The sequence below is a fragment of the Hesperophylax consimilis genome, chromosome 12 (genome assembly GCF_061612785.1).
Source record: "Hesperophylax consimilis isolate HC1 chromosome 12, BYU_Hcon_1.0, whole genome shotgun sequence".
NCBI classification, from domain to species: Eukaryota; Metazoa; Arthropoda; class Insecta; order Trichoptera; family Limnephilidae; genus Hesperophylax; species Hesperophylax consimilis.
This window is the reverse complement of record NC_142847.1, coordinates 7,813,099-7,957,277: the sequence shown is the minus strand read 5'-3', so window position 1 is coordinate 7,957,277 and position 144,179 is coordinate 7,813,099. Positions and strand designations below refer to the sequence as shown.

The following is a 144,179-nucleotide window of genomic DNA, read 5'->3' as shown; positions in this document are numbered from 1 at the left end:
AAATTACTAGTATGAAAAGGGATGAAGTTTATAAGTATTTAGGATACCCACAATCAAATAGATTAGACCATACTAGTATTAAAAATGATATTAGGATTAAATTTCAAACTAGGATCAGGAAAATTTTAAAATGCAATCTATCTGCTAAAAATTTAGTAAAAGCAATAAATACTTGGGCAATACCTCTATTAACGTACTCATTTGGCATAATTAAATGGTCTAATACAGATTTAGATAACTAAGAAAGATTAATTAGAACTACGCTAACAAAGTTTAATTGCCATCATCCAAATTCAGCTATAGAACGAGTTAATTTACCTAGAAATTTAGGAGGTAGAGGTATAGTCAAAATAACTTCTTTGAAACATAATCAGGTAGAAATGCTAAGAACTTTTTTCCATAGGAAAGCTCATAGCTCAGAAATGCACAAAATAATTTGCAAGGCCGATAGAAATATTACACCTTTAAATTTATACGATGAGAATGCCAACATTTTTATAAATCCCAACCAGGAATTATTAGATTCCTGGTCAAATAAAATTTTACACGCAAAACACTTCAATTATCTCAACCAAACGTATGTTGACAAAATTTCGTCAAACAAATGGTTGAGTATTGGAGAGTTGAGCGCAGAAATAGATGGATTTATGCTTGCCATTCAGGATAGAGTCATTAATACTAAAAATTATAGAAAGCATATAATCAAAGATACAAATCAAATTGATGATTTGTGTAGAAAATGTTTGGCTTTTCCGGAAACTATAGAACATATTATATCGGGATGTTCTATATTAGCACCGTCCGAGTATACATTTAGGCACAATCAAGTTTTAAAAATAATTCACCAAAATTTGGTAATTAAACATAACTTGATTGACTGCCGTAATGTAGTACCATATTATGAATACGAACCAAATTCATTTTTAGAAAACGAATTTTATAAAATATATTATGATAAAACTATACTAACAGACCGAGCGATTAGTCATAATAGACCCGATATAGTTTTACATGACAAAATTAAAAAAATAACTTATATCATTGATGTCGCTATTCCAAATTCCTGTAATATTCAAAAATCTGTTAGTGAAAAAATAAGAAAATACACAGATTTAGGAAATGAAATAAAAAGAATTTGGCATTCTCAGACTATAAAAATATTACCATTCGTTATTTCGGCTACTGTCATTATACCTAGCTCTCTAATTAAAAATTTAGGCGTATTAGATCTATCAAAAAAATTATATATAAAGATGCAAAAGTCGGTCATTTTGAATACATGTAGGATAACAAAAGATTTTTTAAATATTTATGTTGAGGGATCAGTAGGATTTATAGGCCCTGTTAGAAGTTCTACCGAGCCGAACCCTCTGATATGAAAATATCTGGAGTCGGTGAATTATTTTCCCATTTGATCTCTGGTGAATTGACGTGTTGTTCTTGTATTGTTTTGTATTTATTTTGCTTATATAATGCACTTACATAATGTTGATTGACTAGATGATCATTTGTGGAAAAGTGAGTGGAAGGGTTAAGTTTTTCCTTTGGGAAAGATTTAACCCGGACAACTAAATCGGAAGTTAAAAAAAAAAAATTATATCATTGGTGTCGCTATTCCAAATTTCGATATTCAAAAAATATTCAAAAAATTATTTCTGAAAAAATAAAAAAAACAAAGATTTAGGTAATGAGATTAAAAGAATTTGGCATTCTTAGAAAATAAAAATATTACCTTTTGTTATTTCGGCTACTGACATTATACCTAGCATTCTCATTCTTAATCTAGGCGTTTTAGATCTGATAAAGAATTTATACATAAAAATGCAAAAATCAGTCATTTTAAATACATGTGTAGGATTACGAAAGATTTTTTAAATATTTATATTGAGGGATAAGTAGGATTTATAGGTCCAGTTAGGAGTTCTACGGAGCCGAACCCTCTGATATGAAAATATCTGGAATCGGTGAATTATTTTCCCATTTGATCTCTGGTGAGTTGACGTGTTGTTCTTGTATTTATTATGCTTATATAATGCACTTGCATAATGGGGATTGACTAGATTTGTGGAAAAGTGTGTGGAAGGGTATAGTTTTTCCTGTGGGGAAAATTTAACCAGAACATAAAGTAATAGTTGGATGATTTTAAAACGCTGTTTTTGTGAAAATCATCCAAAGGTAGCTGTACAAATCTTATAAAATCAATAATCGAAAATAATAATTTCGTTTTTCTTTGCATTTTGACTGATCTGAATTTAACTATCTAATGTGTACATATAAATAAAAAAAATAAAAACAAACATCAGACATCAAAAATCAGACGTCTCACTGAATATATTATTCTTTATTACCCTCGCGTTCTCGTCACCATACAAATAGATTGACTAAATGTTTTTTTTGTGTTGTGCAGAGTCGTTTTGTGGTATTACTCCAGTCTCAGTATGAAAGCATTCGTGAATGCTTCTAAATTCAAAGTGTGGAATGTGATGGGGATATGAATGTAAGAGAATGTCAAGAGAATAGAAGTTGTACATAAGAGTGTATCTAATGGTGTGTGTAAGGATCTGTGTGTGTATGTACTAAGAACACAAACAAACGGATCTCAGCACCATAGTAACGATCCGTGAATATTTCATCATTTTATGTTAACATTATTGCTTTTTTCGCCATGCAAGTTTTTTTATTAGACAGCCAAATGTGGTTGGTATAAAATGGAAGTGCTTGTCAGTGGTGACAGTCGCGCGAGAAAAATACTGTGATTTGTGGTTTATGCTTTGTTGTTGGGTTCATTCCCGGGTTACGTGCTGTTGTTCTGAAGGAATTTGTGAAATATATAACTTTGTGAATTTTATACCGAGTATGTATGTGTCCAGTGTCCAGGGTCCAGTATCCAGTGTCCAGTGTCCGTTGTCTATTGTAGATTGTCCAGTATCCAGTGACCAGTTTACAGTGTTCATTGTCTATTGTTTAGTGTCCGTTGTCTATTCTCCAATGTCTTTGGTTCAGTGTCCTTTTTCATTAGTCTAGTATCAAGTGTCCAGTGTATAGTGTCCAGTGTCTGGTGAACATTGAACAGTGTTCAGTGTCCATTGTTCAGTGTCTGTTGTCCAATGTTCAGTGTCCAGTGAACAGAGTCCATTGTGTATTGTCCATGTCTATTGTAGTAAATAATCATCTCAGAAGAACTCATGATATGAAATCTATACCCACAGTGTAAAATTATTCACGATATACTCATTGGAAGAGCAAAGGAACTAAAGTAGCAATTTTCTGTTCACCTGGGACAATATCTTATTGGATTCAATTGCTCCAGCGTGCGAACATACACAAATCTACAAAACACCTGCTTAAGTATGCCGTTTTATAAAAAGGTAATATATTTCATCGTTTACCACAGTGTAAATATTGTGTTTGGTTACTTTTAAGGTAATGCTTTTTACTTAGAAGCGCAGGAAAATCGTCTTGGAAAATTCGCTAAAATCGAAAATCAGATGTGTCCCCAAAGGCAATGGAGCATATTTTGTAAGTTTGTAACAGAATTGCACCAAGTATTGAGTCTTATCGCGTGCACTGGGATTTGAACTTTGAACCACCAGTGTTACAGGTTTTGAAGTTTTTTAAAGGTGATCTCGATGTTCTTTCGAAATTAGAGTAACTTAGTACGTAAAATATTCGATGCTAACAATCCTTGATATCATATTTATTTTAAAGATGTATTTATTGGGAAGGATAAATATGTTAAACGGTGTTTTGTCACATATTGTATGAAGACTAAAAGTTGTTCATTCGAGTTGGTACAAATAAAAAATATTGTGCTTGTAAACCGGAATAAATTTAACAGTCTGAAGATGGCTATAATAAACTGAAACCGCTTACGGTAAAAAATAAATGAATTGGAAAAAAGTTTAAAATTGAACTGATACTTAAAAAATAATATTGAAATTTGAAATGAAAGTTTGTTTCTAATTTTCTATTATCGAAACACAAACATACTTATAAATCGTAAGATTTGACATTTATCTTAGTGACAATTATTTTTTTATTTTTTCATGTATTTTTTATTTTTTTTTATTTTATTTTTATTTATTTTTTTATTTTTTTTTTTTATTGTACGACAGACAGGTAAGTCCAATTATGGTACAATTTTATTATAACTAACAATACATGTACATATTTAAATAATATTATTTTATCCTGTAATGTAGGTAACATATTATTGAAAAGTCCAAATAAACAATTCCGATCCAAAGTACGACTTCACATATTCAAATTCTACTGAAACATTAAAACGGAAACTCTCTTGAAAAGGAAACGGAACGTACAAACGTGTTTACCGACAGATGAATTGTAAAACGGGTGTGTTGGAACAGAATTTCGCTACGCTCAATCAAAAAATAAATTAGTTTTAAATTACACGCTTTAAATGTTTGTTATTACATTTTGGTTTACAATGCACAACATCAGATGAAATTACTATTTTATATTCTCTTTAATATTCATCAATCGATTTCCCAGGATAATAGCCTTGCGGAGCCAGGGCTTGTACCCGAAACCTTTTACTGTCCGGTAATACCACTTAATCTAATCCGCTTATCTTACCCAGATAGCAAAAGGTTTAAGCTGTTACATTAAAATTTTATATTCAAGCAGAGCTTAAACAATCCTGAGTATGGAAAACAAAAATTCACCGGAAAAAAAAATTAAAATATATTTATGAAATTTATGGTTCAGGATGCATTACAACCTTTTTTCGAAAAATTGATAAATGAATACTGTTCATAATATAATTGTAACAGCCCTGCTGCAGGCTCGTAGCTTTGCAGCAACCCTGCAACTGCGCGGTGAATAATCGACTACCTGCGAGAAGATACGATAGCATAGGATTACGCCGACCGTAATCCTCTGGACGTTCGAGAGTTTGGAGACTTTTCGGGAACATTCTCCAAGACACCGAACCGCGAAGGCGCCTATGAAAACGCTGCGTCTGCAATATTCAATACAGATCGTAGACATTACGGCGCGACTCCTTTTCTATCCGAGCAACATCAAAAAGTACAAAAATCTGTTATTTGTGTAACTAGGGTAACTTGTGTACCAGTGAATATATACTCAGTTGATTTCATTAATACCGATTATTTATCTCTACACCATCTCCAGCAGCATCCACAGCGGAGCAATACCCACAAGTACGTGAATTTGATTAAACATACTGTTCACATGAATGATATTCAAGGTCTCACAGCCACGCCGGTTTTGCCTAGCAAACTGAGTCATCACAGAAAACAAATGTTTGTCAAACGCTCAATTTCGGTGTATACAACACGAACGTACTTTCATGTTCTTTTAAAAATAAAGAAGATCAAAGTCAATAAAGATACCCTTTATTAAAGCTAGCAACTCCTTGTGTTTGAAAAGCGGCGGTTGATGGCCTGTATCAGCGGGATTTTGACGTCCTCCGTGATCGAGGAGTAAGGCTTTCGACTACCAAAGTTGAGGACCTAAACCCAGGCGTGCGCATGTAATTTTTTATATAGTATATTTGCGGCAAGTTCTCAAGTGCAGATACTCCCAGTATCGCCCTGGCATAAGACCACCTTTCAGAATTGAAACGTTGTGTTTATTGCTTTGGCTGTGTTTGGTGACCAAATCTGAATAGTCCTGCACTTCACCACCTTCCATTTCCCTATCTTCTTACCCCGATTGTGGATGCCAGAGTCTCTCCAGCTCCAGACGATTTGGAGCAGTTGGGACTCTTGTGTGGTTTCACATAAAAAAAAGGATCTTAGAAATTGGCAAAAAATCCGTTATCTCGGAAATCACTCGCAGAGAAGTGGATATAAATTCACTAATTTTTCTCAGTGCATCAGCAAATTCGTTAAAAATCATAACGTAAGTTTTACGTAAGAATAAATATTTTTTTTTTATATAATTGTCAATGATAGCAAATTTTAGAGATGTGGCAGCAAAAAATAACCTATAAAGTGAACAACTTCTTTTAATATCAACTGATAATCACAGAAAAAACTTCTATTGATTCTTGTAAAATACTCTTCCATACAAATAAAATATCATACTAGTCGTACACCACGTAACTGCGTACGCGGAAGCTATTAGCTAAATTTTCGAGTCCCATATTCGTGATGATATTTATAACGCATGTATGGGATTCATTTCGGACATATTTTTGCGAAATATTCGGACTGGTTTAAACAACTTTGTCTTTTTTCATATTTTTTTATCTACCAACAGTTTAGCAAAACCGCCACTGTTCTTGAATATCACATCTGTATTATGATGTTGTTATAATTACGAACAAGACAGACAAAGGGGACTCGAAACTCAGTTTTGTTTAACTTTAAATTGTAATCTGCTCCTGTGTGTTTGTTCCGTGAAAGTTTTAAATGAAAACAGTTGAGAACGGGTGAGGACAACCTTTAAAAAATTATTTCAGCAGTCCGAAAAGTTACAATATCTACGAGTATAAGAATTCTATTAGCTAGTAGACTTTTAAAACTAAATGTCCTGTGGGAATGAGAACTGTAAAAAAACACACGAACGTGGTGCACATAATTCGTATTGGTTTCTAACTGACAGGCCACTCCCAACAATCAAATAAATAAGTAAGCAGTCAAAGGCAACATAAAGTGTATTAAATCAATTATTGTGACTATGTTTGACGGCATTACAGCTTCCTGTAATAAAATTATTTTCATTATTAGCGTTTTGAAACTCGAGCTGTTTTATTCATAAAAAATATTCCCAGCACCAAACAATTTCTTGCGAATTTATAATAAAGCAAAACGAATATACTGTCACTCACAAATCGCCACATACCTCACTTTGACCCTTTGCTGCAAACGTATGCGGCTTTAAGAAACAAATAATACTTCGTCTCCTCTCGTAAGGCTTTGCACCAAATCTCTATAACATATTATGTTAGTGTCCTTGGAGATTCTACCCGTGGCCTTCTGTGTTGAGCTTATGATATAAAATTGATATTAAAGTATTGAAGATAATAAAAAAATGATATTAAAGTATTATTTATTTTTTATATAATATAAATCGTACCATGGTGAAATGTCAATCTTTGTCAATTAAAGCTGAAGTGGTTATTGTCAATTGCTACACATCAATTTTATCAATAATTTTATTTTTAAACTTAGTTTTACGCCCAGATGGACTTTTACATGGATTATTAGAACGAAACATAGCAAATGAGCTATCGAAAAATATGCACAAAATTTTTAAAAGCATGAAATAAGTTTTAACTGATACACTAAATATGAAACAATATTAGTAAAACATGTAATGATCTGCCCTTTCTACTTCAAACTTTTCCTTCTCTTCTTTCTACGATAATTTTCCTTAAATCCCGTAGGTAACTTTTCCATAAGGCTTTGGTTATATATATATCCGGGGAGGGAAGGTCCTCCCTGCCGTCTTTTCTTTATTACACACCCCTTCAAGAGTGTACATCCTAGTTTGTCTACGTGACGTACGACCTTGAACGTACTCATTTCACGTGACGGTTCAGTATAAAAAGGCTTCACCGAACGTTGTGTTGGTTTTTTGTTTCTCGGTTTAGAAACCTAGTTATTTATGTATGTGTGGTATCCCTTGGTTCTTTTGAGATAGAGTGAGTTGAATCCATTACCGCTGTGTTTTAAAACCATTTTATAAACCTTATCTTCTAAGTCGCCTGCTCCCCCCCCACTAGCTACTCGATTCTACCTATCGTAGGGTAATGTGAATATAATAAAGTGTTAGATTTTATATATGTGATATACATACGATAAGTTTATGGTGTTAGTTGTCGGCGCCATCCATGTATATATTTTGGGAGGGGAAGGAGAGGAAAGGAAATGAATTTTTTTCAAGCTAAGATTGACTCCTCCTCTTACCAAACAAAACTGATGGATGATAATTTGAGCAAGGCGATCGATATCTGCGTGTCTGGATATCACAACCGGCCGGGTCTCCCCTTGTTCCAAATCGGCAACCTTCACGCCAGAATAAAGAAAACCAGGTCTCATCACCAATTTCAGAATTGCCCCAATCTCAAACACCTCCAGGAAAATCTACTTTACTGAGTGTAGAAGGGGAAAACCATGACATCCCTTGTCACGAATCTAGTCGCGAAAATGTGACTCGCAAGGTCCTAAGTTACGTGCCACCTCCAGAAAACGTTGTAACTCCCACGCCGTCGGGGATTTACATCCCTTTCTAGGTCAATACATAGGTAACACACGACGATCTTGTCGACATTTTGCCTGCTTATTAACGATAGGTTGTGTGCCTACCCATTCAGCCAATTATCATGTGAGATATATGTAAGGTCTACTCGAAATGCCAAATTTGGGATGAGGACTGTCTGTATTTTAATATTTGGTTCCAGTATTTATTTTATGAGGTTACTAGCATCCTCGTGTATTAGGTATGGGTAACTTCTACTGAATACCTATCCTCTCAGGTAAGGTATAAACGGATAATTGGTTTGATTTTTTGCATTTAATTTAAAGAGGCTGCCTACCTCTCGAAAGATACCTGTTGAGAAAAGTTGTTCGGTTGGTAGTTTTATTTCGGAGATTACCATCTCCCTCTTTCGACTTTAGATTTGTTTTTGTGCATCCCAATTCGTAACTTAGAAAGTCAAACAATAGATGAAAAGTATTAAATTAGAAAGTCAAATAACAGAAGAAAAGTTTTCATTTTGTTCCGTCTGGTTGCATCCGATCGCTTTCAATTTGGGACGGCATACGCTAGCAAAACTTCCCCTTTGACTGACTGTACACCGTGCCTTGTCCTATATATGAAAAGGTCGTTGACTCGTCTCTCGCTCACAGCTGATTGACGGTTCGCCTAGCACATCCCTGTTAATGATAACATTATTTGGGCGGCAGGTGTCGTAAACTTAGTTCCTGTACCTCGGTTGTATCCGTCTTTTAAAAAGGTCCTCTGAAATTTAATAAATAATATAAAAAACTCACCCAGTTAGGCACCTCTCATTCTCAGCGTGAAGCTTACCTGGTTACACTATATAGCTAAATCACTTTAATTTTCGACCTCCTCCCTACGCTTATAAAAGGGTAATTAAATATTCCTGTAAATAAAATTGTACCTCCCTAATCTGTTAGGATTCGAACCCACAGTTAATAATCTATTTGATTCTCTGGTTTTCGGTCTCCGTGGATAGAATGCCATCTCGCCAAATCAATAACTTAGCCCGATTAAACACTTCCTGCCTTTAAGTACATTCACTCTATTCTAAAAACGCAATCATTATTTTTATTATTTTCATGTTTTTAAGACAAGCAATCTAGTTCGAACTGTTTACGAAATCACGTTTAAATCAACACAACTTTATAACACAATCGCGATTGCACAACACCTGGCGCCCCTGAGGTGGGTTTTTACAAAACGGCACTCTACAAATTATCCAATTATTATTATTGTCATTATTATTAATTGTTTTCTCACTGAGTCGAACCACTTTCACTTCACACAAACGCCGGATCAATAATCTTTCACTTTAATTCAATATTCCGCAATACTCTCTAATACCACTTGAATTCAATAATTAACTGTAATTTCAAACAACACTTCTGATTTGTATCCCTTTCTCGGGGCTGTCAATGCACCCAAGTTCAAAACTCGACTGTCCCTCCGGTCTCTCCTTTCCCGTGGGAATCTGTTTACTCCAGGCCTGTCTGTCCATAAATCTTCCGTCGTTGTCTAAACAAAAAAATTTTTTTGAGCACGTTCGTTTATTATTTATCGTTTGTTTTTGTGGATATTCAAAACATCACAAACATGTAACAGTAACATCAAATAAAATGGAAACTAGAACAATACTACATATAAGACAAATCACTAAGGTACATTACCAACGCTGCTATAATTTGAAAGATCAAACAAAGTGCTGGAATAGATTACGCTTAATTCTATCAATGTTGTCAGTAAATTTAACAGTAGTACCCCCAAACTTGTTGCCTAGATCATGCATCCTAGTGGTTAGAGAGTGTGTCTGATAGTTAGTTGTGCAGAAGAATGTTACATTTTGTTACACTTTCATGGAATCATGGTACATTCACTCTTTAAATCAATTTCTACTAGGCCGGATGTTTCCTATCCCTGCATTAGCTCAAACAAACACATTTTGACTAGATGGAATATACAACTGAATTAAAAATAATATGCTTATCTTGTAGTCAGGAGAATGCATGCGGATTGTGCTTGGCAGATGGGAAACGAGGCTGTACTTATACTTAAACGTTTTTTTCCGTCTCGTGTTACCAACAATATCGTTTAACTAGCACAGACCAGTGAAAAATCACGGGATATTATTGTAGGATTCGTGGAGCTGAAAGCATTTATGATTTTTTTGCCTCAGGATCATTGCGTTTTAAAAATTTAAGGGACAAAATTTACCTTTCTTATGAATACCGTTAGTAATTTAAAAATATTTATAGTTTCTTATTCATATAAAATAATTACACGTTTCTAAAACAGAATTATTATTTAAATAAAATGATTTTGGTGCCTACTTTGTCGCTTGGTTCCCATAAATAATTAAAGAAATCCAAGAGAGGGCTTGGCATACCAATAAAAAAAATCTGTCCAAACGGTAGCACAAAAATGGCTGCCCATAAGGCGGCAACGTCAGACGGTTTCTATGGTTACTATTCAGTGGCTTGATATTTTATTTAAATTTGGGCGAAATAACAATGTGTTACTAATCATAACCCATTCCATTTAAATAAGACGCATTTTTGTTTTGATAGTACTGCATTTAAGTATTATATTTTTTCTTGCAAGCCCAGAACTCTGTCAAGGAAATCATAACAGTGGGCACTGTTTCATCCATTACATTATATTCAATGTTCTGAAATGACGAAACTTTCTTGACGAAATTTTTTAAACACAGAAGAGTTCTTGGTTGACATTCAACTCTCAGGTCGCATAACTTTAAAGCACCTTTTTTTCGCTGCTATGGGCACCACTTGGAAATCTGAAAAGTGCACTTGAATCACAAAAATAGCTTAAACTTACCTGTAGAAAAGGCACAGAGGTTGTTCCAACAACACAGTTATTAACTCTTTTAGGGTTTGCAGTCTAAATAATATATTAAAAAAGACTCATTGTTACGAACTCACAAAGATCATTTCAATTCTACAATAACATTTCCAAAAATAAGTAACCGATCAAGATCACGTGGCAACTTAGAAATCCCTAAATTGAAAATGAGTGCTCCCATATAAAATCAAATCTGAAAAAAATTATAAATCCTTTAAATCACAAATAAAACAACTATAATAAATAATAACCCAATAATGGTTATAAGTTTTAATTTAATAGAACGAATTTTTACGTATCTTTTGATTACATGTACATATTAGTAGTAATTGATCAAATGCAAATTTTAATATTACACACGTAGTATATAATAAATGGTTTAATTTCATCATTAATTATCAAAAAAAAAAATATATTTAAATTTTTTAATTTTTATTTTTTATAAATCCTCTTTTATCAAAATTTGAACTACTAATTGCTTATTGTCGCAATTTATTATGTACCTTCTATTGCAATATTATCAGCTCTGCTTTATTCCAACTGAATAGAATAACTCCATGTACTTACTTACTTAATTATATTATTTTTATTTTACTACATCCATATTCTTAAATTTATTTACATTTACTATGTATCCAATTTAGTAACTGCTATATTAGTCTATTTTAATTAAGTTTACTTTTGTTATCATGCTTAAATTTGGTTTATTTCTTACTTTATTAATAAAAAAAACTTTCCTTCTTTTCTTTACCTTATGTATACTGTAATGGCACTACTCCCCAACTCAAACACGAAAAACGTCTTTCTCTATTGAATTAGGTAGTTACGTTAAAAAGAAAACATTTTATTGTAATTAGTTTTTAGAACCATATGTTTTTCTTCTGTAAATCTGTCATTTGTATGTATTTCAAATATTAAAAAAAACATGTACCTATGAAAATGGAAGGTATTAAAAAAAAACAAAAATCATAACGCAACATGAGTATGAAATTTTGCCTACAGTTGGAAAAATGATTTCCTAATTTTCCATTCTTAAAATGTAACAAAGAAAAAATATACTTTGTGTAGCTAAGGCCTTACATTTCAATCTCTGGTATATGATTAATCATTGATTGGTGCTTAATTAATATTCCTATGAATATAAAGGTGTTACGATAAATATTATCATTGATTTAATTAAAAAATAAATTGTTGAGACAAAATATATTAGCCCCCGGGCCGAGACGCATTTTCGCTGAGCCTCTGTATTTTCACTGTGCAATGTAAATATTATTTGTACAGCGACTGCATGTCAAATTAATGAAATGTAAATTTGGCTGGTTTTATTGTCATAAAGAATAAGTTTCTCAGTGAAAACAATATTAATTAACGACATATTTAAATATTGTAAGCTAAAACTTATCTAAATGATAAAATAAATAGATTTTTTTGCTGACAGGAATGCTTCCATAAAATTTCATTTATCTGGAAATGATTTTCCTGCCGTTTGCTATTCTAAAAGCTGTTATAATCGTTTGCTGAACACTTATGCGGCATCTTGAATATTTATTAAATCAACATTATATTGGTTTAAGCCACAGACATATGAATATATAGACTAGAAATTAAAGATGAGGGGTAAAATCAACTGTTGAAGAACGAAGGGGGTAAAGCTGACTGTGATTCGTCAATAAATCAATCTGACAGTATATAAGCATCTCGCATTATAATATCACCATTTAGTTCTAAAAAGTAAAATCTGCTTTTGAATGAATAGACATTTTTACATGGGAGCGCAAATTACTCGCCACGTTATGAACAAATTTGCGAAGTCCAAATTCGGCAAAATAAATTTCTTCTATTTTCAGAGTCGAATATTTCGCTAACGTATTTAGTTAAGACACTTTTATAAATGTTCATAATTTACTTCCCAGTAATAACCAGCTTTGTGTTTCGCGTCCAGACGTATCTCGGTGTGATAGTATATGTTTCTACAACTGATCCATATTATACGATGTGAATATGCTTAAAATAAAGTAAAATAATGCTTATATATGGAATGTAATACGACAATTGGGTTTATTCTCTTTTTCACATCTATTTTTACAAGTTTTCATACCACAAGATACCATTTTGCCGTGTTATTTCGTAAAATGAACCGATGATGCCTCAAAAAAAAATGAGTGGAGATAGTAGAAAGAATGTTGCAAAAAAGCATTTAAAATGGAAAATGCATTGAGAAAAGCATTTGAAATGCAAAATGCAAAATGGTTTTTAGAAAAGCATTTAAAATGCAAAATGGAAAATACCCATTTTGCATTTCCATTTGAAATGGATTTATTTGAAATAAAGCACATCTCTGCTTATAATTATGATTATGCGTGAAAGATGAACAGAACTGTAATCATATTTCCAAACCTAGTACCTACTTAACGCCCTTTTATTTTTGTAAAAATCACTATCTATCACATTTGCACCCATAAATTCTTATGTAGGTGTACCTATGTTTGGACACACAGACAAAATATTATTTTTATTGACTTTGTTTACTATTATTGTTTGAATAAAGTGAACACACCATCCTTATCCGAAAGTGACAAACGTAAAAATCCTGGAATTTATGTGCCAGTTTATTTGCCGTTCCCGTGAATTTCTATTTGATGCGATTGTCGCGTTGCAAAAGCGCATTATCCTGATTTACGAGAATCGTAAAAATCCAGCGCCAACTGCCAACGCTTGCTTCAATGGCCGGGACAAAAGTTTTGACAACATTCTGTACCATTTATTTTATGAGCAATTCTTTATAGTCATTGGCCGATAGCTTTCTACCGATGGATGCAGGTCTTCAGAAAATTCTTCTGGGGGTCTAGCATAGTGAAATCAATAACCTTTCTCCTGTACCGCGAACATTAAGAAATTATAACATTATACATGGCTCTAATAATGAAATAGACATTTTTAATGACCAATTTAAACACTTAAAAAAAAACGTATTACCTTTAATCATATTAAGCTGATATTGTGATGAAGCCTTTTATTTAAAGAAAAGCAACATTATACCTACCTAATCAGTGTCTCACCAGTACAGGTGTGACAATAACAAATCGTTTATGAACATATTTGTATTTACCTTTTACCCATTCTTATTTGTTATTTACTTCTGCATATTTAGCTTATTCATTTTGTTACTATTTTTGTTATTATTATATATTTAAACATCCATGTATGTAAATTTTTGGGCACCATGCCTGTTTTACGTACTCAAATAAAAATAAATAAATAAATAAAATAAACCTTAAAATATCAGATTGATAGGCGTAACTACCGATAATTTTATACCGATTTACCGAGCGCGGTCGCACTATTGATATCCAGATCAATGTTGATAACACAATAAACCAAAATTCGATATACACTGGCATTACTAGCGCAACCCTCTACGAATTGAAATTCCTAAACGTCAGATTGCTATGTAAAAGTTAAAAATATTAATAAATTGACAATTTAAAATTGAAGTATTAACTTTTATATTCATTGGCAGTCTGCATTTACTTTTTTACACTCAAAAGGGAGTTAATTAATTCATGAGGTCATTAGTAATAACACTGATAACAGTCATAACAAAGAGTTTTTGTTTCTCCATGTTGGAATGTAATCAAATGACCGCATCTTAGATTAATTAATTAAGTCTATGCATCGTATATACGAATTCTCTCGGATCTAAGAGCTTAGTTGGTTCACCTCTATTTATCAATAAGCCAGATATCTTGCATAACGAACGACATTATCCAAACAGTTGTGCACATCGATAGTTTATCCGATAACTAGGAGGTCGCGGTAAAGAAGCGTCTTTTGTAAACCGACTGTCAAAATGATATTCTGACCGTGCTCGCAAATATCGCTATCTTACCATAGATGACAGATTTCGTCAATAACGAATTGACATAAGCTTTGTCGATCGAATAACCGGAAATTATCTAAATAGCTGCATCGGGTTGGGTTGGGTTGGTCCGGGTATTGGTGGTTGGTCGGATAGGGAAAGACCGGTTGAGGGGGGCCCTTTAACCTCTCCAGCCGGACTCTCTTGTCTCAATGCGTTACTCAGAAGTGGAAAGGATGGTCACAAACGTCACTCCTGGACACACTGACCCAAAATTCCTACCCATACATCATACCTTTTACCTTCCCAGAACATCATCTCCTTCCTATCTTTAAAAAGACCGTCCACACAGAATCACCAAAGATATTATATTCCTCTGGGCCTTCCGGTAACTCCAAATATAGCAGCTGTACTTCAGCTGTTAATTTAAAAAAATATATTTGTAAGAAAATCTTTGCTATTTTATTTTATTTTATTTTTTATTAATATCAATAGCAAAATTTGTACATTATGTAGGTTTAAAGTATAATATAAGTATATTTTTTGTATTTTTTTTCACAGTCCTCCTCACTAGGGTTTCCTGTTCTGAGGCGGCCTGTAGTTTTTCTTAAATTTTTGTATTTAGTTTTGAATTGTCTTTACATTGTCTTCATAATGTTTGTAAGTTGATTATTACTTTGATCTCTAAGCCATGTTTTGACTTTTGTTTTAAATATACTCATTTCGTTTATTTTTTTGGTTTCATTTGGTAGAGCATTGAACAATTTTATAGCATGGAATTTATTATTTCTCTGTCCAAAGGATGTGTTCAAACTGGGAGTAATCAGGATATTTTCGCTTTTTGCCCTGGTTGTGTATTTATGTTGGGCAGTGGAGTATTCGGATATGTTTTTTTTCAGTTTAAATAAAATATTTTTTGAATATAGTTTCTGTACATTGTAAACATTGAAGTTTTTGAATATTTCTTCTGTCGGAGTTCTAAGCTATGACAGTCAAAATAATGAACCATGGCCCAATCAACTCCTGAACAACTACCCATGTACAGGGTGTATCGGCACTAACCCGACAAACTTTAAACAGCTATTCCTTAGCACATTTGGAGTAAAAAATGTTATGGGCACTTTGCTGTCCGGTAGCATTTTTTTTTCAATTAAAAACAAAAAAAATTAAGAAATTTACACTCCATCACTGTCATTTGCATTGCTTTTCGTGTTCAACAGCTGTTATAAGCAAGTATGTCGAAAAGCGTCTTCGCTCTTTCGCACACACTAAATAATAACAGTTAAAAATCAGACGAATGGTGCCGTGCCATTTTGTTGTGATTGTAAAAGCGCGCCAATATAGGTACACACGTACATTATTCAACGGAATTCGAATAAAATATTGCCAGATGGGTTTTCAAACTTTGACAAAGGATAAAACAGTGGTGACATGTGGTGAAAATATGAATAGTAATTTTTTTATTAAAAAAAACCTTACCGGACAGCAAAAAGCAAATAAGATTTTTTACTCCAAATATGCTAAGGAATAGCTGGTTAAAGTTTGTCGGGTATGTGCCGATACACCCTGTATAAGCGCAACTGTCAGACTATTTAAAAAAAATTTACAGTTTAAGAGTTTTAGGAACGAAAATATAATAATTAGTAGCTGTACCTAGCCAGAAAAATAATTTTAAAAGCTGTTGGGAAGCTAACATAATATAATGTGTTTTTATTTCGTTGCGCAATCTGACATCGGGGAGTCAGGGCTGCATTAGAAGCAGATTGACGGGCGCGGGCGCAACTAACTTTACTACCAACAAACTCATGGCGCAACTTTCAGCCGCCTGAAAACTTCGGCACCCGGAGGAAATCAACTCTGGATGTGAGCGGGTTAGGAATATAAGGTTATTTATGTGTTTGCAATGCATTGATTTAGGACATATGGAATTATCTAGGCGAAGCTTAGAAAGTTATTTTCAGTTAGGTACCGGGAAATAATTGAACAAAATTTAAAAAAAAAAATCACCCATTTTTATTTTATTATATAGTTGGAAATTGACAATTGCGAACGGGTAGTTTCTACGACTCGTTCTTAAGTTCAAAAACTCACCTGTGGAACAATTGGCAGGCCTCCGTGGTTTTAATTTAAAGTAAAAGAGTCCGTATACGGAAGTGAAGAAAAATTAATTTAACTTTATAATTACAGGTAGAAAATTAAGTGAAATATTGCAAATAGGACGACGCAACACTAAACAAGGACGTGAGTTTCTTCAAGACTTTTACGGGTTTTTGACAGGTTTACTCTTTAGCTTCCCCAAAAATACACTTCACACAGCATTCCAAAGATGACATAGGCCCTTCGAAAAATTATTTTCCTGAAGGCCTACTGTGTGGAGTTAGTGTAAAAAATCAAACGTGTGTGAGTAATATATTCTTAAGGTTCAAAATTAACAACTTTAGTAGGGAATTTTGATGAATAAATGTAAAAAAATGAAAATATTTTTAAAAAATAAGTATACCGAGGCGTAAACGAAAACCCAACCAATTAACGGGAGCTTAGGATCACAAAGCTAAAAAAACTGGTGTTTTCGTTTCGTTAATTCATTCCATGGGCTCGGGCACCCCTGCTAAGTCACCAAATGTAGCAAACCATTTTGGTGACCTATGGCAGGGTTGGTTATCCAATAAATGGTTTTTGGGGCGGCGGTACACACATGTTAAGTGAAGTGAGATAAGCAGTCCACAATAAAGTGCTGATCCGTCTCTGATGTATGAATAAATGTGGACTGAATGCTGTATGACTGGAATCCCTGAGACGTATGTTGTGTAACGAAGTGTTACGACCTTGTTAAAAGTTTGGACATGTGAAGTGAATGAACAAAGAAATGAGAGCTAAGAGAAAATATATCGCGAAAGTAAATGGTAGAATAAGTCGGGGATTTCCAACGGCTGTTTTTCAGTGATTTTTCGCAAAACCACGCTGTCAGGAGTACATTCAACTGCATAAATACCCACAATACCTAGTATGTGTAGTTCGGGAAAACTCTAATAGTGAGACCTGTAAATACAGTTACGTTTACGGTCATACGTTCTTCAAAATTATGCATTAAGTAAAATAAAATGATGTACTTACTAGTCAGTCCAGTCACGCTGTATTTTTATATGAGAAATTGCTGTAATGTGTTAACATTTGTATACATTTCAAAATGTGTTTGATGATTAATCACTACCATGCAACGTGTCAAATTACCGCGCTGACCCGCATAAACGTGGTCATAATTAAAATGCTGTCAAAAAATTACCACCCCGCACTGAAATTTTCATCATATTATATTATTTAAAATGTTTTTGATAGTGTTCTGAAAGGTAATTATTTGCCCTGGTAATTAACGAGGTTGAACAAATTTAATATAAATTACAGTGCACAAATCATCTAAAGCGGTTAAAATTGTGATTTTCCGGTAACAAGTTTTAATATCATGCGAGTAGTATCCACTTTGAATTTACTAATTTTTCATCAATTGACAAGTTATTAAATTATGCCGATGAATTATGTTGTAAAACAGGGTTCACGCATTGTTCATATTTGTCTTTATCACTAATATGATAATACAAAATTCTTACGTATTCTATGGCCCTTTTCACAATGGTGTCAATGGGTGTTAATATATATATGTATATATATTTTTTTATATGCAATACATTTTTTAACAAGGTAAATATACAACGCACTTCATTGTATTGATACCTTTCCTGAAATGTGTATTTTACCTGTTACCGTCAGCATATCATATAAACTCAGTTGACATGCTATAGTCCAGTCAGTGGGGGATAAAAAAGGGCTCCACCTTGCAAAAGGTTAGGTAGTAGCGATTTTCACATATGTTGTTAAGATTGGGACTCTAAAGAAAAAAAAAAGTTTTCGACCTTGGGGGGTCGAGCTCGATCCGCCATCTTGGATTGAAGGTGCCAAAATTTGGTTTTTTCAAAATAATTATGAAGTGGTTGATTTTACAACCAAATTGTTGAAAGCAAACTTAAAGAAAACTAAATTACCTACATTTTTTGTAGAGAGTTTTTTTTTGTAAGTCTAATAAGTAACGAGTTACAGCGGTTGAAAGAAGAAAATTTTGACAAAAAATTGTAAAACTCCAGTTTTCTTGATAAATTTTATACGAACATATTACACAATATCATTTTAACGTATTTCTACGTTACAATATACTTATATAGTATCATCCGTGTACTCGATGACGTTGATTTGTTATAGTGGGATCCTAGTCTACAGCTGACTTGGCAACACTGATTGAGTCCTGGTTACAGGACGTTGCCTGGATGCTCATGTCTGCAGATGTTCTTTTCGATGAAACAATGCCAGTTCAAGTTTCACAAGAACGATTTTTAGCCAATGAAAATAACAAAGTCCGTCTGATTTCGATGCTTACAAAGCAATTTATACAGGATGATTTTACAGTTAAGCAGGCTGAAGAAGATGCTGATGAGTTGATTGTCAATACTGCGACTTCCTTGTGTTCATCATATGACGCTGTTTTCATTATTGGCGAAGACGTTGATCTCCTCGTTCTGCTGACAGCATTAGCACCACCCAAAAGTAGTATATATTTTCGCAAACCCGGGAGAGGCAAAACTTTTGAAAGACTGTGCTCCGCGAATAGTGTGAAATACAAAGAGGCGGCTGAGAATATTCTGTTTCTTCATGGCATTTAAGGCATTTAGCGGCTGCGATACAACATCGTCCTTCTTCAACCAAGGAAAAACAAAATTTTGTTCGCTTGTGCAAAACGACACAAGACTCAATGCCATGATAGGAATCTTCAAACAACATGATGCAACACCAGAAGACATAGCAGTTGCAAGAACACGCTTTCTTGTTGCTTTGTACGGGGGTGACATGGATAAGGAAACCTTGGAAGAAGTCCGCTACAAACGTTTCGCAAAGTCGATAACAAAAAGCAAATCAATCAAGCAATCAATCTTGCCTCTTTGCCACCAACGAACGACGCTGCACGGTACCATGCATTTAGAACGTACCATCAAGTCCAAAAATGGTATGGAATCCAAAAAAATCCAGAAACTGGGGCTGGAAACGTGACACCAACGGGCTTGTTCCAGCAAGAATGACAAAGAAACCAGCACCCGAGACTTTATTAAAATTTATTTCATGCAATTGTAAAAAAGGATGCGGCGTTGCATGTAGCTGCACGAAAGCTGGATTGAAGTGTTCTATTGTATGTGGGTGCTGTAATGGTCAAACATGCTGAAATTCGCTAGAGGTTCACATCGATGTCGAGGACGAAGAAGAAGAGATTTTGTCAATGAAAGACCAGAATCTCAGTATCACAGGCAATGAGTTAGATGATGACATTGGTGACGAAGACTGTTATTAAGTAACATAATTTATAGTAACATAATTCATAGTAATGTAACATAATTTCTAAATCTACCATCGCTAGTATATCTGTGGAGTAGACCTACTGGAGATACCACAATAAAAAAATGCGCCATGTTCTATACCTCATGGTGGTGTGGAAATGAGTTTACAAAATCTATAATATTATTGTGCCATCGTCTGGACGGTCTGGGCCCTCTGATTGGTCGAATTCAAATTGTCTGTTTCGGCTAAATTCCGCTAACTTGAAAATTAAGACCCGATTTCATACTAAAATAGGAACACCAGATTTCTTCAAAAGCATCGTTTCTGCTTATATGATTTTTGGATAATATCGAAGAAAATAAGTTTTAGAAAGTTCACAATCCATTGGATTAATTACATTACAGTAAAAATTATCCATAATTACGTTTTATATATTTGACGTCTGTCAAGAATCAAACATTCCAAGGTTCCTTAAAAATGTCAATCCCTCCTTTACCGGCCGCTGGAGTAGTTTCGCTATTGGCCGACAGAGCGCATAATAGCGATATACAAATACGTACAATTTCATTTATTCAAACAACGGTAATTATTTAAGGGGAAACTACCGTTTTAATACGCATTTACAAATAAAACAAACATTTGATTCAACTTAATGACAATAAACAACAACTCTTTGCATGTACGATTTTGAAAAATATTGATATTTAATATTATTTACGTAGATAATAATTTCGCACTATTTGACAGAACACCGACATGAAGTTAACAATACGCGGAAGTATAGGCACTGCCAACCCAATAAAATAACATGAAAGACAATCGGAAGATAGAAACGCTTCGTTGATTGTAAAATTAGCCAACAAATCTCTAATCTGATATGTACTTATATGTATAATAAAACAATCATTTTGCCAGGTATATAATATATATTAAGGTATTATTCGGAATCGCTGGACAGGGATAATACGAAATATTTTTTAAATAAAACCTTCGGATTTACCTTAATTAATATAAAAGGAATCTGAATGCATTTGGGAATTTTTTAATTTTAGCATTTTAATTTTTAATTACGTAAAATTAAAATTCGCTTTCGTTGTATTGGATGACAGCCGGAATAATTTCTATTGATGATATTTTCTTTTTTTGGTATTCCTGATATGAGTGGCTAGAATTTTTACCATTTACTCTATGCAAATACCAGGTAGGTGGTAGGTACTATTTTAGCCATAGTTAGGATAGGATATAGGTTAGGTTGGATTATTATAGGTTAGGTTAGGACATAGGTTAGGTTGGATTATTATAGGTTAGGCTGGATTATTATAGGTTAGTTAAGGTTATTATAGGTGAGGTTAAATAAAATAATAATGATAATAATAGCCAAATAAATCATTTGTGCTTTTTAAGTAGGCACTATTTTGCCAGAATATTGTATTACATTATATTTTTTTAATTTACGTTTTTCAATTGTCTCTAGCCGCTCATTTCAGGAATACCGACAAAAGAAAATGTTATCAACAGAAATTATTCAGGCTGTCATCCCATACAGCGAAAGCGAATTTTCATTTTACGTAATTAAAAATTAAAAAATTTCAAAATGCTGTTCGATTCCTTTTATAGTAATTAAGGTAAATCAGAAGGTATTATTTAAAAATATTTCGTATTTTCCGTGTCCAGCGATTCCGAATATTTACCTATATTAATTTACATTTAGCCATTTAGGCAATTATTCGGGAAATAAAAATAAAAGTAAAGTTTTACCCGAACAACTGTCATTCTTATTATGCCTAAACTCCTTCCTGTTCCGTGTTTTAACAATATATACTCACCCTCTCTCTGTGAATGACCTAATATCTACCTATTAAATGTAACTGTTGTAAGTATCACTCAAACTGGGCGAAGCCCAACCGATTGCCGCCCGAAGGGCCTAGCAGAAAAAAACCCGCGGAGCGGGTTTTTAACTGCTAGTTATTATAATTATGTAATGAATAACCCGAAAAAATTACAAAGTTGGGAATTTCATCATTTTTTAGAAAAATATTCACATTTCCGCCACTGTAACTCATTACCTATTAGACTTACAAAAAAAACTATGTACAAAAAATGTAGGTAATTTAGTTGTCTTTAAGTTTGCCTTCATCAATTTGGTTGTAAAAACGACCACTTCACAATTATTTTGAAAAAAACAAATTTTGGCACCTTCAATCCAAGATGGCGGGTCGAGCTTGTTACCTAATCAAGAACGCTCCCGACCCGAAGATAACACCGAGCACACCCAGCATCCGGCTATACATCTTATCTAGCGGTGTCTACACTTGGTGATCCACCAAATAACATTATCATCATCGACGATGGACCCGGACGTGGGAGCGCGTGACCGCCCGCACAATGCCCTATCAACGAGAGCACCGATAAATAGGACTGCAACACCTCACAGGGTGTCAATCTTCAACCTTCAGTTAACAAGACTACTTGTCAATATTGTTGTTAGATTCTCCATTTGAAATTACGTTTAACTCGCTTGTAATTGTGTGTTTTATAAATAAATATTGTTACTTCACCGTCTCATCATTTTATTTAATTAAAATAAAATAAAGGAAAACCAAGAAAGTTAACTGGCGCCCAACTAGGAGGCTTCGAGAACAATCCCAAGCGTTCCAGATACCTGGATCTGGCTAAGAAGTTCTGGCTGATATCGTTTCAACCCGTCGCAGAAGTCCCGAACCCACAAATCGTTAACCTCATTGAAGACACTATGAAGAAAACGCTGATAATTTACATGTGAGTACGTTTTTTCAAATTTTTCGTCTATCCCATAATCCGATAGATCCTTACCCTTCTTTATCCACAAAGACAGAGTGTATTTTTTCTTTCTCATCCAAGAGAAAGTTATATTTGTAGTACTAAGTAGTCCTATATATTTTTATATAATTTTTCAATCTAAAATTAAAAATGGCACTATCAAACGAGAGATCCGCGTCATGCACAGATTCCATCTTCGAGTACCACGGGTCTCCAGATGAGTTTTATTTCTTCATCAAGTCAGCTAGAGGCTTTTTATCTAGAAATGGCAATACACCTAATAATGTGGAAAAAATTATTTCTAAATTAAAAGGTAAAGCCCTACAAGTAATTCTAATGCACGACCACGATTTTACAATAGAAAAGATATTTGAAATTTTACAAAAAGAATGTGGCGATAATAAAACAATTTCGTTATTGCAGACGGAACTAATTAATTTACAAAGAGGAAACCGAGATTTCTCAACTGTTATACATGAGGTCAACAAGATACTGTTCGCGATAAAAATAAAGATAACCGAGTCAGTCGGTGCAACAAACGCACCAGTAATATTTGCCGCTTATCAAGATACAGCTCGTAATACTATAGTGAATATGTTGCCAACGCACATTAAGTGTGCAAATTTAAATAAAGATTATGAAACTTTGTGTCACGAAATTCGAACCTTAGACGCATACGGTGAACTTACTAAGAAAACATCGACGCAACGTCCCTTTGCCACGGAATCGTTTAATGACCATCATTTCGCGTCCGGAAGGCAACGTTCGGCTTTGAATAATAGAGAGCTATGGGGAAACCGCGTTTGGCAAAATAATAGTAATTTTAATAAAGACGTTGGACAAACTGCACTCGAAAAAAATAATTCCTACACACCGCGTCAGTCCCACTTTGGTAATAAAAGTGATAATCTTACTCCGCGCCGATATAGTAATAGCCAACCGACATTTTTACCGCGCAATAATAATTACAATAGAAATGAGGATGTTAGCATGCGTACTGCACCTCAGCGTCGCCCTGATAGAGGGCCCATCATCAATTTAGGAAACGATCGCATGGCTCAGGAATTGTTCCATAGTGAACACCCTGAGGATTTTCAAGAGGGAGAAATAGAAGCTCCAACTCCATAATCCATTTGCACAATTTAACTTGTGGTCTACCTTTTATTAAAGCACCCCTGAGAATTAAAATATTAATAGATACGGGCAGTATGAAATCATTCATGACTCAGGAATTATATAATAAACTATTCTTTGGCTGTAAATACATAGATGAATCTTTTGCGGTACAAACAGCGCATCAAAAGACTTACCACAAAGGAACCGTCATTACCCCGTTCTGGAAGAAAGTTTTTGGTGAAAACGACAACGAAATGCGCTTTCACGTTTTTAATTTTTCAAATAATTATAATGTTTTACTAGGCATAGATATGTTAAGTTTAATGGGGGCCACGTTAGTATTAAGAGATAAGGTGCTGCGTACGCCAAATAAAATTGTAAAGCTCTTTCATACGGAAGAAGCGAACGATTTAGATAATATTCTAAACAATAATCAGGATTTATTTTCGACAGAATTGTCAGGGAACTGTGCCCCTGTGGCGGAACATAAGATAACGCTATTAACGGAAGCGCCGGTATACCAAAGGGCTTATCGCCTACCGCACTATCAGCGTAATGAAATAGACTCGCAACTCCAAAAAATGTTCAAAGATGGGATCATCAGGCCTAGTAACTCCCCTTGGGCGAGTCCCGTTCATCTCGTACCTAAAAAAAATGACCAATCCGACATTAAAAAATGGCGTATGGTTGTAGATTTTCGACGCCTTAACGAACAGACTCGTAGCGATAAATTTCCGCTCCCGAACATAGAAGATATTTTTGCACAACTGAATGGTAATAAATATTTTTCCACGCTAGATTTAACGAGTGGATATCATCAAATAAGAATGGCAGAATGCGATATTGAAAAAACTGCCTTCAGCGTCCCTAATCAACATTGGGAGTTTCTTCGAATGCCCTTCGGATTGAAAAACGCAGGAGCCTCCTTCCAACGAATGATGAATGACGTCCTACGCAAATATATCGGGAAGATATGCCTTGTTTACTTAGATGACGTCATCGTGTATTCTAAAAACGAGTGCGATCACCTTAAGAATTTGGAAATAATTTTTAACGCTCTGAGAGCCGCAAATTTAAAAATTAACATGAACAAATGTCATTTTATGCAAAAGGAAGTGAAATTTTTAGGGCATATACTAAATGAGACTGGTCTACAACCAGACCCGGCAAAACTAGATGCCATACGTAAATTCCCCAAGCCTAGGAATATTAAAGAAATAAAATCGTTTTTAGGTCTAATAGGATATTATCGCAAGTTTGCCCCTAACTTAAGCGTGGTTACTAAACCACTAACCGAATGCACACGAAAGGGTGTTAAAATTGATACTAATTGTGAACGATTCGTTAAAGCGTTTCATCAATGTAAAGAACTGCTAATGAACGCTCCTGTATTAAGATACCCCGATTTTGACAAGGAATTTACCATTACGACGGACGCTAGCAATATAGCCCTCGGCGCCGTACTGAGTCAAGACTCGCACCCAATTGCGTATATCTCGCGTACGCTTTCCGTAACGGAAACTAAGTATAACACGACGGAAAAGGAATTGCTAGGCATACTATGGTCCCTGCAGCAGTTTCGACCATACGTTTATGGCCGCCATTTTCAAATCGAAACAGACCACCAGCCTCTAGTCTGGTTAACAAAACTAAGAGAACCGAACGCAAAACTAACGCGATGGAGATTGAAACTCCAAGAATACGATTTTTCTATAAAACATAAAAAGGGTAATACTAATCATGTAGCGGATGCGCTTTCGCGAGTCGAGATTAATATGAACGAAACAACCACCAGTTCGATGATGGGAGAAGTTGCCTCATGCTCCCGAAGTGTAGTTAGCACTTTGCACAGCAATACGGACGATAACGAATCCGGCATTCCAATTAGACACGAACATCCTCCTCCTAGAATGAATAGGATATTTGTCAAGACCGCAGCAACAGCCTCACGAAAACTACAAGTTAAAGAAAACGGAACTGACCATGTATGGTACATTCCCGCAGATGATGCAACTAATGTATTCATGCATTTTATAGAGCAATGTTGTGATAAAAATAAATATGCTATAATTATAGAAGACGATTTAATGTACGAACGGTTAAGCGAAAGTTATAGAAAAAATGTTGATAAGAACTCTTTAAAATTAATTCGTTACACTGATATAAAAAATTGAACCTACCAATAAAGAAGAAGAAGATGAAATAATATATTCGACACATGTAGAAAACCAACGACACGTTGGATTAGAAGCCTTAATGACGAAAATAAAAAGGAAATATTACTTTTCACAAATGCGCCACAAAATTGTGAAATACCTCAAGGCATGCATAGTATGTCAACAAACTAAATATAATAGGCACCCGGTATTGGCGCCATTAGAATCCACCATCACTCCACATACTCCAATGGAGATTTGGCAGATAGACACATTTCATTTTAATAGGAGACGTTATTTAACCATCATAGATCGTTTCTCTAAGTGGTCACACTGCGCACCACTTGATAACAATAGCAGCATAGCTGTAAGCGATATATTAATAAACATATTCTCTATTGTAGGAGTACCTAAGGAAATCCACCTAGACCATGAGACCATATTAAATTCGGTAACAATTCGCGAACTACTAGCCCTTTATAAAATAAATGTACACCTAACCACGGTGGACCACGCTCAATCGAAAGGAGATATAGAACGGTTCCACTCAACTTTCATCGAAATATTACGCATAAACAGACAAGTGTTAGATAAATCTACCCCTACGGTTCAAATTGCTCTAGGTATAATAGCGTATAATAATACTATTCACAGTGTGACTCAACATACGCCGAATGAAATCCATTTCTGTCAGGGAAACAGAACCCTCGCCGAAGACGGGGTTATCACCCAAGATTACGTCGCGCAACACGCTAGAGAATGTAAAACCTTACATCAAATAATTTACAAAAGTCAAAATGTCATAAAGAATAAAACTTTAGCTCGTGTAAATAAGAATCGTAAGCAACAACAGATAAATATTGGAGATAAAATTTTGATACAAACCCATGACCGCGGTAAACATATCAATAAATTTCGTGGGCCGTATCTGGTCACCGCATTGCTACCCCATAATGTTTTGAAGTATGCCTCAGATAAGGGAATCGGAACAATTCATAAAGATAGTGTGAAATTGTTTCAGGCTAATCACGCTGACGCGATCCCTACGGATTCGACAAATAACAGACGATGAACACTTCATTATCTCACCGCTCGGGACCGCAAGAGTGGCAGAGGGTCAATTGAACGTCATCCACACATTAGACGTAAACCCATTAATAGTTCAAATGGAACAATTGGAATTTAATTTTAAGAAACTTTTGAAACAACATGATTTTAGCTTACCTAGCATAGGTATAGAAAGAATAGAATTTCTAATAGAAAATAATAACGGTTTATTACGTAATCTGATAAGTAAGCGAACTAAGCGAGGACTCATTAACGGTCTGGGGTCTATCATTAAGTACCTTACTGGTAATCTAGACGATAACGATTTAAATGAGTTGAAAGATAAAATTAACATTAATAACCACAGGGTATCTCTGACCTCTCGTACAATGGAGGACTATTACACGAAACTTAAAAATCTTTCCGATAACCAAATTGTTTTATGGTCACAAATAAGCCGCGACCATTACGAAGATATGAATGAATTATTGCTGATACACTTCATATATCAGGCAGAAACGATAACGGAACTGTTGGACCGCTTAACAGAAGCCGTGTTATTTGCTTCACATAATATGTACCATTATAGCATGTTAAAACCTGAGCTTTTTTTAGACGCTATTAAAAACGTAAATAAGCGACAGGTGCCATCAGAAGATTTTAATTTGCTTCAGCACTTGCTACAAGTAAGATTAGTACGATCAGAAAGAAAATTGCACTTCGTTATAACGTTAACTCTGGTAGAAGAGTTATTTTATAGTTATTATGATATTTTACCCATTATTTCCAAATCTTCCGATAATAATTGCCTTATACCCGCATCCCTCCCAAGACGAATTTTGAAGAATGGAAAAGATGTATTTTTAGCCGACAGATGTCAGGAGATGACCGACACTACGAGTATATGCAACAAACAGATTATAACATTAGACGACTGCACCAAAGGATTAGCGGATTCGCAAGACGAAAAAAACTGCACACTAAGAAAAATTTACTGTCCCAATGAGCACACCCGCCTCATTGCACAAAACATGATGTACGCCTTCAGGAACATCCCATCAACTATTTATATAAACTGCCATGAACACCAACGAGAGACTACTATCTTCAAATCTGTATTAATCAGCAGCCCAGATTGCAACATACAAGGAAAAACCCTAGCTATAGGACAAACGGTAAACCAGGAAGATATTGCGGTTACCTACTCCAAGGAAAAACTACAAGTGTCGAAACTTCCACAGATCCAAATTCAAGATCTTTCAAACACGAAAGGACACGAACTAACTATCCCTATCACAAACCCAATTGAAAGGAGTCTACATATATCATTAACCAGTGGCTGCATTATCGCCGTAGTTACATTACTCATATGGAAAATCTTCAAACTCTACTTCCAGAAGAAGAGGAGTTTGAATTTAAGGGGGGGTGTGTTACCTAATCAAGAACGCTCCCGACCCGAAGATAACACCGAGCACACCCAGCATCCGGCTATACATCTTATCTAGCGGTGTCTACACTTGGTGATCCACCAAATAACATTATCATCATCGACGATGGACCCGGACGTGGGAGCGCGTGACCGCCCGCACAATGCCCTATCAACGAGAGCACCGATAAATAGGACTGCAACACCTCACAGGGTGTCAATCTTCAACCTTCAGTTAACAAGACTACTTGTCAATATTGTTGTTAGATTCTCCATTTGAAATTACGTTTAACTCGCTTGTAATTGTGTGTTTTATAAATAAATATTGTTACTTCACCGTCTCATCATTTTATTTAATTAAAATAAAATAAAGGAAAACCAAGAAAGTTAACTAGCTCGACCTTCCCAAGGTCGAAAACTTTTTTTTCTTCCTTAGAGTCCCAATCTTAACAACATATATCAAAATCGCTACTACCTAACCTTTTGCAAGGTAAAACTCCCCACTGACTGGACTACTAACAGTCCAAGGTCGATTGATAAAATGTCCAAACAATACAAATCAAACATTTACCTAAAATATTTTCCCGTTTGGATCAGTGATGATAGCCACCTAAAAGAAAAAATTATTTACATATATATTTATTTATTAACGCCCTTTTATATAAAAGAATAGTAAAAATTATATATTAATACAGTACATATTTATTATACATAACTAAACTGCCTCAGTAACAATCGAGGAGTATTATTACGATGGAGTATATGATTTGACGACAAAAATATTCTGTTACTGCAGTCCAGTGCACTAAATTAATATATTTTGTAAGCAATAATTATTAGCCTGCAACACTCATCCACATTGAAAAATCATTAATCATTAGGTATCTAACGGTTATATTTTTACTTTATGTTATCATTAAGTATCTAACTGTTATATTTTTTTACTTTATGTTATCATTAGGTATCTAACTGTTATATTTTTTACTTTATGTTATCATTAGTTATCTAACTGTTATATTTTTACATTAATTGTCAACAGTTTGGTTGGGTTATCTGCACTTTGGAAGCATTAGTTCAAGTTGATGATATTCTAAAATCTGTACAAACTTTTGCAAGAATTAGTAGCAATGTTAATGAAATAATTTTTCTGACTAGTTAATATTGTTTCTGACTTAGATCTCAATGAAAGCAATAGAATTAAGCACCTTGGTATTATTAATAATTTCAAAGATGTCTCAAACAGCCGAAGCAATTCCAAATTTGAAAAATATCTGAAACAATTGATTGACGCGCAACGGTTAACTGTCAGCTTGACGTTTAAATAACTCCGGGCGATCCAAATCACGTCAGAACAAAGATTTTGGTAATTCAATGAATTTAAAAAACAGATTTTTAAACGCCAAACCAAGTTTTATAATATAAATCGTAGATAAACTTGTCCATTTTCGCTGAAATACAAATACACAAAATAACAAAAATAGCAATTGGTTTCAACGTAATTACTAGAATAAATAACTATTAATGCGGTGGGAAGTGATTAAAGATGCATTAAAGTTACATTTTTTCTCATTGAATGTTACGTTCTTAGATTAGGAAATAGGCATAAATTATTAAAATAACTCAAACTAAACCCTAAAACCTATTTAGTGCGACTATCGTGTGCGACTTAAACCCCCAATGTTAATATTTACTTGTCAACATTGGATAACTTCAAATCAAGTGTCATTTTTGGTAATTATTGGGAATCGCTGGACAAAGATTACATGAAATATTTTTAAATAAAACCTTCTGATTTACCTTAATTACTATAAAAGGAATTTGACTGCATTTGGGATATTTTTAATTTTAGCATTTTAATTTTTAATTACGTAAATCGAAAATTCACTCTCGTTGTATGGGATGACATCTGGAATGGCTGGAATGGTTTCTGTTGATAAAATTTTCTTTTGTTGGTATTCCTGATACGAGTGGCTATATTTTTTACCATGTGCAAATAATAGGTAGGTACTATTTTAGCCAAACTTGAAAAATAAAATAAAGATATTTAGGTATGTTTTATAAAAAAGAAAAATTAAAAAAGGTGAGGTTATTATAGGTTAGGTTGGATTATTATAGGTTAAGATTTAAGATTTTCACGGCCAAAAATATTTTTGTTATTTGTTTTTGGGGTGTTATGCCGTGTTGCGCTAACTCCTTCTATAGCCAACGTTTCGGACAACATTGCAGTGTCCATCATCAACACATCTGCCCTGATGATGGACACTGCAATGTTGTCCGAAACGTTGGCTAAAGAAGGAGTTAGCGCAACACGGCATAACGCCCCAAAAACAAATAACAAAAATATTATAGGTTAGGTTAGTTTATTATAAGGATTTAGGTTAGGTTAGGATAGATTGGATATTATAGGTTAGGTTGGATTATTAAAGGTTAGGTTCGATATTATAGGGTTAGGTAGGATTGTTATTAGGATATAGGTTAGGTTAGGTTAGATTGGATTATTGTAGGTTGGGTTTTATTATTATAGGCTAGGTTGGATTATTATAGGTTAGGTAGGATTATTATTAGGATATAGGTTAGGTTAGATTAGGTTGGATTCTTATAGGTTAGGTAGGATTATTATTAGGATATAGGTTAGGTTAGGTTAGGTTAGGTTGGATTATTATAGGTTAGGTTGGTTTATTATTAGGATTTAGGTTAGGTTAGGTTAGGTTGGATTATTGTAGGTTGGGTTCGATTATTATAGGTTAGGTTCGATTATTATTAGGATATAGGTTAGGTTAGGTAAGGTTGGATTATTATAGTTTAGGTTAGGTTGGATTATTATCGGTTAAGTTAGGTGTGTTGGGTTAGGTTAGGATATAGGTTAGGTTAGGTTAGGTTGGATTATTATGGGTTAGGTTAGGATATAGGTTAGGTTGGGATTTAGGTTAGGTTAGTTTAGGTTTGATTATTATAGGTTAGGTTACTATAGTTTAGTTTAAATAAAAAATAATTATAATAATACCTTAATATAAATAATTTAAGTTTTTTAAGTAACATAAAAATATTTTATTTTTCGAGTTTGGCCAAAACAGTACCTAACTAGAATTTGCATTCTGAAATGATTCAAATTCTAGCTACTCGTATCAGGAATACCAACAAAAGAAAATGTCATCAACAGAAATCATTCCAGCTGTCATCCCATACAACGAACGTGAATTTTAAATTTACGTAATTAAAAATTAAAATGCTAAAATTAAAAATATCCCAAATGAAGTCAGATTCCTTCTATAGTAATTAAGGTAAATCAGAAGGTTTTATTCAAAAATATTTCATATAATCCTTGTCCAGCGATTCCGAATATTTACCTCATTTTTTAAAGAGCCAGCAGAATGCAGTGGAAATCGACAAGTTTACCAAATCCTAATAATATTATTATTTAACTGCAATATATATATATATATATCTTGTCTAATAAGAGAAAAGAGGCAAGTAAGAGACACTCTTATTTTTCCAGTAAATTCTTAATTCAAACATTGCTCACGTTTGACAAAAATAAACATAAAAATGATTTCAATCAATATGAACGTAATAAACGATAAAACCGGGTGGCGTTTTTGTATTCGAAAGTTACTTTGAATACTACTTCAAGGCCGACTAGAGTGGGGGCCCGTGACTCGTGACATTTAGGTGTACTAGAGAGCCAATATTTAAAATTAATGGCACTATTGATGTTGTTGTAACCTAAAAAATAAAAATTTAAAAAATATATATACATATAAACAACACCAATAATGACGAATTTTTTAAACTTAGCACTATTATCACACTCAAAAGTGACGAGCCGCTTCTGATAGGGGGCCTGGGCGTGTGTGGATTTTGAGGGGTCAAGTGATTAAGTCAGTGCTGTGTCATAATAGAGCAACGAAGGTTTGCAAATAGAGGCGATTCTTATTAATACTCGTTGTTACTGCAGATTTGTGTGTTATTTTATGGCAAGCTTATAATTAACCGAGTGATCAGACTATTTTAAACAGTGTAGTGTAGTTGGCGACAGCACTGACTTCGTAATTTGGCTGTTACTAAACGAATTGTGACAGATTAGTATTAAAACTACGAAAATCGAAAGTACTCCAATTGACGTAGTTTTTTCTTGCCATTTTGAGATTTCCACAGCCCGTCTATATATATATATTGTAACGTCATTGTAAATATACATATATTTCAAGAAGGTTGAATAGAATTGCACTCTCGGGTTATGGTGGCACTGGAGACAGAGTTGGTTAACGCGTTCTTCACCGGAGAGGAAAGTTACTGAAGTTAAGAAAAGTCCACCAAATCCTGTTTTTCTGTGTCTTTCGATTTTTTATCAGTCGAATATATTTACACTTTTTTGCATTTATCTTTTTTGGCTAGATCGAGCAAAACAGTAGATTCTGCACCTGGAAAATAAAAAAAATGTCTCTCTACAGTAATTATTATTACCCGTTTGATAAAGGAACAAAATCAATTTTATGATACTCGTGCAATCATTCATCTGTCGGGGGATATTCAGGCATGAAAAATGTGCGTAGTTTAAATGTGTATTTTTTTATTCCTATTTACGATTTCACAGCCATTGCAATTTTCGGCTTTACCAATATTGTTTATCGTTTATTTGGGTGTTGGGTTTATTTTGATCTGTTCAACCGTGAATTGTTTCGCAACCATTAGTGGGAACATTCGCACAAAGCGTTTGCATGCCAAATAACTGTAGAGGCAATATGTTTTATTGTTGTACGCCTATATTTTATTTTCGTTTGGTTGGTATTTATTTGGCTTGAAAATTATGGCTCGCTTATTTCACAGATTACGTATTTTTTATAATTTAAAATGTTAATCAATTTCACCAGAAGTAAGGAAAAATGAGCTTACTTTGGGCAAACAGACACGTTATTTGGTTTTTCTCTTTAGGTGTTAATTCACTTGGGATTCAAGCTGGGATCTCACCTCATCTATTCTACAATCTATTTCATAGAATGTGTGAAAAATATCAGTGAGAACATTCTTTCTATGCGATAGAAACTCAAAGTTGAATCAACTTCACTTTTCGTTCTATGAAATGGACCATAAAATAGATAAGGTAAGAGCCCAGTAAGGCTCCCTTATAAATGTTGAAAAGAAGAAGAAGATGATGAATATTTTATTTAAAAATTCGTATTTTTAATAGAAATTTACAAGACATGTTGCATTGAATCATCGTAGTAGGCAAATGCCTGTTTCATGTTGACCAATACATTATCCTTATTTTGAATAAAAGGTAAACAATACAAATTAAGAACTTGGGACTTACTAATAAACGTGTTTCAAACCCTACACAACAATTAATAATCCTTAATGTAGAGTAAATGGATGTTTGAAATCTGCTTTGAAAGGGAGATAATATGTAAATGAATGATGTACAGAACGCGCTTATATTAAAACATGATTAAAATTAATAGGCGTAAACGGAAATATTGAATGAAACATAACATTTTTAAATTGGATAAAAAATCTCGGTAAGCATGTAGTATTTAAAGAAACACTGCATCATATTCTATTATTCACACCTATAACATGTTAAATAACACAAAACAATTTTCGGGATATGCTTTGCGATTTTTTTCTATCGACGGAATATCATATGATTACTTTTTTTAATGCATATCCATTTAAACAATTATAATAAACACGGGCAACGAACGTTCTCTTATCTTGTATCTACTATATTATGTAATGCAATGCCAATGCATATAAAAGCTAATAAAATTACACCACCGAACTTAAAAAATGGTTAATAGATCAAGTTTTTTATTATAATATTGAAATTGTCTCTAAGCACCTGTACATTTTATCAAAATTCAAAAAAATATTTACTGCACAAAAATACAGAGTACAAAGGGTATATATATATAGGTTACATCCTATTTCTTCCAGCTAACCCAACAAATACACATTATATTACATAACCCAACATGTTGACAAATGTATGTAACAAATGTTACCACCCAACATGTTAACAAATGTATGTAAATAATAAAAAAAAAAAAAAACATAGGTATTTATTTTATCTATGATATTTATTTAAGGTGTAGTGACATTTGTTTAAAAGAAATGTTTTTAGTAATGATTCAAATTTAAGTATGTCGGTTATTTGTTTGATGCTACGTGTAAGGTTGTTATATAATTTAATGGCCATGTAGTGTGGTCCTTTTTGAAATATAGTTTTGTTTGCTTTTGGGATTAATAAGTTTTCTGTGAACCTTGTAGCGTGTTTATGTGTTGAGTTTTTTGTGGGAACTTTTCTGGAGATGATCAAACTAACAGGCATAACTCCATTATATATATGGCCGTCACTGTCAGAAGTTTGAGATTTTTAAAAATTGGTCTACGTGAATCCATTAGTATCTATTTGTTTTTTGCATGCAATCTTTTGTATTAAATATGCCCATGAGTATTTGAGTATGTTATGTGAGTGTATGTATGCCTATATGTATGCTGCCTGTGGTATATCTATATGTCTGTGTATTTTATGTCTTTTTATTGTAGTCACTTGGTATGTTATTCTTCTATCGGTTTTCTATATTGTGGTTTCTCATTATATTTGTGCTGTTTTATAATCATTATTGTTAAATTGACCTGGTGACAAACTGCTTGGTAATTTATAATGAAGAATAAAAACATAGTCTAAATAGAGATTATCTTAAAAAATTACATTAATATATATTTTTTAGGTACTTGATCAGTTAACATTTCGGTAGAACTTCAGAATGTGGGGTCTTAACCCTTTCACCCGCATTATTGTTTGAACATATATAAAATATGTAATGCTTGATAATACATCAAAAAATTATTTTAAAATTTTTGGTATTTAATTTTTTAGAAATTATTCCACCATAATTTGGCTTAACATTGGGCGTCAGAGGGTATTTTTTAAATAGTAATGTGAATTAAACATAACACAAAAGTAATACAAATTACTGTTTCATGTCAAAAATGTACATTTACAATGTAGTGATAATCTCTAAAGTTTGAAACAAATAACATTTTAACTAAAATTCATTCAAAAATAAAGAAATAATCTTTAAAAATTCACTTTACTAGTTGAAAATATGTCCGTCACTATCAGTGTTAATTTGAATGAACATTGAAATTCGTTTACGATATTCTGACAAATGACTGTGAACAGTGAATTGAACTGATGTTATTATAATAGAACACATTTAAGCGTTAAAATATTTGTAATCCGAGTCGAAAATATTGATATCTCACCATGAAGTAATCAATGACGGCAGAAATTTGATGAAACTCACAATCAGCAGATGTCAAAATAATCGTTTTGTGGCGGGAATAAGGATTTCACCCGAGCGGAAAAAATAGACGCCACGGAATGGACTACAAGTTATAAGAAAACAAAAAAATGGCTTTTCTAAATCGCTACCGTTACGGTAAAAAAATCACAAAGTTTGTGTTAATTTGAATTAACACTGGGGATGAAACTTCATAATCCGCACTACAACCAGTGGAGAGTTTGGACCTCTCTAGCGAATGACTCCACTCCTGCTGTCTTCCTACATTATTATTTTAATTTAAAGGATGCGATGTAAGCTAAGTTAGCGTTTCGTACACCCTTGCCTTGTCCATCATCACGACAGTCATGGATTGTTAATGTAGTTATATGTTCATCCATGTGATACCGTTTCACGGGCTACCGTCGTTAAAGCGACCCTAAATGTGTATCGATAAGTATAGTGTTAACTCGGCGTCCCTATTAATGTTAATTGGGTGCTTATTCGTTTCAATTGCTTTTGTAGATGGGTTTTGGGTCTTGAACAACCTTATATAACCTTCGAGGCTCAAATCCAAAGTAAAACACGATTTGGATTGAATGAACGAGTTTATAAATCATTTTTGTAGATATTCATTATAGTTGGTCGTAATAGACTTTAGATCAAAATTGGAGTCCTTAAATAATATTAATATTTATGTAATCTGTATAGCACCGTTTTTGTGAGAAATAAAATTTTACTTGGACTCCATCTGATTCAAGGAAAGCAAGATTTCGCTGGAGTTTCCGATTATGTTTACGTTTTATTCACCTTAAAATGTTCACAACTGCCAGAGAGCAGAAATCCTTCGTAAAGGTGCACTTAAAACTTGGAGAATAAAAAAATGTTTTGAAAAAAAAAAATAACGTTATTTTGGTCTCCGGTGAAATTTTTGCCAAATAAAAACACAAAAAAACAGTTGGTGAGAAGTTGGGCAACCAGTAAATGTTTTTTTTTGTTTGGTTTTGAAAAACACTTGAAAAAAAATCGAGACGGTCACCCGCAGGCCAAAAAAAATCTTTAATCGAAATGATGTAAGGAATCAATACTAGTTAAAGTAAGTCAAGTACGTTCCTTAAAACCTTTATATCTCTTTACTACAGTAAAATTATGCTTACTAACTAAGCACAAGATATGTTAAAATCTTTGGTAATATATTACGGTATGAATTTTTTGTGTTTGTCTTTTTAAGTACCCTTCAGAGTTCGATTTGTTCCTACGCTATTCTCAACCCTTATTCCAACCTTGTTTATTAGTTTTGGAATTGTTTTAATGTTTGCTCAAATTACATATTAATAATATTTTCCCCTGATACGTTTTATTTACATTCAAAATTATTTGTTTATATACCGTATGCGTTAAGCGTAGTATAAACGGGTAGTGAGTTTGCCCAATTATAATAATAACAGAAGTTTTATTGCTTGCGTTTAAAACATTAATATTCATTGAAATATTTACCTAGTTTACTGTTTGTTTTTTGTAATAATTAAATATTTAAAACGTTAAAATTCGAGTAAAAGCTACACTGTTTTTCAACATTAAATGAGGCCATTATATTAATTAGGTATTATTGTTGTGTGCAAATATTGACGTAAATAATGAGAACGTGATATTGTTTCCTATTCTATTAAAAAAAGTGGGGCAAATGAAAATTATCCACGGTAATGGAGTATGATTTAATTTTCATTTGGTTTAGTTAAAAGTCTTAATATTATTTTTATCTCTATTATGTATGTATCGTTTAGCCTACACGACAAAAAGAGGTAATTCAAATATCTGAACTAATTAAAAATCTTGATTATACAATGGTTCATCAACAAAGGTCGTGCGAAATTAGTCCACTGGCCCAAACTAAATTAAAAGTTCTTTAATTCCATGATTGTTACCTATGCAGTCGAGGAGTGACTCTCGACTATCAATCCGAAGGTGGTAGGATCAAATTCCGGCGTGCGCAAGTAAATTTTATTTGTTGAATTTGTGTTATTTCACAATTAGTATACTTGCGGCACGTTCTAAAGTGGAAGATACTCTCAGTGTCCTTGTCTAATACCAGACTTTGGTGACTAGATCTGAATAGACAGGTTCCACCTTCCCCTCCCCACTACTATTAGCCTCACAATATACCCCAATTGGGGATGCCATAGTCTCACTGGCTAGATGGTTGTGAGCAGTTGGTATTCTGGTGCGGTACCGCCCTGACATAATTACGTCCAATATTTTTGCTTTAAACTTAAAATGTACCCATCGAATTTAGTACATATTGTTAAAATTAAATATTTGTTAATTAGCCTGTCTCAACACTAGGATTTCCTTCGTGAGACTAATCGAAAATAAAATTTCCTCTGACATCATAAGATAGTACTAGGTAACTTAATATGTATTAACCATATTATATTTTATGTAAAATTTTCAAATGAATTTTAAAATTTGTCCAAAGAAAACGACAAATCAAAATTCAAACTTTCTTCTGGAAGGTAGGTACCATAACATTGAAAAAATGCGAATATCAAAGTCCAAATAAACAAGAAGATTTATCAGTGTTGCAAAAGAATTATTATTATTAAAAAATGCGAATATCAAAGTCCAAATAAACAAGAAGATTTATCAGTGTTGCAAAAGAATTATTATTATTAAAAAATGCGAATATCAAAGTCCAAATAAACAAGAAGATTTATCAGTGTTGCAAAAGAATTATTATTATTAAAAAATGCGAATATCAAAGTCCAAATAAACAAGAAGATTTATCAGTGTTGCAAAAGAATTATTATTATTAAAAAATGCGAATATCAAAGTCCAAATAAACAAGAAGATTTATCAGTGTTGCAAAAGAATTATTATTATTAAAAAATGCGAATATCAAAGTCCAAATAAACAAGAAGATTTATCAGTGTTGCAAAAGAATTATTATTATTAAAAAATGCGAATATCAAAGTCCAAATAAACAAGAAGATTTATCAGTGTTGCAAAAGAATTATTATTATTAAAAAATGCGAATATCAAAGTCCAAATAAACAAGAAGATTTATCAGTGTTGCAAAAGAATTATTATTATTAAAAAATGCGAATATCAAAGTCCAAATAAACAAGAAGATTTATCAGTGTTGCAAAAGAATTATTATTATTAAAAAATGCGAATATCAAAGTCCAAATAAACAAGAAGATTTATCAGTGTTGCAAAAGAATTATTATTATTAAAAAATGCGAATATCAAAGTCCAAATAAACAAGAAGATTTATCAGTGTTGCAAAAGAATTATTATTAATTATTATTACCTGAACATTAAAACGGCGACCATATTGAACCGGAAACGGAAGGAAGAAAAAAATTTAACAGACATGCGAAATGCAAAACGGTCGAGTTTAAACAGGAGTTTGCCACGCTCAGTCAATAAATGGTAATAATAATTATCAACTATGGTAAACCTTTTTAACCATTTAACTATTTTTGTTGTTGCTTGCATTTTGGAGTGTACTCTCGAGAGTTGAAAATTCTATAAAAAGGTATAATAATGATCCGATGTCATTAGCTAGGTACTTTCCAACCTTCCTTTCCCAATGTCCAAATCGATTTATAGGCCACTGCAATTAGCGATTCGCGATCGAAGTAATTCCGGTAGTCCCAATTTTTTTATATGTTATATAAACTGATCCCTTGATGTAAAATCTGAGTTTCCGACCTTGGCGCACCTGTGCTCGCGCCGCCATTTTGAAAAAACTGGCCGAAATCGGGCCAAAATCTAGTTTTTCCCAAATATCTCATTTCCAATGCAAATTTCGGCTAAAGTATTTCTACAAGTATAATAGAACATAAAATAACCTACAACTTTTGTAGAAAAAAAATTCTTCTATCTCTAATAGGTACCGAGGTAGAAAGTCGTAAAGGTGTGTATATTTTTGAAAAAACAAGTTTTTTGCGCGACTAGGTTTGGTTTTTTATAAATACCTCGTTTCCAGTACAATTTTGTGAAAAATTTATTGATAATAATTTTGTAGAAAATAAAATTTCGTTTAAGAAATAGGTATATAATTTTTTTTTTATCTCTATTACGTATCCAAACTCTAATCCACCAAAACCAGGCCAAAAATTGAAACAGAGGTTAGTTGTTTTAAACTTGGCTTTCCTTGATTTTATTTTTCTTTAACAATTATTATTCTAAGAACATATAAGTTGACAAAAATCGTCATCCCTGTGTCAGACCTAGCTATAAATATAGTAGATAGACTATTTCAGCATATCGGTCGCCATACATTCCCAATGGGAAGACCACTAAAATAGGCCAAGCCACTACATTTGTGCTCGCAGCTTGGTCTGACATGCCTATCAGCGTAATCACAACATACATTTAAGATTATTAATACAATTAAGATGATAAGGTACATAAAAAATTGTTATTTTCGTAAAACTAACATTTATTGACATTCTTTTCTTTATTAGTTAAGTTGTCAGCATAACAAAAAATAAAATTAATGGTAGATCAGTTTAGATTGAAGTACGAGCCCTTGACTATAGTTTCTTACTTCTGGCCCTGAATAGCTTCTTCATCTGTCTTATCACCCAAATTTGTGGCGACTGGGTCATCATATTCCTCGTCATCGTCATCAACGAAGGCTTCTACAGCATTCTCGCAGGAGTTACCATTGCAATGAATGCAGAGTAGCGATTATTTCAAACCCGACTTTCTGCAGGTGCAGAATCCAACGCAACCTTTTTTGCATTGACATGATATGAAGTTCAGCAAAGCCTGAGATGCAGCTTCCTTCAACATTGTTACTGGAGTAAGTAACCCAACAGCATCCTTTTTCCACCCCCATTCAGTCGGATCTTTATCGCGACAAAGCCAAGTCTGCACTTGCAAGTATGTTCTTGAAGCGTGTTGCTGGACTGCATCTTTGGTGGGTGGTAGCCTGGATAAATTAAATTTGTTCTTTTTTACTCCTTTGACAAAAATGATGTACCTTAAATTTTCCAAATTTGATTTCTCGTTACCGCCATACAAAAGTGCAAATAGTTGTTCGGCAGCCAAAATGATTGTTTCTGTCTTTGCCTTTGGGTCTTGAAATACACGAGCAAGTTCATTCACTGAGTGGTTCTTGAGAAGAATATTACAAAATTTGTGTTTGCCTTGACCGAACGGAGCTCCAGTTGTATCGCAACCACTTATGGCATGAAAGAATAAAATGTTTTCAACTATTTCAATGTGTTTAAAACATTTGTTCGAGTACAACGCGTTAGGTGATTTACCTTTTCCAACATTTTGGTAATATACGTTGGGAGGTGAGAGAGCTGTGAGGAGTACCAGCAGATCAATATCCTGACCAACGATTATGTTGAGATGACAACGAATTTGCTGTGTTCACTATGAGGACGTCAGCATCCTCTTCAGCTTGTACTGTCGTTATGTGGGATCGTGCAAATAAGTTCTGAGTAGGGAAATAAAACGAGACTTGTTCTTCTCATTTCCCAGAAACTTTTCCTGTGGCACTTGTGGGTGCATGCTTTCAAAAAACAAAACTTCAGCAGAAGTTGTAACTCTGGCACGCCGTGCTCTTTCCACCCCTTTAGTGCTTTTCTTTTCCATAGAATCTGGGTATCCATCGAATACCACTACTGCATTGGATCCATAATGATTTTGTACATACCTGACATATTGCTGGAAAATTACTAAAAAAGGTTGAGCACGACCTCATACAACTTTGTGCAGTAAATATCCTCCATCAATTACGTGTATTTTACTGTTTCCCAGTTCTGTATTATTTGGTAGAGGGTTGAATGATGAATAAAAATAGACTTCGTTCCTTTGCGCATGCCTTCCTCTGAGAAAAGAGACAATGGTACAGGAGAGAGTTAATATTGAAAATATTCTTCAAGTTCACTTTCAGACTTTTTGGCAATACACATACGATGGAATAGCATTAATGGATCTATTGCCATAGTCACACCCTGATTTTTGACACTGATGGTCACCGCCGCAAGAGAAACTATCGCATCATTACGTTTTAAGTGTAGGTTTCCAAAGTTCTGGTTGATAACTTTAGACATAGCTAATTTCCCCATCTTTTCAGCCATGTGACAAGTGACTTTGCTATCCCCGATTGTGCCACTGCTAATAGACATAATTACGTTTGTTTTATGAAATGGTTCATGGCAAGCAAACCAATCAATGAGAGTTTGAACGTCTCGATCATCCCTCTTTATTCTTGTAGGCCTCATCTCTACATGTTGCTCTGACGTTCCTGATTCAATCCCACAGAATGACTCGATACCCTCACAAATGTTATGCAGATAAACGAATCCGAACTGTCTGTGATTCCCCATCCTTGGGTCAAACCTCCAGATGTTTTCATCGATCTCATCAGAGTTTGTTCGATGGTCATGTCAGACCAAATCCCTGACCAAAATTTATGAGACCGTCGAATCGTAAAGTACCCCTCTTTTGTAAATCTTTCATACTCGATTGAATCCATCTTCTCTTTCAATGTCAACATATCTTGAAGATACAGATGTGCACTTTTGGCGTAGTTGAAGTGAGCGGCTGCGTGAAAGAAAGGTATCATTTTTTGGACAGTTGCAAGATGAAGCTCCCAATTTCCAGTACGCTCCGCTTCAATATACAGCTCAATTAGTGTAGTCATCTCGAAGTACTAAACCCTGTGAAGCTCCGCTCCAGGCTCAAGACGTGACACGCGGCAACTGAAGGAAACCGGAGGGGAGGAGTAGAAGGGTGGGGGGTAGCCCTCCCCATACCGAAGTGCCCTCTAATAAATTTATAGATGTATGTATTTAAAAATGCATACAAAAATCTAATAACGTGATAATAAACCGTGATAGATTTTCTGTGCGTACCTACCTAGATTTGTTTCTTCTTTATATCGGTAAAAAAAACTGTATAAACATAAAAACTGCACAGCTTTTTTTGAAATTTTATGTTCTACATAATTAGTATCAATAAAATTTTCATGAAATTCCACTGGAAACGAGGTATTTATAAAAAACCAAACCTAGTCGCGCAAAAAACTTGTTTTTTCAAAAATAAACGCACCTTTACGACTTTCTACCTCGGTACCTATTAGAGATAGAAGAATTTTTTTTCTACAAAAGTTGTAGGTTATTTTATGTTTAATTATACTTGCAGAAATACTTTAGCCGAAATTTGCATTGGAAATGAGATATTTGGGAAAAAACTAGATTTTGGCCCGATTTCGGCGAGTTTTTTTCAAAATAGCGGCGCGAGCACAGGTGCGCCAAGGTCGGAAACTCAGATTTTACATCAGGGGATCAGTTTATATAACATATAAAAAAATTGGGACTACCGGAATTACTTCGATCGCGACCCCCTTTTTGGCGCTAATTGCACTGGCCTATTAGACTTTGAATTGTATGTACCTTTTGTTGAATTGAATTGTATGAAATTTCAACTCTAATTTATCCGACAACATAACCTTTGTTTTCATAAATTCTAAACTAAAAGACTTGGCACCGGTTTTTTCTCAGAATTTGAAAATTCATTTTGCAGTTGATTTTCAAGTCCTGATAAAGTTTTGTTCAAGTTCTGTCATTATTTCAGTTTTGTGAAACAATTGGCCCATAATGATATAATAAAATGACTTGAATAAAAACTTCACAGAAATTGGATTAACTCCTTGAAAAAACCCATCCTAACTCATAACTGAATCAAAATTGGCTGAAATATTGTGCAAAAGAAAGTATTTAAAGGCAACTGTGAAAATTAAGACAAAAATCACGGAACGGGACTCCAATCTTCCATTAGCGGTTTGTAGTTTTTTGCTATACCACTGTTGACACAACTATATTATGCATCTCCCTTTAACACATGTTCCTACATTCGTCCAACCACTTACCTATTACCCAATTACCTGTCCATGTCTGATGTTGTGGAGTGCCTTCGTATCTACATGACATTGCAACATTTATTTATTCAACCATTTATTACATTACTAGTCTGTTAAGAAAACCGTTACAGTAAACATATTTTTATAGTGCGTTTAATTTGAGTCTTTTACATAAGCTTGTGCAGTGATAACCAGCAGTGTCCCTCAAGCCATAAAATCGATCAAAAATACCAAAAGATAAATCAGAATCATTTTCCAAAAATAATTATTAACCACAGCTACCTCAATAGTTGTGTCAAATATTGATTTACATTACACAATAAAACCACCAACTGATTCGAATACCATATTTGCGACTCCAACAAGTTAACTCAAAATATTTGAAACTGGAAACTAAATCAAAGAAAACTAAATTTATTTTCGTCTACGTATAAACCACTTCAATATAACAACACATTTAAGCAAATATTTCGAATAAATTCAGACAAACAAGCTTCTATCAGCGTTCAAACCCAAGAATAAACGAATGTCAGTACAACTGAGAATTGAGTGAAGCCTCATTTGATATTCTCTCCTGGTCCTCCAGGCAGGTATTTCGTAGTTTAGTTACCTGGTCTCCGTACAATATACTAGCAGTAGGTTGGTATATGAGATGATTGTGTTCGGGTCGACAGTGGCCCCGGGAAGATGCCCTGACCAACCAACCTGTCCTATCTTGGAGAACTAAACTACCCCTGAGGGGGTTGTAATAATTGTTCTGCTGTACTGCTTAGGTACAATGTACATCGGACAGGACTCAAATTATGTTCAGAGGGGGGCAGAACGGATAAAGGATAAATGCACAATTTAAAGTTTAAAAAATTGTTTAAATTTATACATTAAGTAGAAAACAAGTTGAGAGTGAAATTTGAGAGATTTTAATAACTCTTTAAATTAGCACAGATTTCTTTTCCGGAGTATTGTGGTTTTTTTTTTTTTTTTTTTTTTTTATTATAAATTTTTAAAGATACAAGTTTTATGCAGTCCCACAAAGCTGTCACACATGACGGCTTGTCTGTAGGTTCTACAAATAATATATATAAACATTTTTAATTTTTAATACATGTATGACACAAAATTATACAATAAACAATATCACAAAATAATATATATCAAAGTACCTACCTATATACAAATTATTTAGGCAGGTACGTTGAGATGTTCAGGAATACATCAATAATAAAGTTCAGAGATACATTGATTCGTCGCTTATTAGCCAACGCTTAGTGTTAATACTACTACTTCTTTAAGGCGATGCACTACGTAGTAATGCAAAATCATGTGTTTTGGGTTTGAAAATTTGGTCGCCTAGAAATGTTTCAGATGCTTTAATTAAATACTGCGAGTAGAATACATCTTGGTCTTTGAAATAATCTAGTATTTTTATAAGCCCAGAAAAAAATAATGTATTAGGCCAATGAAAACTGCTTTAAAGTTCAAAATCTCCTACTTACGAACCCAATTTTGGTTATGGTTTTATTGTATAATATGGAAAATTAAGTTATTTATTAAATATTTATGCCTGAACATCCACAAAATAAAATAAAAGGCACTTTTTTTCCATGTTTTTTTCTTGCATAAATCAAAACTGGCGGATGGTGTTAAGCGGGAATTTAAACCTTATCGCCATCTACGTAAGGGGTGTTATTGATGGTGGCTTGATTTAAAATATTACACGACATAGTGCATCGCTTTAATCCATGTAGGTGTTTAATATTTTCGTAAAAGTTGTAGTTGTAAGTGTGTTGTATTCGTCACCATTTTATGATTACTGACTAACAAGTCGTTCTGTAAACAGTTTGTGTCTAAAAAAGCATGTTTAAAATATAAATCAAAACCAAAATTTCCTCTGAAATCATAAGATTTGTAAGTAGGTACTTAAATATCTACCTACTAAATTATTAAGGACGGGTTGTTTCGGAGAACTTGAACAATTCATTAAATTTCAACGTTCATTTTCAAGTTCTGTGAAAGATTTTTTCAAGTTCTGTTTTTATTTCAGTTTTGTCAAGCAACTAGCCTACAATGATATAATAACAGAACTTGAATACGACTTTCACAGAACCCGAAAATGAACGTTGAAATTTGATGAATTATTCAAATTCTCCGAAACAACCCGTCCTAAGTCTCATGTATTATGTTTAATCAATAAACATGATAATTTGACGATCAATCACATTTGAAAATAGAATTTAAAATAACGTATTTATTTGTTATTGAAAGATCGAGTACTCGACGTTTTCTTTTGTTTTAATTTAAGATTAAGGTTTTTTATTGAGAACCATTAACAACTTTAATTCACCTCCTGTCATGAAATCTCATTAGTTCTTTGCCAATTATTAGAGTATAATTCCGTTATTTGCCGCCCCGCCAAAAAAATTGAAATATTTCGGCGAGATTTATTGATTTTAAATCGAAAAAACTACAATTTTTTTAACCCTTAAATGCATGATTTATTAATTTTTCTGGAAAAAAATATATTTTGTAGATATTTACATGCATATGCAAGGAAATATAAAGAATTTATTTTATTTGTAATTTTTTAATGATATTTGATTAAAAAAAAATAGTTGCAAATTTACAACACCATGTATTTAATAAAAAATAATATGAACAATTTACGTATGAAAAAAAAAAAACCTAAAAAAAATTCTCAAAACTAATAAGTGTACCGGAAAAATACGAGTTATTACATATAAGTATTGTATCTACTTACCTAAGAAAATCAAAATAATAACAGCAAAACCAAACTGTAATTCTAACCTCCAACCAATTTTCGAGAATCTTCACTTTGTTGAAGAAATAGTGACATTTGACATTCGCGAAAGAAAAAAAAGGTGATGCCACTCGATAAAATATATTACCGTGAACTTGATAATTCTAAAACGGCATGCATTAAGTATACACCAAAGAGTTAAAGGTGGTTTGAACGGTATGTTGCAGTTTTACAACAGTATGCATTTAAGGGTTAAATACCTTAAAAAAACATGAACTTGAGAATCGGCGTAAGATAAGTTACCTATTCTTCTTTATCTAAATTCCTAATTCAGAGATTGACTGTTGCGAACTTCAGAGTCTAGTCAATTTAAGAGAACCTACTTGACACACCAGACACAAAAATTATGGAACAAACTCGCCAATTCATAGCATGGTTTAGCAAATAAATGTACCTAAGAAATTCGATGTTTAAAACAAACTTGACATTTTTTTATGTCAAAATATTATCTCTGAAAATATCAGTTTGATATTATTATTTATGTTTTATTTAATTGTAAACCACTGCAAAGCATGAAATTACTTTTTGGAATCCTTTTTTTTAACCATTATTTACAAAATTTTAAACGTTTCAATGTACTCAGTGAAAAAATCCCATGGGCGTATAGAAGAATAAATAAAGTCCTTCGCTAATGTATTTCTCGAGCGCCTCCGACTTATTCCACCATTCACTACTGTATACCACAATGTTACGTCGACTTTAATTCGATTCCTTATGTAATCATGTAATTAATGCCACGAGCCGTATAAGGAAACTGGCATATATTTTCAGAGCATTGCGAAATATACTAAACAAAAACACACTAAAAACAGTATACTTTTCCCTGTGTCAATCAATTTTATCGTACGGTATAATTGTCTGGGGAGGATGCTCTAAAACTGTACTAGATCCACTAAAAGCCCAAAAATTGATAATACGGACTATCTACAAAGCACATTATATACAACCCACGAAGGACTTATTTAAAGACTTTTAAGTTCTTAATAAAAAAAAATATATGTAAAAAATGTTACCTCTTATTTTAAATTCAAATTTACAAAAAAATATATATCCGATTCAAATTATAACACAAGATACTCGAACCAATACAACTATATTATTCCGGCAACAAAAACTTCAATGGCACAGTCCCAGTTTAACTTTCTTGCCCCTAAAATATTTAACAATTTATCAATTGAAATAAAGTCAATAACCAAATATCTCACTTTCAAAAAGGCGCTTGATGACTTCTTGATTAATGATTGTGACAGTGTTAATCACTTGTTTCTCATTCTCAGATAGTGAATAAACAACTATGTACAAGTAGGCATGTGTATATGTGTGTATGTATGTATGTATACATATATATTTGTATATCTTTGTATGAATATGTATGCATCTATAAATATGAATAAGTGTGTGTGTGGATGTATGCGTGTACACGCGTATTTACGCGCTCATACATGCATGTACACTTACACAACCAGAAAATAGAGTTATGTATTTGATCTTTTCCTGCATAATAGCATGTCTTAGACTTCTAAATTTTTTATTTTTTTGTTTTTCTTTTATTTTTATTTCTTCTTTATTCTTTTTATTTTCCTTTTTTTTGTCTTCTGCTTTCTACTTTAACATTTTTATATTTTCTATTTCCATTATAATTCATTCTAATATAATCTTTCATACTTTAAACATGTATAAATATTTAATTCATATGTTAACACTAGACCTCACATACTAACTATATACCATTGGTCGCCACGAGACAGGCAGTCGCCTAGTGTGGTGATTTAATGTATCACATGTAAGAAAATGTATTATTGTATTATCATGTATTCTATAAATAAATAAATAAATAAATAAAATATATACAGATATATTGCATTAAGTATTCCTCGTCCCTGACTTATTCTACCATGTAAACATCCCTAAACACTCCTAGCACTAGAAACAACAAACTTTGAAATTTTAAACGATATAGGTCGACTACTTTTCGAGTTTTGCGAGCACAAACATACCCAGAGTAATTTTTTATGTATTAAGATTAGAAACCACTTGGAATTTAACTCAACCATTTGGAATGCATTTAAAATATTAGATTTTATCCTGCCACAGATCGCCTTCAATGCAGAGAAGTTAAATTTTTTGGTAATAGTATTTCTGGATGAGAAATCTGAAAAATCGTTGAAAAAATTTTTTTACAGTATTTTTTGGGTCTAAAACTCCACTATATAAGCTGGAACCAACAATAAACATTCACAAGATAACTTGTAAATGAATCATATTTTGTTGAAGATTGAAATTCTATTCCAAGGAGCACAGAACGTATAGAGAGAAGAACAGTAACAGTTTACAAAGACAATCATGTATAATTTATTTATTTATTTATTTATTTATTTATTTTTTAAGACATACACAGTACAATAAGATACAGTTAGATAAATTTAGTTATTACATAGTTGTAGTACCTATTACGTATGTCCATAAAATATCATTACGTAATTTCGCCTGAGATTGTTATAAAAGGAAGGAAGTGTGTGGATAATAATAAAAATGATAAATAATAATAGTAATAAATGAATTGAAAACAAGAATTATAATAAGCTCACGAATTGTAATTGACTGTTAATATGTACATAGGAGTTTTGAAAAATGATGTGAAAATATTTTTGAAATATGTCATGCCAAGAAATTTAATAATTATAATAAGCTCACGAATTGTAATTGACTGTTAATATGTACATAGGAGTTTTGAAAAATGATGTGAAAATATTTTTGAAATATGTCATGCTAAGAAATTTAATAAGTTAGTTTTGTATGTTAGAAAGGAATCATGAAAGATGTCTAAATGTAGTAATTTTTCGTAATGGGTGTATGTTGTGATTGCGCGAGTAATTACTGAGTTGTTTGCTGCATTGGTATTGTTGGCTTCAATATGAAAAAGTGTAGTGTGCCTGGTACGCCTTGTTGGAACATTTAAACCAATGACGGATAGCAATTCGGGACTATCTATTTTATTATTTAGCAGATTATGTAGAAACAACAGGTCTGACAATGTGCGTCTTTTTTGTAAAGTTAACATATTATTTGTAGTTTTGTTGTATTTCTTGAGCAAATGTTTCGAAAATTTATTCTGTATACTTTCTACTAAATCTATGTATACCTTATATTGAGGATTCCATATTGTGGAAGCATACTCCAGTGGACTTCTGACCAATGAACAAAACAAAATTTTCAGAGTCTTAGCACTTTTGAAAACTTTGCATATTCGTAATAAGAAACCTAGCATTCTGTAGGATTTTGAAATAATGTGTTCAATGTGCTTGTCAAAAATTAATTTGCTATCTAAGTAAACACCTAGATCTTTACACGTAGACATAGGTTGTAAAGGTTTGTTATTCAAGTTGTATGGATATATGATTTTGTTTTTATTTCTAGTAAATGTAATCGAGTGACACTTAGATATGTTTAAGGACAATAAATTTGATTCACAATATACGCACAAATTATCAAGATCGCTTTGCAATTCCATACAATCGGGTAAACTCTGTATAGCTTTATAAATTTTCATGTCATCCGCGTATAAAACAAAGTAACTATTTTTAAAGCATACGTAAATGTCATTTATATAAATATTAAATAAGAGTGGTCCAAGATGCGATCCCTGGGGCACACCTGAGACGATTTCCGTTAAGCAAGATGCAAAACCATTGACAACCGTGATTTGATGCCGATTATTGACGTATGATGCGATCCATCTATAGAGGTCACCGTGAATTCCTAGACCTAATAACTTTTGTAAAAGAATATAATGATTAACGCGGTCAAATGCTTTAGAATAATCCGTATAAATGGCATCTACCTGGCATCGCATATCCATTTGAGCATGAAGAAAATTTGTAAAAAATGCAAGATTTGAAGTTGTGGAGCGATTTTTCATAAAGCCGTGTTGATTATTTAAGAGTGAGGGTGAGATAGTAGAATATAATTGATCGTAAACAATTTTTTCCAATACTTTACTTAGTATCGGTAATTTGGATATAGGTCGATAGTTCGAGACATCATTTTTACTGCCATTTTTATATATTGGGGTAATCAAGGCTGTTTTCCACTTGTCGGGAAATGTTCCTTCAGATAGCGATAGTTTGAAAATAACAGAAATGGGGGGTGTCAATTGTTTACTACAATAATTTATGAAGATCCCTGGAAGTTGATCATCCCCTGGCCCCTTTTTGATATCAATGGACTTAAGGTATTTGAATGTGATGTCTTCATTGATCTCGATTGAGTTGATTATGCTATTTGAATTAGAGCAAAGGCTGGCATTGCTTGTATGTGCAGGTTGAGCATTCGAAAATACAGATCCAAAATACTCAGAAAATAAATTGGCTACTCCTCTACTGTCATGAGCAGTTTTTTCACCGTAAATCATATGATCAGGGATGGCAGGAGATTTTCTTTGAGAATTGACGTAGGACCATATTTTTTTAACATTATGCTGTATACCGGATTCTATTGTAGAAATGTAGGTTTTGTAAGCTGCTGAAGCGACTGTTTTTTGCCTTTTGCGAAGCAATGAAAATGAGAGATAATCAAGGGGGTTCCGATAACGCTTCCATTTTCTAAAGAATTTTAATTTTTCGTTTGTTATTTTTATTAAGGCTGCCGTGTACCATAGTGGGTATTTTCCAGATTTCACAACTTTCTTAGGAATAAACGCTTCGATAATCTGTTCAATTATAACATAAAACGAATTTAACGCTGTATTTACATCCGGTGCATTTATAACGGTTGACCAGTCGGTTTCTTTCAGTCTCTCATTGATCTCTGCATAATCTGCTTTATGGAATAATTTTATTGTTCGAGGAATTGAGAGGGTTGCAATAGTGGATGGAAATTCTAGTTCTACAATCAATGATTTATGATGAGCATCTTCTTTAACTAATGGGTGGTCGGCAAGCGACACATTAACTGAAGTGTTACAAAAGACGAGGTCCAAAATTCGACCGTATTTGTTAGGTAAATGGTTAAATTGGGTTAAATTTGCAAAAGATAAGCAGTTAAGTAACGCGAGTGCGCATTGATCTCTATTACTTGGCATTTGTTGATTATTCCATTCGATATTGGGCATGTTATAGTCGCCAATGATTTAAAACTTGTCATTGGGAAAACGGATTGTTAAGTCAGAAATAGTATTGGTATGACTGGTAAATAATGCTAATCTTTCTGATGATGTTAATTTTGGACCGACGCTAGGTAAATACACGCAGCACATATGAATATTATAACAATGACGATTCGATTTTGATGTATTGGCAGTTATCCAGATATCCTCAGCGTCTGATTTCCAAGAGCGAGGGGTAACAAAAAATTCTTTTTTAATTCCTATGAGTACGCCTCCGCCAGTTGATTTACTAGTTCGGTGTATATCCCTATCATTTCTGTAAACAGAATAGCGATTATCAAATAATTCCTCATCTCGGATACTATCAATTAACCAACTTTCGGTAATGAAGATCAAATCATAATTATTGAGCAGTATATTTTGATGAAATTCCTGTGTTTTCGAGCGCAAACCTCTTGAATTTTGATAAAAAATTATTAATGAATCATACATTGAGAATTTTCGGTAATTACATTATTATGTTCGGTTTCTGTAGAATATATTTGAAGAATATTATATTCTAGAGTTATGTTATTAGTCATGAGTCCACTGGGCTTAGCAAAGCACAACATACTATTAATATCAATTAAAGTGAGTGAGTATATTATAGAATGTAGTAGTGAGCAGTTAGTGTAATTATTAGCATGTGGGGTTAATGTAAAAAGGGTGAAATTGAAAAAATTATGAAAAAAAATACGAAAATAATAGTAGTTACGAGAGGATGGGTGGTTTAACATTGCAGTGGTAGTTAGGTAAGGTTTTTTAGCTGTAATTCGCATGAGACGTGTATGGGTGGTGATGTTTCGTTTTTCCGTAGGTAGATTTTTGCACTTCTTATCCATAAAAACTGATAGTTGTTTTCGTTTTTGAAGGCTTTAGCGCACCTCAATATAGATTTATTCTTCCGCGTGAGATGGTCGTTGACGAAGATCCTCTGGTCAGCTCCAACCATCCCGATGGCCTTGGTAGTGATAATGTATGTAGTTACTTTACACCCGCTTGTACTTTGTGTTTATTAGTGTAATTATTTCTGTTGCCTTACCCCACGTTCTAGCGCAGATGAGCACGTGAATTTCAATTCAAATATTTGAATTAAATGTGTGCAGTAAATAGATATTGAATTCAACGTTTCAGAATGCAAATTCAGTCTGTGCTTTTGCTAAATGATACGTGCTTGTGCATTATATATTGTAGGTATATATATTTCAAATTATATCACACTAAACGTTTCCAGTGTTACATCAAAAGTCTTTTGACTTTCGATATATTTTTATAAACTTTTGAAATTAATAATTCATGATAAAAGTTGTTGGTGTTTCTGTGAACCCAAAGGAGGCTTAATTTTCCCTTACTTTAAGTGAAATTAATTAAGCGTAATACTATTTCATTTTGGGAGGCGGGTACGAGTACCGCTGCCCCGGGAACTATTTGTTAGAAAACCAGCACCTCTGCCGCAGGGCACTCCAATTATGGCTGGTGACTGAGCAGTAGTGCCTGCCTTGCGCCCGCATTGCCTTGCAGTTCAATGAGGGGGATGGATTGATACGTCCGTCACTCCTGGACTCACTAACCCTCAGATTTCTACCCACCTCTCATACCTTTTAACCAAAACTTCCTCTTCTTCCTTTTCTTAAAAAGACCCTCCACACAGCATCCCTACAGATAGCATGAGCCTTGATGAAAATGTTATAATTCTAAAGGCCTCCTGAGTGACGCTAATGTTAAAATATATTTACCTATTATATATCTAAATTCTTCTTTGAACATGAAATAATTGCATTGCTCTGTTTGAGCCTTGGAGTCAAAATGTCTTATAATATAATTTGACGACATCAGTATTCTTTTAAATCGGTACCTACGGATCACACCTGTCTGCGATGAATTTTCCTTTAAATGAATATTATAAATACCAAGCTACTTACGCAACTTCATACATAAAGGAAATACATCTATGAACGTGTAAAAATTATGGGAACCAAAATTAAAACGCATCATCATAAATTCAAACTCAAAAGTCTCAAAGGAAAAATCTAATTTTCCACTACCTGCCAGAAGGTTGGACCATTGAATGGAATTCTCTAAACTACTGAGCACAATCATTGAGACTTAATTGCAGATTTCTTTCATCTCGCCCCAATTTCACCCCTCGTACATTGATAGAAAGGTCCACTTCGGTGATTGCCTGGAAAAATGTCATTACCTCTGAAAGAGAAATTAAATTTCCACTGAAATCTAGGATTTTTTCAAAAAATAATTAATATCGAAAAAAGGTTTTCTCTCGAACGCAACCTCAAGCACAAATGGCTTCGGCATTTTAATATTCATGGCATTTTTTTTCATTCACTCTTTAAAAAATATAAATTCAACTCGGTTCGTCTTGAGATTTTATCAAAGGTTAGATCTTTTTATAAAAATAAAACTCTAGGAGTAGATACTGAGCGTGAAAAAAATAGTTTGATTGCTGACAATATTTGAAGTGTTGCCACAGAAAAACTATATTACAGTAGGTATGTATATTAGCAGGACCTACCACACAATCTTAAGATTTTTTGCGTTTTAAAAATAATTGTCACGGAGAAAAATGAGTATTGTTAATTCATTAAGAATCTCTTCAAAATTAAAAACACTAATAAAAAATTAATAATTCAAATAATAAAAAATAAAAAAAAATCACAGCTTTTTAACTGAAAGTCGTACTCATTAAAAATACATATTTCCAACACAAAAATTTAACATCTCCTTTGCTCAGCATATATAACGAGGGAAAAAAAAACTTTAACAGCCTACCCGAAAATATCAGAACAATAGAAAACGATAAACACCTACTAAAAGCAATTAAAGAGAAGTTCAATATAAAAATACCAAAATGATGAAAATTTCTTCTTAATTAATTATAAATTTTAATTTGTTTATTTACATATATTTTTGTAATATTCATATTTCCTTAATCAATAGTTTAATAACTACAGACATTATATTCTTCATTTTGAAGTTTCTATAGAAGAGAAACATTAAAAAATCCAAAGCATTGAAAACTAATTTTATGAATTATTTTAGTTAACATTAATGATTATGCTCTGTAAATCGATTAATTATTTAATAAAGAAATAAAAAAAATGTATTTGAGAGAAAGGGACAATAAATGTTTAACATTATCCATTTTGAAATATCATTTTTTTAAAACATTTAATTTAAAAAGTTTTTGAGTCTGTTCTTTTCTGGATTAAAAATATGTTTTTTAATGTTGAAATGATAACTATTAATACTAACACGACGACCTCGTGAACGTTTTTCAAAATATCCTATTTAGACTCTGTGCTATATATGCTCTATATTGAGTTCAAACAAAAACTAAAAAACTCTAGTTTTATAAAATTAGGTTGATATTTGTTCCATTTATATTCAAACAAATCATTTAATATCATAAAATACATAAATTAAAATTATTTATGAGATTACGCTGTTTCAAACAGTTCAAAGAGTAAAGTAATGCGATGTTTACAATTGAAGTATAGAAAACATCTTTCTAAAGCCCCCTTAACAATAAACCTTTGCACATCTTTCGAGTTTGTGTAGCATAATATTATTTGTTCTGGAGTTTAAATCGGATTCTGCAGATAAGTCTACACTTTACTCGAATTCTCAACCAAGGGAAAACAGATTAACTCGCGTACCAATAATAATGGTTTTAATTTTTGTTTCGGATTATAAATTATTCGAAAACATCGTTATGTTTAGAAAATAAGTTGTATTGAAGATAAGACAGCTTATGACAAGTTTTTAGGGGAGGGTTGTATTCCCATATGAATTCTGTTTTGCCTGTTCAAACATTATTTTCTTCCCTTATCCTTAGACCTTAGAAATATTATATTTGTTATCAGTGGCGGTTCGTGATCTAAATCATCGGGAGTTCAACATTAAAGCGGTTTAAAAAAGAAGATAATTATTTCGGCTTTCTGTAAGCAAATTTTATTCTTTATCGAAAACCTATGGTGTAGGGAGGTAGGCATTAAATATAATACAATTTAAGACAGCCACAATATTAGGTAATACCAGAAAAAAACATCAGCTCATATTTATGACAGGATTTATTTTACAACAACAAAAACCAAAAAGATGGATAACATTTAAAAAATAATATATCACTAAATATTATAAAACATTGTCGCTATCCGCGTCTGTATAATATCACGCAACTCATTTCTTCAGGATTTTCACTATTGTTTGGAAAAATTCTTCCGGAAGGTTTTTTTGAAGTGAAACTTCTTTACCCGCGTCATGCAATTTCGAGTACCGGAGTAAAACCAACTCATGACCGAAACGAAAATGCGGGACCGATTAAAGTTCATTTGATCTAGTCAAAGTTTTGAAGTAAAATATAAATGCTTCTTAGCTCAACTCGACAACTGGCGTTGGTGGTGTAATGGTCAGCGTAGTTGCTTTCCAAGCAGTTGATCCGAGTTCGATTCTCGGCCATCGCACATTATTTTTTTGTTTTTAACGCCTTTTTTTTTTCAATGGTTGACCATAATATCAATCCACTAAGTAATATTTTAGGCCTGTAGCATACTTGAAAAGTTAAAGAATGATATAAAATTTTTTATGATGTTAACGATAAAAAAATAAAAAAAACATAAAATTACCATAAAAAATGGGCCAACGGCACGCGGTGTTCCCAAGCGGTCACCCATCCAAGTACTGACCGCGCCCAATGTTGCTTAACTTCGGTGATCGGACGAGAACCGGTGTGTTCAACATGGTATGGTCGTTGGCAAACGCTAAACAATATTAATTTCTATTCTACCTGCCAATAAATATATGAAAATTAGTATAAAAAAGCCCTAATAATACTGAAAACATTAGCAAGGTGTGTGCGACGTTGATAAAAATAATCATTACATACGCGCTTGAAAAAGATCGTAATTACATCCATAACTTTGCAGGAATTTTTTTTTTCAATGGTTGACCATAATATCAATCCACTAAGTAATATTTTAGGCCTGTAGCATACTTGAAAAGTTAAAGAATTTTATGATATTATTAATGATAGTAACGATAAAAAAATAAAAAAAAACATGAAATTACCATAAAAAATGGGCCAACGGCACGCGGTGTTCCCAAGCGGTCACCCATCCAAGTACTGACCGCGCCCAATGTTGCTTAACTTCGGTGATCGGACGAGAACCGGTGTGTTCAACATGGTATGGTCGTTGGCAAACGCTAAACAATATTAATTTCTATTCTACCTGCCAATAAATATATGAAAATTAGTATAAAAAAGCCCTAATAATACTGAAAACATTAGCAAGGTGTGTGCGACGTTGATAAAAATAATCATTACATACGCGCTTGAAAAAGATCGTAATTACATCCATAACTTTGCAGGAATTTTTTTTTTCAATGGTTGACCATAATATCAATCCACTAAGTAATATTTTAGGCCTGTAGCATACTTGAAAAGTTAAAGAATTTTATGATATTATTAATGATAGTAACGATAAAAAAATAAAAAAAAACATGAAATTACCATAAAAAATGGGCCAACGGCACGCGGTGTTCCCAAGCGGTCACCCATCCAAGTACTGACCGCGCCCAATGTTGCTTAACTTCGGTGATCGGACGAGAACCGGTGTGTTCAACATGGTATGGTCGTTGGCAAACGCTAAACAATATTAATTTCTACTCTACCTGCCAATAAATATATGAAAATTAGTATAAAAAAGCCCTAATAATACTGAAAACATTAGCAAGGTGTATGCGACGTTGATAAAAATAATCATTACATACGCGCTTGAAAAAGATCGTAATTACATCCATAACTTTGCAGGAATTTTTTGAAGTGAAACTTCTTTACGCGCGTCATGCAATTTCGAGGACCGGAGTAAAACCGACTCATGACCGTGACGAAAAAACGGGATCATTTCGCTATAGGAGCCTAGCTAATATTATATACCTAGTTTAACTCACTCTCCTAACTCATCTTCGCTGTCTACAGGCAGAGCGCACGACTGTGGTCGTGAAGAACCGAGGTTCGATCCCCGCTTTAACTAATTTTTTTTTTCTTTTTTTATAACTTTTAATTTTTTTTATCACATGCTACTTATAAATATGTCAATAGACAGAAAAAAAGAGAGAATGAAATGAAAAGAGAGAGAGAGAAGAATACTAGAAGTTTCACTTCTGTCTTGCGTAGGCTTGACACACCCATTTTTTTATATATATATAATACATGCATATAACATTTATGGAAATTAGAGAAAAGTCGAGCGATGCCGGGCCAGCTAGTTTCTTATAATGCGTAAGTTGTTTTAATGAAAAACATGCATAAAGGTTTCTAGTAAAAAAGTCATATAATGCAATTTAACTGTTTCAAAAATAGAAACACCAAAGCTTTAAAATTAGAGTCAATATTAATAGCATTCGCACACTGAAACAGAGAGAAGAAAAATATTTGCTTCATCGCTGCGCACCTAAATAACTAAATTTTGTCCCTGACGCACGTTCCGGTATCGCTGTAATATGTATTTATGTAGCATGGAAAATATCCCATAGAATTTTTTGCTTCATAGGTGCGTTCCGGAATCCGCACATATGAAATATGAAATCGCGCTCCGTGTTCCTACTGGTGTATTTTTTACTATGGAATATTGTCGTGCTATATTTGTATGGGCAAATATTATAGAGTAGTGGCGCACTGTTAAAACTGGAGTAATATTATAAACGTAGTTGGCCCGCAGTTTTTATGAAAGTTCACTGCAACTGTGAACTGAGAAAAACCCATTAGAACTGTGTTGTTGACGTGTCTGTGTTGCCAAAGTAAGCTTTCTTGTGAAATAGATCGAACATTTCAGAAATCACATTTCTGTGAATGATATTTGGGGTGTTTCAAACCCAACCACATTTGACAACAATGAAATCGCAGAACAGTGCCATTTTTAAGATTTTACGTTTGAACGGTCCACGTTACATCGATTCAGCCTCCGACAGAAGAAGGCCAAAAAATGTATTCTTTCTGTCTTTTCACGGACAGATTTCAATTTGAATAATTTTTGAAAAATTTCATATGCAGCATTATAAAATTTAAATAAAATAGTTATTTTGTTTGTTAACCATAACATTTCGGTTGGTACTAGGTATTCCAATGATTAAACAAAACAAACCCTTCATGTTGGGGAGTGGTTCTGCCTTTGTCGGGTTAATTGCAAATAACAATCAAAATAAATTTATCGGGGTTGCGCTAGATTTTAAATTACATTTTATTAAAACGCCACTGTAAATTATTTCACCAAAATCACACAATAACAAATTTTTCGGTGGTCGGTCGGAAAAACGAAAGGTTGTTTAGTTTGCTTAGGATGCAGGTCCATGATGATTTTTATTATTTATTAGTATTTATTGACAAGATGGAGGCATCTATTAATGATATTTTCTTCTTCAAATTCGTTTTTTCAGTTTTCTCGTTTTTTACAAAACGCGTCACTATTAAAAAACTACTCGGATAGATATTGTCTATTCGCAATGTTTAATTCCTGAAATGAGTTTTCACTTCGGTTCCAGTTCTTTAAACCGTTACTTTGGAACCGGGTCCTCAAATAAAATAAAAAAAGCTTGGGGTGAGGGATTGTCAGAAAATGTTCTAATATTTTTTTCATTTTGGATAAATAATCTAAAATGAACTGGCACTAAAAGTAACTGGTTCGTTAGAAAGAATATCTACAGTTTTGGTGATAATGAAATAAGTGGTTACTGGATCTCTATTGTCGATTTTTCGTTACTTTACGAAAATTATCCTTTTTGATATTGTACAATTTTCGAAATTGACGAATGATATTTTAAAACTGATATTGAAGTTAGTTGCATCCCGACTACAAAGTAATTTAATAAATAATTGAATATTGACGAGAAGGCTCAACTACACCATTAGAGGTAAAATTGATTTCATACGCTTTTTTTGCCCTTTTAATTGCTTAATTATTTATTTGATAGTTTTGAGCGGCACATAAAATATGTTATTCGTCTGGATCCAAAAACAACGATATTGACTATCTTAACTGGCACGTGAAATATTAAAGCCATAAAATACAACTTTTCTTGTATATTAAAAAAATAACAAGCACTGACCTGTGAATAGTCTGAATTCCTGACAAATCAGTTCCAATTTTGAAAACGCCAATTAAAATATTTATCGATTACAATATTATGTTGTAGGTAGGTACATAATTTATCGCTTTTCAAATGAATCACACAACTGGTTCCGATTTTCCAAATTAAATTCTAAGCAAATTTGAGTTTGTTGAACCAGATTCACACGGGAAGATTTCGCTTAATACAATTTTTATTTCCGATTAACACTATTAAAAGAGTTTCTTCATATAATTCCTATTAAATAATTTAGAAAATCAATAAAGTATAACATATTGATGATAATGATTATAGACGGTAGTTTTAAGGAACGTAACACGTCCAATAATTCTTTAATTGTGAGAATAACATTTATAACACCATCGAACGCCCAGGGCGGGACTGATTAATTTAGTTTTCCTGCCTACTCCGCCCCTGTCAGCGGCAGTTCGCCCACGAACAATCGGCTGATGAAATCATCAGGGCCGGACCGCAGGTTATTGTTACCAGTTGCCATTCACAAAGGCTCTTTCAATTTGGGGGAGTTTAAACGGCCACCTTTGTTTCGGCGGGAACAGCCACCGCAGCAAAGTGGTGCGCGGTGTTTTGTTTTTTGTGACTCGAAAACAGAACGTTTTTCCTGGAAAATTTTAAATAGAAGTCCATTTTAATAGCGTGTGAAATATGTTATCAGATTTTTTACTAAATCATCATGTTATATTAAGTTTGCACTTGCTTCGCAGGCGATTTGATCCAGTTTTAATGAATTATTCAATATTTGATCGCACATGGATGAAGTTTGTACATAAATTATTGTAGTTAACTCTTGACAGATCAAGATGCCCAACAAAACGTGTGTAACCAAGTAGGTCTTCTGACGATCCCATGCATTTTTCTGTCTTATGGGCTTTGAAACTAAAGAAATCCAAATTATTCAGTCAATTATTAATGGTAACTTATGTATTTGGGCAGAAATACGTAAAATACTACAGTGGTATGTCAAGTATTTAAGCTAATTTAAGGAGGATAGTAATTTTGGGTACCACATACTCCCCCACTTGGCTACGGGATAGTTGACGTATGTTTAAATATATGAAAGATACATTCATGTATGAAAGAGATAGCATTATTAGGCCGACTGGTTTAAGTGGGTTTGTCTTCTATGTTGTTTCTTGTCTATAGTGTACCTGCACTCACGTAGTATTATTGTAAGCTACACATCACTTATTATTCGAAATCATCGAGATCATCACGAGATGATCTCTAACAGAAGAATACGCTGAGTATACAAAAAAGAACCAGGAATCATTAAAAAGTGACACAAATTAGCGTAGTCAGTAGATCTCGGTAGAGTTATGTTAAAATTTTAGAAAATAAGAGTTTTTGGACGCTTCTAATCGTTTAATGTGATGATCGAATGCTACTATATAATAAGGTGTATCGATTTTTAACTTTTTTTTTGTTTTCAAATTCCAAGTTGAGAAAAAGTTGCTACTAGGTACCACAACTTACCACAAAAAGATTTTGATTTTTAAAAAATGTTTAGGTCTCCCGCACAAAGCCTAAAGTTTTATTTTTTTCAAAAAATATCAAATTTTTTTTAAATTAAAAAAAATAAAATCGTAACTTTTGTGTTTATTCCAAGTTAAAAAACAGTAATATTAGGGCATAAAAATAAGTAAGAAAAGATTTTTTTTATAAAAAATGGATTTTAGGTCTCCCGCACAAGCCCTAAAGTTTGTTAATTTTGATGAAATTTTGTAATTTTGTGTACATATATGAACCATGTTATTTTTTTAAGTTTAAACCACCGGAATTAATTTAAATTTTCTTACAGAAGGCATAAAATAAGTTCAGAACACAAAAAATAATATTTTATTTTTTTTTAATTTAAATTTTTTTTATATTGTTTGAAAAAAAATAAAACTTTAAGCCTTGTGCGGGAGACCTAAACAATTTTTTAAAAATCCAAAATTTTTTGTGGTAAGTTGTGGTACCTAGTAGCAACTTTTTCTCAGCTTGGAATTTGAAAACAAAAAAAAAGTTAAAAATCGATACACCCTACTATATAATGAGCCGTTGATCGGGAGAGCTCTCATTGACTGATAGGACACAAATTAAACCAGATACATTTCCTATAAGGTGGGTAAGACACCTCTACCATAGGTCACTCCAAGGTTGGCTACGTTTGGTGACTTTTGGTAACAGGGGTGCACGGGTTCATGAGGTGAGGTTTGTCCGGGTCTTGGTGGCGAATAACCAGGTTGCGAGGGCCTGTTTGAAGGAGACCCTATAACCCCTCCAGTAGGACTCTTTCGGAACATCGCCTTGCACCTTGGAGAGGGAGGGATGGATTCATAGGTCCTCCTGGACACACTGACCCCAAGTTTCCTACCCATCCCTCATGCTTTATTTCTTCCCAGAACTTCCTTTCATCCCTTCTCCAAAAATAACCTCCACACAGCATCCCCAATAATGACAGAAGGCCCTGAGAGCAATTAGGCCTCCTGAATGGATCTAATATGAAAAAAAATGTGGGTATACCTATTACATTACCTTTATTTTTAAAAGCATTTTTCTTATTATTTGTGTATTATTATTAGAAGTAAGTTAATTTCATTGGCTTTTCTGGGGTCTAGGATTCGAAAGGTCTTGCGTAAATTGATAACAGTTTTATAACACACTTACAGGAATTATATGTTGAGTGCATCGCACCAACACAATCTCCCTTCTAAAGACACAATAAAAAAAACATTCCCAAATGAATTTCGTTTGTAGTAACTTTAAAAAAGTTATGATCGTAGATACTAAAAGTAAAAAATTATCATTTAAACCGTGCCGTACTATTTTCGTGAACAATGTTTTCAACAAAATGTGAACATATTTCCATGAAAAAGGATGTAACGATTGTTTTGAAAATATGTTCAAAATTTCTTTGTTTTTTTTTTTATAAAAAAACACATGATGCCAAAAATGTTTCGCCGTTGAGAGGAAACAAATTTGAGATAGGGACCAATATTTATTTTTAAGGTAACTGTAAAACATTTAAAAAATATTTATGCTTAATGGACGATTATGTATGTGCTACAATAATGCATACAGGCAGCTCATGCAACTACCGAGGTTCTGCAGTGCCTCCACAATGTTTACTGAAGGGAGGGTGCACTCATTCCCTGCCTTACTTCGCCACCGACTAGCCAGCTTCTGGGGCAGGACTCGGAAGTCAACCAACATCATCGTTGTGGCTGCATCCGAGTGGCTCAGTTCCCCACTCAATGAGCGATGGATGCAGATGATGCGGCGACCTCCCCGATGGACGGTTTCATTAAACTTAATCCAATTGTTTTTATTGTATTACCTATTTATATGACTATTTTATTTTAATTTATATTTAAATTTTATGTTTAGGTACCTGCCTAATATTTATATTTTTTTCTCTTTGTTTTATCTTATTTCCATTTTTATAATTTTTTACTTTATTTTATTGTTTCCCTGTTTTACTGCATTTCATGTAATATGGCAGACTGGGATTGCACTATTCTCATTAAATTATTGATTAAAACTTAAATAAAAAAAATAATAAATAATTAAGATAATTATTTGCGGAGAGAAATAGAATGAGAAAGCCATTTCTTTCTTAAGTGGTGGCCTATCATGAAAAGTTGGCAATACAAAATAGTTACTGGTAAATTGAAATTGTTTTTTAAAAGGAAATTGACAAAGAAGTCAAATATATACCACTCTAAAGAACTTTTATATTAGTAATTCTACGTAGACACAAGCCCAGTGGGAAATAATTTCTCACTGGACCTAATGACATCATTGGGAATATGGTGTGGAGGGTATTTTTGAGATACTGCATGTTAAATATAAAAAAAAACATTTGGCTCAAATATACGTTAAATTTATAGATACTTACGCAAATTTCACCATAATATTTTTTACTAAATCTGATTTAGAACTTCTGAACCGAAATATTTGATCAAAATTAATGACTCACCGTTTGCTTGCGTTTCAAATGGGACACACATAAAGATATAACTTAAAAATAAAATACTTGGGCATTAGACAGCGAACGTTTCTAATTATAATTAATTTTACGAACATCATAAAGATATTAAAACACTTGTGAAATCTTCAAATGTTCGCCTTATTTTAAGAAACGAGTTTGTGCGAAATTAAATATTAATGAATATTTTAACACTTTTCTGCCGATCTTCAGTATGTTTAGTTTGCAAAATACAAAGTGTTAAGAGATTTAGCGGTATGGACCAAAGAAAAAATATGGTCGGTCTTAATCCACAACCTTCAGCTCAGCGTTTGTTTTAGAACCGTGTTTCAAGGTGGTACCCTGAAGAGGCACAAATTGATTGTTGTTCCTGATATTCTAAAAAAATCTGAATACGTTTTTCAAACCAAACAAATGTACTTAAAATAGGAAATTATATTATTTTATTTGAAAGTTTCCAAAAACGTGCTATGCTTCTTGTAGTGACAGACCGAAACTAGATTTTGAGCCAAAACCGAAACCGAATTTCGGCTTTTATTTTTCGGCCAAAACCGCAACTTATTTTATTTGGTAAAAAAATTCTTTACCCCAAAATAAAGGCATTTTTAATTATTAAACTTACGGCAAGTATTAAATAATTCTTCAAATTGATGAGTAAATTGGTTTACTTGAAGCGCTTTTTGGCTCGTTGCTTTGTAACAGTTGTGCAGTGTATGCTATAGGTAGATACGTTAACTTTGTATGAATTAAAATAATAATCAGTTACGTCTTTCATAGTTCTATATTAGACAATTGTGATACAAATTTGGATAGTACACACTGTTTAATCTTTGAACTTTTGCACAACAGATTTATAAATATATATTATAGTTATTCTAGAGGCATACACACACGCCCGAATAAAGCTAATCGTGATGCGACATATTACGAATGCAGGTTTCGGCTGAGTCAATGTTTCGGATATTATTTGAACGAAACCGAAACACGAAATTCGTTTATTGGCCGAAACGGAACCACACCGGAACCGACACAACCTGCCCTAGCTTCTGGTTTTATAATATCCGCAAACATATTCCTTTACGTACACGGTCATTCGCACAGGCAGGCCGTGCAATAAGCATAGAAACTAAATCCCCTTAAAATTGTTTATAATTTTTTACAACTGATAAATAACCATTTACCATACATGAATGGTTGTTTATTAGTTAAAAAACGTATATTAGTAAGGCAATGAATCGTTAGATTACGGTTTGTCATACATATAGCGAGCCGATAGTGTTTTTTAATGGTCAGTGTAATGTTTTCCATGAAAGATTTTGAAGTGAAACTTCTTTACCCGCGTCATGCAATTTCGAGTACCGGAGTAAAACCAACTCATGACCGAAACGAAAATGCGGGACCGATTAAAGTTCATTTGATCTAGTCAAAGTTTTGAAGTAAAATATAAATGCTTCTTAGCTCAACTCGACAACTGGCGTTGGTGGTGTAATGGTCAGCGTAGTTGCTTTCCAAGCAGTTGATCCGAGTTCGATTCTCGGCCATCGCACATTATTTTTTTGTTTTTAACGCCTTTTTTTTTTTCAATGGTTGACCATAATATCAATCCACTAAGTAATATTTTAGGCCTGTAGCATACTTGAAAAGTTAAAGAATGATATAAAATTTTTTATGATGTTAACGATAAAAAAATAAAAAAAAACATAAAATTACCATAAAAAATGGGCCAACGGCACGCGGTGTTCCCAAGCGGTCACCCATCCAAGTACTGACCGCGCCCAATGTTGCTTAACTTCGGTGATCGGACGAGAACCGGTGTGTTCAACATGGTATGGTCGTTGGCAAACGCTAAACAATATTAATTTCTATTCTACCTGCCAATAAATATATGAAAATTAGTATAAAAAAGCCCTAATAATACTGAAAACATTAGCAAGGTGTGTGCGACGTTGATAAAAATAATCATTACATACGCGCTTGAAAAAGATCGTAATTACATCCATAACTTTGCAGGAATTTTTTTTTTCAATGGTTGACCATAATATCAATCCACTAAGTAATATTTTAGGCCTGTAGCATACTTGAAAAGTTAAAGAATTTTATGATATTATTAATGATAGTAACGATAAAAAAATAAAAAAAAACATGAAATTACCATAAAAAATGGGCCAACGGCACGCGGTGTTCCCAAGCGGTCACCCATCCAAGTACTGACCGCGCCCAATGTTGCTTAACTTCGGTGATCGGACGAGAACCGGTGTGTTCAACATGGTATGGTCGTTGGCAAACGCTAAACAATATTAATTTCTATTCTACCTGCCAATAAATATATGAAAATTAGTATAAAAAAGCCCTAATAATACTGAAAACATTAGCAAGGTGTGTGCGACGTTGATAAAAATAATCATTACATACGCGCTTGAAAAAGATCGTAATTACATCCATAACTTTGCAGGAATTTTTTTTTTCAATGGTTGACCATAATATCAATCCACTAAGTAATATTTTAGGCCTGTAGCATACTTGAAAAGTTAAAGAATTTTATGATATTATTAATGATAGTAACGATAAAAAAATAAAAAAAAACATGAAATTACCATAAAAAATGGGCCAACGGCACGCGGTGTTCCCAAGCGGTCACCCATCCAAGTACTGACCGCGCCCAATGTTGCTTAACTTCGGTGATCGGACGAGAACCGGTGTGTTCAACATGGTATGGTCGTTGGCAAACGCTAAACAATATTAATTTCTACTCTACCTGCCAATAAATATATGAAAATTAGTATAAAAAAGCCCTAATAATACTGAAAACATTAGCAAGGTGTATGCGACGTTGATAAAAATAATCATTACATACGCGCTTGAAAAAGATCGTAATTACATCCATAACTTTGCAGGAATTTTTTGAAGTGAAACTTCTTTACGCGCGTCATGCAATTTCGAGGACCGGAGTAAAACCGACTCATGACCGTGACGAAAAAACGGGATCATTTCGCTATAGGAGCCTAGCTAATATTATATACCTAGTTTAACTCACTCTCCTAACTCATCTTCGCTGTCTACAGGCAGAGCGCACGACTGTGGTCGTGAAGAACCGAGGTTCGATCCCCGCTTTAACTAATTTTTTTTTTCTTTTTTTATAACTTTTAATTTTTTTTATCACATGCTACTTATAAATATGTCAATAGACAGAAAAAAAGAGAGAATGAAATGAAAAGAGAGAGAGAGAAGAATACTAGAAGTTTCACTTCTGTCTTGCGTAGGCTTGACACACCCATTTTTTTAAAGACAAAATTGATCAAAAATACAATTTTTTTTAGATAGAGAAAAGTAACGCGTTTCCCGATTATGAAGAGATTTACAGTGATTCGGTTATCAGAAATACGGTTCAAATTTAAAAATTCATAATAATAATAAGTCATTCCGGATTTCAGCTTTTAACTTGCTATGTCTATTTTAAAAGAATGTGTGAAGTTCTATCGACCACCACGTCACTCCCACCTCCAAGTACAGGGTGTACAAAGCTTTAAGCTTATTACGGAAACCACTTCATTACAGTTTCCATTACTGTGCTTCTCATTTTGGTTGCTAATCAGATTTTACTTCTCCTAGTATTTTGAAAAGCGGCTAGAATATGCATGAGAAACCAACAAGTACCGGCGTACTTCGGAGGCGCTTTGTAGGGAATTGAAGCTTTAGATACAAACTTCTTCTGACACATTAACAATAATAATAAAAAAATAACTTGTAACATTTTTTTTCAATAATAGTATCATAGCTTTTCCTCCGTTTACTTAATTTAAATATTTTTTGTTAATTTCCCGCTATTACCACTTTCAATAAAAACAAACCCGAGTTGCAATTGAACACGGAAAAACAATAAAATTAGTTTATTTTAATTTTTGTTATCTAAATTGAAGTTTTCAAATAAATAATTATAAATTAGATTAAATTGAATTTTATATTTAATATCTTAATGTTGTTTTTACAATTTTTTTTTAATTGAGTAATTTGTTATATTTTTAAGGTTTCCGACAGGTAAATAAAATATTTATGAAATAATTAAATTAAAACATTTTTTTGGTAATAACTTTATTATACTATAATAGCGCAGACCCTTGAAAAATCACAATAATATATATTTTTAAATAATTGTAAAATAAAAAAAAATACAATTAAATAAATAAAAAAATCGAGAATCGAACTCCGTTCCAGTGCTTGGAAGGCAACCATGGTGATTATTACGTCACCAACTCTTGAGCGTCGCATAGTGGTACAAGTTTGAGTGCTGGCGCGACGTTGGCCGCCGCTCGGCATTTTCCCGATTTTTATTTTCTAATGAATTCTCAATTAATCACTGACATTATAAATTTCACTGAAAATAGCATCTGCAACTAAATTATTTTGCAATCAGTCGCAGAACAGCGAAGAATAAACATGTAAAAGCCTAGCTGTGCGTGAAATTAAAAATAAAAAAATGGGTGTGTCAAGCCTACGCAAGACAGAAGTGAAACTTCTAGTATTCTTCTCTCTCTCTCTTTTCATTTCATTCTCTCTTTTTTTCTGTCTATTGACATATTTATAAGTAGCATGTGATAAAAAAAATTAAAAGTTATAAAAAAAGAAAAAAAAAATTAGTTAAAGCGGGGATCGAACCTCGGTTCTTCACGACCACAGTCGTGCGCTCTGCCTGTAGACAGCGAAGATGAGTTAGGAGAGTGAGTTAAACTAGGTATATAATATTAGCTAGGCTCCTATAGCGAAATGATCCCGTTTTTTCGTCACGGTCATGAGTCGGTTTTACTCCGGTCCTCGAAATTGCATGACGCGCGTAAAGAAGTTTCACTTCAAAAAATTCCTGCAAAGTTATGGATGTAATTACGATCTTTTTCAAGCGCGTATGTAATGATTATTTTTATCAACGTCGCATACACCTTGCTAATGTTTTCAGTATTATTAGGGCTTTTTTATACTAATTTTCATATATTTATTGGCAGGTAGAGTAGAAATTAATATTGTTTAGCGTTTGCCAACGACCATACCATGTTGAACACACCGGTTCTCGTCCGATCACCGAAGTTAAGCAACATTGGGCGCGGTCAGTACTTGGATGGGTGACCGCTTGGGAACACCGCGTGCCGTTGGCCCATTTTTTATGGTAATTTCATGTTTTTTTTTATTTTTTTATCGTTACTATCATTAATAATATCATAAAATTCTTTAACTTTTCAAGTATGCTACAGGCCTAAAATATTACTTAGTGGATTGATATTATGGTCAACCATTGAAAAAAAAAATTCCTGCAAAGTTATGGATGTAATTACGATCTTTTTCAAGCGCGTATGTAATGATTATTTTTATCAACGTCGCACACACCTTGCTAATGTTTTCAGTATTATTAGGGCTTTTTTATACTAATTTTCATATATTTATTGGCAGGTAGAATAGAAATTAATATTGTTTAGCGTTTGCCAACGACCATACCATGTTGAACACACCGGTTCTCGTCCGATCACCGAAGTTAAGCAACATTGGGCGCGGTCAGTACTTGGATGGGTGACCGCTTGGGAACACCGCGTGCCGTTGGCCCATTTTTTATGGTAATTTCATGTTTTTTTTTATTTTTTTATCGTTACTATCATTAATAATATCATAAAATTCTTTAACTTTTCAAGTATGCTACAGGCCTAAAATATTACTTAGTGGATTGATATTATGGTCAACCATTGAAAAAAAAAATTCCTGCAAAGTTATGGATGTAATTACGATCTTTTTCAAGCGCGTATGTAATGATTATTTTTATCAACGTCGCACACACCTTGCTAATGTTTTCAGTATTATTAGGGCTTTTTTATACTAATTTTCATATATTTATTGGCAGGTAGAATAGAAATTAATATTGTTTAGCGTTTGCCAACGACCATACCATGTTGAACACACCGGTTCTCGTCCGATCACCGAAGTTAAGCAACATTGGGCGCGGTCAGTACTTGGATGGGTGACCGCTTGGGAACACCGCGTGCCGTTGGCCCATTTTTTATGGTAATTTTATGTTTTTTTTATTTTTTTATCGTTAACATCATAAAAAATTTTATATCATTCTTTAACTTTTCAAGTATGCTACAGGCCTAAAATATTACTTAGTGGATTGATATTATGGTCAACCATTGAAAAAAAAAAGGCGTTAAAAACAAAAAAATAATGTGCGATGGCCGAGAATCGAACTCGGATCAACTGCTTGGAAAGCAACTACGCTGACCATTACACCACCAACGCCAGTTGTCGAGTTGAGCTAAGAAGCATTTATATTTTACTTCAAAACTTTGACTAGATCAAATGAACTTTAATCGGTCCCGCATTTTCGTTTCGGTCATGAGTTGGTTTTACTCCGGTACTCGAAATTGCATGACGCGGGTAAAGAAGTTTCACTTCAATAAATACGACTATTAACAAAAATAATGTAGCGTCATGCAAACACCCTTAGATGGAAGAAATATAGCCGAGCCAAATTATCACAGACGACCTGAATGACATCAAGGTTATGGAAAGACAAAAAAGAGCGATATTCGTTAGAGCAGGTATGCTGTGAAGGCGTTTTCACTTTTGCGTTGAATAGGATTCAACCATTCTGCACTTCGCTGTACACGTCAGAACTGTGGGTAGATAACACTGAATCCGAATGGCACAAGCTACAATAATGATTATCGCCAACTATTTCGCCTACCGAGATACTGCAGCACTACGGAAATGTTCCTTGGAAGCTTATGGAGCCAATCAAATAATATAATCATGATTGCCATGGTTGCCTGGATGGATTGCCCTCTGGAGACGGGAAATGGTCAAATATTTTTTGTGTTTAATACTTTTCAATTCTTTTCCGTATTTTTTTATTCATTACTTTATTTATTTATTTATAGTTTTCGTTTTTTTTTTTAAATTTTATGTGACTGTCTATGTATTGTTATAATGTCTAATTGGTTTTTCTTATTATTTTTCTGATATATTTTTTGTTATTGAAATAAAAAAAAATAAAAATACAGAATGTTTTGCATACATTCTGTAATAAAATATTATTGTTATTATTTCATATTATGGACGTGTTGTTTCACAGAATTTGAACAATACACCAAATTTCCATCAAAGTCCTATTCAAATTCTGTTATTTTATCATTATGGGTCAGTTGATTCATAGAACTGATATAATAACTGAACTTGCATAGGATTTTCACAGAACTTTAAAATTAACTTTAAAATTTGATGAATTTTCCGAATTCTGTGAAACAAACCGCCCTTCAGTTAAAAACAACAATGAACCACCAAATGGTTGAACGCTGTCTCGCCAAATCAACAAAATCCACTTGCACGGATACATTGTGATGTTCTATATTATACTCTAAGCAATTTTATATTATTTTCAGCTTTCCTTTCTGCAATGGCGTAATCTAAGTATAAGAATAATAATAACATCACAATAATTTATATAGCGCAATTTACATTCTATCCTCAGTGCGCTCCATTCCGAACGAGATGAAGGCATGTTTGCATGATGTTTTATTTGGACATGTATTTAATATGCCTTTGATTTAAATAAGCTAAAAATCTAGTCAAAGACTCTTCGTTAGACTTCTGCCTTATGTAAATAGTATCAAGCTGTTTATATTAAGCCATAGAAACTTGCAAATGGCGAATGAAGGTTGAAAGCACTTAGAAATATGTAGACAAATGCTTTGGAAGGCTGTTTAAAATGGCGGAATGAGATTTAGCGTTTGTTTTACAAATACTGGTTTATATAGTAAAAATAATAACGATTACGTTTGTCAAATTATTATAAGTAATAATTAATTACTCGCCTTAAATATTCATACATATTGAAAATATCTCCCGAGTAAAAATAAATGCAGTCAACGGGAATTGAACCCGCACCTTCTGATTACCGGTCAGGTGCTCTGAATCACTAAGCTACATCGGTTTATTCCCAACCCGCCAAATAATTCAATATGTACTAGTATTTCAATCAATAATTATTGCTTATTAAATTTTTTAACCTTGAAACAAACAACTTTATTTTTGTAGGAAAGGCTTTGTTAGTGCTGCATTTACCACTAGATGGCGTCGAGATATATTATATCTACATTTGTTGGTGCAATATTTTGAGTTGTCAAATTTTATTATTTTTTAATGATAAACTAATGTTTATAAGACAAGGATTTTTTATTCGTGGCATATTTTTACTCGGGAAAATTTTTCAATTTATATAGATATTTTAGGCGAGTAATTATTGCTTTCAATAATTTGTTATCCTTTGTGCCATGCATAAAAAACCTAGTCTTATAAACATCAGTTTGTCATTAAAAAATAATGATTACATTTGTGCAGCACATTTTTGTGACATTTTTCACCTCAAGTGCACTCTAGACTCTTAATAAATTTAGCCTAAAACAAAATATAGGCAATTATTTAAAAATATTTTTTCACTTATATATGCCCTTGCACAGAACTATAAAAATGGGTGTGAAAAAGTATAAGTAACTGTATTGATAGTATTAGGGTGAGAAAGGCGAATAGGATAAAAAGAAGAAGATGGTGTGAGAAGTAAAAACGAAAAAAAAAAATCGTTCGATGTTGTACGATTTTGATATTGTTAATGAAGAACAGGATGCAAGATAACTTTGTAACTTCTTTTGGAATCTTTTAAAAGTTGTTGACACTTCATGGTGAAGCTTTTCGAGGCTGTCATTAGCTAGAAAAAAGACTTGAAAAGAAACAGAAAGTTTGAAGCAAAGTTTTGATACTTTCGTTTAAGATCTACCAGCACAGCTGTTGTTGTCATAAATGAATCAATCAACTACCTTATTATATTTTAGTATTATATCAGTCAGTCAATCAAAACCACGGCTGGCGCAGAATTTGAAACATTAATAATTTTTCATGTTCAAAAGTTTCCATTAGAAATTAAGGCCGTGTCCTGTGTTAATTGAAATACAACTTAATTATTATTATTATTTTTGTGTTTAATTCGTAGAACTCCATTTAATTTTTTTTAAATTTAATTAAAATCAAATTTAATAATATAATTATTAAGTTCTGCAAGTATTTTTTGATTTTTGTTATTGTTACTGCTGTTTCGGCTTTCAAGGCCATTTTCAAACTGTCAAATACAACTTGGGTAAACTTTTGATTAATTTAAAGGATTAAAAATTTAACTTTAGCTATTCTGGTATCTACAAGCTTAGATGTAACGATTCCCAGCATTTTATATAGGAAAAATTGCGAGAAATGTTAAAACGAGGGTGATTGAACACAAGAGGCGTTTAAGTAGTGTAGGTAATTCAGGGGTATGATTTGAGATTTTCACGGCCAAAAGTATTATAGTGATTTGTTTTTGGGGTATTATGTCGTGTTGCGCTAACTCCTTCCTTAGCCCACGTTTTGGACAGCATTGCAGTGTCCATTATCAGGGCAGATGTGTAATGTGAAACGTGTAATGTGAAACGTGAGATGTGAAACGTTGGCTAAAGAAGGAGGGAGCGCAACACGGCTTAATACCCCAAAAACAAATCACTATAATAGGTTATTAAGAATTAGAAAGAAACATATTTCAGAAATCTTCTAATATAGATGCATCTATTCTATAGATATGTGATGAGTGTACGACTAAGTAATCTAGAAGCTCTGAAAACAAATAATTCATTATAAATAAATAAAATCAATTTACTAAAAATAAAGTTTTAGGTATATCGAATAGCCTAATTTTACACATGTTACCTTTCTGCTTCCCCACACTCACTTTAACCCTTTTTCTCATACCTACCCCCCTACCAAAGTGGTTTTTCTACCTTCTTCTATGTTTTTTAATTTACTGTAATTCTGTATTCATTTTGGTATGTACGAGTATTTATTCAACTCAGATATATATTTAAAAAAAACTCGTTAGTGGCATTCGGCCTTCTCTAGAAATGTTTTCTAGACAATTTGGCTGCGTTCTCATTTGTCTCCAATCCTCAGTTCTTATAGACAATTTGGCTGCGGCCTCATTCATCTCTCCAGTCCTCAGTTCTTCTAGACAATTTGGCTGCGGCCTCATTTGTCTAGAGTTCTCAGTTCTTCTAGACAATTTGGCTGCGGCCTCATTCATCTCCAGTCCCCAGTTCTTCTAGACAATTTGGCTGCGGCCTCATTCGTCTCCAGTCCTCAGTTCTTCCCATCCTGGTCCCACCCTCTTCCACTAAATCCATCCACGTATTCCTCGGTCTCAGTCTCAGGTATCATATACATGACCAACTCCAACCATCTGGAGCCAGTGAGACTATGGCATCCCCGATCGGGGTATATTGTGAGGTTGAAGGTAGTGGAGAGGTTGAGGAGATGAGAAGAGGAAGGTGGGGAAGTACCTGGCTATTCAGATCTGGTCATTAAGTACGGCCAAAGCCATTTCAAGCAAAGTTTCAATTATGAATGCAGGCGATACTGCGAGTATCTTCGATTCTGGAACGTGCCGCAAATAAACTATATATTATTTCAAATGACTAAACCTCTTACTCCAAGACCACGGAGGCTTGTTTTTGAAATTTCATTAAATATCACCGTTCTCTTTGTCACGCAAGATAATACTATGCAGTTTGTTTTCTTTTCTTTGTACGATATTTAATATTTTTCGTCGGCATTTGTGTTTTATATCTTCAAATTATCTATTTTATTTTAAAGAGATTTCATGTAAGACGAATGACCAACCCTTAAAACGACGTCGGCACGGAATGTTAAGTGTCAGTGGAAATTGGCATGACGAAGTGGCACTTGAGAGACACGGAAAGAGGTCAGTTCAGAAAAATTAATATTGTATTTCAAGAGAAAGGTTTCTTCTTTGCTTTGAACACGTTATATTGTGTACATCGCATAAACGAGGATATTGACCCATCACTTTCGTGGTCGAGCAGTTAAAATCGTTGAATACGAATTCAGAGGTTACGAAATCGAATCCCGGCGTGCAAGTTCAATTGACTGAGCCATAAATAAACCAGCACTAGATCGATATCTATGGGCTTTTTGCATGAAACAAGTTGGTCCTAAAAAAACATGAATATGTCAACATATAAACAGTACAATTTGCATTCGGAGCCTACTTATTATACTATACACCAATAAAAAACCCAGAAAGTTTATTCACATAGATTTTTAGAGTTTTTCATTGTTGGATATAGTTAGGCAATCATATGACGTACACTATTTCGGTTCCAATTTTTGAACGGAGTCACACCCCCCTGGACTGCGAAGTTCTGTTTTAACATAGCTATTAACCATTTGACATTTCATCTCCCTGTAAATTTGTTTGTGTGTTTCAATTCCGTTTTTGAAAATCTGCAGTATTCACTTTATTATTTGACGAGATGGCTTACTATGCCAAGATGGCTAACTTTGACAATGGTTCAGTAAAGATTATTATTTGACGAGATGGCGTACTTTGCCAAGGTGGCTAACTTTGAAAATGGTTCAGTAAAGATTATTATTTGACGAGATGGCTTACTATGCCAAGATGGCTTACTTTGCCAATGGTTCAGTAAAGATTATTATTTGACGAGATGGCTTACTATGCCAAGATGGCTAACTTTGACAATGGTTCAGTAAAGATTATTATTTGACGAGATGGCTTACTATGCCAAGATGGCTAACTTTGACAATGGTTCAGTAAAGATTATTATTTGACGAGATGGCTTACTATGCCAAGATGGCTAACTTTGCCAATGGTTCAGTAAAGATTATTATTTGACGAGATGGCTTACTATGCCAAGATGGCTAACTTTGCCAATGGTTCAGTAAAGATTATTATTTGACGAGATGGCTTACTATGCCAAGATGGCTAACTTTGACAATGGTTCAGTAAAGATTATTATTTGACGAGATGGCTTACTATGCCAAGATGGCTAACTTTGACAATGGTTCAGTAAAGATTATTATTTGACGAGATGGCTTACTATGCCAAGATGGCTAACTTTGCCAATGGTTCAGTAAAGATTATTATTTGACGAGATGGCTTACTATGCCAAGATGGCTAACTTTGCCAATGGTTCAGTAAAGATTATTATTTGACGAGATGGCTTACTATGCCAAGATGGCTAACTTTGACAATTGTTCAGTAAAGATTATTATTTGACGAGATGGCTTACTTATTATTATTATTTGACGATTAGTTGGCTAACTTTGCCAAGGTGGCTATCTTTGACAATGGTTCAGTAAAGGTTCCTTATTCAAATGTGAAATCGTCGTTTATATTTTGACATTCTCATTCGCATTTTTTCACTTTAAGTTTGGTACCTACTTGCAATTTGTAGCAACTAAAGTTTGAACGAAGAATTGTGAGATAGTGACGTTAGATTGGAAAGATTTAATGACCTTAATTGAAAAAAAAGTAGTACAAAATATGTTTTATAATTAAATAGGTAGGTATTTAAGTACATACTTACAAATCCTATAATTTCTGAGGAAACTTATTGATTTATTAAAAAAGAGTTTATTAAATATTGTTCACAGAACAACTAATTTTTATTTAAATGTGTTACGTATTTAATTTTAATTTATAGAAATAGGTACTTTCAGTATCGGCCTGTTGAATAATAATGTATGTATCTGCTGTCTGCATGGGAAGAAAAGAAAGATAACCTTTCCGAATCAAAAAATTGCTCGAAATGAAGTAAGCTGTGTTTGGAGATCAGCGCTGAAGAGCCAGGTACTTTTTACCTTCATCTTTCCTATCTCCTTTCCTTTCCAATTTCATTCATTATCAAAACATATCTCGATTATGCCATTTTGGCTACTGACAGTCCGGAATAGTTGAGGTTCTTGTACGGTATTCAAAAAGCGTATATAAAATATTATTAATCAAACAATATTATTTGGGGTACTTTTTTTGTAAATGTCCAACATTCAATTGTGTGTAAGTAATTCTAAAATTAAAAAAAATATTAGAATACTCAAATCAAATCAAAAATCCTCCATGGTCGAGGGGTAAGATTCCCGACTAGCGATCCGAAAGTCATGGGTTCAAATACCAGCGTGCGCAAATAAATTTTATTTGATGAATCTATGTTATTTCACAAAGTTATTCCTTTAAAATAACATACATATAGTATACTTTCAGCACGTTCAAGAGTGGAAGATACTCTCAGAATCGTTTTGGTCTAGAATTTGGATTGGAATGGCTTTGGACGTGTTTGGTGACCAGATCTGAATAGCCATATACTTTGGCAGGAGGTTTTGGGTACCGCCGCCCCCGGAACCATTTATTGGAAAACCAACACCTCTGTCATAGGTCACTTCAAGCGGTTCGCTACGTTTGGTTACTTAGAAGAGGTGCCCGGGTTCATCGGGTGAGGTGTGTTCAGAATGTGCCTGCCTAACTACTGCGTGGCGTGGCAGATCGGGAGAGGTGGGTTGGGGAGACCCTTTGATCTCTCCAGCTGATCTCTCTTAAATCTATCGCCTTACGCCGCAGAGGGAGTAATAGATTTATACGTCAGTCACTCCTGGACATACTGATCCCTAGATTCCGACCCACCCTCATAACCTTTTCACCATCAGAACTTTCTCTCCTTCCTTTCCCCAAAAAGACCCACTACACAGCATCCCCAAAGATGACATAGGCCTTGGGTGTAATTTTTTTTCTCAAGGCCTCCCGTGTAGGGCTTCCCTCCCTACTACCTTCAGCTTCACAACATATCCCAATTATGGATACGACGATGCTTACTGGCTTCAAACGGTTGGAAGATGTTGGGTCTCTTGTGCAGTATTCACATAGAAAACATAAACAATTCTTTTATTTTCAGTCAAGTACTTTATGCCGCCTTTCTTACCATAGTTAGTGGTGTAAATGGTCAGCATAGTTTCCTTCCAAGCACATAATCGTGGTTCGATTCTCGGTAGTGACATTTAAAAAATAAATACAAATTTTACATTATAATATGAAAAAAATGGGTGTGTCAAGCCTACGCAAGACAGAAGTGAAACTTCTAGTATTCTTCTCTCTCTCTCTTTTCATTTCATTCTCTCTTTTTTTCTGTCTATTGACATATTTATAAGTAGCATGTGATAAAAAAAATTAAAAGTTATAAAAAAAGAAAAAAAAAATTAGTTAAAGCGGGGATCGAACCTCGGTTCTTCACGACCACAGTCGTGCGCTCTGCCTGTAGACAGCGAAGATGAGTTAGGAGAGTGAGTTAAACTAGGTATATAATATTAGCTAGGCTCCTATAGCGAAATGATCCCGTTTTTTCGTCACGGTCATGAGTCGGTTTTACTCCGGTCCTCGAAATTGCATGACGCGCGTAAAGAAGTTTCACTTCAAAAAATTCCTGCAAAGTTATGGATGTAATTACGATCTTTTTCAAGCGCGTATGTAATGATTATTTTTATCAACGTCGCATACACCTTGCTAATGTTTTCAGTATTATTAGGGCTTTTTTATACTAATTTTCATATATTTATTGGCAGGTAGAGTAGAAATTAATATTGTTTAGCGTTTGCCAACGACCATACCATGTTGAACACACCGGTTCTCGTCCGATCACCGAAGTTAAGCAACATTGGGCGCGGTCAGTACTTGGATGGGTGACCGCTTGGGAACACCGCGTGCCGTTGGCCCATTTTTTATGGTAATTTCATGTTTTTTTTTATTTTTTTATCGTTACTATCATTAATAATATCATAAAATTCTTTAACTTTTCAAGTATGCTACAGGCCTAAAATATTACTTAGTGGATTGATATTATGGTCAACCATTGAAAAAAAAAATTCCTGCAAAGTTATGGATGTAATTACGATCTTTTTCAAGCGCGTATGTAATGATTATTTTTATCAACGTCGCACACACCTTGCTAATGTTTTCAGTATTATTAGGGCTTTTTTATACTAATTTTCATATATTTATTGGCAGGTAGAATAGAAATTAATATTGTTTAGCGTTTGCCAACGACCATACCATGTTGAACACACCGGTTCTCGTCCGATCACCGAAGTTAAGCAACATTGGGCGCGGTCAGTACTTGGATGGGTGACCGCTTGGGAACACCGCGTGCCGTTGGCCCATTTTTTATGGTAATTTCATGTTTTTTTTTATTTTTTTATCGTTACTATCATTAATAATATCATAAAATTCTTTAACTTTTCAAGTATGCTACAGGCCTAAAATATTACTTAGTGGATTGATATTATGGTCAACCATTGAAAAAAAAAATTCCTGCAAAGTTATGGATGTAATTACGATCTTTTTCAAGCGCGTATGTAATGATTATTTTTATCAACGTCGCACACACCTTGCTAATGTTTTCAGTATTATTAGGGCTTTTTTATACTAATTTTCATATATTTATTGGCAGGTAGAATAGAAATTAATATTGTTTAGCGTTTGCCAACGACCATACCATGTTGAACACACCGGTTCTCGTCCGATCACCGAAGTTAAGCAACATTGGGCGCGGTCAGTACTTGGATGGGTGACCGCTTGGGAACACCGCGTGCCGTTGGCCCATTTTTTATGGTAATTTTATGTTTTTTTTATTTTTTTATCGTTAACATCATAAAAAATTTTATATCATTCTTTAACTTTTCAAGTATGCTACAGGCCTAAAATATTACTTAGTGGATTGATATTATGGTCAACCATTGAAAAAAAAAAGGCGTTAAAAACAAAAAAATAATGTGCGATGGCCGAGAATCGAACTCGGATCAACTGCTTGGAAAGCAACTACGCTGACCATTACACCACCAACGCCAGTTGTCGAGTTGAGCTAAGAAGCATTTATATTTTACTTCAAAACTTTGACTAGATCAAATGAACTTTAATCGGTCCCGCATTTTCGTTTCGGTCATGAGTTGGTTTTACTCCGGTACTCGAAATTGCATGACGCGGGTAAAGAAGTTTCACTTCAAAAATTAGTTAAAGCGGGGATCGAACCTCGGTTCTTCACGACCACAGTCGTGCGCTCTGCCTGTAGACAGCGAAGATGAGTTAGGAGAGTGAGTTAAACTAGGTATATAATATTAGCTAGGCTCCTATAGCGAAATGATCCCGTTTTTTCGTCACGGTCATGAGTCGGTTTTACTCCGGTCCTCGAAATTGCATGACGCGCGTAAAGAAGTTTCACTTCAAAAAATTCCTGCAAAGTTATGGATGTAATTACGATCTTTTTCAAGCGCGTATGTAATGATTATTTTTATCAACGTCGCATACACCTTGCTAATGTTTTCAGTATTATTAGGGCTTTTTTATACTAATTTTCATATATTTATTGGCAGGTAGAGTAGAAATTAATATTGTTTAGCGTTTGCCAACGACCATACCATGTTGAACACACCGGTTCTCGTCCGATCACCGAAGTTAAGCAACATTGGGCGCGGTCAGTACTTGGATGGGTGACCGCTTGGGAACACCGCGTGCCGTTGGCCCATTTTTTATGGTAATTTCATGTTTTTTTTTATTTTTTTATCGTTACTATCATTAATAATATCATAAAATTCTTTAACTTTTCAAGTATGCTACAGGCCTAAAATATTACTTAGTGGATTGATATTATGGTCAACCATTGAAAAAAAAAATTCCTGCAAAGTTATGGATGTAATTACGATCTTTTTCAAGCGCGTATGTAATGATTATTTTTATCAACGTCGCACACACCTTGCTAATGTTTTCAGTATTATTAGGGCTTTTTTATACTAATTTTCATATATTTATTGGCAGGTAGAATAGAAATTAATATTGTTTAGCGTTTGCCAACGACCATACCATGTTGAACACACCGGTTCTCGTCCGATCACCGAAGTTAAGCAACATTGGGCGCGGTCAGTACTTGGATGGGTGACCGCTTGGGAACACCGCGTGCCGTTGGCCCATTTTTTATGGTAATTTCATGTTTTTTTTTATTTTTTTATCGTTACTATCATTAATAATATCATAAAATTCTTTAACTTTTCAAGTATGCTACAGGCCTAAAATATTACTTAGTGGATTGATATTATGGTCAACCATTGAAAAAAAAAATTCCTGCAAAGTTATGGATGTAATTACGATCTTTTTCAAGCGCGTATGTAATGATTATTTTTATCAACGTCGCACACACCTTGCTAATGTTTTCAGTATTATTAGGGCTTTTTTATACTAATTTTCATATATTTATTGGCAGGTAGAATAGAAATTAATATTGTTTAGCGTTTGCCAACGACCATACCATGTTGAACACACCGGTTCTCGTCCGATCACCGAAGTTAAGCAACATTGGGCGCGGTCAGTACTTGGATGGGTGACCGCTTGGGAACACCGCGTGCCGTTGGCCCATTTTTTATGGTAATTTTATGTTTTTTTTTATTTTTTTATCGTTAACATCATAAAAAATTTTATATCATTCTTTAACTTTTCAAGTATGCTACAGGCCTAAAATATTACTTAGTGGATTGATATTATGGTCAACCATTGAAAAAAAAAAAGGCGTTAAAAACAAAAAAATAATGTGCGATGGCCGAGAATCGAACTCGGATCAACTGCTTGGAAAGCAACTACGCTGACCATTACACCACCAACGCCAGTTGTCGAGTTGAGCTAAGAAGCATTTATATTTTACTTCAAAACTTTGACTAGATCAAATGAACTTTAATCGGTCCCGCATTTTCGTTTCGGTCATGAGTTGGTTTTACTCCGGTACTCGAAATTGCATGACGCGGGTAAAGAAGTTTCACTTCAAAAAGAACATTCCATTAATTTTTTCACGGGTCTGCGCTAGTAGTATCTACAGTAATTGCTGCAATGACAAAAAATATAACTTTGTTTAGCAGTTGAAATATTGGCAGATTACTCCGTGGAAATATATCAGCACATTAACTTGCCTCAGTTGCGCTGCACCAACGCCAAATGGTCGGTTGCCCTTTCACAAATGATAATATTCTAAATGCCAATTTAATGGTACACCGGGCCATCCATTACTACATATGCAAACTGGATAATACACACATATCCATATATTTAAAACCGGGTGCTCCAGCAAAATTGTTTCCTTTTAGATAGATTTTTTAAACAGAAAAATATTATTATTTATAGAAATATGAAGAAAGAAAAAGCGGCGACAAATACAAGATTCTTCTACTGATAATAAGCAAGAAGGGTACTGATGGGTGATATTGTGTTCGCATGGCAGCAAAACTTATATTTATTTATTTTTCATACTCTCCATAAAATAGTTGTTCATCAATATACTTATTACAGATATAACAGATGTATACCACATAAAAAGGTATAATAAATGATAAATGTTTAAAAAATTACAAAACAAGTATGTAAAAAGTTATTCGTAATAATGTATAGTAGAAGTAAATAAATAACACGCGTGAGCACCAACCCGTCGATTCGACCACACTCCGGAATTCACTACCGTCCACCACTCACAGTAGAGTTGGCTCAGAGGAATTCTTCACTGTTTGTCTCCACCTGGGGAATTTGTCACCGTTCATCTCCACCGTCCACGGTGTCAAACATCGGCCTGGAGAAATTCATTAACATTTATTTCCACCGCCCACAGTGTCGAGCATCTCACTGGAGGACCAGGAAGATCCGTGATCTTCACCACTAGTTGACCACAACAACACTGAACACAGATCCAAATTCCAACGTGATGCATCACCAATACTATTTACAATAATAATGACACAGTGATACCTGATACATCTTTCATTGTCTCTATATTTACCGTTACCCACTGATTAGGTGATGCCGACGTGATTCAACCAAGCCAACGGGCATCCCGATGTGATGCGTACACCAACCAATAAGGTCTTCGTAATGAACACACTGATACGCACATCATCATCTCTACCCACTGTTACCCACAGTTTATTGATGGTTTATGGTGACATTATTTTGTTACGTTACGATGGTACGACCAGAAAAGGTTGATAGGAAATAGAGCAAAATAGAAGGATTAAAAAGTCATGCGTGCAGTTTTACCACTTTGTAACTTGCGTCAAACGATCGTTGCTAAGCTCTGTGAAAGACGTTTGAAAATTTCAATGGTCAATGGTCAATGCAGCATCGTTAACTTATAAGTACTCGCTATCGGAACATTTAAAGCGTATGTGATCTCCGACGAGTACACTTGTTAAGAACATATAGGGTTAACTTCTCAGGCTGATTTGTTCGGTTTTGGGAACAGCAGCTATTACCCGTAGAGTCAATTTGTTCGCTTTTCGGAACAGCCCACATGGTCTCATAGAAATTGTTATGTCTCCCTTACCGACATAGTTAGAAATGAACTAAACGGCGTTAGACAGAGAAAACACTAAGATTGATATTCAGATAAGTTTACCACAGAATAATTAATATGTACACCTCCATGAAACCAAAGGTTCCGACCGCAATTTGAAAAAAAATTATGAAACTTTGTGAAGTTTTTACTAATTATTTTTATGTTAAACTGCAAAAAAGTTAGGTGACAGTAATGGTCATTATACATTTTAATTTTTGTTTTTATATTAACTTCAAACAGCAGGCCCTGAGAAAATCCTTTCAGGGCCTATGTCATCTTTGGAGATGCTGTGTGGTGGGTATTTTTAAGGAACATGATGGAGATGAAGTTCTAAAGGTATAGGGGGTGGGTAGGAGTCTGGCGGTCAATGTGTCCAGGACGGATGAATCCATCCCTCCAACTGCGGTTAAAGGCGATATTTCAGAACAGTATTAATCGAATAAACGCAAGGTCAGCCATTTAAAAAAAAAGTTATTTAAAAATATATGCGGTCATGAAATTGTTTGAAAGCGTATTTTTCATCACTTTTCAACTATAGTATTTAGTTTTTGGATACGTACAGAAATATTCCATTTATTTGGATTTTATTGAGAAGCGGGAATACACACAAATTCTCCGACTCTAACGGTCAATATGCCACAGACCCGACGGGTTAACCTCGTTCAACATACGAGTAGTTGGATTACGTATAGTACCAGAGTTATGACTGGTATAAGTTATTTCGGTCCGCAGTTTGCAGGGTGGAGATTCTCCAATTGTTAGCCAACCCAAAATAGGAAAAGGCATTAGATCTACAAGAATTTATGGTATCATTAACAATCTAAAACTATATATACTAACCTATTAATCTTATGGAGATAAGACGTTTGTGGATCAACTAAGATGAGAGTAGAATATATTGGGAATATAAGAAATTTTTAATGGTATCCATCAACTAACTAATTTATTTTATTTTAATTTTAATTGTAGGTATGCTTTCTTTATGGAAACTCTTAAACATGATTTATCATGGGACTCAAATCTATCCCAATGCTGTGTTTGCATTTTCTAGCATTTTGTTTGAGTTTTTTCACTACAGCGCTCCGCCTCGGCGAATAATATTCGGAATCGGGCGAAATCATGCACTCTTAATGCGTATGACGATAAGGTTGAAATTCAGGCAATAATGGTAGCCGGTTTCGATATAAACAAAAAATATATCTCCAAAATCTATGTTCAATTTTAATTTGTGATGTTCGCACACAAATATTTAAATGTTTTCCGATCACGATGCAAAGAACCCCATTTGCCACAAAATACAATAAAATCATATCTGAAAATGGGTTCGTAAGAGTTATTATTATACTTGAAAGCATTTTAACGGGATAATAAATTTATTTTTTAAAGGGTTTATATTATATTCGATTATCGGCTCGATTATAAGTATATACATAGTAAAGGCTAAGTTAAATATTTATAAATTCGATTATAGGCTCGATTAAAGTTAAGGCCAAGATAAATATTTCTGGGCGGTCAAATTTTTATCGTCTCAATATATCTGCATTTTTCGGTTTAATTATATTTTGTTGGTCACCCGGTGTCCGCATTCATAGGGTGCCCAGTATAAACTGTGATAAAACACTAGGAGGCAATAATTAATGACCAAGCTCGTTAGTATGTTTTTATGTAAAATTTAATTGTCATTAGCAGAAATTGATACTTATTGAATCCCCCTGATGTGTTTTGTTATAATCATTTCAACAGCGCGAGAGACGTGCCGCGACTAATGTTGCAATTTTTAAAAATTAAATATGTGTAATCAATTTTGAACTTTTCGTATGAATAGGGTCCGGACAAACTTTCTGGATTTTGAAATTCTCTGAATTTAGTTTCCCATTAGAAACAATTTTTCTGTTTTTTTACTTTTAATTTTGAAACATATCCATTATCAATATTGATTTTAGGCCATTCGTACACGGAGATACTTACAAGTGACGAAGCGACTCAAGTTTTGTGCGCGTAGCATACCCGCCGTTCGTGAGTTCTTGAGACACGATGCAGACATTACATCCGAACATGATGAACGTTAACTTTGTTCTGGAGATGGGAAATTATCCGTATTTCTATAACTTTACTTTACCGGAATATATTAAAAAGGATTTTGCGGAGAAGGCATGGATTGAAGTTGGAAAGAAAAGTCAATCTGATATCATTCTCACATAGTTCCTTGGCGTCGATGATTATTGCCATACAATTTTTTTTTATTGGCAATTTTTTTGATACATACAGGTACATATATAATTATACAAAATATAGGTAAGGCAGTAACAAAAAAATCCCACAAAGGCGAAGCCTGTGCGTGGGCATTATAAGGTATGTATTCAAAACAGTGATGGTTACACTATCTATGGTTTAAATGAAAAAATAAATATGAATAAAGAAAAATATATATATTACATATAGTTAGTTTTATATGATTTTACTGGAGTTTTTGCGTATTTAATAAAAAAAAGTTTAAATGGAAGTTAATTTTTATTTATTTTAAATGTAGATGGTAACATATTATCATATATAGGTATCATATTCGTAGTATAAATTATAGAAAAAATTCTCTCACTTCCAGATACTTTTTTACCCAACTTTTGACATTTATTTTATTCGAGTTTAGGTTTTCGCACATCTTGATGGAACTCGGCAAGGAATTAAACAATTTTGGGCCAATATAGTTAATGTGTCTTTGGGCTAGCCTAGTTTTGCAGTGAGGCACTTTGTACACGCATATGTTGTGTCTCTGGCTAGAACGATTTGGATTTTTACAGAAATTATAAGGACGAGTGTATATAAATTTAAGAAATTGGACACAGTAGATCCACCTTAGTTCTATAATGTCAGTTTCCTGAAACAATTGATCGGTGGGATATGTCTTGGTCTTCTGGTGCATTATCTTAATGATAGACTTCTGAACAATTTCTAGAGGTTTCACATGGTTATAATTAACAACAGTTTCGTTGTATAGGTTAACCCAAAATTTTGTCACTTGACATGTTATTAATTCCACGGCTGCACTTTGAATTGAAATGTGAATTTTCGAAATTGGAACTAATTGTGTTAAGTATATAAAGTATCAAATTACCTCCCAACCTACAATACAGCATTTGAATAGAAAATTATATTTAATTTATATTTCATTAATTGATATATCCTTTGATTTTTCAGGGGTCCACTAGTCTTAGGTGTTATTATTGTCTGGGTACTTTTGTTCATTTAAAAGTTTTTTTATTTGATTCTCCGTTTTCTCGCTTTCCAAATCCTGGAGTAAATCCTTCTCTTTTACACGATTTTATGCCCACATTCCGAAAGAATTAGGAAAAAAGTTACAAAGATAGCTAATTTGTTAACTAACTTTATTTATTAAGTACTGTAGTGGTACACAACGATTGAAGGGCGCACTTGATTTGTGTAAATCAAGTATCATTCCGTTGAGTATGGAAACCAGCTCAAGTCTGCAAATCCTACATTCCTTTAAAAACCCTCGACATTCATCCGTTTGACGGAATTCAATATCTAAAATGCAAGCGGACGGATTTTAATCGTTGGTACACGGATAATTGTCGATAATTTAATAATTGTTTGTAGATAAATGAATGAAAGAATGCTTGTTCCAAAATATAATAATAAATACGCACGGCGAACCCTAAAATTTAACGTGCCAAAAATGCTTAACATGGTACCCATTAATATAAAAAATTGCGATTCTACAAATAGATTGAGATATATGCTGAAACAATGGTTACTAAAAAGAGAGAGTTTATATTAATTTAGGTGTGTTAATTGTATAGTTACAGTAATAATAGTATGTGTGTATGTATGTAATTGATCATTAACATCCTGTTGACAAACTGCTTTATTGCAGTTTAACGGGATTGTAGCTTGAAAACCAAAAAAAAAAGATAACTCCTCTATTGAAATTTTTTTAGAAATAATTTACAAATAATAACAGGATTCCTTTATAAAGGTTTATTTTTATACGAATAAATTATGACGTGTTATTGAAAATCGGAATACTTTTTCATTACAAGGAAAATTCTTTGTATCGTCCTGGTATCGTTAATTTATCGTGAGGGCAAAAATTGATTCTCTACGTATAATTAAATATTGTTAAACTGTTTGAATGAGATCCCTGAGGTGTACGTGTGTCGTGTACGATTGTGTGAGAAATTTGGAAAACCGCAAATAATGCAAGGTTCATTTAAGCGTAAAGAGTAAGATTAAGAAAGAGACGCTTTGGATGGTTTGGGCATGTAGAGCGAATGAGCGAATTGAGTGAAAGGAGAATATATGACCCGAATTGGAATGGTAGAATAAGTCAGGAGCTCTCTAAGAAGACGTGATACGATCAGGTAAACTAGATACTTGAGTCAGGTCATGTCAAAAGTATCATCTAGGAGACGATGCATGAATGTGAATGAAGCAAGGCGTGAATGCCAAGACTGAGTCGTTTGGCTTTCTGTCCTCTCTGCCTACGCCTACGGGGAAACACCGTAATGGTCAGTTAGTTACTTAAACTGTAATTTTTTGCATTAACGAACACTCTTCTTCTATTCTAGATATAAAATAACCAATTGTAAAACATGAATTTGAATTAGTTACTCAAACGTTTTTTATTTTATTATTTTTATTTCTAGCAATCCCGATGACTTATAAAACACATTGTAGGACGAGAGGAACTTATAATATATAGGTAGGAGTTAATAGGTACAATTAGTTACAAAATTATAAGTTTCACATTAAAAACAGGACAAGAATATCATCATTATAAGTTTCACATACAAAGCGGTAAACAAATAGGAAAAAGGGAGGTAAAGTAGAACAAACAAGAGGAAACAAAAAAAGAAACAGACAGGGATACAGAGCCAATGTAGGAATTTAGAAGAAGGTACTTACCCACTAATACATTGGTAAAAATAGATTATGCTCGATTACAAATACAGGGGATAGAAAAAAGAGAGAAAGAAACAGAAAAAAGTACAACACGACACGAATTACGTATTTTCGTTTCTATATCTTTTAAAAAATTATCTTTGAAGGCCTTACTTTGAATTTTTGGATAATGCTGGTTGTTTTAATACATGTCTGGTTATACACACTCTATAACTATAGTTATAGAGTATGTAGGCAATAAGGTTATATAAGAGTTCGTTTATCAGTCCCCGGCGTTGCCCGGGCTTAACCCAGAGTTCTTAATCTAATGCATACTCTTGTTTTGAAGGACAAATTTGAGAGATTTCGTCAACCCCGAATAAGACTGTAGATTTGTATAAATAATAATAGTCAAATCCTCGTTGCCCGCCTAATGTCCGCTACGACAATACCGTCTTCACCATAAGGGCACACGGGGCCCGTGTCCAGGGCCCCCATTTTCAGGGGGCCCCGAAGGACTGACAAATTCTCTCGCGAAACGCGATAATGCGGGCGGTGTGTGCGCAAGCGCGCGGAAAAAATTTTGAATGCGATTTTGACCCTTCTGTGTAAAGAATTTGTATAAAGAACAAGGTCAGAATCGCTTGCGCCAACATCACTGATGATATAGCCACTAGTTTCTTTCACCTGGCAACACCAGAATATTTTTAAATAATTTATCTTTGGAATCGTAATGTCAAATTTGCCGCGATGCAAATCTGATGCGTGATACTTGACGAAATGTTCTTGTTCTAGGAATGTGTTTCAGTCATTGATGTAGTCTAATTTAGTCTATGGTTTCGGTCAATAAAATATATGATAGCTCAAAATTAATCCACAAAGCATTCCATTTAAAATTCAAAGTGGTGCGTTGTCAAAGGGAAAGGGAAGGGAAGGGGGCCCCATCAGGTCCGACCCATGACAGGTTAAACTTTCAGTCTGATAGGAGTGAAGAATAAAAAATGAATTGCGAACAACAATGTTACAAAAACGTCTGAGTAATTTGTCAATTATGTGCATAGAAAGTGATATCCTTCAAAAAATTGACTTTGAGGATATAATAGAAGATTTTGCTCAACAGAAATCCCGAAAGAAACCGTTATCGTAATCGTAACCAAAAAACCAGCAGCATTCTAATTTCATTAATGACATATTATATCATACTGTATTTGATTACCTATAATAAATGGTCATACTTAGTAAAAAAAATGGTATTATAATTTGCTTTTTTACTTTCCAAAAGGGCCCCAAATTCTTGTGTGCCCAAGGGCCCCAGCCTAGTTTAAGACGGCACTGGCTACAGACAATCTTCTTTATATAAATATAATAAGATATTTAAGTGAGGAGAACATATGGTCACATAGAAGAAGCAATGCTTCATAAAATGTTGGATTTTTGCTGTGGTAAGCATAAACGTTGACGCTTTTAACGTGTAAGTTATTCCGCACTCTTTGAAATCTTTAAATTATTAACGAATTGTTGAAAATTTATGAATCACGCCGAAAGAGCTATATAATATCCATACATTTTCGCAATTTCGTATTGCCAATGTGACAAAATTCGCAAAAACACTCAACGCTCCTTAAATAATCATAAAATATTCATATCATAAACACACCCTGAAACTTTGAGTGATATATTCTGTGGCGGGTCGCACCGTTCCGCCCATATTTTTCACTTGCAACGGAAAATACATATATTTTATGTAAGCCTGAAGCGCCCAACGTTACGCGAGCAACGTTTTACAGAGTGTCCCGTTTTCGGGATATAAATAATTTAATATTCATTCAAATATAAACATTTAATATACCATAAGACTTGTGATGCGACGTTTTACGTTGTCGTTAGTGTATTACTTTAACGGGAAAATATCGATATAATTCGGAGAATTTATGTCCCGCGAGACACTTTATATCATTTAACAGTAAAAATATACATGTTACTTTTTCTCATTTAAATAATGAATTAACGTATTTAACAAAAATATACAGTAAAAATGTACAAAAATGTACAGCTAAAATTATAAAATTGAGTTTTTTTGCAAGGTATCAATTTATTTCAAATTTTTTTTTATTGGTACATAACTTGTATAAATATATTTTTGTGAATTTAGGTGAAGGTTCATTTTTATGAGCATAAAAATAACAACGTTACACTTTTTGACTTCCCAAAATGAATGAATAAATTAACCAGATTTCATATGTAAATAACTAAAATGGCGGGATTTTTCGTTTAAAAAAAATGATGTCCAATAATATTAAGAATCTACAGGCAAATAAGAAGTAGAACTTATTGTTTGACATAACAGCAGTTAACCTCCGAAATTAAAGTCGGTTCTACCCAATTGGGATTCAGCTCAGTTGTTAGCGCTGTTGACTCCAGTCCCTGGGGAAGAAGGATAAATCCTCAGTCAAACGAAAAATTAGTTTTAAAATACATTGTAAAAGTTCACAACAGTTAATAACCAGTCCCTTGGAAGAAGGAGTAGAGTAAATTATTGTTTTTTAATACATCTATTAATAATAAAATATGAATTAAAGTAAAAAAGTTGTTGTTGTTTTTTTTTAAATTTTATATGTCTAGTCCGTTTCTTTATTATTATCTTCTTCTTCAAAGATTAACTAACTAATTAGCCATCATGCCATTTCCGCGGTGGTAGGAAGATGGAGGGACCCTCCAAACAACTCGATCTTGGCACACACTCCTTGCATCATTCTCGTACATACTCTTATATTATTCTGATTTTTGAAACGACACGACACAAGTATATCATTGACATGTCTCCCTCGGGCGTTCCCGACTTCTTTTACTATTCACATTAGCGTCATATATTCTCCTTACACTCCTTTCTTCGTACATTTGCTCTACATGCTCAAACCACCGGAGACTCCTTTCTTTAATCTTACTCATTACGCTTACATCAGCCTTGCCTTCTTTGCGGAACTCCACATTTCTCACACGATCATGCATGGTTTTACCACACATACGCTTCAGGGATCTCATTTCTACAGCATTCAGTCTTCTTTAATCTTTCCTCTGTCAGTTCTTCGCCTCACTGCTATACATCAGGGTAGGTACCAGCACTCCTTTGCGGACTGCTAGCTTCGTTTTTTGGACAGTTTTTTGCTAGCGCCAACCGCGTTCAGTCGTCCATAAATGGAGTTTCCTGCATTTGCCCTTCTTTCAATATCTCTTTAAATTAAATATCAAAATGTAAGTAAATTAAATATTACGCAGGCAACATTTTCAATTAATAATGATTCTTCTCTCAGGGAAAAAATATAAAATTATGAGGTTATTAAACTTGAACATAAAAAGGCAATTTTATTTTTGGAATGACTAATGAGTAAATCCTCAAATTCTAATATTTAATCATTGAAGACTATATAGGCGATTCTAAAATGAAAATTTGAAACAGAAAAATCAGAAAAGGATACAGTCCTATCTAGGAATAGAACCAAGTTACCATTTGAGAGAGCAGCGCACCGGCAAGGCTAAGGTCCTGGGTTCCATTCATAGAAGCGATGGTAAAATTTTCATTGGAAAATTGCTAATATTGTTTTCAATGATTAAAAAAAAGACTTCTCAAATCTTTAATTTTAGAAATGCATCATCCTGTACGTTTGGTGTAGAGCGTAAAGTGCGACTGTGGCGCTCGTTGTTTGTGAATAATAACACGTCACCGTGGAGCAAGGCTTACACCTGCTCATTGTGTCCTGCCAACAATGGATAATGACGGCAAATGATCGATGTAAGGACACTCCTCAAATAAAAGGGTAAAACCACCACAAATTTGTTTTTTTTCCACCATGATATTATTGCTACATTAAAATCTTTTGGGTATCTTTATAAATCCTCCAGAACGTTGTTTTTTATGTAATGTAAACACTGTAAAAAAAACAAATATCAACTTGATGAAAAACTTTATGGTTTTTTTACAACACGCACTGTGAGTTTTCGTATTATTGTAGATTTAATATTGTTATATTTTTTAGTCATGTTATTTTTAATTAATTTAAAGAAAAATGAATATACCTGAAAAATCAGAATTTCAAAAAATTATTCGAATTGATTCGCTGTTTATAATTTTAGTAACGCTAACCCGGGAAAAATCACGGGTTATCAGAAGTAATATTATATTATAGACGGAGAAAACTTAGGACCAGTTGTTTAGGAGAATTTGAACAATTCATCAAATTTCAACGTCGATTTGCGAGTTCTGTGAAAGTACTATTCAAGTTCTGATATTATATCATTATAGGCTAGTTTCTTGACAGAACTGAAATAATAACAGAACTAGAAAATATCTTTCACAGAACTCGCAAATTAACGTTGAAATTTGAAGAATTGTTCAAATTCTCCGAAACAACCCGTCTTGCCATTGCTAATTTATTAAAATTATTCGGAATCCGGTTAAAAACGGGACTGCAGGCTTTAACGAATGATTTGATAGGTTTCCTGTTAAACTTTAAAAGTTTAACTGGAAAAAGTCTGCAATTTCATTTGAAGAGATTTTTAATATATCATCACTACTCATTTTTATTCGTGTAGTTAGGTACTTTACCGTTTGTCTGAATTCTTCATCCATTCTGTTCCAATTTTGAAAATCGCAATAAAATAATTTTTTATTTAAATATTATATCACGATAAAATATTACATTATGATATAATATTATATCATGATAAAATATTATATACTTTAAAGCTTGTCTGAATTTTTCACCCGGTTAGTTCCAATTGCAAAAAAAACACTTAAATTCAAAGCAAATCCGAGTTTCAGAGTTCATTGAACAAGAGTTATTATGTAAGAAAGACAACACAACCGAAATTAGTATATTAATGATGAACTTTTCGTTTTGAAACATTGAAGCCAATTTTAAATATTTTAATAGGTCGTTAGACATAATTTGAGATTTTCATGGCCAAAAGTGTTATCGTGATACATTTTTGGGTTATTATGCCGTGTTGCATTAATATTAATATTAATATATATAGAGGGCTAAGCTTAATAATTCTTGGTGTCCGGTACTTGACGACTACACCAAGGAAAACCACAAAAATTGAACTAGGTAATTAAATATATTGAAATACCAGCTCTAAGTGGATAAAAGCGCGCAGAAAGGTATCACCTCTACCAACTTAATGTACACATTTCACCTGACGATGGACATTTAAAAGAAAGAAGCAAAATGTGGCATGATAAACCAAAAATGAATCACGATTAACCTCGTTCAATTCAAAAGCTATTAGGTGTGGTGACTTCTTGACCATGTTTCTTCTAGATTGGATCACTTGATATGCTTGTAGATTGAAGAATCATTTGGTTAATCTTGTTTTATTTGCTCGTAATATGGACCAAGTTATTGTATTGTAAAACTATATATATATATTTATTTTTTAGTTTGGCGTGATCTGGTTTTTTGTAATTTTCACAAATAGTTAAATATTATTCAAATAGGTACATTCCACAAAACGTTGTGACATTCAATCATCAAGTAGGCAAACATTAATCCTAATGTTGAAATGTTTTGTAGTATTGCATTGAGAATGCTTAGCTTTGTTCTAAGCACTGCAAAGAACTTATAAAAGATACCCAAGTTCTTTTATAAAATTAATTAAATAATTTCATAAATTCTTTGGTAAGGAGTAGACTTGAAAGTGGGTCGGTAATTTGGAGCCCACACCTGTTAAAGTTTTCCCACGCGTTGTTGAAGAGAATTTTTTTAAGAAGAGATTTTTCCACCCGAGGGAACATTTTTTATTGATAAACTGAAAATAGTTTCACTTCATTTGGTCTATACAAATATAAGCACATCTTTTTAAATACTGCTTATTTCTAATATATATAAAATACATAATTTTTACATATTTCTAAGTCTGCTTATTCTAGGTACATTTTTCATTTCACTGGGAGCTCATTCCAATGATATGCTCGGAATGAACCATCTACTGGTGTTTCGGCACGCCATTGGTCATGTTGGCTTCGTTCTGCTTCCCAACCAATGGCAGAGCTAAGATCCAGATCTGTACTTGAATCCGCGCTGGATTGTATGAATAATGCCGCCAGTATGAAGTTTTGTTCTGAGCAGAGATGTGCAAAATGGGTACCCAAAACCATTTGAAATGCAAAATGGAAATGTGTCAAAACTTTTCCATTTGAAAATGTAAAATGCAAAATGGTTTTTAGAAAAGCATTTCAAATGCAAAATGCAAAATACCTATTTTCAAAATGCATTGAAAATGCAAAATGGTTTCTCAGTTCAAACAATCAAAATAATTATAGAATTTTTAAACAGTTTTGTTATTTAATTATGGACATCAATGTAGAACAAACATATTACACGATGGTAAATCCAAAAACACCACGACCACATATTATGAAACCACAAAAAATTTGCGCGGGACTAATGTTGCCAACGTAAAAACATAGAAACTGCTATCTAACATTTAATATTACAGCGTCATGGCCCCATGTTCAGTATTTCAATCAGTATTTTTTGTGATGGTATCACTCAATTGCCAGGGCTCCTACCAGGGAGCAACTTGACAAATGTAAATTATCTCTCATAGCGAGGTTGAGGACCGACTGATATTTGGGGCTAATGAAAAAAAGATGAGTGGAGATAGTAGGAAGAATGTTTCAAAAAAGCATTTGAAATGGAAAATGCATTGAGAAAAGCATTTAAAATGCAAAATGGTTTTTAGAAAAGCATTTAAAATGCAAAATGGAAAATACCCATTTAGCATTTTGCATTTCCATTTGAAATGGATTTATTTGAAATAAAGCACATCTCTGGAAATGAGTCAGCTAATCTCGTGAGGATTCTATGAATATGTATCGCCGGCAAAGTGTCAAATTATACCTATCGAAAGTTTCATATCAGTAACTAATGGCATTAATCCGCCGTAAACGCTGTGAAAACCTAATCGATGCAAGTGATGCTCTCCGTGCGTGTGCAATGATTCGTATTTTAACGTGAATGTGATTAGTGACATTTTTCATTTTTTTCAATCTGCTTTTCTATTTATATGAACATTATCGAATTATAGACTCCAATTACATCCACATACATTAAGATACTCAAAGCTGCTAAATACAATCTTGTGTGTTACTGTGTGTTTGGTTTGAGACAGCACGATGCTATTGGGATTGCAAGTTCCATTAAGCAGAGAGAGGATATAATCCCCTTTCTGACCTCGTATATTACGTGAACTAACGCATCACCGTACAACGGGTCAGAAGTGATGTGCCAATTGATACATATTTCTTCAGAATGATACGTGGATGGTTTAAAAACTCGGCTATCATGGAAAACATTGATTTTTTTACTCCCGATGGTTATCTGTCACCGACATCATAGACTGTTTTATCTCCCGAATTGCAGGAATAACTTGCCAACGGTCATACCGGTGGGGAGAGCTATCATGCTGTTGAATATAATCGATTCTTAAAAGGCAAGTTTTATTGCCACTAGTAATAGATGATCTACTTCTTTATATTTGTTGATTCCACTTTATAAATTTATTTTAAATTAGTTTAAAATGAACAATTGTATTTTTGTACTTTTCCCATGAACATAAATTTATATTTTGATACCTTTTTATAATGCATACTTGAATGAAAACACTGCACAATGTGATTTACGTGTATTCTTTTATCTGTTTATGCAATTCCATGAAAGTTTTATTGCCATTTCTACGGAGATTGTGTCGTACTTCTGCCAAGAATTTAACGAATTTCCTATCCAGGCTCTTTCAGTCCGCAGGTTTGATTTGTCAACTTGTTTCTTGGATTGAGGCCAAAATAAATCCAGCGAGAATATTTTCCTGGCGCATGTAGGCGAGATTAAATTAGATAAAAGACAGAACAGGTTATTGATTAGATTTTAAAAGCTTAAAAAAACATTAATCAAAAGTATTAAACTTTAATTACTTAAAATTATTAAAGTAATTATTTGTCAAGTAGTAAACAAAATTAGAAAATTTATATACATATTTTTAAGAATTAGAAACTTTCTGTCGATAAAAAAATCTATATTTAATTTACTATGCCTTAGTTCAATCCACTTTACAATACGCTATTATTAGTTGGGGATCCGCGTATAAATGTAACCTTCTTCCAATTGAAATTATACAAACAACAATTATTAAAATTATATTAAAAAAATCCTTTGACTACCCAACAGAACGCCTGTTTGAAGAATTTCAAGTACCTACATTTAAAGACATATATATTAAAAACTCATTAAACCAAATTATAAAAGAAAAAGATAAATATCAATTTTTAAATGAAAACAGAACGCGACTTAGACATGTTTTTCTATGCCCAAAACTAAATACGTCTTTTGCACAACATCATTATACTTACCAGGGAAAAACTTTTTTCAATCGTCTACCAGAAGAAATCAGAAGCATTAATGATAAAACCCGAATACTGCTCTCTGTCAAGAGACACTTTAAAAATATTCTGAAAAAAAAACTACTGTCACTTAATTAATCTCACAAATATCCCTTTGTTTCCCATAAGTTCCTTTCTTTTTTAAAATTTATTATATAAATATATTATCCTTCACTACTATCAAAAAAAATACTACAGCAAACATACATTTATGTACAATGAATTATTTTAAGTACTAACTAACAACAACATTTATGTACACTCCCCTTCCATACACAAGCAAATGCTTTCAATGGAAGAGTAGTAAAAAGACCCAAGATATAAAATGAATTATGTACCATGTAAACATATTATTAAATATAAAAAATAATTACAAAAAAAAAAGTATTGACAAATCTATAAATTGAACTATTTTTTATTTCACGTGAATACTCTAAAACTCTAAAAAACAACACTATAGCAGACTATTTAAAAAATGTGAAAATAATACCAAAAAAACTTGGAACCTAATTAATAACATCATCAACAATCAAACAAACACGCAAAGCAAACCATGTAAAAAACTAAAGAGAGATAATGAAATTATCACAGAAGAGATCAAGATATGCGAATGCTTTAATAATTACTTTTGTAATGTTGGCGCCTCTTTAGCTGGTAATATAATTAACAAATACACCCATGAACTGGATGAAAAAATTACATTAAAGTATGAAAGTACGGAGTCAATATACCTACAACCCGCAACTGAACCCGAAATACTAGCCATTATAAAATCCCTAAAATCAAATGCGAGTGTTGGTCATGACCAATTAAAATGTGTAACAGTACAAAAACTTGCCCCGCTATTAACACCTATACTAACTAAACTGATTAACCTGAGCCTAAAAGAAGGTCAATTTCCGAACAGTTGTAAAATCGCAAGGGTTATCCCAATATATAAAGGGAGCTCGAAAACTCAAACATCAAACTACAGGCCTATTTCTGTTCTACCAATTCTATCAAAAATATACGAAAGAGTAATATACGATAGGCTAAACAACTTTCTGAAAAAAAATCATTTCTATATGCCAAACAAAACGGTTTCAGAAAAAAGTCTAACACTCTTTCTGCAACTAATGATCTTATAAATAAACTTAGAACTAGCATAGATAATAGAAACTATGTCATAGCAATTCTTGTAGACCTTCAAAAAGCCTTTGACACCGTAAGTCATGAAATACTGATTAAAAAAATAGAAAAAACAGGAGTAACCGGTCCAGCTATCAAATTAATTAAATCATATCTATCAAACAGAAAACAATATGTTAGCATAGAAGATAGCATGGACTTACCATATAGAAAAGACGGTCAATAAACTGAGATACCTAAGTTACATTTTCAAACGAATGAGCAACATTGTCAATATAAGAACCACGAAACTTGTTTATGACGCGTTAGTGCTTTCATCTATTTCCTATGGAATAATTGCCTGGGGAGGAACTTACAATAATCACGTAAAACCCTTAGAAATCGCTCAGAAATCCATCATTAAAATAATGTACCAAAGGACCAAGACATATCCCACCAACCAGTTATTTCAAGAAACAGAAATCATGGAACTAAGACGGATCTATTGTATTCAATGTCTCAAATTTATATTTACGCATCCTATCAATTTCACCAAAAACACAAATCGCTCGAGCCAGAGACATACCACATGCGTGTTCACAGTCCCTCACTGCAAAACTAGGCTGGGCCAAAGGCACATCAACTATATTGCCCCAAAATTGTTCAATTCTTTACCCAATTCCATCAACATGTGTCAAAACCTGAACTTATATAAGAAAAATTTTAAAAGTTGGATAAGAAATAATTTCGAAGCGACTAACTTTTTTCTATAATTTAAGCCATCTGTTTCTAAATAACTAAACTTCCACATGTCTTTCTGTAAATTAAAGATTGATTTCTTTAAATCAAAGAAATATATACATGCATCTATGTTTTATGTGTGTGTGAGGGTGTGTGTGAGGGTGTGAGAGGGTGTGTGTGTGTGTGTGTGCATATGTTTGTAAATTAAAAAAAAAAAAAATAGAAACTTCTCTAAAAAAAACCAATCACATTGATCTCTATAGATACATTTAACAAGTTTAAAATACATATTTAAAAAACCACTGTTTTATCCTTACACTATAATACCCACGCTCAGGCTTCGCCTTTGTGGGATTTTTTTGTTACTCTTTCATTCTATATTACTATGTATGTACCTGAATTGTATATGTATCAAAAATTTTGTTAATAAAAAAAAATAAAAAAAAGATAATAACAGTCAGTTAGAGAGTATAAACTATGGAGTTCCACAAGGATCTATACTGGGGCCCCTCCTATTCCAAATATATATAAATGACATCTGCCAGTTGAAACTACATGGTGAAATATTTCTATACGCAGATGACATTGCAATATTTTACTTCGGAAAAAACTTAGAAACTCTATTAGAACAATCTCAAGAGGATCTTAATATTCTAAACAGTTGGCTAATAAAAAATATATTAACAATAAATATTAATAAAACCGGCTACATGATCCTAAGCTCACCTAAAATAATAATACCGTCGCATAAACCTCTACAAATAGAAGAAAGGGACTTGCTTATTCTAGACAGCGAAAAATACCTTGGCTTACATATTGATAAACATCTGACATTTAAACAACACGTAGAAAAATAAAAAGCAAAAATCATCCCACTAATTGGTGTATTTGGTAGAATTGCCCATCTCCTACCAACGGTGGTAAAGAGGGGCTTATATTTTAGTTTAATCCAGTCCCATCTAAATTATTTAATAGAAATATGGGGAAACACATACATTACATACCTAAATGACTTACAAACAATACAGAACAAAGTTATCAAAAAACTCTTCAATTATAACCCGGACACTCCCACAAAAAACTGTATCAGGAAATGAAACTTTTGAAAATAAGAAAATTGTACGAATACAACATATGCCTCCTAATCTACAAAATCCAAAATGGACTTATACACACAAACACAACATTTAAATAAACGTCACAAGTACACGAACATTATACTAGGCAACATAACAAATTGTGCACACATGCTGTAAGGACTGAAAGTGGCAAAAGAGGCATTGGCCACGAGGGTGTACAAATATACAATCTCCTTCCAGATAAGATAAACTTAAAACGGAGAGTATAAATGTATTTAAAAAAAACTTTTTAATCTTAAGTTATTAGAACAATATTAGAATACTATTTATTTAATGTTATATATTTAAGTTAAGAAAGTGAAATGTAAATTTTTTTTAACTTAATAAATAAATAAAAATAAAAAATACCAAACACTAATACCAATAATTACGAATTGTGCGATGCCAGTGGTACTATGGCATCCCCGTTTGCGGTTTGTTGTGAGGCTGAAGGGAGTGGGTGGTGAGGGAGGGGGGGGGGAAGATTAGGTAGAGGTTGAGTCATTAAGCACGTCTATTGCCGCAACCTTCAGATTCAGAATTGTAGTCTTTCACCAAGGCTACTTAGGTACCTAGGTATCTATCAATCTGCTATATTACAATGGAAATCTTAGCTGAATGAATTATTGGTGTTGGGGACGGAAAAGCACCGTCGCTCCGTGGAATGCAATAGGAATGGAAACTTCGGATATTCCAACTCACCTTTTTTCTTTTCTTCCGCGTTTTCTATCCTATGCGCTGGTTCATACACAACACACAAATTTTCACCAAAATGCGCGAGCACACGATGGAGTTTCAAGTCTCGACACGGTCGAAAAAGGTGGCTCCGTAATCAAACACAGGTAAGATGTTGGCAGGACAAATTTTTCAACTGAAATGGTTACACTAAGTCAGCATAGGAAAGGTAGGAATTTGGTCGGTGGGCAACAATAATATTCATAAATGAGATCAAAAGGAAAGGTGTAGGTAATACGATGCTAGGTACCAACAAGGAGTGTTTTTAATTAGGTTATTATTAAGTTTTTTGGCTGTTGTTGTTTTATTATTATTCTATTTTTATTTAAATTTACAGTACATACACAATAATACGTTAATTACAAGATATAATATGGAGATAGAAAATAAAAAAAAACATATAATTTTAGACGAAATTGTGTAAACTGGCTAAACAGCAGCAATTTTTCAATTTTAGATTTTGTGTAGAAATCATCCTTTGATTTCACAAAACATATCTTGAATTTTTTTGCTCTGTTAAGGAGATTAACTGTTAAATGTACCTATCTTCCTTGCCTGTGTTTTGGAAGTTTCATTGAAGATTCATTCATGTATGAGTCCACAATGGGGGGCAGAAGCGCAGGTTTCAGCTAGTTAATTAGCATATCAGCAGAGCCGTGTAATAGTCCATCGATTAAACCCATTATCGGGAGGAGATTGAAATTCATAAGCACTCGATTAACGTTAATAGGGGCGTCGCGATGGTCTAACACTTCCAGGTACCGGCCTTTGAAGAGGATTCCCGAGGAACGCTTTTTATTATCGGATTTTCCACACGACGAAAAATGAGTATGGTTAATTTATTGAAAATCTCTTCAAATTATTGGTAATCCGGTTAAAAACGGAATTGTAGGCCATTAACGAATGAATTGACAGGAAACCTGATAATTTTTTTATAATATTTTTTATCAGTAAATATATCTATTAATCTTATATAAAATTAAAATAAACTTCTTTCACTTTGGGAGGCTGGTATCGGTACCGCTGCCTGGGGAAACGTTTATTGGATAAGCAACACCCCTGCCGTAGGTCACCCCAAGTGGTTTGCTACGTTTGGTGACTTAGTAGGTGTGACCGGGTTCACGGGGGTGAGGTTTGTCTAGGTCTCAGCTGCAGCTGCGTTTGCCCACCTCGCCTTGCAACGCAGTGGGAGAGATAGATTCATACGTCCTTCACTCCTGGGCACATTGACCCCCAGATGCCTTCCCAACCTTTATAACTTTTTCCTTCACAGAACTTCCTCCCCTTCCTTTCCATAAAAGTCCCTTCACACAGAATACCCAAAGATAAACATATACCCCTATAAACAGTATTTATCAAACCAGATACAATCAAGCCAGAAGTTCAACATAAAATTCTTTCAGTAAATGCACATCTTTGGTATAAAATTAAAAATCAGCACACTAATAAGCCTTCCAATTGGCTAAATCATACTCATTATACTTGTTTTGACTAATTCAATTTGAATAATAACTAAGTAATCACCTCTCATTATAATACGTTTGTCTATTGGTCCTTATTTGTCTATAGTTGTAAATTTTTAATATTTTTAATATTTTATTTTTTTATTGTTCAACAGAACATTCATTCCATTTACAGTAGAATTTTACATACAGTACAATTTTACATCATATCAGCATTTAGCTAAGTGAACAATCAATAATTTTTTAGGTCATTTAGAGTACAGTCTCATACATCCAAATTCTTTGCTAATTCGTTTAACAGCACCAATCCCCTCGTCATGCTTTGCTTTGCCAGGACGTCGGTTTTGCCTTTTGGTACTCTGAATAGGTCATGGTATCGACTTCGGCTGTAGTGGTCTGGTACATATAAATCATAGCATCCCTAGAGGAATGGGCTATCGATAAAATTGTTTCAAATTTTGAAAGACATAATAGCTAGACTTGCTTTCCGCCTAGTTTTCAGACTCACATAATTAGTTTCCTCAAGTAAGTTGATATGGTGCATGAACCTAGGATAGATTCCATGCGTTCGCATATAGACATACCTGAGGAATTTTTTATGGATTTGCTCTATCATATCAACGTAATCATAACAAAAAAAGGAATTTAGAGGAATTTTTTATGGATTTACTCTATCATATCAACGTATCATAACAAAAAAAGATCGTCAAACGTCAAACAGTGAACAAGTCAAAATCTTTGCTCCTATAAAAAAACCTAGAAAACTATGTGAAAAGCGTGATTTAAGTGTGATATCTGTGAAATAAAACTAATTCCACATATTTACCCAAGTAATTACTTCTTGATTGCTCACAAAATAGAAAGACAATCTTAGTGAACTTAATATAATAAGTGTGATATCACCGGGAATGTCAAACGTCAAACGGTGTTATTGTCATTTGCTCTAAATAAATAAACGCTAGAATTTTTATGCTGTGAAAAGGAATCAAACAATATAATCCTTTGCCATTACTTGTTCATATCTTAGCGTAAATAATTATACAAAAACACTGTGGAAATCATCCGCAATGATGGAATGCAAATCATGCAAGACCCAAATACATGACAACGAAAATTTGTATTGCAAGACATGTAAGCATAATTTTCATTTCTTTTGTTGTCATATAACTGAAATTAATTTTCGAAAGATGAATAAAAACTATAAACAAAGTTTCAAGTGCCCATCTTGCAAAGAAACTAATAAAATTTCTCAACAAACAAATGAGCTGACAGAGACATCTGTGAATGAAGCCCCACAACATAATGAAGATGAGCTGACGGAGACATCTGTGAACGAAACCCTACAACATAATGAAACACCAGGAGATAACGATAAAATTAATTCAATAGTTAACCAATTAAACAAAAACTTCAAAAGCTTCCAAGAGATGTCTCTAAAAATATATTCACTACTAGAAAATTTTCAACATGAAATTAAAAGTCAAATTACAAACATAGATAAAAACATTAATGAACTAAAGCATGTAACAAAAAAAGTGGAGAATTCCTTAACAAATTTAACACCTTCAAGCAGTAATCAATCGTTCTTGACTTATAAAGCGGAAACAAAGCAACTTCCCATAGTGGAAAATAACATTTCTTTACATCAACTAACAGATCTCGTAATGCCGCAGGAAAACAAACCTAAAGTACTCATTTTTGGAGATGAGGATGGAAGAAAAATGAGACAAAATATTGAAAAAAATTCAAAAACAATAGAATGCCGGAGTTATATTTATCCCGGTGCCACTGTAGACAAATTTAGTTCAACAATATTACAGTCATGTGAAATCCTTACAAAAAAAGATTTTGTCATCATTTTTACTGGGAAAAATGAAAAATCACCGAAAAATATAATTAGTCACTTGTACTACATTGTAAATAATCTTCACCACACCAATGTTATAGTGCACTCGGTACCTAAAAATAATCATTTGAATGTTTCCAAACTCAACCACGAAATAAGGTCTCACGCTGCTCTATTCAAAAATCATTGTCAATTCATCGGACCAATTTTCCACGACCGAATGAATGAATATGATATCTCGAAATCGATGAGTTTGGCAAGAATAAACATAATTGAAATAATTAAGAATAACCACCGGAAAATGTTATATAATATCGATAAGGAAATAAACAAACATGAACCCAAATCTACCTACACGCAAACTCCAAAAAACTGGATCCCGATAATGCCGGAAAAATCACCAATTTAATGGACGAAATGAAATCTTATAATAATACAAAAAAAACGAAATAGTCAATCGACGACCACCAGTCATATCGAAACTTACTATTTACAAACAAAAAAACTACATACACGGGTAGATGACGTAACTCTCTACAAACAGTTGGGAACAAACAAAAACCAAACTTCAATCTCATTCCTATATCTAAATATAAGAAGCCTGAAAGGAAAAGTCGACGAGATCCTGTGCTTGTTAAAAACCATTAACTACAAAATCAACATCATACTTTTAACAGAAACTTGGCTCAAAGAAACGGACGTACCATACATCAATATTGAAGGCTACAAACACGAGGCATCCTGCCGACCTGAGGGCATCGGTGGTGGAGTATCCATATTTATTGAAGAAAACTTAGAATATAATTTAATCGACAATATAGTAGATCCAGACAACAATTTCCTCTGGATACAATTAAACAAACTAAACTTAAACATTGGAGTGATATATAAAAAACCAAACACCAATTTCCAAGATTTTATAGATAAGTTAAACACACAGCTGAAAACTCACAAAAGGTCCATAATACTAGGGGACTTTAATATCAACTTACTTGACTCCACAAACACACACACTTGTAAATACACAGAAATCATCAAGTCAAACAATTTCAATATAATAAACAAAATAAACAAAAAACATGCGACACGTATCACAGAAAGCACCAACACCATTATCGATCACATCATCTCAGACATAAATCTTTCATATTCTATAACAAACTGTGACACTTCAATATCTGATCACAACCTACTGATTCTTGACATACTGCACACCTACACCAAAAAGAATTCACAAAATCCCTCCTATAAATATACGAAAATTGACTATGATAAACTAGAGGAGGATATTCGACAAAACCCCTTTTCTATAAATAATAACGAGGACTCGGAACTGAACTACAATAACTTTGTAAACTATCTAATAAACAAAATTACTTTTTACAGTTCAACAATAATAAAAACAAATAAAACCTGTCTTCCTGGTTGGATAACAAAAGACTTATTAAAAATGATTAATAAAAGAAATAAACTACACTTAAAAATAAAAAAAGAACCCTGTAACCTATTACTGAAAACAGAATTTACTAAAATACGTAACCAAATAACTATACAAAAACAAAACTCTAAAAAACAACACTATAGCAGACTATTTAAAAAATGTGAAAATAATACCAAAAAAACTTGGAACCTAATTAACAACATCGTCAAAAATCAAACAAACACGCAAAGCAAAACATGTAAAAAACTAAAGAGAGATAATGAAATTATCACAGAAGAGATCAAGATATGCGAATGCTTTAATAATTACTTTTGTAATGTTGGCACCTCTTTAGCTGGTAATATAATTAACAAATACACCCATGAACTGGATGAAAAAATTACATTAAAGTATGAAAATACGGAGTCAATATACCTACAACCCGCAACTGAACCCGAAATACTAGCCATTATAAAATCCCTAAAATCAAATGCGAGTGCTGGTCATGACCAATTAAAATGTGTAACAGTACAAAAACTTGCCCCGCTATTAACACCTATACTAACTAAACTGATTAACCTGAGCCTAAAAGAAGGTCAATTTCCGAACAGTTGTAAAATCGCAAGGGTTATCCCAATATATAAAGGGAGCTCGAAAACTCAAAGATCAAACTACAGGCCTATTTCTGTCCTACCAATTCTATCAAAAATATACGAAAGAGTAATATACGATAGGCTAAACAACTTTCTGAAAAAAAAAATCATTTCTATATGCCAAACAATACGGTTTCAGAAAAAAGTCTAACACGCTTTCTGCAACTAATGATCTTATAAATAAACTTAGAGCTAGCATAGATAATAGAAACTATGTCATAGCAATTCTTGTAGACCTTCAAAAAGCCTTTGACACCGTAAGTCATGAAATACTGATTAAAAAAATAGAAAAAACAGGAGTAACTGGTCCAGCTATCAAATTAATTAAATCATATCTATCAAACAGAAAACAATATGTTAGCATAGAAGATAATAACAGTCAGTTAGAGAGTATAAACTATGGAGTTCCGCAAGGATCTATACTGGGGCCCCTCCTATTCCAAATATATATAAATGACATCTGCCAGTTGAAACTACATGGTGAAATATTTCTATACGCAGATGACACTGCAATATTTTACTTCGGAAAAAACTTAGAAACTCTATTAGAACAATCTCAAGAGGATCTTAATATTCTAAACAGTTGGCTAATAAAAAATATATTAACAATAAATATTAATAAAACCGGCTACATGATCCTAAGCTCACCTAAAATAATAATACCGTCGCATAAACCTCTACAAATAGAAGAAAGGGACTTGCTTATTCTAGACAGCGAAAAATACGTTGGCTTACATATTGATAAACATCTGACATTTAAACAACACGTAGAAAAATTTAAAGCAAAAATCATCCCATTAATTGGTGTATTTGGTAGAATTGCCCATCTCCTACCAACGGTGGTAAAGAGGGGCTTATATTTTAGTTTAATCCAGTCCCATCTAAATTATTTAATAGAAATATGGGGAAACACATATATTACATACCTAAATGATTTACAAACAATACAGAACAAAGTTATTAAAAAACTCTTCAATTATAACCCGGACACTCCCACAAAAAAACTGTATCAGGAAATGAAACTTTTGAAAATAAGAAAATTGTACGAATACAACATATGCCTCCTAATCTACAAAATCCAAAATGGACTTATACACACAAACACAACATTTAAACAAACGTCACAAGTACACGAACATTATACTAGGCAACATAACAAATTGTGCACACATGCTGTAAGGACTGAAAGTGGCAAAAGAGGCATTGGCCACGAGGGTGTACAAATATACAATCTCCTTCCAGATAAACTTAAAACGGAGAGTATAAATGTATTTAAAATAAACTTTTTAATCTTAAGTTATTAGAACAATATTAGAATACTATTTATTTAATGTTATATATTTAAGTTAAGAAAGTGAAATGTAAATTTCTTTTAACTTAATAAATAAAAAAAAAAAAAAAAAAAAAAAAAAACGTACTTCTGGTGGTACGGTGCCAAAACATCGCTCGCATACTTTAGCTTGCTTTTCAGTATGCCATCGAACGATGCTAACATATCATCTTGGTTATTGAACTGCTTGCATGTTCTAATGACGAACCCAAGAAGTTTGTAGCAAGACTGAGTGAGCTGCGATATATGGTCAGAGAATTGCAGTTCGGGATCAAAGACGAAATCGAGATCCTTTACGGATTTTACACGTGATAGTGTTTCGTCCTTTATCTTATAATCGTAAAGTATAGTATTTAGAGAACGAGTGTAAGACTCAGTGACACTTTTTTTTGTACTGAAATCTAATTTGTTTACCAGCGACCATTCAGATAGTGCATCCAGATCAGCTTGCATTTTAGGGGAGTCATCTTGTTGGGAGCTTATTTCCATCAGAACTTTAAGGTCATCTGCAAACAATAGACATTTACTATTCTTAACACAGTTTTGGGTGTCATTTATTTGTATTAGAAATAACAGCGGTCCGAGGTTAGACCCTTGAGGAATTCCAGATTTTGCTGAGAATTTTTTCGGATTATGTCCATTTACCGAAAAAAATTGGTTTCTGGATTTTAAATGTGATGAGAAAAAGTTTATTGTTGGTAGGTCGAAGCCTAGTTTAAACATTTTCCTCAGTAGGATATCATGGTTAACACGGTCAAATGCTTTGGCAAAGTCGGTGTAAACTACATCTGTCTGGTGCCTTGAGTCTAAACCGGTGGCTACCAATTTGAGAAAGAATGCAGATTTGTGATTGTTGATTTCTTTAGAAGGAAACCGCGTTGATTTTCTCCAATGAATGGCATAATCTGGATACTTGTCACAAATCATTTTTTCAAATAGTTTTAGTAGCACTGATAATACGGCTACCGGTCTGTAGTTTTTGACATCTGTCTTGTCACCAGCCTTAAAAATAGGACTGACTCGGGTCAGTTTCCATTTTTAGGGGAAAGTAGAAGTCAAAATACTGGTATTAAATATATGACAAAGGGCTTCACTTATCATTGGCGCTTTGCTAATGATAGTACTGGAAGGGATTACATCCGGCCCTATAGCATTGTAAATTATGTTTATTTAGGCGAAGAAACCATTGGTTTCGAAACATGTCGATCCTTTTCCTTAAATAGTGGTGTAACAAAGTATTTTATTTTCATATAGTTAAAATGACGCCACAAAGCAATTTGTCTTTATTGAAGAAGTAATTTATTGAAGACATGGCCAAGTAAAAAAATTGTATGTGTTAGATTATATTATTATATAGAAACAAACCATTTATATTCATTGTTCAATTAAATAGCAAAACTATCTTCATAAAACAATTTAAATAATTTTCTACAAAAAAAAACAAAAATTTAATATCTTCGGCCGAGTGAATACATACTAAAGGTAAATCGTCTTTTTCAACTACTTGTAAAGTTAGGTGTTTACTTTGGCTACTATTTCATTACATACCAACCTCATTTTTCCAACAATTACTGGCTGTTTTAGTTAAAAAAATTAAACTCCTTTTAGCAAAAGACACATAATGGCAAATATACCAACCAATTTCAAGACTTTTTCAGCGTACAACAAAGTCTTTAAATGCTACTCATTTTCATAATTTGCCTTAATTTCTTCATCTTACTTGAAAATGTTCGTATATTTCTAATTAAATATTTTAACGAGCCACCTCTTGTCTGATTTAAAAATGCTTTCATGATATAGCAAATAATGAAAAAGAACAAAACAAAAAAGTGTTTCATGTTCCAAATATTTGCCCAATCGAGGCTTAAATTTCCAACATAAAACTGTGTTTACGAAATTCGAATTCGGGATGGAGATTTACGATGTCAGGCGAGTGAGGTTATTGGGCTAAATGGAACATTAGTTTTCATTCAAATTTGTATGGAAGCACTTATGTTCGTCTTTTTTATTCTATGCGAATATAAAATATTTTGCCATCATAGGTAGAATCATAGTATCCTCCTTGAGAGTCTCAGGGACGATGTTATGTTTTTTTCTTATGACGGCAGCTTAACGCATTATCTAAAACATGCGGAAACCTCAGCACAGGTTTTCCTAGTGAGGTGTTCACAAAACCATTTTTTAAATTTTTAACTTTTATATTAACTCCACACAGGAGGTCCTGAGGAAAATAATTTCCCTCAGGGCCTATGTCATCTTTGGGGATGCTGTGTGGAGGGTCTTTTTGTGGAGATTTCAGTGAACATGGGTCTTGAAGAGTCCCATGTTGTAGGAGGGAGGAAACACAGAGGCCGGCAGTTCGTTCCACAGCCGAGCTGTTGAACTTAAGAACGAATCGTAGAAGCGACCCGTTCTCATGTGACAAGTGTCAACTGTGTACTAATGTTGGGCGCGCGTTTGGCGTGTATCTCGACTACGCACCGGTGCCAAAGGGATCAATGACGCTATTTTCTCAGACCATCTTCCATTGTAATACCGATAGAACAAGGACAGCATACCTACCTGACGCCTGTGCTCTAAAGATTGCAGTCCGTTTGTTAAGATTGGGGAATCTATCAAATGGACCGCCCGTTTTTGCACAGAGTCTAGGGTTTTTTTCAGGTATTTAGGGGCTCCGGACCAGAGATGGCTGCCACATTCGACAGTAGGGCGCACTTGCGATTTGTACAGGGTCAGCAGTTGTGTATTATTAAAGTATCTGCAGGCCCTGTACAGTACGCCCAGCTTCTGAGAGGCCAACTTTACTCTGGCTTCGATGGAGCCCCCGTACCTGAGCTGGTCACTTATAGTTATACCAAGCATATCAATGGAAGGCCTGTTCGGAAGATTGCTTCCTTTGAAGGAGACTAGATTATCATTTGGATCCCTTTTAGACGTAATCAGACAGGATTGGGTCTTTGAAACATTCAATTCGACGAGATTATTTTTACGCCAGCATTTATGGAGTGCGACAAAGAGGTGAAACCGTCAGCAACCGCCTGAATCGACCTATCCCTTAAAAAGTCAGCAATCCACGTACACAGGGATGCGGGAAGTCCGTAAGAATGCAATTTGTTGACAAGTCCTCGGTGCCAGACCCCGTCAAAAGCCTTGGATATGTCTAGTGCGACCGGTTGGGTCTCACCGTGACGTTCCAGGCACTGCCCCCAAACATGCGTCACATACGCGAGAAGATCACCGCACGAGCGGTTCCGCTGGAATCCGTATTGACGGTCGTTGATAATTTTGTTCTTCTCGAGGTATGTGAGCAGTTTGTCGTTGATCACACGTTCCATCACTTTGGACAGAACTGATGTGATCGCTATGGGGCGGTAGTTGGCCGGGTTGGTGCGGTCACCTTTCTTGGGAATAGGGTGAATGACCGCTTTTTTCCAACCAGAGGGCACAGTGCCACACTTCAGGGACATTTTGAAGAGCTTTGTCAAAACTGGAACTATTTCCGCAGCACACCTCTGCAATACCAGGTCAAGTATTCCATTAGGTCCACTAGCTTTGTTAACATCGAGCCCACGTATGACGTGGAGTACATCCCGATGCCGGATCCTCAGCCTTTTCATATAGAAGCCGCAGTGAGGAACCGACGGCGGAACAGCACCTCCGTCGTCGAGGGTCGAGTTTTCCGCAAACATTTTCCCTAGTAGGTTAGCCTTTTCGGTGGCGGTGTTTGCTAGTGAGCCGTCAGGTCTGGTAAGAGGTGGCAAACTGGGTTTGCAAAAATTTTGACCTATTGAGCCCGCAAGCGACCAGAATGATCTGCTGCCATGCGGGCAGGCAGCCAGCTTTTTGCTGATCTGCAGGTCGTGTTCGAATTTTGACCTATTAATGATTCTCTTGCATTCCTTTGCCGATTTGTTGTATGCTGATCTGCTTTCGGGCGTTCGAGATGTGTTGTAGGTTCGGTAAGCAGCGTTTTTTCGTCGAACTGCTTCGGAGCATTGTCGACTGAACCACGGCTTTTAGCCTACACCAGTTTTTTTAGTAGTCGATTGTAAGAAGCTATCCATCGCCGATTTGATGACTTCACCAATCTCCTGGGCACATCTTGAAGGGTCCGAAGTCCGAAAACAAACAGCTGACCACGGAAAAGCGTTGAAATGGGCCCGCATACCGAACCAATCTGCTGACCTATAGTGCCACACTTTGCTCCTCAGCCTCTCATTGGTTGGTCTGAGGCTAACGGGAATTGATGTCGTCACTAGGCAGTGGTCAGATGATCCCAGAGGCGCTGTGACGTCAATCTTATAACCGTGTGGCACAGTAGTTAAGAATAGGTCTAACAGATTGGAGCGGTGAGTCTGAATATCAGGAACCCTTGTAGGCTCCTGAACCAATTGCTCTAATCCGTAGCAAATGGCAAAGGATTCCGCCTGTCGGCCAGCCGAGTCCGTTGGGCCTGAAAACTTCAACCATGGTTTGTTATGAACATTGAAGTCCCCCAGAACAACAAACTCGGCCGGAGGGTAGCGGGGCAAGAGATCATCAATAGTATCGCTCAAATGTTTGAAGAGTTCGGAAGTGTCTGATTCGCTATGGTTCGGTGAGCGGTATAGACATGCGTAGAATCTTGCCGTACTGGCAAGATTGACGCGCACCCACATTACATCGAATCTGGAGTTTTCCAGACTCAATAGTCGTACACAGTTGACGTCAGCTCAATTATAGAGGCAGACTCCTCCTTTGAGTCGGAACTTGCTTGCGAGGGTAAAGCCCAGGCAGTCCAGATAGGAGGAGTCTGGCGGCTCGGCTATCTGAGTTTCGTATAGGAAAAGAAGGTTGGGACGTTGGGACAAAAGATGGTGATGGACGGAATTTAAATTTGTGTGCAGGCCGCGAATGTTGGCAAAATTTACCAACAGTTTTGGCCCGCACCGGGGACGCCTGCTACTCGCCGCTGTAACGATGTTAAAATTGTTGTGTTGTATTTTCATGAATTTTAAGTTTTTTTGTTTTTGTTTTTTTTTTTTTTGTTTTGTAAGGGTAGGAGGTAAAAGGAAAGGTCTGGAAAGGAAAGGTATGAGGGGTGGGTAGGAATCTGGGGTTCAGGCTGTCCAGGAGTGATGAGCGTTTGGTTCCAGCCCACCCACTGCGGTGCTAGGCGATAGGCTGGGAGAGTCCGGCTGGAGAGGGCATCCAATGCGCCCCAAACGCTGCTGCTGGGTCCCCTCCGGTCACGAACCGGCACAACAGCAGTGGCGGGGTTTTTTCACTCGCTGATGGGGCAGCCCACCCTTAGTCGTGAGCCTGAGGGTCGGGCCCCTGTACTATCGAGCGGCCCGGACAGCAGTAACCGGTTGTAAAGGATCTCCCTCAACCAGCATCTCCCAACCGGCCCGCCACGCAGAAGGTGGGCCGACGCACCCGCCACCAAGACCTGGGCAAACCTTAACCCATGAACCCGGGCACCCCTGCTAAGTCACCAAACGTAGCGAACCACTTGGGGTGACCTGTGGCAGAGGTGTTGGTCATCCAATAAATGGTTCCCAGGGCGGCGGTACCCATTCCCGCCTACCAGATTGTATTTACGACCAGTTACTGATTATATTTACCATGTTTTATGTAAGGAATTTTTTATTATTATTAATCTCTTATTATATATGTAAGCGGTAAACATCTGTACAATATATACTATTATAGAAATAAATTACTAATTACGAGCATGGTTAATGTTTTGAGTTGTTTAGCATGCGAATAAATTAGAACAAACCCAAACATCCCGAAGTATAAAACCTGTGTGGGCATATATATGAGTAACCATTAAATTAAAAAAAAATCCTATTTTGTACTCATATTTCCAAATACTGAAATGCAGGCGAGGGACCACAAGCATTATTTTTGTTCCAAACCACATATCACGTCTGAATTATTCGGTAAATTCGGAATTCCAAAAATACTAGGAACATTACCCGTTTCGTTTACCGGCGGATTCTGTGTGTTGTTTCAGTATTTTATCTGTTTTATACGTTGCATTTCAATATGATTATGAAGTAAATAATTGCATTTCAATATAATTATAAAAATAATAGCATGATACGATGAAACGTAATGTTTTTTGCTCTAATCAGACCTTTGTTGGACATCATCCATGTTTATTTTCTGAAAGAGATAATAACTTTGACTCAAGGCCGACTACAGTACAGGCCTTGGCTCGCGATGTATTTTGAAATATCAAGTGATTAAGTCAGTGCTATAGAGCAGTTTGAAAATGACGAAAATTATTTAGCTAATTTGTGTGTGCTTTTTGATTTTTTGAGTGATTGGACTATTTTAAACAATTATGTTTTTTACTAAACCAGAACTGACTTCGTAATTTGGTGGCCTTTACGCTAGTTGGCAATACTCTGACTTTGATTACGTCAGGTCATCTGAATGTATCATTCTTTTCTTCATCTGTTTTCTTTGTAACTAGCTAAAAAGTTCTTAACACCATATCATTTATTTTTATTTCTATCACTTAAAATATCCACTTACGTCTTTATTCACTGTAATTTTTCAAACAAAGGGTCTTTGGATCTCTAAAGTTCATGGTAAAAATACCTCTACATCCCTCCTTAATTAAACAATCAAACCTCCATCAAAATGTGCGTATCAAAACAGTACACTTTTCATGTTAACAATTTAACTATCTCGCAGCTAGAAGGGGTAGTAGGTAGTACTCAAAATGACTATCCCCCTTGTATTAGCTTAAATACTTGACATATCATTTTAGTATTTTACGTATTTCTGTGCAAATACATAAGTAACCTATAAAAATTGACTGAATAATTGGGATTTCTACAGTTCAAAAACCAATAAGACAGAAAAATGCATGGGGTCGTCGGAAGACCCACTTGGTTACCGACGTTTTATTTGGCATATTGGCTTGTCAAGGGTTAATGTCAATATACAATAATGAAATGGAAAAATTTTAATGAATTTAATACGTAGATTGCTCCTACAAATTTATTCTAATAATTGACCACCCCTGTTGTTCAGCAACAAACCACCATTAGAAAAAAAATTTAACTCATATTTCCTGAAAACCTTCGATACTTCACTAAAGTTCTTCGAAATCCACTGCAGCTTCAGAACAACTATAAACTTGGAATGTCTGCACAAAGTAAGCGAGATTTAATTTTGCACTTTATTATTCCGTAGCAACGATTGTTTTGCTTTGTAAACTGAACATTTCAGGAACTATCAGTTTCCTGCAAACATTATCGCCGTTCTGCTGAAACTTTCAACTGGCTGAAAGCCGCTGCGGAAATACCTTGAGGCTGGTAAAACTTTCAATAGGTTTCTTTCTCTGCCGGTTTTTATAAACCTGTCAAACGCACTGAGACAACTTTCATATTATTTCTACGGATTTAGGTACCTTGCCTCCGTCCCCCGGAACTTTTGCTATTATTTATTTTGTAAAGGCGACTCAGTCGCGTTTCTGACAGTTGCCGGAATGACAGTTTACAATATTTGTTACTCGATCTTGGGTTAGGACTTTCTTTGGGTTATTAAAAAAAATATACATATTTTCACAAAAAAATTTGGAAAGGTTTAAACATAATCAATTTCCAAAAATTAATATTTTCGGTTGTAGTATGTCTGTTTGTATCTTTGGTTCAATGAACTCTGCGAATTTGATTTGAATTTAAGTGTTATTTTTAAAATGGACCTGATCGTAATTCAGCGATAAAACTACCTATCTCAGTTTTTTTAAATTTTATTTTTTCAAAACCAACAAAAAAACTTGATATGTCGTTACTGGTCACTTAGTCCAGTACCCGACCAACGCCTCACCTCGATCTGGTCCAATAACGACTGATTTTTTAAATATTTTAGTTAAAAAAAAAGAAAAATGTCACCGTATTCTAAAATTTCATTTACACTTTTACTCCGAATAATGTCAAAAAATCACTGGTTGATGAAAGTCAAGAACGTCGCTTAACACCCTGTGTATGTAGTATATTACCAGTCAGTTAAATTAATTTTCGATTCTATAAGTGTGTAGGAGTTACTTTTGTTTAAATTTCTTAGGAAACAAGTAAAGTTGTATTTCATGATTAACAATTATAATTTCCAGAGATTTTTCACGGATCTGCGCAAGTTGGCAAACATTTTATTTGATTCGTACTATTTATTTCTGTTTATTTTCTAACTAAATGTATATATAACATGTCATACGCATTTTCGTTGTGCAGTTATGATGGATTTGTGTACTAGGCTAAATTTTAATAAAATACGAAAAACTTTTGTTTAGTTTACTATATTTGAAATAAACGAAATGTTTATTTTGTGACAAAGAACTTGGAGAGGTATATAGAGTATAAAGGGATAAAGCAAATCAATAACTTCATGCAAAAAAGTATTGTAATTGTGGCACGCTCCAGAGTGGAAAATGCTGTCAGTATCACCCTGGTGTAAGACCACCATTCAGAAATGAAACGTTTGGTAGCCGTGTTTGGTGACCGGATCTAAATAGGAAGATACTCCCACACCTTCTTATCCCCCATCTCATTCTCCTCTCCACTACCTTTAACCTGTCAACATACCCCGATTGGGGACGCCATGGTCTCGCTGGCTCCAGATCACTTGTGCATTTCGTTCATAACGTTTCCCCAACCAAGAAGTCCTAGGAGAGTATCTATAAAACAAATCAATCAATTAAAGTAATCTACCTAATAATGGGCACTTTTAAGCCAAATTATTATTTAAATTGTAGTAACTACTTACCTGAGAAAAATAAAACAAATGCAAAATAGTCTACAAGACAAATTTATGTACTGCGGACTATTCCTGACAAGGGAAGTACTCGTTAAAGTCAAAGTGTATTCGTAAGCAGAAATAAGCTCTAAAAAAACTACCGGAACATTGTTTCGCTTCCATATTATCCTAGATAGAAAATCTCGTTACCTGGTTAGCGCAAATATTTTTTTAATGAACAAAATCTCAATTCTCTGTTTTTTTTTCCGACGTTAGGATACCAGAAAAGAATGCTGTATTAAAATCCGCCACACATACAGATAGTGGAATTATTAACAGAGTTTCAAAGCGGAATTTTACGAATATATAATTTCTACAGTGAGAATTTTTTTCCATTCAAAATAAGATTTAATATGATAAAATATGTTTTTAAAATAATAATAATTTTTATTCCAGGATGTGGGGAGATTAGTGCAATCCCACACGTCCCATATAGATTTACATATTTTTGTACAATAGATATGTGAAAAATGCAAAAATATATAAAGAAGAATAAATTAACAACCGAGTACAACTATGCAGGGCATGGTCTTGAGTGAGCTTGGGCCCAGCGCTCACTCAGAAGTGGCGCTTGGTGCTGTTAGGCTGCGGTCACCAACGTGTTGGCGGAGGCCATTAGCCGCATCCTGGTTCCAGTGATCCGGTGTCTCATCAGGCCGGCAAATCCATTTAGTCCTAATTCCGTGAACATTGTCGATACGCTGCTGTATCTTCGGTTTCCAAATATGATTCTAAAGGCGTCATTATATTGAATTCGGAGTCGTTCCATCGAGCAAATTCTTAGGCTTTACTTAATTATAAGAAGCACCCGTATACGGTAGTTTTTCGTTTCTTGTACAATTCTATTATATGCTTTGCAGTGTATATTGCCATATTAGTGGATAATCTACATTTAAAGCCCATTTGGTTATCTTTAGACATTAATTTATCATTTATCTCATTTAATATTACCCTTTCAAATAATCTTAAAATAAAATAATAAAATTGTCGCATCTGGGGCTCGGAAAACCCAAGAGTTATTGTTGAAAAGCCTTTCTATCCTCAACGTGTGACTGTTTGGTGCGGTTTATGGTCCGGCGGAGTCATTGGACCTTACTTTTTCGAAAATGAGGCTGGAGCAACAGTTACGGTGAATGGATTGCGCTATCGAGAGATGATTAATGATTTTTCATGGCCGAAATTGTATGGTATTAATATGGACAACGTTTACTTCCAACAAGACGGCGCTACGTGCCGCACAAGCAACGAGACCATTGATCTTTTACGATTGAATATCAAAATAACACCTCTTATTGGAAAACCTTGTAGTTGCTAAGGATATTGGCCAGTAATTGCTGGAGTTAGTCATGTCAGGCTGTCCCGATTTCAGGATTGGAGTTGTAATTGTTTTCGTCATTGATTAAAAAATCGATTTCTCTCCGTTGACCTTTAAATGCTGTATATGTATTTCTCTCCGTGCACTTTTAAATGCTGTCTATATATTTCTCTACGTTCACCTTTAAATGCTGTATATGTATATATTTCTCTCCGTGCACCTTTAAATGCTGTATATGTATAAATTTCTCTTCGTGCACCTTTAAATGCTGCATACGTATTTCTCTCCGTACACCTTTAAATGCTGCATATATATCTTTCCGTGCACCTTTAAATGCTGTTTATATATTTTAGAGTAAGTAGATTGTATGGATATTCTTTATATTGATTATCTTTGTTCAGAAACAGATGTAGATTCTATTATTACAATACTCACCATAATAATAAGCTGGGACATGCCAGCAGTTGAATAACAGAATGTAAGAAGGATTATGAATAAGATAGCAAGGAGTAGGTATGTTCCAAAACAGAGATGTGTAACATTCTATTCTCTTTGCTAATTCCCTACGAAGATATATCGCGATTGTTTGCCTAAATACAGAGACGTCCATCTTACATAAGCACATAATCACTGCCTAGCTTACCTTACTAGCATACAAATATTAAATTCTATAAATTTGTTGCAAAAATTGATGTTCACTTGGAAATACGCGTGAAGTCCGATGCTGCGCTATATCGACCGCCCCACCACAACGTGTCAAAAGCAGGAACTAAGTATGTAAAATGTCACCGTATATTTTGTGTGCGTAATGCGCATTCAAGGAAATACTTTTATGTGTAGGCATCTAAAAAGTCCGTGCTTTTTTGTAAGAATGTATGATTGTTTGGACAAGGGTCGGACCTGTAGTCACCACTACATACCTAAAAATAAATCTGCAATACGAAAACAGCATCAGAATGCTGTATAAAGTTCAGTTGGATGTTCCAACTCGTAAATATTCAGCAAATCGGATTCCTCTCTTTCATATTCATGCAAATATAACGGTAATTAGATACAAATAATAAGGAATCCTGAGCCAAGTTCGTAATAAAGGATTGCATTCGATTTCGTGAGCATTGAATACCTCCAGCGAGCGTATACATTATAGAGAATAGAGTATTGAGGTGTGCGATTGCTATTTTATTCACCTATTCAATAGGATTTCTGCAATGCGCTTCGAAACGATATAAACTACCTGCTGTAAAATGGGGTGAAGTGATACATATCTTTTACTACGGAAATATTTCAAATAAAAGCACATGATATTATACTATTATTTAAAACAGTGGACGAATTTCGCTTAACACTAAAAATATTTGATCAGAAAACGATCTCTAGAGAACTCATTTTGTAATACGTATTACTATTTTGTAAGTAAAATACTTGATTACCCCACATTAATCATTTCATTCTTATTGTTTGAAAAAAAAGTATTTTATAAACTTTATTAATATATGAATATGTTACAAAAATAGGTTAAATAATGAAAATTTATTCTTTGAAAATCATCACTCTGTAACTTCATTTCAATTTTTTTCATTTTAACTTTACACAATAATATACATGCCTAGTTAATATGCATGACCATAGACATATGAATATTAGTAGACCTGCCCTAAGTGATTAAAAGCGTACTATTCCCCACTCCCCATACCGGTTCTATTGGAGCCGGCTGGGCTCGCGTATGGCCTCCCGTGAATCTAGAATATGTGACGTCATCATTGTTGTGCGAACTAGCGTCGAGCTATGGTCGAGGCATCATCGGTTCATTTTACGAAATAACACGGCAAATGGTGGCTTGCGCTATGAAAACTTGTAAAAATAGAAGTGAAAAAGAGAATAAACCCAATTGTCGTATTACATTCCATAGGTAAGCATTATTTTAAGCTTATTCACATAATATAATATGGATCAGTTTTAGAAACATATACTATCACGCGATGGACGCGAAACACAAAGCCGTTTGCACAAGAATCAGGGATGTGCCTTCGCCTTTTGCGCTTTGATAAAATATATAATAGTATCATTTGGAACGTCTATTTTTTCATCTGTTATTTCTTGCTGGAACTCCGTCGTATTAATAAAGGATAATAAACCAATCATTATTAAATTTATCCCACTTTAATGGCGTTATTACTACAAAAACAAGGAGCAAATAATAATGTAACTGCTACGTATTATTATGATTAAATAATCTTTGAAATAATTCACGTAAATTAATTTTAATTAAAAGAGATAATTACATTATTTTATTATTAATAGGAACAGAGCGGTTGTGATAACCCTAGATCATTGTTCGAATGTGGTGATTGTCAAGTGTGCTCGTCGCTGTTTACTGGGGTAAGTAAATTATGAACATTTGTAAAAGTGTCTTAACTAAATAAGGAAACAAAATATTCGACTCTGAAAATAGAAGAAATTCACTTTGCTGAATTTGGACTTAACAAATTTGTTCATAACGTGGCGAGCAATTTGCGCTCCCATGTAAAAATGTCTATTCATTCAAAATCAGATTTTAATTTTAAGAACTAAATGGTGATATTATAATGCGAGATGCCTATATACTGCCAGATTGATTTATTGACGAATCACAGTTAGCTTTCCCCTCTTCGTTCTCTAACAGTTGGTTTAACCCCTCGCCTTTAGGTTCTCGTCGATTAATATTCATATGTCTGTGTGCATGACTAACTTTTCACTTATCTTCTCTCTGTAATCTTTAAACTTCGTTCTCAAATTTATCACTTCATAACTTAATTTTATACCTAACTACGCAATAACATACATGTCTAATATTTTACTTAACTTCACTATGTAACCTTTAACTTTCACTTTTATATACCTTCTGTTTTAACGCTTTTTTTTAGTTAATAAATTGTTATGATTTATTATTACATTATTGTGGGAATCATTATTAGCATGTGGGTAATTATTGTTGACGCAACTATGTGCACCTCCCTTTAACCGGCATTCCTCCACCCTATTACCTGTCCCTGTCTGACCGTGTGGAGTACCTACACATCAGCGACAATGCAAAAAATTATTGTACATTATCAGTCTGTTAAGAAAACCTATACAGCGTACATGTTCAGCACCCTCAGTAAGTCTATTACGTTAAGAAAACCTGTACAGTGAACATGTTTCTCCTTTAGTGCGTTTATTTCGAGTCTATTACAAAAACTTGTACAGTGATGACCAAGTAGTAAATGTATAAAATACTAAGGGTAAATCAGAATCCCATTCTAATTATAACTGTTAAAGACAGCTACCCCAACAGTTGTATCAAATATTGATTACAGTCCACAAACTGATCCGACTCCATTTTATTAAGCTATATTTTTTGTTCATTAAAATATTGAATAAACAATTCATTTATTTATTGCGCAATATAATCGATGTAAGGATTTGATTGCATTGAATTAATTTAACATTACGTAACTATTTATTGTTTTGTAATAAGGTTGGTAACCAAACCCCCACCTATTAAAAGTCAAAATTTTCTTCAAGCGGGCAATCAGTACACATTTTACCACTACCGATTGCGTATTAACAAATTGGTGAATAATTCAATGAATCTTTTTTCCTCTGACATTTCATTTGCAGTAGCTAATATCACATAATATTGATAAACGCCACGTAATGGCAGTGACGTGACACGTGCCACAATAAATCATTTGATGAGCTGGAAGCTGCTTAATAACGGGAAAATTGGCTTATTGAATTAATCCACTTGATTGGCAGAATCCATTGATATTATGGATGACGAAACTGACTAATTATTGTTATTGTAAGTTTGTCACTACCATATGAACAAGAAAACATAGGGTTTACAGTAGGTTTATGGAATCTTAAGATAATAACTCCTTCTTCACAACAAAACGAATAAAAAGGAGTTTTTGTGTGAAACTTTATTTGGACTAAAACTCCTATAATCAGGAAACAAGTGTGTAAAATGGTGTGGAGTCTAACGTCCTCTCTATTATCCAATCTCTCCCCTTGTGGGTGGGTGGCCCCACATACTACCAACATCTGTCTGATAAGTCTATAACCCTTAAGATCTATCTGCACACGAGCCATCTATGTCTCACAGCGCGAACTATTACAATAGCTTTACCCGAGAAGCATACATGGACTGAAGAATGAGAAAATTAATGGTAGAATAAGTGGGCGACGCCGGAGGAAGACATGGCACCAGCAAGTGAAATAGATACTTGAGTAGGATCGTGTGAAGAGTCAGAATAATAAAATAGGGTCTATGCGTGATTTCGAATGAAGCAAGGAGTGTGTTCCTTGATAAAATTGTTGATATGAAAATTGACAACGCAAACCCTAAGTTTCAATTTTTCAGAACTCTCTCTTGGTGGACTACGCTTTGTTCATAGGAGGCAGTTGCGTTAAGGACTTGAAACCTTATGTTTCTAAGGTGTTGTTGCATCGTTTTATGTATTGAAATCTCGTTAATCTTTTAAGGTGGGATCGGCATCTCTCTACGACAAAGAAAATGCTTAGTAAGAGTATTTTTCAATCACTAATACTTATATATTCAGTCCTTCAGAATCAAAATTGTTATGTTTAGGCTATTGCGAAACTTTTGTGGTTTAAAACAAATTATTTGTTTATCTTAGTTATGGCGAGCCACTGCAACCGTGGTTATCTAACTGTCCACAGAATTCTCTACTCAACGGCCTACAACCTGCACAGTAGCGAGTTCTGCAATACTAAGATAGCTCCAAACTTTGCAATCGGAATACATTAGGTCTTAATCCTGTAGTTGGTCCAGAAATTCCTCTCCTCCTCAATGCAGTGTTCAAACCCCTTTCAATATTGCTTAATAGTTATTTCGGCTTATGCTAATATTAAATTAGTATTAAAACTAATACTACAATAACTCATCTTCTGATACAAAGGGGTAGGTCGGATTAATATTCACGCTCCTGTTTCCTCTAATCACAGTTAATGTTAATCATTACGTAATCAAAATCAGATCTATTTAAATAAAATCACGCATCCCTCAAGGTATTCTAAATATAACCTCTAAATTGGTGACCCCTAAACCTCAATGTAGTATTTTAAAGGCGTGTAAGCAACTTTAGATGAGTGTTTAATTTCCAATAAATTTTTTTTATTAAGAGGGTAGCAGAGATAACGATTTTGTCGAAATTTACTAAAATAGTTAAAAAATTGGTCAACTGTGTCGCCCTCATCGTATTTTGTAGACAATTCCGCCAAAACGTTACTGAACAAGTGGTTTGATGCTAATATCCGGGCATAAACACCCGAGGTCTCCCGATCGACAACAACGAACATTCCCGATGACAAATTAAAAATAGCGTGTTTTATCTTAGCCGTTTATGTGGTAGCTGGCTTTCAATTTTTCCCTACAATGTGGGAATTTTCCCTTGAGATTCCCTAATTTGTTGATAAACATTATATGAACGGCTTTTTAAAAACTGGCGGATATCCACGATTAAAATAATTTGATTTTATAAGTAAACTATGAGCTTTTTACTGGGTTTAACCACTACTATTTATGCTTATTTTAGTTTCAAAATACATAAATGTCGAAAGAGATCTCAAAGTTTTATGTAAATCTGCATCTTCTCCATATGAAATAATTATTAGAGAGGTATTGATTTAATTAACATGTAAACTAAAATTCCCTATAAAATTGTAAGAAGTTAGGAAAAAATATTTTTTCCCCAAATATTGGAAATATTTCAATTCAATGAGCACACTCCCCAACGGCCGGCTCTTCCGACTTGCGACTGATGAGGGCTGTCACAACATTGAAATATAAAACACCGTTGAGAATACTTTTATTTATTTAAAAGTTTAGGTTTTTACAGTGAATAGGCTGTCATAACATTGAAATATAAAACACAGTTGAGAATACATTTATTTAATTAAAAGTTTTGGTTTTGACAGTGAGTAGGCATATAAAAAACAGTTTTTATAATTTTTTTTATGCTTCCGATTTTGTTGTCCGGGTTAAATCTTCCCCATAATCTTCCCCCCCGCCCTTGAGGTGTTTTTGCACAAAAACGGCGCTATACAAGTCATCCAAGAATTATTATCATTATTTATTATAGGAAAAACTAAACCCTTCCACTCACTTTTCCACAAATGATCAGCTAGTCAATCAACACTATGCAAGTGCATTATATAAGTAAAATAAATACAAAACAATCAAGAACAACAACACGTCAACTCACCAGAGATCAAATGGGAAAAAAAAATCACCGACTCCAGATATTTTCATATCAGAGGGTTCGGCTCGGTAAAACTTCTAACAGGGCCTATAAATCCTACTGATCCCTCAACATAAATATTTAAAAAATCTTTCGTTATCCTACATGTATTCAAAATGACCGACTTTTGCATCTTTATATATAAATTTTTTGATAGATCTAATACGCCTTAATTTTTAATGAGAGAGCTAGGTATGATGCCAGTAGCCGAAATAACGAATGGTAATATTTTTATAGTCTGAGAATGCCAAATTCTTTTTATTTCGTTTTCTAAATCTGTGTATTTTCTTATTTTTTATTATTATTGTTATGCATTTTTATTAATATTATTATTGTTTTTTGTATTTCTTTGGCATTCACTATGTAACAATTTCTAGACATTTTTTGTAATAGCTAGTTAATGACACGGACGTGTCGAAACCGGTCGCTAATTTAATAAAATTTATACGTAACAAATGTACATTGTGAATAATAAAACTCGTTAAAAACAAAAAATGACTATTATAGTTTCCTATGAAATATTGATATTTTAATATAAACACTAATGATTCCACTTTTACGTTAAAACTTTTTAGGCTTATAAATAAATACACATTTAAGATTCTTCCAAAATTTGGTATGGTAACAATCACTTTAAAAATATACTAGAATAATGTCTTTCCCTTCTTGGAATAAGTGGATATTGATATTTTTATTGTAAGTAAGGTTCTCGACTTCGATTGCAGAGGTTGCGGGTTCAAATCCCGGCATGTGCGAATAATTTTTTTTGGGAAATCAAATAATTGAGGTCAGGTTTGTGTTGTTTGCTTTATCTGGTGTTTCTGATGGGGGAAAATTAATTTAAGGGATATTTACAGATTGGAATATTCCAAATAATAGAACTTTTGTGCTATTTTTTTTCGCCTAGATCGTGATAGTGAAAAAGTTTGGCAGTAAAATGATTTACGAATTTTTTACAATATTTATGTATTTTTATATATGTATTTTTATAACGTCCCGATAAACCATTTTTTGGCAGATTGACTAACGGGTTCAAACAGTTATATATAATCTTTTACAAAAAAAAATTATATATATGTACATATATTATATTATATAATTATATTTTATTTTCATTTGTTCAATTCACGAAGAGCTATAATAGCCAAATTAAATAATCAAATTATTATTATAATTAAACACCTATTTGCACAGCCCTATAACACTAGGCACATGAAATACGATACGTCTGCCCGTCTATACTGCTGGAAGCAATTATAATACTGCTGTCTCGTTCGTACATATCCACAGCGGGCGCAAGCAAATGAGATGAGTTGACAATAATTAAGACCTGCTACATATTGTTCAGCTGGAAGGTAATATATAACAAGGTACAATCATCTCAACAACGTTCGCCTCAACGCTATTCAAATTCTTGTTCACCTTTGACACGCTCCCTTCAAATTACATGAACAAAGTCTACGTTTTGATTTTATGTCTACAATATATACGTATATCGAAAATAAACTATTACCCTTACGTTTTTTAACACTACTTTACAGAAGAGAGCGTCGCGAACGACCGCTTGTGGCGAACGATCTTCGCGTTATGATTGAATATGTAAAATGCAATCATTTATATGTGTTTAGAGTTTAAATGAATATAGAATATCACCAATTAAATCTTTAAATTAATTTAATTTATTTATCAATTAAGATAGTATAAATACTGTTTAATTATACGGTTTTTTTTTTTTTCAAATTGCTGTTTTTTAATACATAAAATTGACTTCAAAGTAAGTGTATTTACATAGTTTTTCAAAATAATATCACAAAGTTACTTAGCTATTATATAAAAATATAGAAGTTGGGTCCTATAGGTTGAGATATGTTCTATCAAAAAATATTTTTTATATATTTTTGTCATGTTGTATGTAGTAGCAGATGAAAGTAATCTTGAGGTCGATTGGCGATTTATTGAAAACTACTATTTTATAAACAGCTGTAAAGTAAGAAAAATATTTTTTTAGATTATTTATTTTTAACAGGTTGTATATAACATACATGTATCTAAAAAACATACACGATAAAATTTTTTTTGAATATGCTGTTACGGACACAAGTGACTTCGAAAATACGAAAAAAACCGCAAAAATAGAAAAAGCCCTCTTGGACTGTTAACCACTGTTGACGAGTAAAAAAATGTTCTCGGAAAACCTTTTGGTTTTTTCTTACACACCTCTCACTTATCAATTATTCTGTTTCCCAGTCTATTACCATAATATGAGAAAAAGCTGATTATTTTTTGTACACATCTTACCCCTGTCAAAGCTAAATATAGTACTGAGTTCTAGTATCTTATTAAAAAACTTGACCAAATTTATAATTTACACAAATACAAATAGTACAATGTGACCTTAGAACGAGGTATCCCAGTAAAGTCGCATTCTTTTCAACAGTTTTAAAAAAAATTGTAAATATATTTAAAAATATATTAATATATCTGTGGGTACCTGAGAAGCACATGGATGCAAGTCCAAATTTTCAATAGTTGGTGGCTTTGAATCGAGCGTTTTTTGTGTCATTTTGTCAATGTTGTTTAATTTCATAAAAACACAAAGGATGGGTTGTTTCATAGAATTTGAACAATTCATCAAATATCAACGTTTATTTTCGTGTTCTGTAAATTTCCTACTCAAGTTCTGTTATTATATCATTATAGGCCAGTTACTTGAAATAACTGAAATAATAACAGAACTTGAAAATTTTTTTCACAGAACTTGAAAATAAACTTTAAAATTTGAAGAATTGTTCAAATTCTCTGAAACAACCCATCCTAAGCAATCCGATCTAACTTTAGCTAGCCTTATTATATTTTTATTAACGATTTTTACAGGGTGTCCGCATGTAAATTGTACTAACTTCTATGACAACTCAACGCAGTGACAATTCAACACACTTTTGTGATATAAAGTCATTAGAAACGATGAAAATTTTTTTTTTAACCTAACCTAACCTACATAACCCAGTTAATAAAGTTTTTGTTTCATCACTTTCCATGACTTTATATAACTTTTTAAAGATGTGATGGATTATCATTGTGATGATTTATCCGGTTACCAGTATAAAGACATAAAAAACCGAAAGTGTAGCATCATCGGAAAATAATTCTATTTGGGATTATTATTGTGATATTTTATACATATTTACTATCACATTATGTATTATTATGTGAAAGTAAATATGTATATGATATTTTTATAAATACCTACATATTACATTATCATTAATGACAATTTATTTTAAAGTTTTTGCACTAATCAACCCTTGAATTATTCTATATTTACAATATTTCTCACATTAAAACTTGACAATCATGTTAATGACACATGTTGTGCTGTTTGTTTTTAAGTAAATTAATATCTTTTAGAAACAAGAAATGTATTAATTTTACATCTCATTCATGGTTTGAACCTACTACATGACAAGAGCTTATTCCCCTTGGAACCTACATTTCAGAAGACAGAATATCTCTCCTGAATGTGCATTGTTCTAATCTTCTGAGTTCCTTCCTTGCTGTGCTTCTGGGAATAGTCGGGATAAACCTTGATTGTAATTTTATTCTGAGAAAATCCGATATAACATGTTCCTTCCACAGTTTCCGCTATGTTGTACGTGTTATAAGCTATTTGTCTGTTCTACAGCGCTTAAAAAAAAGTAAAGGTAAAAGCTTTTATATTTAGTGTTTTTTTTTTTACCCAAGCCATACCTGCTGTGAATAAAATATAATCTAAAAAAAATGTAGCGCTTCATACATTGATGTATTATATTTAGATGAGACATGAAGCGAAAAAATCGGTTTCGCTTTTTTACCTGTAACTTTTCCAACACTCTAATTTGATTTATGATTTCATAGTGTTTTATAGTGACAATGTTGCTGAGAGTTCTCCAACTCTCAATATTGTATGGTAGCAATACAGATATATAGTAGCAAAGGAACACCGTTGAGTATCTCCGTACTCAATAGTGTTCCTTTCTTCGTTCTTTTTGTTTGTAAAATTTTCAATTTAGTGAATTGTCTCTGTTGAGAATAGTTTGGGGCTTGATGAAGTCTTCAAAATAACATACGCATGGTTTTCGTTTTTACTGCACAAACTGCATTTTTACTTTATTTAATGTTACGAGATAAAAATATTCCCGACCCGGGTAAAACACTTTTAATAACGGTCAGTTATTGACGGCCGGCGTGGTCTAGTGGTATACGCTTTTGACTACAGATCCGAAGGTCGCGGGTTCGAACCCGGCGTGCGCAAATAAATTTTATTTGATTAATTTGTGTTATTTCACAATTAATTAATTTAAAATAATATATAGTATATTTGCGGCACGTTCCAGAGTGGAAGATACTCTCAGTATCGCCCTGGTGTAAGACCACCATTCAGAATTGAAACGTTGCTTGAAATGGCTTTAGCCGTGTTTGGTGACCAGATCTGAATAGCCAGGTACTTCCCCACCTTCCTCTTCCCCATCTCCCTCCCCTCACCAATACCCTCAGCCTCACATCATACCCCAATTGGGGATGCCATAGTCTCACTGGCTCCAGACGGGAGCAGTTGGGACTCTTGTGCGGTAATACTGTAAAAAAGTAAAAAAAAAAAAAAAAAGTTGACCATAATGACTGACGGTTACTATTTTTTGGAGAGAAGAAGTCAAAAATCCACTCGGCGAGGCTTTTTATAACCTAATCAAATAACACACACTGACAAGCTAATTATCAAAACAAAACACTGTCAAAGAAAAGCCAATTGTTAATTAAAACACCTGTTTTATCTATAGGCCCTAGCTTTAATTCTGACCGCTAGGTGCTAGGCAGGAGCCTGTAAAATAACTGGTTGTGAACTTAGCTAATAGCTCGTACATTTTAAACAGTCTCTATTGCTACCATACAGTATTTAGGAAGTGCAAAGGCTGAAGTTGCGTACGCTTGGAAAAGAAACAAAGAAATAGTATTAAGTATGCTTGTTGAGGTAAGTATTTAATATGTCACTATCTTAGTCGACAAATATTAAAAATCTAACTTTTCATAGTTCGCAACTTCTTTAATATATATAGAGGGAAATGTTTTAGAAAATCTAATTTTTATTTGACCGCTGAAGAATGCAGAGAGCTTACACCGGTAGATTGATTTTTGATTCCTGGAATCTAATTGATTGGAAGGGATATGCGGACAAGATATTTTATTCCAATACCGCGAACTTAAAACAGAATCGAAACCCGGCAGTCAGTTCATGATAATAATTAGGGAAAAGTTAATCCCTCCTGCATTCTCAATCCGCATATCAGTGCAAAAAGGTCAATTAAATGAGTTTTGATATTGAATTATGTAATTTTAATATTTTATTTCCGCCCATTTATCAGCGATAAATGGACTGAAATTACGGGTAGTTATGCTGAAATACGTTATTGGCCACATTCACAAATTTTATTTCACTATCCTAGAAAAACATTTTCCTTAAGTGGATCGAACATACTGGTTTGTATTGTATATTCGGGTGGTTGTCAATTGTATTGTTTCATTGTAATTGTATCATTGTAACAATACTATGTAATCCTGAAAAAAAACCTCGAGAAATTGCCCTGCTAAAATTTTTGCATTCTATGTTTCAAAAGTGACTAAAAAACACCGTTGCAGTACACAAATTGTCAGAGAACACTGTGCAATTAGCTACTAGTACTCTAGTTGTGTGATTTAATACATCATAAGTTTATAAACGTGAAACAGTGTTGTGACTCCTTACATATAAACAGTGTGAAACATATAAACAAAATGAGCTGTGAAGGCTGTCTTATCACGCTATCCAAAAACGACAATGTACTCACCTGTGCCAACTGTAACATCTCGTTCCACAATCACTGCGTCAACATCTCTGACTCAAATTTCAAAGGAATGGCAGTTAAAAATAAATTATCTTGGAACTGTCCGAATAGCAAAAGTCGACCGATCTCACCCTCTTCATATTCCGGTATAGATACTGATGTCTTATTTGAACGAATCATCAAACATTTTGACAGAAAAATAACTGAATTGAAAAAAATGTTTGAAGAAGAAATAAGCGGATTAAAGAGAAGTAGTGAATTCATCGGTAACCAATATGAAGACCTAGTCTCAAGCTTCAAACAAATGCAGGATCTTCACAAAGAAACTAAATTCCTACGTGAGGAGAATGACATGCAGACTTGCAGAACTGGAACAGGATAAGTTGTTCGACAGTGTGGAGATGGCGGGTGTAGGGCTGCAGCCGGGCGAACATCATAAGGAAGCTGTACTTCGGCTGACTGCCCCTGCCACAACAGGACATTCGCCTGGTGACCAGGACTCAAGACCGCAGGCGAAATACCCGGATAAATTGCACATCTTTTTTAAAAATCCAAAATCTAGGGAGTCGATTCTCTCACTAAAAATGCGGCTAAAACACAAAACTCGAACTCGCCAATATACATTAGTGAAGTGCTCACACCCTATTATAAAGAACTACTGTGGAAAACAAAGCAAACGGCCAAAGAAATGCTTTACCAATTTGTGTGGTTCAAAGCCAACAGACTACTCGTACGCAAAGGACCCGGGGAAAAAACAATCCAAATTAAACACGAAAAGATCTAAAAAATGGAGACACATTCGTAAGTCACTAAAGTTTCAAATTTACATTTCCTTACTTACATACTATTAATATGGCTGATCTACTGAAAATGAATCTTAATAACTCGCACCACCATCACGCTACTTCTGATGCGAAATTATGTGATTCAATCCTTAATAGTCCACCATCACTTACTATATTAAATTAAATTAAATTAAAAATGGCTTTACTAATTTTAGATAATGAAACAGTATCTTCTGATAAAATTAATAATTATGTATCTTCATATATTTCCGAAATATTCTTGAAATAAAAAAATAAATTTTCTTGCTTCAAATTTAGATAAGGAAAAACATGCATTTCTATCTTCCTAGGCCTCTCAAAAGCTTTTGATACTATCTCCCTTGACATTCTTATTAATAAGCTAAATGCCATTGGTATAAGAGGGAAAGACCTAGAATTTCTTCAAAGTTACTTAACTAATCGAACTCAAAGTATCAAAATCGAAAACAAAAAATTCAGCCAACCCCTCCCTATAACCTACGTAGTTACCCAAGGAAGCATCTTAGGCCCCTCTTTGATTTTCATCTACAAAAGCGATCTTCTAACCTAATGATAGATGGAAAAATTGTAAACTCATTCAATCAGACACTTGGTTAAACGCATGCAAAATGGCTGAGAAATCAATTAACGCTGTTAAAAAATGGCTAGATATTAACTCTCTTGCACTAAATACTTCCAAAACAAAATACATTACTTTTAGTATGAATATCGTTGGCCAACCTAATCAAGAGTTGAAATAAAAGTACATGAATGTTCTTGTACTCACGATACATTCTGTCAATGTCCTTGCCTAGATCGAACGGACCATATCAAATACCTTGGTCTTACATTTGATCAATATTTTAAGTGGGATACACATTACCTACTTGTCACGAATAAAGTTAGAAAACATATTTATTTCTTCAAAAACATTAGAAACATACTAGACTCCAAATCTATGAAAATTGTTTATTACTCTCTTTGCTAATCTATCATTGAGTATGGAATAATCGCATGGGGAGGTGCAACAATATCAGCTATAGATTCATTATCGAAGGCAAAAAAATTAATTATGAAAGTTATTCTTAAAGTTCCCTTAGAAACAAGTACTGCAGATATATTCTACAAATTCCAAGTATGAGATATTCGACAAATTTACACAAAAACTATCTTAACTCATCTGTTTAAAAATAAAACACATACATTTTATGAAAATACCCAAAATATTGTAAACACGAGGCACAAAACCAAATAACTCATACAAACACAACATTTGGTCAAATACATTTCGTCTAAAATACAATAACCTACCTGAAAAAACAAGAAAATCGAATAATATTAACAAATACAAAATCCTGATCAAACAATGGATCATCGAAAAAGGTCATGCAATAATTAGTTACCTCACCCAAATATAATCCTCTATCTCATTATTGTTACCACTACCTACCAACCTGAAAATTTTTGTCAAATATTTTTACTTTATTGAAAAATGTACTTTATTTTAATATTTGTAAACTAGTCTGTCTCGGCACAGGATTTCCTAGTGAGACGGACAATTTAAAAAAAACATATGTAAACCTTTTTATATAGATGCACATAATAAATAAAAAAAAAAAAATGATGATTACGTTGAAGTTTTCCTGGGTGGTTGTAGCAAGCCTTTTCCTTGGTCAGCGGCTGAGTTGGCTTCCCAGCAAAAATACTCGTAAATTAAATTTTTATTAAATGAGCAGTTTATACATATCAACTAAGCAGTTAATACACTTTTTAAACAAAACGGATATAATATTCTCAAACTACCATATATTTAGGTACTTATAAAATACTTAAATTGTCTATGATATGTAAAAAACTCTTCCGTTTTGTCAGCCTAGCCAAACACGTTGTTTCATTTCAGGACCTTATTAATGTATATTCTTAACAAAAACAAAAGAGAAATGAAATAGTAGATATAATAAGAATAGTAAATACAGTAAAAATTATTAAATTTTTTAAATTATATTACAAATTCAGTTAATTTCACATCATATTACGTTTTCAAGCTACAGTTGAACATGTCTACACCTCGTAAGGTATTATTGAATTTTTAGCGTATTTAGATTTACGTTGTGGTATAATAAACATTGTTTGATCTGGTATAGCGTCCAGGGCATCGAAATGCAATCCTTTCCAACATTTATGATCAAATAACAAGACAGTTCAATTTCGAACCAGAATAATGAGAAGCACTGGGGGAATTCTCAATGTTTATATAGAGAAATAGGATGAAGATGAACTAACTATGATGTTGAACTAACTCAATCAACAAGACAGTTCACAATTTTGCATAAGAATAATGAGAAACACCGGAGAATTTTCTACGTTTATAAAGAAAAATTGGATGATGATGAATCAACTCAATCAACAAGACAGTTCACAAATTTGAATGAGAATAATAAGATTCTCCGGAGAATTTTCTACGTTTATATGGAGAAATATAATGAGGATTACTAAAGTTACCTGACAGATGTTTTTTTAAAAAGTTTTCAATTGATCAATATTTATTTATTTATTTACTATCCATTAACGCCCTATTGGGCTTTTACAGAGGAAATTGATTACGTATTTATGTAAGTTTAACATAATGCATGGATAATAAAATAAGTATATACAAAATAAATAAAAATGAAATGCTAATACTAAGATTAACAGCAAATCCAAATAATAACACATAAAATTTTAAATAAAGCAAAGTTTAAAATATAAAGTAAGTACATTGTACATTCGTACATGCATTCATGTTTGTTGCAAACCAGACTGAAAACAGGAAAACAATTTACTCGTAAGGTAAATAAAAAATAAATATATATATAATATACTGATATGTATTATAAAAAAATGTTTAAAAAAGAAGAAAAATAATGTCTGTTGTATCTATAGAAAAAAACTAATAAGAAATGGCAAAATACCAACGCCGTAATTAATATCGAATTTAAATAATAGTAGGTACTTGAAATGATATAATTATATGTTTGATATTGGGGATTCGCAACGACGGAGACAAAATAAAGTTGTGATATTACATAATGTGCTACAAATGTAAGATGCGTAAAATAAACCAATTTGCTTAAAGGACTTTTCGATAATTTGTTTAATATGATCTTTAAATAGCATTTACAATCTAGTGAAGCCTAAAAAATTAAGATTATTTCTACTAGTTTTAAGCCTATATTTTCATGGCTTGGCGTATTTCAGCGTATCGCTCGACATACATTCCCATTGGTGAGCGATATGATGAAAAAGACCAATCCATGATGCCTATAGCTTAATGTGCCGTCTACCTTTAAGGTAAATGTTTTCATTTATACGTATGTTTAGGTGGGTGTTTTTTTCATGCATGAGATAGTTTACTCTAACCTAACCATAATTCGGAATAAATTTATTTAAAAAAAACCTTTGAAGATCGAACCAGTGTCTAAAATTTGAAGCAAAGTGTATATACGAGTACGTATAGCGCGTTTTCCCCTATTCTTAACAGAACTGTATTTGTTGTAAAATATAATATTCAAGTTACATCTCCAAAATGAAATTCTTTGGCATACAAAACTTATGTTCCAACCCAAATATGTCTTGAACCCTTATACAAAACATTTACTTTACAAAGGAAAATGCGAGATAAATTTCTTTACACCGGCAGAAAGCTCTCAGTTGGGTGCTAAGTCCCTGAGGTCCATATTCTTTATGCATCCTTTCTTTCTTTCTTCCTTCTACTCACTTAGATATTTATGTGGAATAGCATGCGCCCCTCGTCCGGGAAAGCAACCGTGAAATGCTTAGATTATTTACGTTTCAGAGGAGGAATTCAAATGACTGTTAAATTTGAGAATAATTTGCGGTATTGTTTTACTGTTCGCGTTTTCTGCGGTCGGTGGTTAAAGGTATGGCAGTAATGATTCAGGTTATGATAATAAACGTTACAATTGAAATTACAAGTGATACTTGTGGATAAAATTTGTTTTTAGCAATAAATTAATACTAACTTGTGAAGAATGGAATGCATTCAATTTGTATGTTTCAATTATTGTCCCTAGTGTACACGATGCAGTATCAATAAAGCACAATTTGAATGCCCAATAAATAATTAAATAAAAATAGTAAAAAATCGGTTAACTTATTTGTTAATTTTCGAGAAATCGACAGTTCACATTTATTTCAGTTTGTACATAAGTATTATATTTCCAAAATAAAACCAATTATGGATTTCCTCCTTGTGAATTTACCTCTACTGAGACAGCATAATAAGGAATAAGTAATTTAAATTTCTAAGAATGGAATATGAAATTAAAATTTATACAAACAAAAATTATATAAAATGAAAAATTTAGAAAAAAAAACATTTATAGCCATGTAAATAGGTTGTAGATATAAATAAAATCACAATAGACATATTAACAAAACATTATTCACAAACCATCAGAGAAATATTCTTTTATGGAATTCTTGTATTTGGTACGTTTGTAACTGAAAATATCCACCTTGGATAATACGCTATTTTAATTATTGCATAGTCTGTTCAGACAAGAATTCTGCTTAGAGTTCGTTTTGCACTTATCCACCCTGAACAGGACAGAAGAGCAGATGAGCAAAAGAAAACGCGTTAAACGTTACCTGTACATAAGAGATTTTGACGGCCGGCATAGTCCAGTGGTAACGCATTGGACTGCCATTCCGAAGGTCGCGGGTTCGAACCCGGCGTGCGCAAATAAATTTTATTTGATTAATTTGTGTTATTTCACAATTAATTAATTAAAATAATATATAGTATATTTGCGGCACGTTCTAGAGTGGAAGATACTACCAGTATCGCCCTGGTGTAAGACCACCATTCAGAATTGAAACATTGCTCCAAATGGCTTTAGCCGTGTTTAATGACTAGATCTGAATAGCCAGGTACTTCCCCACCTTCCTCTTTCCCTTCCCCACTTACCTTCAGCCTCACAACATCCCCCAATTGGGGATGACATAGTCTCACTGGCTCCAGACGGGAGCAGTTGGGACTCTTGTGAGGTATTCACTATAAAAAAAAAGAGAATATATATAGAAACTATCCATTGTTCTTAACAGGAAGGCTTTATTTCAACTCCCAAGAAGCCCGCCGAAAAATAATTTTAGGTAAACATTCTTTGAAGTTAATCACTGGAACTACATTTCGTCCACCTGTTTTAAAAGCAAGGATTTCTTACACCAGAACGCGTCAATCAACAGAGCGACTTAAATTCTGCCTTACCATCGAAGATTTCAACGTCACTAACAGACAGTTCAGCTACCATCTTTTGACGCATGTTACAAAATGGTAACGCTGCCCCATATATGCCCCCAAATTTGTAATCTTCTTCGTAATGTATTGGTGTGTAAGTATTTTATGGAGAAAATGAAGAATTAAATAAATAATAATGTTAAGATGCGAATACAATATTTCCATCCTACCGCTTGTCTTCTAACGGGTGTTTCAAATGAAAGTTTTACGCGGTGACTGAAACTTGTTACAAAGAATTACTTTGTTTCCAAAACATAATATTGCTCACGACTTTATTATGTAGTTCAGGATATTGCTTGCAAACTTCCCTAGGAAATATTACTTCGCTTAATACTGTTGAAACTGCTTTTAAACTACTTTTTTTAAAAATATTTTCAATCCAATACTTTGCACGGGTCCCGTAACATATTCTTGCAAGTTTAAAAATTTGATCAAGTTAACATTTTGATGTTTGACGTTTAATGGAACTTTGTATGCTTGTTGGTAACTTTGTGCACTCATATTATTTAAACTGGAAAAATTCTTCACAAAAATAATAATTGTAATACAAATAACAAAAGAACAAGGTGGGGCAAAAGTAATGTCATAAATGCGCATTGACATTTATACTGTAGAAAGGGAGAGAATTAGTTCACAACAAGTAATGGAGCGATACACACCTGAAGAACGCGGAATTATTGTTACTGCTTATTTGACCAATTTCCGATCTGTTGTTTTAACGCAAATGGAGCAAAAGTAATGTCATGATGTGAATTTGCTGCCATTTTTTATACAAAAAATTGGCTGTGTTTTCATGGAAAGTTTAATTGGAGGTTTATACGAGATGCTCGTTCAAACGCTTAATTGTTCACGCACATGTTGCAGGATGACCAGGAAAATGATGACGAAATTCACGTTGTATTAAAACAACGGATTGGAAATTGGTCAGATAAGCATTAACGATAATTCCTTGTTCTTCAAGTGTGTATCGCTCGATTGCTAGTTGTCAACTAATTCTCTATCCGTCTAAAGCATAAATCTCAAAACACAATTAAATTTGACGCCATTTGCAAAAAATTATGGCACATTCACATTATGACATTACCTTTGCCCCATCTTTATAATAACAGTAATTAGGTACATCATCTTATTTCAAGTATCTATCTTAGAACAGACATCGTCTGTTGGATAAGTGTAAGATGTAAATTGATTGATTTGCCGGTGATGAAGTTCTAAATCTCGTAAAAACAAAAGGGTAATTGTAACTTTCGCAACTGAAAAAATTTTTTTACCATAGGTGAAACCATGACCGATAAAACCGTGTAAAAAAATTTCCTTTAAAATAATCGTCTTAGCTTTATATCACGCGCTGATGTTTCCCGGTTATTATCCTTAACAGTAGAGTGAAAAAATAAGATATTTCACTACGTATAACAAGTCAGGTGGCCATTTTTAAACGATAAAGTAGACACGGCTTTCAGAAAAAAATACAGCTAACGTTAAACATAAATAAAAAAGTTCTTGAATAAAACATACACACCCCATCGCGTAACATTCTCGTTTCTCTACTGGGAATGGGAAAATAGCAAAAAAAAATTTGCATCTTGTAATGTTCCCAACCAGCCAATAGATTACAGTACCTATCCCTATTTTAGGGAAGATATTTTGCGAAGGAAGATAACATTTTGGTGCGCTGTATCTGGATTTTTTGTCAAATGAATAAAAAAACCACATCAAACATTATTCATTACAACATAATTAACAATTTTAGAATAAAAAATACAAAAGCATTTCTAATTTTTCAACCTGATATCTTTTTAATTTTTTTTTCTATCTGAAACCGCAAAGAATCCCAACTGCTCCCAACCGTCTGAAGCCAGTACGATTATTGATTAGTTCGTCACTCCTGGATACACCGATCCCTTAATTACTTCCCACCCGACCCCTTTCCTTGCCAAACCTTCGTCTCCTTAAAAAGCCCTCCACACAGCATTCCCAAAGATAACATAGGACTTGAGGTAAAATTATTTTGCTCCGGACCTTCTGTGTAGGTTTAATGTTAAATAAATATTATTTGTTTAAATAACCATTATTTTGTTAATCAATCATGATTTTACCACAAAATCAGTAATTTGTTTACCAATCATTGTTTTGTCAAGCAATCATTGTTTTGTCAAACAATCACAATTTTGTTAAACCAGCCCTATTTTAGCAAACAATTATAATTATTTCAAAGAATTACGCAGAGTTATTATTTTGACCCTTGATTATTTTCCACCTTTACGAACGGACTTCAATGGCAGTTCGCAGTTGTTTTGATTACCACATAGTGATTGATTCGTAGTCTATTTACAAACAAAACAACAAGTAATGCCATTGTGGGGAAACTATCGGCGGGTCAGCAGCATAGCTCCATTTGAGCTTTGACAATTCGGCCATTTCTGTGTGCATTATTAATATTGTATAATGTGGCGCTGGACCAGCAATAAACAAAAGCATTTGTGACCGCCAGTCATTCACCAAAGTTAATAAATACAGCAAGCGTGTATTGAAAATCATTTTCAATACAATCCAGCAATGAAATGGCCCCACCCTAAATCTCTGAACTATGCGTCCCGGAAAAAACTGGTCTAAGGCAGTCAACTCTTAGATCAGCAACATCATCAGGTGTAGGCAGGCTGATGGAACCCAAGCACAAGCCAAATACTAAGTTTGGTGATCGCGCTTTCGGAGCATCTGGGCCGAAGGCATGGAATCAACTTCCTTCGGAACTAAAATGTATAACAAGTCCAACAGAATTCAGGTCTTAACTGAAAACTTACTTTTTAAGCTGTCATACCCTTAAACTAAATATAGTGATAAGTAATAATAAGTGACCTACCAGGTAAGTATGGTACTGTATATTATCTCCTTATATAGTTAGTAATAACATAGATCATTGCAGAAATGAGTTCTTTATTTGTACAGCGCCTTTGAGGTGATTTTAAATTAAATTTACAATTCCTGAGAGAAAGTCCATTTACATTCAATTTTCCAATTATGTCCTAAATTCTGTATCTAAATTTCGCTAATAGACAATTAGTTAATATTAACCTTAAGTGACCTATCAGGTAAGTATGGTACTGTATATTATCTCCTTATATAGTAAGTAAAAACATAGATCATTGGAGAAATATATTATATATTTGTACAGCGCCTTTTAGGTGATTTTGCACAAAAACCGCGCTACACAAATAATTCAAATATTATTATTATTAACATTATAAAATGAACGAGTTTTTTGTTAAGGCGATGCCATACGTAGTAATGCAAAATCATGTGTTTTTGGTATGAAAATTTGAAGAACTGTTTGAACTAGAAATGTTTCAGTTTCTTTAATTAAATACTGCGATTAGAATACATCTTGGCCTTTGAAATAATCGAGTATTTTTTAGATAAGTTTTTTTATAAGCACAGGAAAAAATTATGTAAAGGCATATGAAAACTGCTTTAAAGTTCAAAATCTCCTACTTACGAACCCATTTTCGATTATGATTTTATTGTATAATGTAGTGAATTAAGTTATTTATAAAATGATCGAAAAAAAAATTAAATATTTATGCCTGAACATCCACAAAATAAAATAAAATACACTTTTTGGCGATGTTTTTTTCTTGCATAAATCAAAACAGGCGGATGGTGTTAAGCGGGAATTTAAACCTTATCGCCATCTACGTAAGGGTTGTTATTGATAGCGGCTCAATTTAAAATACTACACGACGTAGTGCATCGCCTTAACTGCGATTTCAGTTCTCTCGTTAATGTTAAAGTTAAGGTTAATTCATTATCGTTTAATATAAACGGAGTCGCTCTTCAGATTTGTCTAACTCCTACTTTAAAGAGCAGTTTTTTTAAAGAAAAGTTATAATATTCTCTATCCCTGTCACGAGAGGCAGTAAATACAAGGTTGGTCATATGATAGTTTAGGGGAAGATATATGAAAAGCAAGGCTGACCAAAGACGTGACTTCGGTGCATTCTATTATTGAAATGGTGTTAGTCAACTTCCTACAGGAGAGTGCATTAAAACAAGAAGATAATTTGACTGAAAGTGTCCTTTCCGCGTTTCGAACGATGACAGTTAGGTATTTTAAAAATGTGTGTTTTTCTTCTTTGGTGCTTTGAGTTAGATCCGCTGAAATATCTAGCATTGTTTTATTGTATTTGGGACAGAGAAAACAATCCATTATTCATAAGAATCGTAACCTTTAGAGCGCTTTGACGTTTAATCAAAAATAGTAAATGCTTATTTCAAGCAAAAACTTGACTTTCTAATTGCTATGTAAGCCTTTTATATTTTTATCTTCCACGAAGTAAGCTTTCAAAAAATACCTCAATTTGTAAAAAAAATGCCTCTAGGCAAAATGATTTTGTGACGAAAAATAAATTTACTTGGCCATAAATATGAAAGGAATATGTCAACATCGCCTTACATAACTTTACCCTCTGTGTTTACGAGTAAACACTGTTTCAGTAGATAATACCCATAACGCGGGCGGGTTGATGAAGTTATTATATGTAGAAAACATCGGATTTAACTTGTGGCTCTTTGAACTATACAGTGTACAGTATATGCGTGTATTAAACAAGTTTAAAAGTCATCAGATTGAAAACATAGTTATATTCTAGTTTGTTATATAAACATTATGACAGCTTAGTAATGAAAGATTATTTTTACAGTTTTTAATTAATGCGAGGTGCAAAAGTAAATATTTACGATGCAAATCGTCCGGAAAACAAAATAATTAGTAGTAGTAGTCATTGTGATTCAATTTGGGAGGCAGTCGTGGGTACCACCGCCCCGTGAAATATTTATTGGATAACCAACACCTACGCCATAGGTCAAACCAAGGGGTTCGCTACGTTTTGGTGACTTAGCAGGTCTGCCCGGGTTTATGGGGTGGTAGGACTGTGGAGGTCTTGGCGGCGGATGTGTCCGCTGTGTGGCGGGCCGAATTTGGAGATAATGGTTGAGGGAGATCTTTTAACCTCTACAGTAGGATTCTCTCGACCCATCGACCCAAAGATTAATTCCTACCCCTCATACTTTTTTCCTTCTCATATCTTCCTCTCCTCCCTTTCCTTAAAAAAACCGTCAACACAGGACTCCCAAATATGATATAGGCCCTAAGGGAATTATTTTCCGCGGGGCCTCGTGTGCGGATTTAATGTAAAAAAATATACTAACTGTATTCACATCAACAAGTACATTATCAACAAAAAATCGTCTTAAAAAGGTTTAAAAAAACTTCTCCAAATCTGTTCGGGCTTAATCTCAAATATTGGGATACATATATCTCAAAAGATACTTACTAAAATAAAAAAAAAGCATCCTGTACTCTAGTTATTCTACCAGGCGCTAACTCGAATAATAATAGGTTTTGATATACCCGGCTAAGTGCTTGGTGGAGATAGGTGCCACCCTCCGCCGCCACCCCTGTGCTACCCCTATACACTACCCCTACCCACCCGCTGTATGCAGCCACAACTATTTATAACGTACAGTTTCACCAGCGCGGCAAGGCACAGCCGGGGATTAATAGAGAAAAGTCGCCCGCTTTACGGAGCGTACTGCGTAATCCTGATACATGCGCATAATTTTGACATTATACTGCCCATTTGTATATGATCGACTTGAACATGTTTATTTATGGCATTGACTAGAAAATCATTTCATAAATTGCTATTCAGGTACCTAAGTAATAGTTTAAAAAAATCTTTTAGGTGTATGGAGAAAAAGAGAATTGCTGATTTATTAAAAATCTGATTGAAGAAGATAATACTAATAAATGTAAATGGAAAACGAAAAAGTACATTAAAAAGATAACTGTCACAAATAGACAAATATGACGTTTTCAGTGCGCCCTACTGTCGAATTTGGCAGCCATCTCTGGTCCGGAGCCCCTAAATACCTGAAAAAAACCCTCGACTCTGTGCAAAAACGGGCGGTCCGTTTGATAGATTCCCCAATCTTAACAAACGGACTGCAATCTTTAGAGCACAGGCGTCAGGTAGGTATGCTGTCCTTGTTCTATCGGTATTACAATGGAAGATGCTCTGAGGAACTAGCTTCATTGATCCCTTCGGCACCGGTGCGTAGTCGGAATACACGCCAAACGCGCGCCCAACATTTGTTCACAGTTGACATTTGTCACATGAGAACGGGTCGCTTCTACGATTCGTTCTTAAGTTCAACAGCTCGGCTGTGGAACGAACTACCGGCCTCTGTGTTTCCTCCCTCCTACAACATGGGACTCTTCAAGACCCATGTTCACTCCTTCCTCTCCACAAAAAGACCCTCCACACAGCATCCCCAAAGATGACAAAGGCCCTGAGGGAAATTATTTTCTTCAGGGCCTCCTGTGTGGAGTAAAAATAAAAATAAAAAAAAATTAAATAACTGGCCCCAGTGGTCAATTTGGTTAAGACGCCTGTCCCGGTAAGACAAGAGTTCCTGGGTTCGGTTCCTAGTTGTGACCGTTATATGATTATTTTTCTGTGTCTTGTTCTGTTTCATATTTCATTTAGATTTATTAGTATTATCTTTTTCTTGAATTATATATAAAATTAAGGTTATAACCTTCAAAATAAGTAATTTAGAAAAAAATGTTCCTGAATACTAAAAATCTCTTCAAATTATTGATAATTTTGTTAAAAACGCGACTGCACGCCGAATGCTGATAAACTTTTAGTAGATTCGTTGTAATATCGGATAAAGTTTTCAGACACTTGCGTTTGTCTTACGAATGTATAATGACGAAGTGCAAAAAAGTGGGTGTAATCATAAAATAAACATATTGCTTTACTCACTGTATCAATGTAATGAAATTTTTAAATAAAAAAATTAAAGTAATCGTTTTTGGGTAGAAATGTTAATATATTTTACAAATTTGTGTTCTGACGTTATCAATAATAGGATGTTTTTACAAACTATGAATGCCGTCAAAATGTGTAATTTGAACATATTAAATCAGAATAATTGATTTTAAAAACGTTAAACACATTTCGAAACGGTTTAAATTGGCTACAATGTCATTATGACATAGGTAACGCCATTGCCTGGTAGACGGCAGTCACCAACGTCGCCCGGCGTGACGTTAACGCCGCCGAATTCACGAATAAAAATGAACATGTTGTTTTAGCGGCAAATTCAAAATTGGCACATTTTTAAATACTGGAGCTTAGATTACGAGTAATAATTTTTTAGTTTTTTTTAATTTTTTTTTTTTTTAATATTGTATTACATCATTTGGAGTAAAATAAAAACACGAAATTTTGGTCCCCGGTGACATTAATGATGTTTTTTTCAACTAGAATCAGTAGATTGACCAGCAAGGGGGTGGAATCGATGTGAGGGGTTGGGTGGTTACTTGGCTGAGTGACCAGTGACAACTTTAAAACAGAAGAAAAAAAGTCACCGTAGACCAAAATTTCAATATTTTTTTACTCCAAATAATTTCAGGAATCACTGGTTAAATCAAATCAAGTAGGTCACTTAAAATCCTGTATATATGGAGTATGTCGGTACCTACATTTCTACGTATAAAAATTTAAATTTGAAAAAAAATTGCATCCACCAAGAATCGTACCACAATCAGGAAGGCTAGAACTACACTGACCATTACGTCACCAACTATTGTAAGAACGGCGGAATATATTCATTATAATTATTAATTATTCTATAATTAGTTCTCATTACGGTCAACAAACACCAATACCAAACTGAATTACGTAAATCTGTCAAATATTTTTGCTTCTAACTTATGAAAAAAAATTTGCTGTCAAAAATTAACCTTAAATGTAGGTAAGTACTTAAAAATTTAAAAAATAAATAATTGTAAATTAGCCTGTCTCGACAGAGGATATCCCTAGTGAGAAGGCGTGATAAAAAATAAGTGCATACTCTACATATAAAGAGATTCGGAATAAATAAATATTTCGAAAATAATAAGTATATTTAATTTTAGAATGTTGGGTACATTTCATCCGAAGTAATATTGTTTAATTATGAATAAATTGTGAAATAATTCAAATAAAACGTACTTGCACACACCGGGATTTGAGCCCACCTCTCCATATTTTTAACTAACTAACTAACTAACCATCAGCAGGCAGAGAGGACGGACCGCCAAACAACTCGGTCTTGGCTCACACTTCTTGCCTCATTCACATTCATACATACTCTTCTATTATTCTGACTCTTGACATGGCCCGACTCGAGTATCTGATTCACTTGATCGTGCCATGTCTTCCTCGGGCGTCCCCGACTTATGCTACCATCCGCATTTGCGTCATATATCCTCCTTACACTCTTATCTTCGCTCATTCGCTCTACATGCCCAAACCATCTAAACGTCCCTTTCTTAATCTTACTCATTACGCTTACATCAGCCTTGCACTTTTTGCGGATATCCACATACCTCACACGATCAAACATGGTTTTACCACACATACGCCTCAGGGATCTCAATTCAACAGAATTCAATCTACTTTCTTTGCCAATTCCATGCCTCACTTCCATACATAAAGGTAAGGTACCAGCACTCCGTTGTGGACTGCTTACTTCGCTTCTTTGGACAATTTTTGCTAGCGCCAACTGCGTTCAGTCCTCCATTAACGGAATCACCTGCATTTACCATTCTTTCAATATCTCTGTCAGTCTTCCCATCTCTCGTAAAC

General features: G+C 33.8%; 15 non-coding genes across 15 annotated transcripts; 9 read left to right on the top strand and 6 right to left on the bottom strand.

The window, feature by feature from the left end:
- Positions 1 to 56,635: 56,635 nt before the first annotated feature.
- On the bottom strand, positions 56,636 to 56,754 carry LOC149419082 (5S ribosomal RNA). The gene has a single exon (XR_016302944.1). It is a non-coding gene; the product is annotated as a 5S ribosomal RNA (ribosomal RNA).
- Positions 56,755 to 57,077: 323 nt separating this feature from the next.
- LOC149419081 (5S ribosomal RNA) lies at positions 57,078 to 57,196 on the bottom strand. The gene has a single exon (XR_016302943.1). It is a non-coding gene; the product is annotated as a 5S ribosomal RNA (ribosomal RNA).
- A 323-nt stretch (positions 57,197 to 57,519) lies between these two features.
- On the bottom strand, positions 57,520 to 57,638 carry LOC149419080 (5S ribosomal RNA). The gene has a single exon (XR_016302942.1). It is a non-coding gene; the product is annotated as a 5S ribosomal RNA (ribosomal RNA).
- An 8,194-nt stretch (positions 57,639 to 65,832) lies between these two features.
- On the bottom strand, positions 65,833 to 65,951 carry LOC149419079 (5S ribosomal RNA). The gene has a single exon (XR_016302941.1). It is a non-coding gene; the product is annotated as a 5S ribosomal RNA (ribosomal RNA).
- A 323-nt stretch (positions 65,952 to 66,274) lies between these two features.
- On the bottom strand, positions 66,275 to 66,393 carry LOC149419078 (5S ribosomal RNA). Its single transcript, XR_016302940.1, has one exon. It is a non-coding gene; the product is annotated as a 5S ribosomal RNA (ribosomal RNA).
- Positions 66,394 to 66,716: 323 nt separating this feature from the next.
- LOC149419077 (5S ribosomal RNA) lies at positions 66,717 to 66,835 on the bottom strand. The gene has a single exon (XR_016302939.1). It is a non-coding gene; the product is annotated as a 5S ribosomal RNA (ribosomal RNA).
- Positions 66,836 to 69,136: 2,301 nt separating this feature from the next.
- LOC149419076 (5S ribosomal RNA) lies at positions 69,137 to 69,255 on the top strand. Its single transcript, XR_016302937.1, has one exon. It is a non-coding gene; the product is annotated as a 5S ribosomal RNA (ribosomal RNA).
- Positions 69,256 to 69,578: 323 nt separating this feature from the next.
- On the top strand, positions 69,579 to 69,697 carry LOC149419075 (5S ribosomal RNA). Its single transcript, XR_016302936.1, has one exon. It is a non-coding gene; the product is annotated as a 5S ribosomal RNA (ribosomal RNA).
- Positions 69,698 to 70,020: 323 nt separating this feature from the next.
- LOC149419074 (5S ribosomal RNA) lies at positions 70,021 to 70,139 on the top strand. Its single transcript, XR_016302935.1, has one exon. It is a non-coding gene; the product is annotated as a 5S ribosomal RNA (ribosomal RNA).
- Positions 70,140 to 78,620: 8,481 nt separating this feature from the next.
- Positions 78,621 to 78,739, top strand: LOC149419073 (5S ribosomal RNA). The gene has a single exon (XR_016302934.1). It is a non-coding gene; the product is annotated as a 5S ribosomal RNA (ribosomal RNA).
- A 323-nt stretch (positions 78,740 to 79,062) lies between these two features.
- LOC149419072 (5S ribosomal RNA) lies at positions 79,063 to 79,181 on the top strand. Its single transcript, XR_016302933.1, has one exon. It is a non-coding gene; the product is annotated as a 5S ribosomal RNA (ribosomal RNA).
- A 323-nt stretch (positions 79,182 to 79,504) lies between these two features.
- Positions 79,505 to 79,623, top strand: LOC149419071 (5S ribosomal RNA). Its single transcript, XR_016302932.1, has one exon. It is a non-coding gene; the product is annotated as a 5S ribosomal RNA (ribosomal RNA).
- Positions 79,624 to 80,423: 800 nt separating this feature from the next.
- LOC149419070 (5S ribosomal RNA) lies at positions 80,424 to 80,542 on the top strand. Its single transcript, XR_016302931.1, has one exon. It is a non-coding gene; the product is annotated as a 5S ribosomal RNA (ribosomal RNA).
- A 323-nt stretch (positions 80,543 to 80,865) lies between these two features.
- LOC149419069 (5S ribosomal RNA) lies at positions 80,866 to 80,984 on the top strand. Its single transcript, XR_016302928.1, has one exon. It is a non-coding gene; the product is annotated as a 5S ribosomal RNA (ribosomal RNA).
- Positions 80,985 to 81,307: 323 nt separating this feature from the next.
- On the top strand, positions 81,308 to 81,426 carry LOC149419068 (5S ribosomal RNA). Its single transcript, XR_016302922.1, has one exon. It is a non-coding gene; the product is annotated as a 5S ribosomal RNA (ribosomal RNA).
- Positions 81,427 to 144,179: the final 62,753 nt, after the last annotated feature.